Consider the following 126844-nt stretch of genomic DNA (forward strand, 5'->3'; position numbering starts at 1 on the left):
AAGGGACCCGTCTTACTCCTTTTGTATGTTTCTGATCAATACCATGTAACCCCACAAAACAGCAGAAACAGATTCAACTCCCTGCAAGCACGTGTGCATTTAAAACTAGAATTTAGACATTTCTTTTCAAGAAAATATTCACATAATGAAGGTCTCTAGCACAATAAACATGTCCTTGAGCATTAGTATACCAGAATGAAAGGAAGTAGTAGTACTGTGAAAAAAAAATTTTAAAAACACTTCTTGCATTTATATGGTACAAATAAATACAGCTGGTTATCAGATCACTGAAATACACTACCTGAAATTGGGAAGCCTGTTTAAATACAGGGGAGAGGGTAGGTTTAAGCTAAGCGATAATGATGACTGCTACATTGTAGTGCAGTGCTCCTAGGGATTGTTAAGAGTCAATCTGCTGCTGGCTAAAGCAGCATCCTCATCCTGCTATTAACAGAATTAGGCTGTCCTTGCTGCCAGCAGGGAATAGTTGACAGGGATGTAAATTGTGCTATTACATAAGTGTAGATTGTGATATAATAGAATCAATTGTACTGAATTGTATTGCTGTAACATCAGCACTTGCCCTAGTAAATGCTCTAGTTGCATTCCTAGAGGGCAAGAAGAGACCAACAATACAATCTTGTGACTTCAAATTTTCAAAGAAAAGCACATTTTGCAACATTTATGTAAATTAGTCATTCCTAGGATGAACAAGTCACAGCTGAAAGCCATTCAGATTATCTGCAGATACATGTCAATGTCAAAGATAATTTGATCAATTGATAATTTCTGTGATCTTTTAATATAAAGTCTCTATTGTAATAAAGTTACAGTTGGATTGGACACTTTAGTGGAGGGAAGGGAAATCACAAAAATCAGCAGGTAATGTTTTTGTATGAATTTAACTGTCACACAACTGATATGCTTTTATGGGAGGTTTATTCTTAATCCAATACTAACTTCAGCTTTCCTTTTCAGTTACTCAAATGTCCACTACCCACTGAAAGACAGGGTTTTGAATCACTTTTGTACCAAGATGACAGCAATATAATGGCACTTTCAGTTGCTTGTATTAAAATACATTTCATAATTCTGCCCATGAACAATGAATTCAGGAGAGTGTTTGTCTGAATTCACACCTTTGAAATACTTGACACTAGTTCTCCAGATAAAATTGTTTTAGCCACTTAATGTTAGCCTTCATGTCTTCCGTAATACCTGCATTGATACATTTTCAAATGATAAATGTATACCATAATTAGACAAAACAGTTCAGTAATGCACTTAGCTATTTATATTCCTCAGGTCAAAGTCTGATATGATGGCAGAATAAAAAATTCAGTTTCTGTCTTAATACATCCTACACCAAATGTAAATATTTCTATTTCCCCATCAGTCAAGGTTAAGGGAAACATCTTCAGTTTGTTCAAACAAGTCTTCCAGTTGGTACAATGGAATAAAAAGAAAAATTAAAAAAATAGGATTTTCATTTTATAGTTGTATTAAAGAGCTAGTTCCATACAGATTTTCTGGTAAAACGTTTACAGTCACAACTCTTTGATACTAGTTATAACACTTCAAATGTGAGACATCAAGAACTATTAGAGAACAGCAGACCTCAGGCCCTGTACAGGCTACACTTAAGCAGCCAGCTTTTTTTCATTTAAGGATGGATTATTTCTGCTTGTGCTCTTCTCATTTTATAACATTGCTCACTGATTCCACAGCATCCTTATTTACAGAAGGTGGTGGTGTGTCTTATTTGCGATAGCTGAAGAAAATCAGAAGAAAGCATTTCTTCCATCATTCCAATACATGCATAGTCTGTCAAGAAAAGTAAAAGCTGTTTGATATTAACTTGCAAAAACAAAACCAAACCATAATGTGAAACCATAGCAGTTTAATCCTCCCCCAGTAAAAAAAAAAAAACCAAACCAAAAAACACACTGCTGAACAGCTGCCCTCCATCATATGAAGCATAAGTTCTGTGATGTTTCTAGAGATTTCACACTATTACCCTTAAAAATAAGGTGAAACATTTCAGAGTTCTTCTTCATGTAGAGAGTAATTACCTCTTCACTAAAAAAAAGAAAGCACACCTAGAAAGTTATAGCTCCCTGCATGCCCTTCTAACACATTCAGAAACCATGACAGATGTGGATGGCGAATGCCAGCTTGCAGATAAAAGCATAGCAGACTTCAGAAGGGGATTTGAATTTATGGAAGGAGTGAGTGAAGGGTTAAGGAACTATTAAACCAGTCACACAAGCTCCTCTGTTCCAACAGTCCATGCATGCACAAACTTTGGAATCTTCCTTCCACCCCTGGAGAACACACACACACACTCTCTCTCTCTCTCTGCAGGGGGGAAACACAAACAAAAAAACACCCAAAAAAACCCAAACCCCAAACCCACTACCTCTTCACATTTTAATTTCGAATTACTTGCACATCTCAAAGGTCAGCACTGGATTATATATAACCTAGCCAAAACTCCCCCTGGAGCCTGCACCAACTGTCACGTAGCTATGAATAGGTACAAGAGTCACCCACTTGGGAACATTCAGTAGTTTGAAGTATTACTGCTATCTGTGTGCACAGGAATTTTTCACATAATGTACTACCTCTAAATCTGAAATCACTGTCAGCAAACCTTAACAAAGGCGCCCAACAATTTGTTTTTTCTATACTTTACTGACACACTTAAAGGAAAGACAAAAGGAAACATTTTGTGTGAGTGTGTATCATTTATTGTAGTTCAAGAGAGGAACTGAACAGAAGACACAGCGAAAAACAAATAAAAGAACAACCTTTTTTCAGACTTAATTTTAAAACACTGGTTTCAAATCCTTTTTAAAAAGGAAATTCAAGTATCATATGCAGGGGGCAGTAATACAAAAATGTTTGTGAATATTTTTTTTTTTTTTCTTAAAAATGTAATTCTACATTTCCTGCACCCTTTCTGCTTTGGTAAGGCCAAGCCATGGATACAAATTGGTATGCAACATAAAAAAAATGACCCCTGCCCCAAACTGCAGCCTCTAAGAATAAAAGGATCTGCTCTCTGCAGACAAGCTCTAATGGCTCAGAACTGTCATTTAGCATATATCATATCTGCAGCATTGAAAGAATGAATTTTAATTTTTAAATAGTCACTGAAATCCTGGTATTCCCAAGCATCTCTTTCATGGCAGCTGTTTTAACATAGTCCTACCTCAAGGCTTTTCAAAAATACCAGAGCATCTAGATAAACACAAAGAAAAGGGACATTCCAAAGAAGAGGAATTAAAATCCATGTGTGAAGGCTTTGCATTTTTTAGATTATCCTTGTGTCTAACACCAATTAAAAACCAAATATGCAAATATGTGTAATATAAAAAATACGATCCCGAGATTAACACTTTGTTGCAGGCACAGTTATCGCACAGAATATGTTCTTTTGAGGGCAGGGGAATGATTTTGTTTTTCACAGGGATTTTTTTTTTTTGCATTACAAAAAAAAAGTCAGCAGTGCAGGTTTGATGGGTGGAAGAGAAAGAAGGGAGGGAAAGAGGAAGAAAAGTTACTTTAGCAGCAAAACGTCCAAGGTTCTAACCACAATCAAATTAACGGATATCTGGCTGTAAAAAATAAGGTTGAAGGGATGCTGCCCTGATCCATTCATTTCTGCTAAAATAATTCAGCTGTAAAAACTCCAAAACGTGACATATTGAAGGACAGTTTTGTAACATAAGCAACTTCCTAGCTTGTCCTCCATGTTATTGACCATCATTATCACTTAAATATATGTACAAGAATTAAGCCGCTTTTCTCCTTGTCCACATGCTTCTGGTCACTACAGCAAGTCAGTGCCAGTGGGCGTGCTAATCCCATCAACAGCTTTCAAAGTGTATCTGCTCCACTATTACCAGAACAGCCCACGCCCTTTTCTTCCCATTGGTGTTGGCGTGCACTGCAAGGGAATTTTTAATGGTCAGCATTCTGCTTGTCTCTCATCCAGGCTTGGATTTGCTCTTTAAGTTCTGGCACTAATAGTGTAAAAAAGAGAAAAAAGAATTATTAACTTGCAGTTAAATTACTGAGTAATACTACTATAAGAAAGCTCTTAATGACCAACAGCAATTTATTTTCTAGAAACCCGATCAGGAATATCTAACTACTATTTTCTTCTCTATCAGTGTATTTTCTGAACAGCTTTGAGTAAATGAATGACTCATTTACCCACCATAGTAACTTCCTTCAGTTCAGTGGTTATGAAGGCAAGTGTGTGGGGCTTTTTCCCCCATAGAAAGGGAAGGGAGAAAGAATGAACTTTTCTGTGCAAGCTGAGATGAACGAACCTCTACTGTGGCCTCAACGCCATCTTCTGTAAATATACAGAACAAGCTGCACACAAATCGCTTCCCCCAGTCAACAGTTCCGTTGCTGACTGTTAAATGCCTACCTGGTTCCAGCATATTTTCTGTCAGCGTCTGACGATTGAAAGGATCAGTGGAAGAATTCAACAGATGCCTCAGTATGATTGACCTGTCCATAATAGTTCCGGATGGCAACCTCACAGGATCAGTCATCAGAGTGTCCATAAGTGGATCTGAGGGCACAAGGGTCTCCTCATTAAACCAAGGACAACAGCTACAGATTTTATCTGCATACAAAACCACAGTGCAGAACTGATATTCAGGGTCCCCAACCAGGTATATTGCTGAAGTTACAGAAAATGGTAAAATGAGCAGCAGACTCTGGCTTTTATACTGCTTTTCCCTTTCTGAATTGGGACTAAGCATTAGCTATTTTCACCCTATTTTCAGATTTTGGGTGGTTTTGTTTGTTTGGTTTTTTTCTGTTTTAAAAGTACACATAAGCAAAACATGGATAGGAAATGGACAGCACAATCCCAGGGAAAAAACAAAGAAACTGAGCTCTCTATGTTTACTTAACTATTTAATTGAAATAGAGCAGGATGCAAGGCTTCATAAACAATACATAATTGTTATTAATACATACTAATTTAAAATCAAAGTAACAAAACGAATTCCTCTTCTCCAAAAAGAACTCAGTATTTTGAAAACTCAACTTGCCTCTAAATTCATCTGGAGCATCGCTGTAATCAATTTCTGCGCGGGCATTCTTGGCAACAATTTCCTCCACTTTCTCTGCCAGCAGTTTGAATTTCTCTATTGCTATGGTTGACTTGATTCCAGCCTTTCTCATCTTTGAGATAACCTCCTCAAAGAGCTCTTTACTGTAGGACCTCTACAAGCAAAGCATTCAAAAGAAAACTTTGCTGAGTTGTTGTATCCTTATGTGCCATAAAATTTCTAAAGATCTTTTAATGCGTTTTTAAGACTTCAGAAAGATGGATCAATAAAACCTCAACATTACATCAGACAAAAGTAGTACGAAGATAACATTTCATCTAGGACCAAAATGTCAACTTTGGGAGAGATTTATGGGTTTTGTACGGGTCATCACTACTGTAGAACTGTTCAGAACAAAAAAAAAAAAAGTATCATCACCTCATGTAATAAGTAAGAAACTCAGAGAGACTGACTATAATTATTAGGACTGTTCTTAAGACAAAACATCTTGTCTTGCTGCTCCTGTCTGTATTCTTGTTCTTACAAGTCTTGGGTGAAAATACAGCATAAAATGAAGAGGTATATTTGATTCTTAACTTCTCTGATAACGTGCAAGGCAGTACTAGGAAAGAAGTGATTCTTTCTCCTAATCCAAACAAAAAACCAAAAAAACACCCTACTCCATGATGTTGCAAATACAGTAAGGCAACTCAGAGGGAGCTAATACTTGCTGGAAGCTTGCCAACTGGTACAACTACACAGTATGAAAGAGACCAAATGCACATCCTGTAGTTTCAACTGAAGCAAGCATTGCTTTCATGTAAAAAAAAAAATAAAAAGTTAGGCAGGGACTTCTGAAAGCTGCTTATGGTACATGGCATAATGCACAATGCCATGTTTTGATATAAGGCTTTTAATAAACATTGTTATTTACACTGCAGTGCAAAGTTGAATTAAATGACAAAACAAAACACACCAAGTCTCTCAGATTTCTATTTTCCTTAGGGATTTTAAACGTTTCAACACAGCCCTACTTCTTTCCATCCACACTACATTCCACTAAGAAATACTACTCGCTACTTAGGACACACAGTGCCCACCCAAACTCCTTTCTAGTCCAAAGAGAACAACCATGGCAATACGCCCGGGGCTTTATAAATGTTTTCAGATTCATTCTAATACGTGCTAGGATTTGCAAATGGGAGCTGTATCAAAATGCTTTAGCGAGACCCTGCCATGATCAAGCAACTTTTTGTTTGTTTTGGTTTGTTGGGGTTTTTTTCTCCTAATACCAGTAGCCATTAACCAACTGTGCTTATCCTTGGTGTTTTTTTCCTGTCATTGACAGTTTCCAAGATACTATTCAACACGCTACCACCACCATTTTTCATGAAGGGCCACTTTGTTAATTAAGCTTTATTCCAGTTTCCACGCCAGAAGGCTTCTTTCTTTTTAATCCCTCTGTCAGTACCGTGCATTTTGCCATGGCTGCTATTGGTGAATGAATGATGGATAACATCCTCACTTTTTTTTTTTTAATATATACACACACACACACACTGAACAGCAGAAAAAAACCCCACACTGCATGCTCGTTATACACATGCAAACACATAAGGTCTGTTTCAGAAGTGTTAACCAATATTATCTGCAATTATCAGAACTTAAATAATTCAGAAAAAAGATCATGAGTCACTCTGATACCTCTGCTTCACTAGACATGCAAAAGTCAGCTTCCACTAGAATTTCAAGTAGCCACTGAGAATATTTTTTTTCTGTAGATTTTGAAAAAGTTTGTATTGTAAGACACAGACAGATGTGATTCAGTAGTTTGTCAGCTTTACAAAAACCAGACATGAGGGATAGCTTATCTACCTTAAGAATTAACTTCTGCTCTGAGTACTACCATGAGGAGTTCAAAGGTGTCTTTGTCCCATATATGCTGTGTTTTGCCGCTTTATTACACAGTCAATTAGTAAAGTGATATAAAGGGAATACAGTTTGGAAACTGTTAGACTAGAGAATGATCTTTGGACTGTTAGATGAGGCTCACACTCAGTCCCACCTCTGCCCATTTCACAAGTTCTTGATGAAGAAGGGGGAGGGACTCAAAACTCTTCAGTATGCCTCAGTTTTACCACTTGCAAAATTAGGACAACGTACTTCTGCAAGTTTACAGTGCAGCTGTAGCTAAAAAGCATCTAATGCTCAGGAAATTTCCTAGATGTGTGAAGTGCTATAGATACTTATCTGTCTATAGGCTTGCAAAACACTTGGAAAACATACCCATCTACAAAGGGCAGACAATATGAACAGAGATGATCTGCTGAAAGAAAACTTATCACAAGCATATGTGATGGAAACTGGGTGGCAGCATACAGGTAAGATGAAACTCTTCCAGAGTATTCTGCAAAGTCCTGTGTCCACAGTGTTTTTGCCCTTCCCCCTCTCATCTTTTTGGAGCTCACCTGATCATCAGCAATTGCTTTAGCAAAGCGAGCACAATCTAGCTGTAGATAAATGTCAGTCAGTTGGTCCAACAGCTTCTTTGGTTCAAACCCGTATTTCTCAGGGTTTTCAACTTTCAGGTCACGGCACTTGGGGCCACACAGTTGCTGTAAGTTAAAGTTCAACATAGCAGCCAATCGTGGTCCAAGTTCCTACAAGACCAAAGTAAAACATAGATGACAGCATGAAGGCAATGATAAAGAAGTTTATCACTAGATTTGCATACAGAAAGATCACGAAATATTAACTAATAAAATTATCATTTTGTAGGCTTGCAGGAAGCATTTTTTCTCTATGCATGCTTCTGATTTAGAAAAACAATATCATGCAAACAGCTTCTGTCTAGAAGCATCACACTATCTCAGTGACTCAGGCAGTGCTCTTAGCATCAAGTAACTTCAACAGCAATTAGATTTCAGTGAGTGGGAGAAAGGGGAGGAGAGTGGAAACAAAGGGCTACCAAACATTTCCAAGTTATTATCCAACAGCAGAGGTGTTAGAGAAGCTAGAAAACAAGTTCATTCTGAGCAGGACTTACAGGTCTGAGAAAAGGCTTTTGAACCTGCTTGGTAAGGATATGGAACATATCAACAGTTTCTGTTGCCAGAGCAAGATATGAACGAGACACACGCTCATCCTGAGCTAGCTGTGATTGCCGAGCCTGTTGCTGATCCTAGAAAATAAACAGCCAGTGGTTACAAGTCCACAGAATTTCCTACATCATCAGCAATCAAAACCTTAACAGCGATAATGCTAACATGATCTAGACAGACAAAAGAACAGACAGCAATTTAAATCCAGATGAAATACATTTTTTTAAGGTACAGCTTGCTTTTACTACCCAATATGAAAGCCTGCACCAATTTTCCAGAATTCTGCAACACTAAAATAATGAATGCAAATGATATCACAGGACTTCATGGTTATCAAGTCTGTTTACATCCTGCAACTGCTCCTCACAGCTGCAAAACTGGGTTATGCTTCCTTTCCATCCAAATGCCAATACTTCAAAACCAGCCTGGGATCTGAGAGTCAAGTGAAGTTCTCTAATTTATGCACCATCATAAGTCATAAACATTCCACACTGGAACAATCTGTAGATGATGTACCAGCTCATTTTGTCACTACAGTAATGGCTTTACCCTGCTAATAGGCACAAACAGGAAGAAAGGCTTCAGAAGAGCAAACCAGAATAAGTTAAACAAGATCATTATAGCTTTTCTTTTCAAGCTTTTTTTTTTTTTTTTAAATCAGTAATCTTAAAATAGAAATACTTGACATGGATGGCTCAACACAAACAATCATTGTTTAATCAGGTTAAGGTCTGAGGTGTAGGACTGTCTGCATCGAATCTACGCAGAATCAATGCATTAACAAAATAAAAGCTTCTATTCCTTGACATCAATTCAACTGGCGAGCATCTTCCAAAACCTCCTTCGGGAAGGTTTAAGTCTCAATTTCTGCCCTTAGAATTACATGCAGAGTAATTTAAAACTTGATACTATTTCCATTTCGCACCACATTCTTTGCCAGCCACAACATAGCTACGCAGAATGATGTTTTTTGCAGAACGTCATCCAGAGTGACCACGGCCATACCGGCAGCAAGAAAAAGCACTGAGAACTGCTTCTCACAAGCAGTTCTTTGTTGCTGCCCCTTATTAAAAAGTTTTTTTAATGGTCTTGTATTAAAAATTTAAAAATAAGTAAAGGGCACTTTGAAAAACAGCTCTGTTCACCCTGGGCAGCAGGTCCCATTGTTCTTTATTCTTCATCTCCTCTTGCACTTCATGGATACGTTTTAGGGACTCCAGACTCTCATCCAGCAAGAAAGTGGTGTCATTTATCAGCATGTTGATGTAGCGAACAAACTGCTTCCCAGAGCTGAAAACATCGAAACACAGTTATCACGGCAGAGTAGATGGGTGTGCAGACCAGACTGCAATCCCAGCAACACTCCTTCTGCACTGTATATTTCAAGTAATGATCCCATTCCCCAAGCCAAGTTGATGGTGGTGTCCAGAGCTCACTTTAGATACATTCCAGTTCTACTGGAAGGGGTTGCCATTTAAAATACAATGGAAAGCAGCATCACCCATTCCCAATGGTAATGACCTCCTCGGGTCATTGTCTGAGCGGCCTGCATGACAGTAAGCAGCGCTATATACAATTTCTTACTCACTTGAACTCTTCCATAAATGTACCATGGTGAGCTATATTCTGCCAGAGGCTTTTGAAAATGGTGCTAATGTGATAGCGGATCGTAAACTTGTCATAGAATTCGCTAGTGGCTCCAGTATGTTCAACATCTGAAAAGAAAACAGATACCAGAGCTGGAATCAAACAAAACTCTTTCCCCACCAGGACTGCCCTGCAACACGCTACATCTCTCCCCTACTGCCTCCAATAGCATGGGCTTCAAGCACCAAGCTTCCCATTCAGAAGTCTCCATCTTAATCCTCATTAAAAGAAGCAGCACAGTCCATGTTCTAATCCAGAACTAACCTCACTGCTGAGGAAAAACCCTGGAAAACAAAACACTGCTCTTCATCTCACAGCCTAAAATTTCACTAATAGGAACTCTAGGAACACTACAAAAATAGTTCTTTCTATGAGTGCAAACCCCTTTTGAAACATCTGAATCTACAGGACTAGCAAAACCACAGTCAGAAGTTTTAAAATCCCAATATTCCTACTCCCTTACAAAGCAAAGAAAAAAACTTCCAGTCTGGAATCTAAACAGGACAAAAACCATGGCCAGAATCTACAGCGCTAGAGTTGTTGGTGCACAGCAGCTTGTGGAAATGCTAGAATTCTCAAAGTTCCATGTAATGCCATTATTTCCCCTGATTCCTGAGTACAAAGCCTCACCTTTACAAGACCCAAGATCAAGATCTACCTGGGTTTTAGGTGGGTTTCTTGGTTTTAGGGGTTTTTTTGTTTGTTTGAAAGGTTACAACTAACACAGCCTTTTGTCTTGTAACACTCATTGCTTACTGTACACTCAATGAGCTATAGCTGAAGCACTTACCTGTGTAAAACTTCATCAAGGAGGGAACTAACAATTTAGTGGAGAGAGGATGATTCTCAATCATTTCAAAGAACTTTTGTGTCCGGGGCTGAACAGCTGGATTTGTCATGAACATCACTTCCACCAGCTTGGCTACTAAATAAGGATTTCGGATGTAGTTCTGGTTGCACAGCATCACAACAAGGAACATCACTATGTCCTGAGTACAGGGCTCATAAAGCACCTGAGGAGCATATCTGAGAAGAGGTGGATAAGCAAAACAAAATGAAAAACCCCAACCTCATGTTGTCTACAGAAGATTTACCACATATACAGCAAGTAAGTTCAGGTCACTAATTAGCAACCCATAAAGTACAGTCATTGTATCACAATTTCCCATCTTTCTCTACAGAAACTAGATTCTTACTCTTCCAAAAGGTTTTGCCTCCTGTTCGCTTGAAGCTGAATTTTAGTGTGAAAAACTATCATATTCTTTTCTTGGGTATACTAGCAAATTTTCTATGAAGTACCACTATAACAGCACCTCAGGAAGGCAAAAGCAAACATCTCATCATGCAACACAGTGAAGCCTGAATGTGAGGGCAAATTTTCAGCAAGAAAGTGACCAGCTTCAGAACTCGCATTACATCTGAGTAGTATTCATGCCCATCTAAACTGCTAAAACACAAATGCATTTCATCACAGAAAATTCATAAATGGGGGAATTTTCTACTTATTAAGCTACAACTTTAAAAAAAATATTCTTTTAGTGATAATTTAACATAATGAGATCAAAAGTCTCACTCCAAACCACAAAGAAAATTCTCGCAGGGAGGGAGCCAAAAAACCCTCAACTTTCTTCCAATAAAAAAGTCTGATTAGAAGGGACTCTGGAGCTCACCTAGGCATTGTACGTACTTCGTTGCCTACCAATGCCATAATCTTATGGGTGCTATTAAAAAAGAGACTAAGCTAGGAAACTACTTTCACACCCTAAATTTATGTGCATGCCACCTGTTATGGGGGTAAGTGGCAGTACAAATTTCCTTTAGATATAACTTTACTTACTGTACAATAAAAAATAAAAATTCAGCAACATCTTCCACGTAAAACTCCGGCAATGCTGCAAATACCTTCGGAACTTCAGGAGTTAAAGGCAATTTAATGCTGTAAAATAAGAGACAACAAACAGGACAGTAAAATAGCAGGGTGAAGTAGAAAGTGTCACAAGCTTTCTTACGGAATTCTCCTATGGGAGTGTTTTACAAGAGTTCTGAAACTGAATTTTTAGAAATTCATGCCAGTACTTCAAGTGTACTAAAACATACCCAAGGGCTGCTCCCTACCCCCATAACTGAACCTTAAACTATGTACGTCATTGACAAAGTAACAATCACATAAGAAAGCAGACACTAAAAAAATTTTAAAATTTAAGTTCTATAACTGGTATCTAACGTGATCTGAAATATATTTGATACAATTTACAGAGATAATCCTCACACTCACTTGGGATAGCCAGGGTCAAGAATGCGAAGCATCAGCTGTATCACCATGCCATAGAAATTCAGGCATCTCCTGAGAAAGTTTTCATCCAGCAAACCAGCATCTGCACAAGCCTTGCACCTCACCAGTTTCTGCAGAACACACATACAAAAACTAATCCAGGGCAAGACAACATAAAAGGAAGGTCAAGCCTATCCAAGCTAGTCAATATATCTGTGAATTATGACAACTATACAATGGTGTCTTAAAATATGCTCTTATTTGAAGAAAATGGGGCGCTTAAGCCCTAATATATCAAGAAAATCACACACACAATTCAGAGCTGCAGGGACAGAGGAGCCTTTTAAAAGCTTTATGGGAACAACAAAAGAAACAGAGATAACAGAAGTGATCAAAAGATTGATACAGCTCAGAAATTTGTGCCCATTTATACTAGAGAAACTTAAGCAGGACAGACCTTCAAAAGAGGGGACACCAGCATACTTATCTTTGCAAGAAATACACATGAGATTAGAGACTTGAGAGTTGCATCTCCATCCTGGGCATGGAATGTGCACACACAACTACCCCTGAACAAATCACAATCCCTTTGCTTGCTCTCTCTCCCATAAAACCAGTATTTTCTTCTTTCTGAGTAATGCTACCCAAGTTAATCTTGGTGCTACTTTGACTTTTAAAGTCACCATTAATACATTATAACACAACTACCATTTAGTGCAGTACTCACATGGTTCATAGATTTAAAATCACTGTTTCCAAGAATCATCAGTAGGAAGTTGCATTTACACATTAAGACGCAAAGTAAACATACGGAGAGGTTGACAAAGGCATTTAATTGAGAACTGAATCACTTACAAACCTTAAGCTGTGTCTTGCAACGTTTCAGCATTTCTCTATGCCTGGTAGCCAGAGGAGAATCCTTCCATTGATTTTCATTGTTCTTCAAATCTTCAACAGTCCTGAAAACCATATGCAATGATTGGTTATCATGACAGAGGGGATATGTACTGCCATCTACAAGGCATTTAACCTACTTATCTGCTAAATACCAAGGAAATATTGAGAAGTGGGGAAAAAAGCTAATCATTTTCATACAAGTTACCCATCATCATAACAAGAAAAATAAATTGCTTTTGTAAATACAGACTGAACATCTGCACAGTGTGCATTCAAAGGCACTACATACACCAGCTCAAGCCTACACGGCTGCCAGATGAACAGAACACTGAAAAAAAAAATATTTATCCACTATATTAAAAAGCATTTGCCTTTTTTCACACTGAAGTCTGCAGTCACTCTAAAGGAAGGTTAAAAGTATGTCATTAACCCCAAAAATAACCCTAACACAAGGAAGGGTTGTCCAGTTAAAGAGATATTTAGACATATAATTCATTTTCTAATATCAGAAAGGAAAATGAAAATCGGTTAAGGAAGAAAGAGGTGGCTAACAACAGGACTTGTTAGAAACACCTTCCCTTTCCCAAGAAATCTGCAGGTCTGCATCCTGTCTGTCTTCCCACTTTCCACTGTTGTGAATGAGCATTTGCAGTTTTGTTCTACCCTTCTCATTCTCCACTCCCCATAAAATTCAGGTTTGCAGAGGAGTACAATATATGAATATTCTATAGTCTCCCCATCAGCATAAGGGCCAGTAAATCCAGGTGGTTGATGTTACTTCCCTTCCCTTCCTCATCTTCTCACTCTGACCTACAGAATAGAACACACACCATTTACATTAAAAAAATCCTACATATTGCCATATCATAATGCTTTTTAGGAAGGGTAGCTGATTAGAACAAAACTCAATATACTGAACTATATGAATACTGACCCTTTTCATCCCCCTTTAAACACAAATTCTATTCCACATCAACCTCTGCCTGTAGCAGAAAAGTAAATAGTGTAATGTCTTTATTACCAACATCTAATTACATTGCCCAGTGTTGCAAGCAACCAGGCAATTCATGGAAAATGCTGAACACTAAACTGCTATTGATCTCAGTAAAAGCCAAGAACTCTTCACTCAGTACCATTAGATCAGGATTGCTGCATAAGCAACTCCTTTGTGACAATTCTAAATAAGGAAAGAGAAGCAATTCCTTTTCCAAGCCAAAGGTATGGCTTATTTACAAGTAATCCACAGGCTGTTTATATGAAAATATTTCTCTCTTTGAAATATACTGACTCTTCCTGCTCCGCTCTCTGGAGCTTCCCAGGTTCTTGGCCTGCATGTGCTTTAAAAAGTTAAAGATGAAATCACAACGAATGCAATCCAAAAATCGTGTAATGGGCTCATGAATTACTGCCAATGCAATGAGTGCAATTATAAACAATGGAAAATAGTGATGATACAATAATCTGTTCTAATTTTAACAGAGTATTCTTCGAGGTTTAGCAACTATAAAAGTCTATTTGAATTTATGCAAAGAGAAATGGAAAAGAGCAGTGTTGTCATGTCAACAACTTAACTTTTTAAAGTAATTTTTTAAATGGTAAACCACGTGCTGAATTACATGTACATCAACAATATTAAGAGTTTACTGCTGAAGGCTTCCCTCCCCCTGCCCCTAGAGTACAAGTTATCCCACCTCAGAAGCCAAGGGGGAAAAGGTAAGTATCTTCTCGGACATACAAAACAGCTCAGGCACAACTAGCAAGGCCTTGTTTCTGAAATCACAAGTCATCTACAATGACATGATTATCAGGAGAGCCTAAGGCACTGATGTCCACACACCATCAACCACACCACAGATGAAGTTAACATAAACAGCGTTAAGTAATGTCATGAATCCTAAAATGCTCTGAAGACAGTTGAATTATCTTTTAAATAAAATGGACTCCTCACCACTTTGAGCCGCCTTTGCACAACCAATATCCTCCATCCCACTATTATCAGAATCCCTGGTTCTAGCCACAGTCCCTCAACACAAGGAAAAATCCATAAGGGCCAAAAGCAGCAGTTTGAGAAATAGTTAAGATAGTCTATACTCGGGAACAGTTCCACCCAAGTTATTATTCTAATGTCATTAAGTTGATAGGACTTGCCATCATGGTGAGAAGAGCACATTGCCAGGATGCTAGGACTATCAGATGTACTAGATAATTAACAACTTCTAACCTGTTGAGCTCCCTGATGGCCCGCAGTCTACGTATGTACCGACGGCAGCTTGGCAGGATTGAGAGATGATGGGCATGCAGGGTTAAGAAGAAACATTCTGTTGGGAATTTCGGCTCAGAAAATGGAGACGGATCCCTGCCTAGAAAACAAACCAAGAGAAGAAGTATATGTGAATAAATTAGAAAATGAACTGCCTTAGCTAGGGGCAAGACCTTGAACTTAACTGTCTTTAAAACAAGAGAAACAGCATCAAAAAAAAAAAAGCATTCAGGAACAGAAGAATTATTTGCTGGAATCACTTACTTCCACGTACCTCCAGTATCAAAAAGGGAAGGTATAGTAAATGCGCAACATAGCTCAATCAGAATACTCACAAAGTTCAGCAATCCAGGCTGTAACATCCTCCATTGTTGCTTTCACTCTGGTCTCATCTGTTGGGAGGTCAATACGACACCTGGGATGAAATATGTACATGGGATCAACAGTTTCCAGCTTTATCTTCGTACTTAGTTGCTGTAGTACCCATAGGAAGTTGAGCATAAAGCCATCTGTAGATACCAAACGATCATCTGTCTGTGGGGTAAGAAAGTCAACAGTTGGAGACATAAGCGTGTAAGTACAAGGGTATTTTTTGCTGTTTCAACAGTATTTAACAAAATTATGCAAGTTCAAGAAAAGGGAGAAATCATGAAGAATGCGGATGTGTAAGGAGACCTTTGTGATAACAGGAAGATCACTTTTTTTTACCTTTCTCTGTGGTTCAAGCAGTCATTCTCAAGAACATTAAACAAAAATACAAACAGAAGAAGATGACCTAAGAAATTAAAACGATTTGAAAGGGCCTCTTTCAAGAATGATTTGCCACAGAGACAGACAGCAACAGAAAAGTTTCAAATAGTTGCTGAGCTTCAATTCATAATTTTTATCTTAAATGTAAAGTTTCTATTTCTTCTTCTCTGGAATTTCACACAAGTATTCCTAGTAACAGTTCCAAATGTTTCCTTTTGAAAAGAGGACTTAAAGACAACAATAATGCAAACTTCAGTTGTTCAGGATTCACACACTGATTTTTGTCACAGGAAGCGAGTGCAATGCATAAATTAAACAATGGCAAAACAACATCCCTGTTGTCTCACTGGAACTGTGTCAGTTTCTATCTGCATTACGCCTTTTACAGAAGCCACACAAAGTCTAGCAACTTAGCAGCTGGGAAATAAGTTTTTTTAAACCTAGATGATTGGAATGAAGCTCCCATAGATTTGAGGGGGGGGTGGGGCAAGAATGGCTGTTAATGAACTGACATGTCAGTACTAAGAGAAGAAAAAACATGAATAGATCAAATAGGTAAAACAATTTCTGAAATGGGAAAAATATTCAAAGACGTAATAACTGATGACCGGGCTTTTTGCCTGATGTAGCAGGCATTTAAAATTCTGTTGTCCTCCATTGAAGAGTCACGTTGCACAAGCCATCTAGTGCGATTTGTGCACTGACTAGATCCATGCATGACAGGAAGAGCATTCCCCTTCCCCTTTATTTACCTGCATTTGTGCCTTTTTCATGTTGGCGTTGACAACAGCTGCCATGTAATTGAGAGCGGCTTCTCGAGTTTCACCATTCAGTAAAATACTATGTAGAATCTTGAACAGCTCTTGCTGGAATTTCAAGGAAACATTCTGTCAGGTTGCATATACTTCTCAACATCACATTCCTGCTTTCTGTTGCTCCGTATTTTTTATGTTCTACAAATTCCACAAAACTAACTACAACTTCTGTTATGGTCTTGTTGCAAATTTTAAATGCATATAATAGTTACGACATTAGTTACAGAAAAGATGTATTCAGAAGATCAGCCAAACACACACACTACTAATCCAACAAATATTTTTTTAATCATCCTTTAACATAAACTATAACCCATGACTAACTGTTTTGATATTTTCTGAATTGGCTTACAGCCTTAAGAGAAATATTTGTAGCACTATTTTTTTTTTTTGCTAATTCCCTTCAGCCATATCCTAATAGATCTGTTGTTTAACACAAGCTATTTTTTTTAGATTATATTCTTCATCTATGCCAAGACCAAAAACCCCACAATATTTTGCTTTTATTTTCTCCAAATATGAGAAAACTTACCCTTGCTAATTCCAGGTAATGTTGCAAAGACTGGCTAACAACCCGGGTGTTTTCAAGAGTAATGGCAGGTCCTGAGAAGTACTTTTCAACTACTTTGTTCTGAAATTAGAATGAATATTGGCAAATGTATTGAACATATTGGGGAAGGGGAAAAAACCCAAACAAAAAGACCCCACCATGCAACTATCAACATCCTTCTTTAACACTTACGTCATCTTCAGCAAAGACAGAGAGACTGAAGAAGGCTCCTAGATAGGAAAGTCTTTGCAGCTCTCTTCCTGCACCTGTGCTTAAAGATTTAGGCAACCACAAGGGCAAAGAGACAACCTAGAAAACAGGAGAAATAGCAAGTTAGTTAAAGCTGCCACAGCAGCCATACTACTTCCTCTGCACCGTCACCTTTCAGTGTTTGCCATACACCCTCAATTCTTCAACATTCTGTCATGCTCACAACTAAATGGAAACATCTCATCGATATTTCAGCAATCTAAGCAAGTCTCGTTTGTCCCAGTTCTCCTGAATCCTCAGGGAGGACTCCCTTTACCGGTTTACTGTTTAGCATGAGATACTACAGTAACCCCTGTTGATACTGTTCTTCAGAACTCTAAAAGTGGATCATAAGAAACCAAAGTTACATGGGTCTTTTAACTTGGGGGGTGTGTGTGTATGTGTGTGTGTGTGTCAGACTGCATACACTTACCAAACTGCACATAGGGTGTGTTTTCCCAAACTTGATTTCACAAAGTTCACATAGTGCCTATAAAGAAACCCCAAGAACAATTAATTTTGTGGGTAATTCTTAAGTAACCTGCCTGCAAATAACAAGCTTAAGGTGAACAGCTGAAAGAGGCAAACCTTTTTCCCTTAATCAGTGGAAAAACTTCCACCTTCTACAATGGTGAGGACGTCCAAACAGAGCTAGAGTGCACCCTGCTCCAATTTTAGATTTTACATCTGTTCCAAGTTGTCTCAAAAAAGTTAACATGTCTCACAGGATAGCAAATTATTGCACTTATTTCACAAATTAGCTGTGCAAATTGTTTGTTCAGAACATAACAATGCCTTTGCTGGACTCCTGAACTGCCACATGAAAGTCAGTAACAATAATAAATAGAGCAATTGTTCTATACATACACCAAGGCCTTTGTCTTTTGAATCAGAGTGGAAAAATGTCAGATGAACACAGAAGCCAGAAACAAAGAATCCTATCCAAGATCTCTAACACACTTTCAACTGCAGCATAGAAAAAAGAAAGCAGTTATAATATATGATTCTGAAAACACAGTAATACTGCAGGCTGTCACATATCCCACTTCTCCTGTATAATGTTTTCATTCTTCAATTATACTATATAGCTACTAACTACTATTCCAGCCTTTTGTTGCACATTGTGCCAACTACAAGACGTTCAAAATGGGGTATAATTTTCAAGAAGCTGTTACTTGTAGGCAACAGTCAAATTTGTAACAGTTCGCAATTTACATTGGAGGGAGTAACAGAAGAGGAGGAAAACACAGAACCAGCAAAAATTGTTATTTTTGCAAAAGTACCAGAGTAACTTAGTCAATTTGATTTGTAGCACCCCAGTCCACCTAATTTCCTGAGGTACAAATTAAACTTGAAATGTAACAGCCTTTTTGGGCGTCATACGCCGAAGACCATAAAATTTGAAGGTGTCAGCTGACAGTGCTCAATTTAGCTGAGAATTTAGCTTGGTCTTTTGTGGCCAAGCATGCTTTTCAGAAGACTTTTTTTGTTTTGTCAATAAAAGCAAGAGGAGGGATGCAGGTCTAGGACTAAAGTACGCTCTAAAAACCCCCACAAACAACTAAAAATAAAACTCTCAACGTTTCAGCCAGGGAACTTTACAACGTTTTTCTACAGTAAATACTCACCAACTCAAATCATTTTGGGTTTAAAATAGATTTTAGTTTCCCACATACAGAAGTGAGTCTAAACACTGGCATGGATATCGGACCTTATCTCCCAGACTTAAACTGGGAGCAGCTCAGCAGGATTTTTTAACCATCCACAGCGTTGTAGCTAGTATGCATCATGAAATCCATTTGATTAATCTTATGAAAAGTAATATATATATAAACATTTGGATATCCCACTATACAGATGCTGTACATTACACTTTAGATATTATTTAATGGTCTTTTACACATCTCACACTTCACATTAAGCTTCCAACATAGAGTTTTATAGTAATCCACTAATCAAAGAAATCCCCAAAACACTGAAGAACATTTTATCTTGTATAGAATATGCATAAGTTATCATTAATCATAAATAAATGCTTCTAGAAATGAACAGTCCTTACCATAAGGGGGTATTTAAAATTGTCACTATCAAGGGAGCACTCTTTGGAAGCTACAGCCAAGCCTTGTAAGATGGGAATAAAGATCTGTAAAAAACAAAGGTAGATTACTTTGTTCAAAAATAGGAAGCAATCAAACGACACTATTGCTGTACACAGCGTGAAGTGCCTGTTCATTCTTCAAATACTGCGAGTTACGCAGAAGAAAAATTAAGACCTTTTATTTAAATTTATATCAGTTAGGTCTAAAGGCTTAAACCCAACTTGTTTGATACAGAGTGAGTGACGTATTGACTTGATGCCTGGGCATAATGACTTAAGAACTTCTTTCCAAGCACTTGTATGTATTTTTCCTAATCGTGTTCTAACTTGTTTCCAGACAGTTACTTTGCAAACCAAAAAGCCCCAGAGACATGGGTATCTAGATTTGGACCCAAAGCTAACGGATACAAGCTGGGGCTGACAAATCGTAAGGTCAGCATGCTGACAAATACCAGGTGGTGTTCCGTCAGGTTGTCTGCACGTGGAAGCACACACACATTACGTACAGCATCGCTGCAGATACTGTATGCATGTGTGCAAGCACATGTATCATATACACCAACAAGAGCACAAGTTCTGTAGAGAACTCCAACAACTTGGTTGCCCAAATGGGTAATCATGTATTTGCCTACACAGTTGGCGTAATAATATAGCTTTAAGTTTGCATCTCATGTCAGCAAGTTGGTTTTGTGCTGTTAAGTTGAACTGTGGTAAGAGTAAAGATAATAAGCAGCAGTCAAGAACTGTTACAAAAGAGGAAGTGACATGACAGGAACTTATTAATCAAAAGTAATTACACCTGATCAGCCAGTTCCAATCACACACATCTGACAACTATACCCTCACGAAATAAACTCTTACAGAAATTTTACAACAGGAGGTCCCACTGAATTTTAAGTATATTGCATTGCTTCTATGAAGAGACAAAAATATTACTGAATTATATTATACGAAAAGACTATAATGAGGTTGTTGTCTGCTTCAGCTAGAGGAATAGTTCTCTCCTCCAGGGCAGGTAACGTTTAACACTTCCTATAACCACTTTTTCACAGTCTTAAATGTACTTTCAGTTGCATGAACCTCTACTAAAAGGTGTCCAGACAGAAATACAAATTATTAAAAGATACTTGCACTACAAAAAAATTAACCAATGTCAGGTTTTTTAAAATTGGAAGGCTCAAATGTCATTCTGAAGGCCCCTTCACAGCTAAGTCACATAATACTGCAGGAGTGCTAATTAGAGATAATCACAACCTTACTGATCTGCTTTAACTTTATACAGGCTAGAAGCAGTTTGGTAGCTTTGTGTCTTAATCACTACCATCAGTTCCAATTTTTTATCACCTCAGTGAACTACTCTGACACACAGAATAAACCATCTAATGTTTATCAGTCATCTCCTCTGTAAAATATGAAGACTTAATGGACTAGGATTTGTAAAATGCTCTTAGCACTTCAGATGCAAACTATTAAAAATTGCAAAGAAGTATAAAGTATAAAGACAGCAAAACCAATAAATCTTTCTGAGTATGATTATAGAGGATTGCTGTATTACACACACATTTTTAGGTTATTTCATAGAGAAGCACAGAAGGATGAAAACCCAAGATCAATCCCATAATACATGCCTGCATGTTCTGTGCAGTTCACTTCAACATTACGTAAATGTATGCTGCTTGTTAACAGAGGCACTTTTAGTAATTAGAACCAGCAAACAATGAAAATTGGTCTTTTTCACAAAATGCTAAATGAATTTAAAAAGAACAAACTCCAACTGTTTAACACGTTGCTAGCCCCTGAAGTAACAGATACAGAACCGTGACATGCAGAATAAACCTCTCGAAATCCACCCTCCTGTATATTGCAAGTAGCAGAATTGTACAATATAACATTTATTTTTTTACCTATACCTTACCTGTTTGAACACCTCCTCATCCTGGTAAGTTGTTCTCACCAATTCCTGGATGAAGCCAAATGGGAGGTTCCTACACAGCATATATGGTACCAGCAAAGACTGCTGCTGCAATGACCTTTATTTGTATTTTAAAAAAACATAAAAATCCAAAACTACTGATTATTTGCATAGTATTTGCAGAAGTGTCACAGTAATCACATTTAAGGATGTGCCAAGAAAGCACATTATCAATATGTAGACACACCTACTCCTTTCAGAAGTAACTAACCTTGTCTTCTCAAGTTACTTGTGGAAAGGTTATTCTGAAACAGACTGTGCTGCCAACATCACACCTTAGTTTAATGAGGCTGGAAAAAAATAACAGCTTCTGTGTAGTATTTGGTTCTCCCCTCTACTCCTCTCCAATAAAAAAAACCCTTTGTTAAACTCAGCTAGTGAAGGAACAACATTTTTTTATGTTTGTTTTTCCAGATTAAGAGCAGAGCATAACATTAGTCTTTTCTGAATTAATACAGTAATTACTTTTAACTGCTCCCTCAGATCTTTTTAAAAGTATCTTTTCCCTTATTATATATATAAAACTTACTCTGATGTCAACATTGATTCATGTAAAGACAAAACAAATCTCAAAGCATAGTGGAAAACTGGTGCACCTTTGAAGATTACAGAAGTATCATTTGGAAACACAAATATAAAATTATGCAGATTTTAATAAATCACATATTTTTTTAAAAAATTACCATTCCAACTAAACAGGCTGCTAGTTAACCGCACTTGAAATCTGAGAGTTGTGACGTAGCTAGAATGTCTACACACAGATTTACGTTACCAAATCTGTTATGGTAACCTCTCTGAAGTAAACAAGTGCTATGGCACTTCAGCAGGTTTTGCTACTGTTTTGATAAGACTGTTTCTCAGATGCAGCTCTACTCATTACTGACTTTCACAGGAGCAGTGCCCCAACAATCTGCAAGTAGAACAGTTTTTGCTTGAGGTAAGGCAAAAAACAGCTTGGTTAACTCAAATCCTCCACTTAATCTGTTCAAATTAACCTGGATGATTTTACTCAAACACAATCAGAAAACACAAATTGCTCTCCACCAACATATCAGTGGGAAAAACAGCCTCCCATGGTAAAGCAATAAACTACTTCTGGCACGTAAATTTATCCTGCTCCAACAAAAAAATCCCAGAGCAGTCTAACTTTCGTGATAAACATCAGCTTTATTTACCTTGGTTGTGTTAAGGATCCCTGTAGCACCAAAGCAGCATGTGAAATGCATTGTGATCGGATGTTGCTCAGTAACTGGCTAACTGTTGGCTGGCTACACATCTGATAAAAATAACTTTATTTTAATACAAACTGGAAGTGTTCAGAGACAGAACAGACAGGAAATATGATAGTATTCTTTATTCATGCAGTGTGAGTATAATGTGCAAACTAAGAGTAGTACTACTCCAGCTAAAAACCTTTCAGATTATATATAAATAATGTTGATTATTTGGTTTTTCCCCAGAGACAAGAGATTAAAGCACAATATAGAATGCTGATAGGGAGCTGGTTTCACAAAAGTATGTTTTACATGGAATGAACTTGGGTAAAATGCAGTAAACCAAAAGGGGAAGGACAGTTTCTAACAGTGCTTAGAGATGCAAAACAGATGTGATTCAAATATGAATTAATAACAGTCAAATGGACCTTATAAACTCTATACATCTATTTCTACAACGAAGCCATCAAGAAACAACTATCAATTTTCACCAACTTTCCCCACTAAATAGTAAAAGGAGTGTCTGTGACAGCACTGATAACTACTCAACGGAAGTATACCTTTGGTGCTTTTCTCTCCTCTATCCCAACTCTGTCAAAACACTCAATGAGGTAGTTCAGCATCTCTGTCTCCTTACAATTTTCAATGGTGAAGTGGTCACTGCAGGAATCTGAAACACTTGAGCTGCCAGAGCCTCCCATACTTTAAAACACACAAGAAGAAGAAACAAAGCATTAGGAGCAGTTCTTCACTTGTGCACAATCAAACAATTCATGAGCTCTTGACTTCCTCTGCCAGTTTTCTGAAGACTCCATCCCATCACACACGGCTCAATAGTTAAGAACATTTTGTGATCTATGGAGAGCTCTCCATTTAACAGTTTGACCAACTCTGGAAGTTCAGCTGTACTGTAACATGACTGTAGAATCAGTTATCTTATTAAAGGAGTAAGTATCTGAAAGACAGCAATGAGGTGCACGACTAATGGGAATCCAGAAATCTTGTTCTCACATGGCCACACTGTAAATGAACAGCCTTTAAGTTGTACCCAATATCAAAACTGTTCAGATGCTCACAGCATCACACCACTTCCATGCCACAGTCTCGGCACACAGCATCGGCAACAGCAGATCCTTCACCAGCGGCGTTACGGCTAGCCAACCCATGGAGGGCAAGATGCCCTCGCTGCAGGGAAGAGACCTTAGCTGACAGACAAGGCTACAGACAACAACTTTATATGTTCTAAGGAAGCAGAATAAACAAAACAGGAGGCAATACATCAAAGCAACTGCTGCTTTTAAAATTTCCACATTAAAGATCATTTAACTTCAACTCGGCTCATTTCAATTCCCTTACAGTAAAATATGCCATTTCATTAAGTAGCACAGCCTCAGGGTGGAGGTGAGGGAGAACACTGCTATTGTAAACACAAAAACTAAATCCACAAAACCAAACCATGCTTGAGACAAGAGAGAAATTTAATACAAAAGTGAGAACAGACCCCACAACTCTCAATCTCAGACTTGTTATCTCAACAGAATTCTTCTCTAACAGCTAATTAAAAACAAAATCCTCATTTTACAGAAAGGAATTAAGACAAGACATATTCACTTTATGTAAATGGAATTTAAAAAGTAGCAATTACGTGGATGGTCTGCTGCTATTCCTCAAAGTCTGTGTACAGTCAGGGTGGATTTAAATGAAGACCAGTTTAAGCCCCAGATCTTAAACTGGAAAAGAAAGAGTATTTGTTTCCTTAAATGCAGCTTTTTTGAAAACACATTTACAACTATAAACTGTGTCAAAACTGGAATTTCCTTTAAACTATAAGATAATTTACATTTTAATAATAGAGCTGCACTATTATGCAAGCTTTATAGTCCAACCAATAGATCAGGGAAAGGTTATTACTGCTAAGCATCTGGTAGCTCAGCACGTTAAGAAACATAACTTCTAATAGCAGCAATTCCTTTTTGCAGAGGTTTTTTTTTCAGTTATTCAATTAAAAATAACCCATGTAAAACAGCTCTATTAAAACAATACTCAATAACCATGAAATCACACACATTCTTTTCTGTAGTCTTTTAAATTTCTTGACTTCTCATATTCAGCTTAAAAGTTACCCTTTTAAGAACCCTAATTTATGTTAAAAAAATCCGACTACTTCTATACTTAGTCATTCTGTTAATGATTTCACTGCAGCACTAACTGAAATCATTCTAATGCAAAGCTCATACATCCTTCATATACATATTGAATGCCTTGTTATTTTCAGAATGCAAGTTGTTGCATAAATATACAGTCACTGTGTTTATAATTTAACAAACATCTTACTGCTGTCTGTAGAATGCCAGGACATGAACTAAGACTCCAGAAGCACAGCAGGCTCAGAAATCCTTACCAACTCAATCTAACATTTGGATTAAAATGCCAACAGGATAAAAATGAAACAGTGGGCAAAAATAATCCTAAACTTCATGTACACAAAAACCCCTAAACCTATGTTACCAACTTCACTCTCCTGAAATTAGACTGGAAGGGAAAAGGGGAGATGCTACTTGAAAGGTCTTCTAGTCAACAGTCTGATTTTAGCCATAGCATCCCAATGTACCACTGGAACAATCACAGATGGGAAAGTTAGAGGGAGAAAGACCACCTCACACCAAGTCTTTCTGGGCATTCCCTGACATCACAAGATACTTCCTGAATTCTTGAACTAGCTCAGTTTTAGAAGGCTTGAGCAGTTAGATTTCCCCAACTTTTGCTTTAACTAAAATGCTTCAAAGAGGACTGAAATTCTTGAAGGAACTCTTTTCCTCCCAGTTGTTCAACATACACACAGTCTTACTCAGAACTACCATCAATCATAGCCAGGGGACTGAACGCTCACAGAAAGTGTTCAAGATACTAGCAAGACTACAGAAGTACAGTTTTTCACAAAAGCCTTCCTATAATACATGTTTTCTATAAAAGCCATTTATTCCTTTCTCCAATTTGGGTTAATACAAAAGAACAAGGCATTTCTTTGGGAAAACATTTCTGTATCAGCCAAGACATTACAGCATCACTCCGCAATGGAATGTAAAACTAGAGAAGATCCTACCCTGCGTTTACATTTCCAAATGCTTTTTTCCCCCCTTGGCATATCCAATGTTGTACGGGGGGTTCTGCACAGCTATCCAGCTAGTTTCAAAACAGAACTCACCCATATAAAGTCTCATTTTGTTTTCATATATCTTAATGTCACACAAATGAAAGGGCTTTGCTGTAAGATTTGTAAGTCTCCGTTTTACAGTAAAATATTCTGCTCTTTCCCCTCCATTCTTGGCTCTTCCAACTACATCAGCCTCTACTACTTACGATGTCAAAGGAAAAGTTTAAACTTTCAGGTCTCTTTACAGGCTAGATGGCCTCAGCTGCCAAGCAGCAATGAATCTTCAACAGAATCATACTGTTTGCATGAGCTGGCTATTTGCCACATCTTTTTCTACAACCTTTGTCCTCATTTTCCAGTTTTTGATAGGAAAACATGCACATGATGTAATACTGGGTTTATAATTATAATCATGGGTGAATAATAGTCCTTCTACTCACACAGTCAATGATGAGTTCCACTGAAACACCATTTCAGAAACTATGCTCATTAAACCTAAAAGGCAGTATGATTAACATTTACTTTATCTTAGTCATCTCTTCAAAAAAGAGCCAACTAGCATTCATTATACGTGTTTATATGCCATCTTAAAACCCCATCCAAGTTATGTCCTTGGCTTTAGTAATTTCCCAAGTTACTCTGAAGAACACTTGACACTACACAGACTGTTAGTTCCTAAGCAACCAAACATGCAGGTTACGTTCTCTTTCTCCAATACCTGGACCCAAACTGGACACAAGAAAAATCATCATCTTCATTTTCTTCATCACTACTGTCCTCAGACACATCAGAAACGGCAAGAAGAAGGAGGGAGAAAGGGTTGTCGTATATACTACCACAACAAAAATGAAAAAGGCCATCAGATTTTTTTAAGGCAAAAGAAAAAGAGAATGGTAGCTTTTCAAGTCTGCCAAAAATCATCTTCTCTAAACATGCAGACAACTGATAATTCCATGTTAGTAAAACCAAGACTATACTAACATGCTCTGCTACACTACTACAAGTTAGTCACGCATCAAAACACCGCAAGTTCACAAACTGAAAATTTTAAAAGAATTTTTGATAAACCTAACAAAAATTACAGCTAAAGTGGGAATTATTAGACATGACCAAATAGTAGGTATTACAATTCCAAGCTACTGAACTTCCAAGTAATGGTCTCAAAACCTTGCACGCTCGTTTCTCCCTCCTGCAGGGACTAGGGATTCCAGGAGCAGCCAACGAAGATAATGCAGTAGTACTTGGCATGGCACGGTGAAATAGGCTAATCTGTAATTTAAATCTACGCACTAGGGAATCAAAGCTAACACAGTCCAGCAAGTAGCAGCTCTCAACAAATTAACTGAAGTCCTACTCAGAAAACTGATTTCAAAGCAGGAGGTCTGTTTGGTTTACCACCCAGCAGCAGCAACTGAACAGAAAGCTAATAGTTTCACTGGAACAGATATAAGAGGAGGAAATTCAAACAATATTGCTACCTTTAAAGTAATTACATTACATCTCAAATGCTCACAGAAGCAGGTTTAACATTTTGGCAAAGGCAGCTTGTTAGCAAGTCAATGTATTAGCACAAACCAAAACACAGAAATCAACTCAGGGTAAGTAGGGTAAGCTCAGCACAAACATAAGTTCTTTCAAATTGCACGATTATGCCACACCCTGCACAGCACACATTAAACACACTCTTTTGCTCTTGTGAAATACCTAGAAGGAATCCTGTTCAGTAAAGAAGAACGCCTGCGCAAGGTACTGGGTGAAGCAGTAAACAAAGGTGGACCCACTGCTGTGGGTCTCTGTCTGGATGTGATGACTGGCATGGCTGGAGGGCTAGCAGCCATGGCTGGAGGACTTGGTGAACTAGATGGGATGGAAATATTCAAGGAACGTGGGATGGAAGAAGCTGAAAAGCCTCCAGAATGGGCAACGGTGTATGGCCGGTACCTCGGAGAAGCAGACTGCATCCAAGAAGGGCTTGTTGCTGTGAGGTGAGAGCTGACAGTAATGGAAGGCACAGATGCAGTGGCAACTGAACTGGCTGGTGGGGTAAGAGATGAACCAGTCATTGGTACATAGCTTGTGAAATTGGTAGTAGGAGCTGGACTAGTCCCATAGAGACTAAACCAGTTACAGGGGAAAAAAGAAAAAAAAAAAAGCAACAATTTAGGATATGCAGAAAAAGGGTGAAAAAGAAAAAATGAGCAAGAGAAGCCCTTGCCCTTCTGATGACTCTTCAGCAATAATTCTGCAGCTCACACACATTACTCCTTTTTACTGTTGTTTAATAAAACTATGTCACAGTCTACACACTTTTAAAGAGCCATAGCCTTCACTGACACAATTTAGGGATACTTCTCAGAAGGAACCAGCTACATGGCTTTAACCTATCAAATACACTTACAACCATGGCAAAGTAATAAAAAATGGTGACATGGAGGGTCCTTCACATGAAAAAAGAGTGAAGATCTTCAAAAATCTATTCTATTTACTGTTCTTGGGACATTTCTACACCCCTCTCTCTTCTAGTCTACAAAGAATATTCAAGTGAAATCAGTATTCAGTTATAATCAGAAGTCACCTGGATAACGAACTGGAACCAAAGGAGCCCACGTTACAGAACACAGGGCTGTTCCCAGGGTTAGAGCCCATGTTTAACATCAGGCTTCTGTCAGGAGACCGGGCAGCGGCAGCAATCGGTTGCGATGTAGCCGTCAGGCTAGCAAAGGGGTTTTCATCCCTTGACTGGGTGGACATCATCAGCACTTCCATCAAAATCTGCCCAATCAAGTCCTTAAAATCTGAAAACACTGTTAAGAATAAGAGAGTTAGTATCCTCAGCTACTGTCTTCATCTGCACATGGTCTGAGATTTCAACTAAAAAGGACAGTAATTTACTGCTGTGATTTAAGTGCTGCTTTTGGCAAAACCAACAGACATGTCTATCACTGTCTATATTAACTAGGTTCTGGAATTACAGCTGCACAAAAATATAACTTTTATGGGAAGTACAAAAGATCATAGATGACCTAATGTTGTTATTGTTGATTATTAAAGTTGTCTTGTCCGTCCCTCTCATGTTTTCCCACCTGCTGTCGAGTTAGGCAAGTTGTATCATAAAGAAAGGGAAAAAAACCCCATGCATGCACCCCCACATCCCCCATGCATGCCTACACATAAAATAACAATTTTGATTTTGGTTACATCTTGTAGCAGACATAGGAAATATAATTTGTTATATAAAAAACCAGGAATGTTTAGCTTATCGAATTAACTGCTAAATGTCTATTATGATGAAAGACAACCCATTAGTTCAGTAAAGGTTTCTAAAAAAAAAGTAAATACAGCAACACTGCAATATCAGTACACTAGTTTGACAACAGAAAACCTAACCAACAAGAGCAGAACGACTGACTACAACGCGAACTACAACCAATCTGTCCATGCTCCTTTTTGGGGATTCCATTTCCTGCTACATCTGCTGACAGCAGATGCTGAAATCAAGCAAAGACCTCAAGTGGGTGACTAAAGCATTGTAGCAAAGGGAGAAAAAGCTGACAGTAGGGAACACTCCACCCAACCGAAACAATCTCTACCAATGGTGACGGTTCATATACCTACCCTCCTTTGGGTTCTGCTTAAACTGGGCAGAGAGTGAATTCAGGAAGATAACATCTCTGTCTCGGTCCTTCCAAGAGACTCTGAAGATCTTACAGACCAGCTGTAAAGCTTGCTCCTCAGATACTTCAGACCCAGACAGAGGTTCCTTGGTTGGGGGAGTTAAAAAAATAAAAATCAACTTATTTGCAATCGTTAGTCAAGACACAATCAGATGCAGGTCTTCTTTAAACAGCTTCCAACTAACTCTTAATGCCAGATTTTGTGTACTTATGAAGGACTATAGATATATTTGTGAAAATCTATTTGGAAAGACCCCAAACAAACACAAGAGATGCAGAAAAGATGTAGCAGAAATACACAAATCCCATAGGGAGCAAATTCCCAAAACACATTTGAAAACAGTATACCAAGAAAAAAAAAATTAACCAAGATACTTCTGCTTTAAGGAATTATTTGGGGATTTCATTATGCCCAGGTATTTTAAGAGTTTCTTGTAGAATTGAAAGCACAGGAAGGAGCGAGCTTCCCCACATCTCTTCTGCTTTCTTTTCTTTGCCCAAGATAAAGACATCTTTCACTTGAATGAAGTCAGGACAGGACAAAAGACTCAAGAATTTGCCTTTGTTCCCCTTTCTTCCAAAAAAGGAAGATCACGTAAACTGTGCTCAAACTGAAAAACTAGTTTCTCTAAAAAGAATGCTACCATATACTATAGATACTATACAGTGGTAGCAAAGGCTGCAGGGGAGCACTCTTGCAATCCCAAGGCAGCTTTAAGCACGCACCTGAAAACATGGTGGAATACAGAAAAATGAAACTCAAGTAATTACCCCTGCAATGTGAGGAGAGGTAGCATTGAAAAACATTCTGTAACATTCATGACAAGCCAGCAACATAACTCTGTCCTGCCCTATGCTCTTCTACCAATACTGTAAAAACAACATAACACACAGAACAGACAATTCAGCTGCAGAGAATTTCAAAGATGGGGAAGTTTTAGCTTCAAGGTGATTTTTCTCCCAGAGTTCTCCTGCAAGAGTTGTAGAGATTTACAAGACAAAAAAAAAAAAAAAAAAAAAATATTCTGACAGTTGACTAATACAACTGCACACTGTACTGCTATGTATCATACTTCTTGAGATAGTAATACTCTTTTTCCTTTAGAAAAAATAAGTCAATGAGGAAGAACAAAATGCAGACTGAAAAAAAAAAAAAAAAAAAAAAGGTTGCCACTAAAAAGCTCCCTTTCTTCCTTTAATTTGAGACCTCATAATAGCCACCAGGTAAGCCTAGATCTACCAGAGATTTCCAGCAACTACCAGCACTATACCCTTTTCAAAAGCTTTCCTTCAAACCATTTAATAAACCATAAATTTTGGCACATTCATATATTTTTATTGACTTAATGACTCTAGTATTATTCTACTGTTTTCAAGTACTTCTGCTCATTTCTGCAAAGAAGGCTTATTATTGACATCATCTTCAGTGCAGATAACCAGGCAAAAAAAAAATTTGCCCATAAATGAAGACTACGCTGTCTCCTATCCACTTAACATTTTGGTATCTCCAAATGAGTAAGTGGAACTGAACCAAGTTTGCAAAGCTTTATTTTACTTTCCACTGCTCTCCCCCTCCCCTCTGCTTCAAGACTGTCCTTGATTCCAAGCTATTTATTGCACAGTAGCACAATACAAGCTGCCCGACTGCAGCTAGGAATTGGCTGGAAAGGATTCTGCAGCGGGGTCACTGCTACGTGGCTTTAAGCCAGGCTTTTACCAACTGACCTTATTACTGACAGTGCAGGAATAAACAAAGACATCTAATGAGCACTGCAAGAACTGTAGAAACTTCTCTCCACTACAGTGTCATCCCATTTCTTTATGGCTGTATTTCACGTGAGCCTTAAAATCAAATGACACTGAGGACAACTTCAGGAGTGAGTTAGAGCTCTACACTTGCTTGCTTGCTTCTTCTACTTTAAAGGGTTCTACCACCTGTTTAAACCTTGAAAGCCAAATATTATTTATTTTTCTTATAATATCATTTAGAAAACCTTATTACATAGCATTACGCCAGCATATGTAACACCTGAAGCAATGCTTTGTTAGGAGATGTCTAAATGCTATACAATACAAATAAGCCGCAACAATCTTCAGTGTGTTAAGAAATATTTCTTCAGGTCTACTGCGCATTAAGAAAATACACCTGGGCATCAACACATCACTGCTGTAGGATGTACAACAAAAACATTTTCTTCGGAGTTTGCAAATATCATTGATAAATCAATTTGAGACAACTGAAACGCAGCTTTGATATTGGAAGTTTTAACTTTTCCTTCCCACAAATTTTTATGAGGAAATTAGTGAAGAAATGGTTCGCAGATGACATGAGAGCTAGTTCCATCCTCTCAAAAGCATGTATTCAAAGTAGAGACGTAACTGAACTCACTGTAAGCTAAAGCTTCGTATTACTGCTCCATCCAGCCAACACAAAACACTAACCTTATCCGTCAGACTCCTTTTCTCTCTGCGATCGCTCTCATCAACCTCCATGTTTTCAATTCCTGAATCCACATCTACCTGGGACATACTGTAAGTGGAAATAAGAGAAGCCCATTAACTTGTAGAAAGCTGCAGCCAGTCCTCTGTAAGATGCTGACTGAAAGAATGTCACCTTAAGTAGAAGCGGCAGAGGAAAACCAACTCAACAGAAACAGCCATATGTACAAACAGCAATTAAAATCACCAGCTGATAAATGCTTCTCATATTACATTGAGTTCAAGAAACACAATTCTAAATTTCTTCAGCAGGCAATACAAACTATACAGCCATCACATCCCAAAAGCTTTTCTTTTTTAAACAGAGTAGCTGAATTGTCCCCCACCAGAAACACTCATCACAATGTCTAAGACAATGCTTTGTGTCTTTTATCACTTTAGGTCAGGAATTCCCATTAAAACTAGACTAGACCATTGTAACGCTTTTTCTAAAGTGGGTCATTTTTAAGCATTAAACCCTATTGCATTAACACAGCTGGTAGTGAGAAGTGGCCGAGTATTTTCCTGTGTAAGTTGTTTTGATGATTAGCATTGTGCAGTATTTGCCAGCTTATACAAGCTGCATTTTTACCTTTTCTCACAGGAGACACTATCAATATCCATGCTCTGAGATCGAGAGAGAGACTGAGATTGTGTTTCAAGGCTGTTAGATGGAGAACTGCTGAGTGAACTCACTCCTTCGCTGCTCTGGCTTCGGTGGGCTACTCCTAGAGAAAAGGCACCACCAAGATTACTACTAGAGAGATGAGAGAGCACTACACAATTATTTGGATAGAAAAGGAGAAGAAATACTGCTTTTCAAGACAGCTCTTAAGCATTCTCAGTAATGCATTAGGAAATAAACGTTACTAATATCCACATTTGACTACAAATAATCACATTTTCTACCTGCCCTTGCAGCAACAATACAGGAATGCTTACCTGCATTACAAGGCAGAAGACGGAACTGAATTTGCATCCATGAAGTGCTCAGAGATTCACTGCCATTAAAAAAACCACTAGCAAAATTACCTCTTTTAAGATTGCTCTGTGCACTACCTTAAGACTTTGTCAAAGCCCCACTAAAGCCTGTCCCATCAGAACAGGGCTTCACACTGGGTCATTAGAATGGCGTTAACTTGGGTGAGGATACAGAACAAGCTAATGTGAGCAGTGCCATCTTCCACAAAACCTCCCACAATTTATTCTGATATTACCTGTACTTTTCCCTCGCCACAGGGATAAAGTAAGCATCCAAGAAGTCCTAACAACATGCACCAAGTGGAACACCAACAAATGGAGACTGATGTAACGGCCCTGGAGCAGGGCTGATAAGCATCAGGGTATGAACAGATGGATTCACTTTGCAACAAAGACTTCTTCAGAGAAGTAGTAGATACTAGTGTGATAGGAAAAAAGTTATATGCATAATTCCAAACAATGCAGAAAAAGCCTTCCATCCAGTAACACAGCAAGTTGAATGAGTTCTGAAAGCACCTAAACAGAGAGGGCTTTTAAGTGTAGTAGTCTATTCCTAAAGTTTGTGCCTAGTGACACTGGTTTATAATAAATAGCATTACTTGCAAGCTGCAACTGTAGTTTTATCAATATCAGGTATTTGCATATCACTAAACAGACTTCTTGAAGGGAGAGAAAAAAGGTATTATTCACCTGCCTATTTAAAAAGAAAGCAGCAGTGAATTTCACTCCTTTTAGCTCTTCTGCCTACAGTTTACTAAGACATTCCCCAAACAGTATTAGGTTTCAGGTGAGAAGTGTAAAACCTGAATGACAGCCTATTTTTGAATTCCAGCACTGGCTGCACTGCAGTGTTACTACTGTCAAGTGCAAGTTTGTCCCACGTTTATGGTGGCAACACATTCTGAAGTTAACAGTGGGGGCAGCAAAACAGAACAAATCAGGATTATGCTCTCTGACACAAGCTGTTTGTTTTTGCGCACCCTTCCCAAAGCTTCCCTAGGTCTTGAAACAATTCATTTTTACAGGAACAAAACTGCAGAAGGCAGGAAAAAACCATTTAAAAGACAGCTTGCTGAAAAACAACGAGATACTCGGCATAGGAGGCCAGAAAAGTCATGTCATTCTACTGCTCTGAAACTCCTATTTTACTTCCCTGGGTACAAAACCAGTTTATATTTAACTCCTTATATTACGCTGGAAATCACACATCACAAAATATTTACTACATGTTAGGTTTTACGGAGTTTTGTTGAAAGCTTCTACGCTTTGGTTAGTAACTTCAGGGCTGTATCTAGGTATTATCATTCATTTGTAAACAACATTCAAACACCATCGTTCAGCCCATTAGGTTTCCAGCATATTTCAGTATCAGTATTAAGTATCTGCAAAAGATTTCACCCAGGAAGCAGAAAAATGTCAAGGAAAACTCCATTTCAGTTCTAAATGGCCATTTCCTCTAGTCCTGGAATTTTAGTGATGTATAGTACAGCTTTGACACTGAAACCCCTTGCACAAGGTACAGGCCAAAAGCTTAGTACAGTTTCTCCACAAAACCAAGGATACAGAAATATTAAGTATAGCATCTGAACAAAGCAAAGCTGCTCAGGTCAGTCAGGTTAAATAAAAGCAATTGTCAAAAGCAGAACTGCTTGGTGATGCAGCTTCCCTAGAGAGAACACCCAGCAGAACCAGGCTGCCCATGGCAGGGGAAGGCTGCCTTCAGCAGGGCACCCAGCACGCGGGAGGTCAGGTCAGGCAGTCCCGGTACAGCCTGGTTTTCCTTCAGTACCTCATCAACCACAACTGGGCAGCCTTCCTTGAGTCCTCCCTCTCCTCCTCCCCCTTCCCAAAGAAAAAGCTAGCTAAGGCAGTGGATAAAGAGACCAGAGCAAACATGGCTTTACCCGAGTGGAGAACTGCCTTGTTCTACATTTCCTTGGGGTCTTACTCCCACTGCCAGGAAAACATACTGTAACAGTTACACTGCAGCGCTCGTAAGCAAACTCAAGCAAACTGTCCTACCTACCACCTTTTCCGGGATTTAGTTGCATCTGTACTTTGCTGAATCAGGTATACAGTAAAAATTACCTGACGTGAAGTTCCACTTTGCCTTAAAAAAAAAAAAAAAAAAAACCACAAACAAAAAACCAAACAGATAGACAACAGCATAGAGATGTGCAAAAATTATGAAGACCGCATACCCAGTGTGTGTGGCTGTCACTGATACAATCTCTTCAGGCTCCTCGAAGTATTTTCAAAATACATACAAAATAAGGATCGTATTTCTCACTAAATTCGTGCGTAAGCCTGATCTCACCATGACGTGCAACTTCTTATAAAAATGGATGCTTACAAGGACATTATTCTGCTGGGACTGCTCTCTGTATGTCCAAATGAATTAAAATCCTCTGCAGTCATTTTAGGCTACTGCTCAAATGAACTCCTGCAAACCACACAGTGTTAGCCAAGTCTTCATTTATGCTAAATAAATACAGCAGAAAACATTGTGAGTGTTTTTTTTCCTGATCTATTCCCCAACTTAACTCTATCTCTTACCCTGGTGTGAGAGACTCGCATTATTAAACTGCTGCAATGAATGGCAAACACTATACAGACCAGATAACTTCTGCTTCTGGTCATCAACCACCTTTGTATGGTTCGGTACTGTCCAGTGCAGACAGATGAATTCTTAAACGCAGAAGTCTCTAAGGTCTTCGCCATGTGACCACTTCAAACCATGATAAACCGGTCTGCCAATACGCAAACATACAGGTGCATGCTTCCACACCTCCTTCTCTGTCGGCATTATTGTGGATACAGCTGTGCAGTGAGATGGACCAAGACCCCATCTATTTGAAAACCAACCATTTATTTTTCCTAGGTTAGTTTTCATCTGGATTAAGTCCATGACCCAACTCACCACACAGTTGCTATGGTCAGCAGAGGGAGAGGCAGTGAGAAATGCTCCTTTCAGCAGGAGTCAGGCGCAAGACAGATTAAAACAGTCACATAACCACAGACTGAGCAAACACAGTAAGTGAACTCTGCACTTCTCTTAAAAAAAAAAGAAAAAAGTCACGTTTGCTTCTGGGTCACTGTTTATAACCATGAGCACAATACAGAGTATTAAATTCCAGCCGCAATGAGCTTTTCTGAGGAAATGTTTTTGACAGCTTTTCTCTGTCCTGCTTTGGATACAAGGCAACAAAATAAGCAGGAAGGAGTCACTTGTAGGTGTTTCAAAACAGCGCTGTAATTAAAGATTTACGCCTGTAAATTACTGTACTTGCAAAAGGGAAAAAATAAAATTTCAGAAAGCAAACAGGTAAACATGAAGAATTCTGCATGCTTATCAAGGAGCACTGAAAAAAAAAATTCTATCAAATTACAACCTCTTCAAAACAATCATCACATTTGTTTTGAGATTGGTTTTGTGAACCTCTTGGCTTAGTAACACAACAAGCAAAACAATTTAAATTTTCATACAAAAGATCACAATAACTGGAAAATATGCCGATTTGTTCTGATTTCCAAGATAGCCAATTTTAAATCAAAATTACTTTTTTTTTTAGGTCAAAGTGTTATTATATATCAAGAATATTGTCTTTGCCTCTCTATAGAGGAACTCTCCCAACTTTCCATGCCTTCTCTATTTGTCTGATTTGAATAGATGGGGCATTATTTGTGTCATCTGAAACAAACACCATTTGTACATACCCTACTTGCATTCACTCCTGTGAACAGTGAAATTTGCAAATACAAAGGAGAAAGCAAATACTTTATTCTTACCTTGACAATGCACAGTAGTAGTCACAGCCTACTATTTTCAATTGTGCCAAATGCTAGCAATTAAAGGTCAAAAATGAACTTGGGACTGATTGATAAAATGTACCCAGAAACCGATCAATAAAAACTGTGTCGCAAGACTGAAAAGCGTTTTTCCCTGTCTCCTTCACAGATTGGCTTTCTTTTCTGTAATATTAAACTGTATTACGAATGTCTTCAAGCTTTGGTAACACACCTTTTAAATGTCAGTAGTTTACTTCTACCTGGAAAACAATTGTATCTAACTTTATTATCTGGGAAAGGAAAACAGCCAGTACTGTAATTCACCATTTCAAAATGCTTCTTTCTGAAATTTATTTTTAGTTAACAGCAACAATAACACCAATAAGAGCATCCATATCCTAACGGTGAGGAGTTGCATGACAGCTTTCAGCAGACATACGACAATAATCTCTGTCACCGACACGCCAGCCTACCTGATGCACCAATTGGAGAGGTAGCTGGGGTCATGCTATGGACATTTAGGCCTAGACTATGGGATGGCCCGGGGGCTGGAGCTACTACAGGTGGTCCTGGCGGCGTCTCTCTCTGTGGCGACGTAAGCGGCGTAGTGGGTTGGGAAGATGGTCCACCAGCCAACCGAGCAAGCCGCCTTCGACGAATCTGCACAAAGGAAATAAAATAACAACAAATAAATAAACTTGCTTGCACGTACATATGGGCACGCACTCTGTGGTTGCCCTTTGGCCCTCCTGCCAGCGCAGGTGTTCACTCCTGCCAAACTGCAAACATAGCGGCTTTACTCGATAACCAGCTAAGCACAGCCCAGTCTTACTGCCACTTCTCTAAGGCAACACCAAGGTACCCCTGATGTTTAAATTTTATGTATGCATTTCCTGCCTTGGAAAACCGTTTGCACTGGAGAATACAGCATCTGTCCCTCCAACAGCTCTGTAAGACACGTTTAACATTTACCGCTGAGCAATTTCAAAACCTGTAACACTCCTCCCCATTTATTTTGGCATTTGCTAAAACAAACTGCATTAATCTGATAAAAGGGACAATATGAACATGACCTTTGCCTTAATTTCACACCATATGAAACTAATAAAAACACCCACACTAAAGAAGATCCAGCTGAAAGATATTAAGAGGACCACTCTGCAAGCTAATCTGAAACAGACCTGCAGCAATAAAAGCGTACAACTCGCCTGCCGGACAGAAGCACCTTGAGAAGTACAGACATCCTCTCATCTTCCACAGACATTCCACCATACAGAATTTAAAACACCATTTTTCATGTTGCTAGTAAGACAGAGAAGCATCTGACTTCAAAATCCAACTTCAGAAAGTGTTATGAACCTATTTATTAGATGTAGTATGTGACCACATCACATTAATATTCTACATGAGAAACAAATGGACAAAATAAAACCCATAAATTACAAGTGGTTCAAGTGAAACCTGAGGCCCAAATGGAAAACAGGAAAGAAAACATTTATTATCACAGGCTGTCTCAGAGGATCTGTTCCCAAAGCTTACTCCTTCACCTCGAAATAGGCCCAGTACAAAATAAAAGTATCATATTTAAGAGTGGCCACTCCCTGCAAAAATAAGCAATTCATGTTATTCCCTCTTTGCGTGATGACACTTAAGCATCGCATCCAGTGTACCAGTTTTCATTTCTGCTCATAATCCTAAAGAACTGCCAAGCAAGTGAAAAAGCGAACAAAAGATTTGTGTCAAGTCAATGTCTACACCACGTTACCATTGTCGTTAACGGCCCCCGAAACCTACTCCAACAGGAAAAACAGATCAAATCAAATCAGACTTCAAAAATGAGGGAAAACAGTGTCTGGAACTGCATCACCCTCCATGACAGGTGTCACTACATGAACGTGGAAGGCAGTTAGGAATACTTTTTTTTCATCAAGACACAAAAAAAAAAAAAGGCTACGATTAGAATGTCTTAATCCCTTGTCAAGCAAAACAGGGGAGCTTATTGCATAGATAAATTGTTTAGATTTGCCCTAAGTAGAAGCTGTATATATTAGGATCTCCAAATAGTTTATTTGGTTTTTTAATTCTTAATTTTTCTCCACTTCTATTTCCCACCTTAATTTTTCAGCTGTTGTTTACCTGAAAAACCCACAGAACTGCAGCACCGCTCTGAGGCACACCGGCCAGACGCCAGGGACGTGGCCCCATAGCACTTCTCCCAAATGAATCCAAATGAAGGGCTCAAGCTCAAAGCTACACCAAAAAGATTATCAGTAAAACCACCCAGCTGAATTGAAATCTCTTTGAATTAGGAAACTGAATTAAAGTTTTAAAAGCTGCTTCCTTACTGTTCAACTGATCAATAACCAACTTTTTCGGATAAAGGAATGGCAGGGAGGAATGGAGGAAAAAAATACAAATACATGCACAAACAGCTCATATATGCAGAAGTAGCTGAGGGAGAAAGATGAAGATTAACTACATAAAAACCAAGAAAAACAAATGCAATATGAAACTTTTCCACAATTGTTCATATTCATTCTTGCTGTCTAGTTCCACGTCTGATGTTAGGAAGGAAATACGCAAGGAAAAAAGGCATAGACAATAATCAATGTATTTATCAATGTATTGTCAAATACAGTCAAACGTCGATTACTCAGACAAGGTCATATCCCTTAGAAGGTACGAATTGCACAAAACCTCTCTTCATCATCGCCCAGTTTCACGCAGATCACCGAGGTCCCTTGTGCCCCTCGGCACTCCTTCACCTACAGTGCTAGGCCAGATCAACGCCGAAGGTGCATCAAAACCAACTCAGTCACCACTGCTGAAACAGGAGGACATCGGACAAGCTTTCTGCCTTGCCTTTGTCACTCTTAGCCCACCAGCCACCCATCCTTCCCAGGGACCAACCCCCCGGGGTTGCAGCCTGCCCTGAAAAAAGTTCCAAAAAGGGCACGGAACCAAGAACCTGCACAGACACCATGCTGCTTCTAGATAAGGCATTGCGGTTAAAACTAATACAAGGTTTTCCCTGCCCCTTTAAGTATGATAGGCAAGTTATACTTATCTTCCTTACTGCTGAACAAATTGACATTAAAACAAAAACAAACTGTGAATATTTTTTCCACCGAACGAGACAGCCTTCACAACAGAGGGTACATTCAGCAGTGGGTAAGGAGCAGGTTTGGTTCTTGGGTATCCTGAATTCTCACAGTCCTCTAGGTTTACGTAAAATCACCACAGAAATTTGAAAATTGATCTGAACATTAACAAGTTTTAAGTAAGAGAGGAAAAAAGGGGAGAAAAAAAGACGTTATGCTAGAAAGGCAGACGTGCACGCTGAAACAGACATTTGAGAACACAGCATAGCACCAGCACACGCACTCTACCCATCCAGTTAATTCCCTCAGCACCTTCAGACTAGAGAGCGGAGGCTTCACGCCCAGGGCACGAGAGAGGCCATCGGAAGCCGCGGCTTGTTTGCCCAACACTGGGCACAGCAGAGCCCCAACCTGTTGCCTTCACGTAACACAAATCACACATTAGTGTGCGGGAGTTCACAGTGACCTGGCTCTCGTTTCAGACTGGATGACTCTCCAAATCACCATGAGGAAACACATAGCTGGTTTGGTGGGTTTTTTTGTGTGAATATTTTCCTAGGAAATTTTAGGGTACCTCAGTAATACCCAACCCTTGATTTCAGCAATAAGTACTTGCAATAGGACATATGACACAGCTATCACGTATCATTACGTTACCTAAGAGTGACAAGTTACTTGGTACTAATGAGCACACAGGCTACAGAACAAACAATGCTCAGCTTCCTTACAGAGCGCAACTCCATAATATACAGCTTAAAAGCTTAATTAAAAAACAATGTGCTTTTTCCATTCTACCAATCAGATGTACTTTTTTTTATTAGCACGGTTTTTGCTGGACACACCTAGACTACGTCTTTGAATAGTAGTTTTCAGAAACATTTTTTATCTTACTGGATGTCTTAAAAGCTGTTAGCTGGACACACAACAAACAATGTAAAAATAGCACCCTGTTAAAGGCTGTTAACTGATACTTTAATTTTGCAGCAGGACGATAAAGGTACAACCAGGAGGACTAGTCCCTCAGGCTCACACACTCTCAGTTAAAAAATAAAATCTGTATCAACATCTGCTTTAGTGGCAACTGCTTACTGAGACTCTAAGGCAATTTTTTATTCTCCCATATCATACATGAGTTCCAAATCTGTACAATAAAGAGTAATTTGCTTGGATAGCTTTTTTTTTCTTGTATTCATTAAAGCATGTTGAATTGGTTTAAGAAATGCTTCATTTTCTGGTGACGCTAGTCATGTTCTATGCTCAGAAAACACTATTCTAAACACCTTGTAAATGTTAAAAGATAGTAAGTTCACATCATTCTTCCCCATTTTTGTCTCTGCGTCTCTTTTCGAGTTACAATCTGTTAATGTTACAGTTAATTTTGGTTCAATATAAGAAAATCATACAATCTACAAGAGGCTCACAATTAATTTAAGCTTCAGTTAAGTGGGGGTTTACCTTCAGTCACTGCCAGATAAGAAAGTCTGAATCAGACAGAAGTTGCACATAATGTATTTTAGACAACTATTTCTCCATATAGTCCACTTCTGATTCAGGGTCCACCGCACCAAGTAACAGTAAAGTGGAGACTTGCAGGAATACAAAAATAGACTTGCCTCTGACTTTTCAATGAGCGATCTATCAACAATAGAAAGTGACAGCGTGACTCTCTCAAAATGATATAAGATTGTCTCAAGCAATCATTTAAAAGACCAGTCAGCTTTGGCCCTAGCTGACCTGTCCTAGGAAGACCTGAAAAAATTTGAGTCACTCGAGACAAACATTTTGCCAGAAAAGGCAATGAGTCCCTACTGGAGAACTCATTTTCTGCAGCTTGTTCCACAATGCAGTGCTTTTGATGATGTCGGTAATTGGCTGAAGCAGTGACACAAGCAAGCTTACACAGGTCAAATAATTCTGAAATTAATCATAAAACACCTCACAACCAGAGGTAGTTTAACCATCAGAAGCATTGTGTATAAACAAAGTACTCAATGAAATATACCTGTAAAATCAGCGATCCCTTTTCACAGCAGAAATGAAAGCAGCAGCGTCCCACCCCACTCTCCCCAGCATGGGAATTGCGCTCCTTTCCTCAATGCTTCAGTAGAGTGTGAGGACCCTCAGCAAGTGATTAGCATGAGGTGTTTCCTCCTGACTCCCGCTGCAACATTGCAGGATTGCTAAATCACGACACACAACATAACCAGGAACATCTCAACTTTCTGGAAACAAATGTGAGTGACAACAGCTGACACCTTGTTCTGCAATCCCACCTGAAGAGATGCTACAGAACAAAAATAACTTCTTTTGATGCTCCCTAGAGTATAAGCACATCCACGAGCCTACACTGCAGCTGGTCCAGTGCGATACACGTTATCTGTGTGCGATGCACATTATACGTGTGCGATATGCTGTAACATGAAAATGGTATTTCAAACAGGTAAGAGAAAACGTTAGGTTGAGCGTGACCTGGGCATTCCGCTGGGGGAGCGGGAAGCTCCCTGCATCCCAGTCACTGCCACAACAAAACTCATCTGAGAGCGATCCAATACGTGAGCAAAGCAGAAGACCTCGGTCTGCACTAAACCCAAACCCCAACACAGACAAACAAGAAGCCGCCACCCTTTAGAACGGGAGAGAGAAGACACCGGCTGCGCTCTCGCTGTCCCGCGCCAGATGGGTGCCCACCGCGACCCCTGGGCGAGAGCAGCAGAGGCCGCAGGAGCGATCCGCAGGGACCCCGGTAAGGCTCCAGGCAGGCCCGGCACCAAACCCGGGACCCCCGGCCCCCCCCGGGCGGCGGCGCCTTGCCCGGCTCCGCCAAACGGGGCTGCTCGGGAGCACGCGCCGTGCTGGGCAGCGCCCCCGGCCGAAGCCCCCGGCCGCGGGGGCCGAGGGGGCTGGGGCCGGGCCGCGCTCCTGCCGCACCGGGAGCCCCCCGCGGCGGGCACAGGCCCCGGGCAGCCCGCCCACCCCCGCCCCGCGGCACAGCCGCCCCCAGGCCCCGCGGCCCGCAGGCTCACCTCGTCCGCGCTCAGCTCCTCCATCGCCTTCCTCTTAATGGTGGACGGCGGGAGGGCGCCTTCCCCCGCCCCGCCGCGGGGCAGCTCCGAGGACGCGCTCTGCGGTCGCCTCTGCGCCCCGGCGCGCCTCACAAGGGCATCTCCGGGGCGGCCGCGCCGCGCCTCGCCCGCCGGCAGCCGGCCCCGCCGCCGCCGCCGCCGCCCCTGGCCCGCTCCGCGCCGCCCGCCGCCGTGGCCCAGGGGGAGCCACCCCCCGGCTGCCCCGGCCCGCCCGCGCCCCTCAACCTCGGCCCCCGCCCGCGCCGCGGCCCCTGCCCCGCGCAGAGATTATTCATCAAAACAAGAGGGCGGCGGCGGCCATCTTGGGGCGGGATCACGTGAGGTCGCCGGGCGCCGCGGAGGGAGCCGGGCATGCCGGGCCCCGCGCCGCGCCGGCCAATGGCAGCGCGGGGAGGCGGCGCGCGGCAGGGGCGGGCCCGGGCCCGGCGGCCCGTCGTGGCGGCGGGGGAGGGGCGGCCCGCGGGCGCCATGGCAACGGGGGCGGGGCCGGGGCTGCGAGGGGCGGCAGCGGGCCCGGGCGAAGGGCGGATAGGAGCGGGTTGGCCGGTGGCGGGTGTGTTGCTGCTTGCGCGGAGGCGGGACCAGTGCTGCAGGTACGGGTCTCGCTGCTGCAGCTGGGCTGCTGAAGCGTCCCCGGTTTCCCGGGGCCGTACGTGCTTCGCTCCCTGACGGTGTTCGCCCGCCTCCCTGACCGAGCGGTTTCTGTGTAACCGCGGCGGTCTGTGAGGTACCGAGGGACAGCGAAGGCGCCAAGCCCCCAGCGAGCGCTGGCCCTTAGCCTTTGCTAGGTGTAGTTTCAACCCGAGGTATTTTTCTCCCTTTCTTCTGTAAAAACACAAGCTTTTTTGCACTAGATCTTTCATTACACCACTAAATATATTTTTGTGAAAGATAATGATCTTTTCCTCCTTTTTTACCTCGCACTCAAAATGAAACTCCAGTAAGAAACAGCTAGGGTCTGTGTTGATTGTAAGCAGATGTTCACTAGCAACTCTGCCTGTTTGATCGGTTGTAATGCACGTAGCTGACAAAAGGATTTTGAGAAGTTGCTCTTTCGGAAGAGAATTAAAAAAAAACGGAAAAAAAAATGGGTGGCAGGGTGGGGAGTTGCATCAGCAGCTTTTTTGCCCCTGGATGAGCAGAACCTCCGACTCAGGTTTGAGTCAGGTGTGAAGAGCTCCATAGGAGGGAAGAGCAGCAGGGTGTTAGGTGGGAAGCAAACTGGTCTGTGTGAGCAAAGGGTAGAATTAAGACATATTTCCATAAGCACTGCAAATAATTATAAAGCAATAACATCGGTTGGGGTGGGTTTTTTTTGTTTTCATGTGTATTTGAGGAAGATAGGATGTTTGATCTTGTGTTTCACTATACATTTTCTTTAATGTACTATAGTGATGTAAAGGTGTTTGAACAGAAACAATGTTTTTGGTGACTTAACCAAGGTGCCCAGAATGGGAAACAAATTATTTTATAAATAATTGGATCACATAATTGCTGGTCTTTTTGTAGAATGCATTCTATTGTTACCTTTATTTTTTAGCTTTTGTTTCATTTTGTGTTTCTTTATCTTCTTGGGATTATGTTTCATTTTGTTGTTTTTTTCCAGCAGACTTGGGGCTATAAACAAAGTTGGGGCTATAAAAAAAGCACAGGCTTATGTGATTTCATTTGCTGGTTTCTTCTTATGCTAAAATGTTGGCTTGTTCCATATTACATAGTCATTGCACAGAATAGCATGCAAGAAAATTATTAGGAGGCTACACACAAATGTATGTCTTAAAAGCCTTTGAGTAAAAGTTAGTAACCTTAAAGGTACTGCTGATGATACCAGGGGAAAGTGTTACATGCTGTTTAGAAGTACTCTGTGTAAGTCTGTCAGAAAGACCAACTTTTAGAAACAATAATAACAAGCTAATACAACGCCTTACATTTTTATCTATGACTTTTATAACTTTTCTTTTTTCATATCATCATTAGAGAAAGTATTTGAGAGTTTGTGAATCCTGGCTGTTCTTTTGGTTTTTCATTGTCTACTTGAACTATTGTAGAACCCAGAAGGCAACACATTTCTTCTATTCACCTAATTATAAAGTACTTTCACATGCAGCTGGCGTACCTTAAAAACATTATAATGCACCTGGTCTGCAGTTGCACTAAAAAAGCCTCAGAGGCTGGTTTATGAAAAAGTTTCACCATCAAAGCAGTAGTGCAAGATAATTGGTCTGAAACACCTTTGAGTGCTTCTCTGGGGAGGTTTGTTGTTGTCCTTCAGTTCTGTAGTTCAAGTACGTATCTTCCTGGCAAAGGCTACCTCAAAGTCCCTGTCTGTCCCTGTCCCCCGGCTTCCAGAACATGTGACTGCTCCCTTTCTATTTCATCTTTTCATCATGCATTCCAAAATGTTTAAATTGTATTTTGTGAAAGCATGTGAATAGGTTACCATATAAATGAAATTAGGATAAGCAGTTTTGGCACTAGTAGCTTCTCTCATCCTCAAGATCTCCAAAGCATCCTCAAGCAAGTTCTGCATCACATTATCTGCTTTCAGATTGGCAATTTGAAGGAGGAAAGTAGCAATAAGAAAAGTAGTATCACTGCTGATAATAACCCTTCTATATTTCTAACAGTAAGGACTTAGTAATGCATTATTACACCTCTAGTCACACAGGTTTCCAAGCATCAGGTTTTCCTGGTTTCTACTTGGACCCTTTCTTCGTACTCACAGAGTTCTTAAGGTCACCATTGCCTTTCTGTATTGCTTCTCATGCATATCTTATGGAGCGCACAGCCTAAAAGCTGTGGGGGTTGAGACTAACTGCAATATTTAACGCTTTAATTACTGGTGTTAGGAACCTCTACAATTTAAATAAAGATGCAGTACGTTCCAGAGGTGCCATCTAGTGGAACAGCAAAGTCTGCGTGGTTGTTGCTGTGTATTGCTGAGATGCGACAGAGCAGGTCTGCTGCATGGATTTGTTATTTATATTATAATAACATGGTAATAGTAATTTTGTTTTCGAATAAATGAAAACTTATCAGTTCCAGAAGGAAGACACTGTCAGGATCCATAAACACCAGGCATTTTACTGCCAGTGCCCCAAATTTCCCTAACCGTCTAAAAAATAATAGTTCTTTTCTTCATGATTTGGCAACTACCTTAAATTTACATAGGCCTGTAGTAATTGTAAGGAGTATGCCCTCCACACTTCAACAAATTTTGTCTGCCTCTGGTGGCAGCTTTAAGAATTTAGAACTGACACCAAGTATCAGAAGGGTAGTGCTACTAATGTTTTTAAATGTCATTGGTTACGTTAGAATTTTTTTCCTCATAGAAAGTAATTAAGTTACTAAGATTAAGCTAGATTAATCACACTCTCTTTCCACTAGCAATAAGATACCTGCAATATTAGTGTTACCAACAATAGGCAGCAACTCATTTCACATGTAGCTACCAAGTTGATCTGACCACTTCCATGTGTTTACAGGAGACAGAATAAAACTTACTTCTGTATGCAAGATTACACAAGGTCAAAAAGAAAATCATTTAACCTAAATGAACAAATGTATGCAAATAAATCTTAAGTGAAGAAGCATTGTTTTCACTCTGTATATGTGCTTATAGTGTTCAGTTATTTTGCAGACTGGAATCTACATGGATTACTCTGACCCATCTTCACTGTTCTGGGATTTGATCACAGGCTCGTTTCCTCTGGTAAGCTGAACTTAATTTTATTTTTGAGAACAAAGCAGCTGTGGTGCAATATAGGACCTTACATTACACATTTAAGATACAAGTGGAGTTAACTAGTAGTCTGCATCTTAAAGGGAAGCATTTTGAATAATAAATCTGTATCCTTTGTAGTCATCTTCACTTCTCTGCCATCATTCCTCCTCTGTTTTGTTTGATGTTGGCATGCCCCTTTAGAAAAGCCACCTTTTCTTGGTTTGAATTACAGTTGGTTAATTAGAGACCCAAACCATATCACCTATGTTTTGGGTTGGGTTTTTTTTCCCCATCCAAAAAGACATTCAGAAGTCAGGTACTTAAGACTGGTTTAAGGCATTTATTAGCAAAAATCAGATCTTTAACACTGGCAACAGCAGACTTATTTCCTGAGCCAGAAACATCAGCCCATTTAGGTTAATAGGTGCAAGGAATCAGTTCTTGTCCGTACAGCCATCACTGGACATGAGGATGTGTAGTCCTAGTATATAGCTGTCTCTCCATGTAGGAACTAGTACACATACTCAAGCTCTCTTGAAGACCTGTTTACATACTTGATTCTCACAACGAAGCTCCTACCAAAAATAAAACCAGACAGAAATATAAATGTTTATAGTAATCAAAGGAACAGCTTCTAAAGGTGAACACAAATCCCTTGCCATGACTAGTGACCACCACTGTGCCACCATGCTAAGTTATGCTTAACATTCTGAATTTAACTATATGTTACAGTGAAACAATGAAGTTGTTCCAGGTAAACTAAAATCAAAGTATCACGTACTCACCATGTACCATTCCGTTACAAATACTACAGAACTAGAAGATGACTTGTGCACGCCATGACCGCGTTATAGATCTTATTTTTGTCAGAGACCAAATTAGTAGAAATCTGAAGTAAATACCAGGTGGAGGTCATCTCCTTCAAGCCAGTGAGTCCAGCCCCTGTTCTTTTTCTCTCCAGTCTGGATACAGACAAGTCTGTCATTTTCCCAGGTAACTAGGCTCTGTGAAAGAGGAAACAAAAAAGTGTATCTGTAGGTCTTGGTCTCAGTTCTGCGGTATACTCATAGACAATGTCCTTTTTTCTTGGATAAAAGGGACGTAAATACTGCTCCTGAGGGAAAGTGAGACTCTTTGTCCACCTTGGGCTCCTACCTCTGCATTGCATTACAAGTAGTGTTTTTGGAACAATTTCAGCTCAAGTAGCTGGACTGATCATGGCATCTTAATTTTGTCACAGCCTCTTCATTTTATATATTCAGCCTTACCTTGCATTTTCTGTTATCCAGGCCTTTATTATCTTCTTCAAACTCTTCTCCAACTTTGAACTGAAGCAAATAATCTCTGAATGTGCTAGTGGTATGGATATAAAATGAATCACCATCTTGTTTGATCACTTTCTGAGGCTTCAGCATTTTTGCTATCTTGCGTGTTGCAAAGTCAATACCTTGGACAGGAGGCAAAAAGGTCAGAGTGGTATTTATCACCAGCCATTTTGACAGCCAGGACTTAACCTTTTTTTGCCACTAGAAGCATTTCTTAGATAGCGTGACCTGCTATGCACAGTTTTGTTGCTTGGTTGGGTTTTTGGTTTTGCTTTTTTTTGTTGTTGTGAGGGGTTTTTTTGTTTAAAGCTGTATTGTTACAATGACACAGTCACATTTTGTACATTTTACTCTTTGGAAACCAGTTTACTCTGTTGTTACCCAATTCCTATGCAAGATTTCTAAGACTTTGAATCAGAAGAATTCTTTTAACATTTGGGGAGAGTTGGTTTGCCCCCCACAGACACCCCAGGCTTGATCTCAGATTTACCCCCTGCTTAGCTAGAGGGTATAGTTAAGGGCTGTCCTCATCCTTTGTCAGAGGAAAGGCATGATGTAAATTCACAAGAAATCTTTGCACACTCTACCTTAAAAAGGGTAAAATGAAGGGCAGTCCTAAAATGAATTACTTGGGCTTGTTTTCAGGACATGCCACTTAGACTTTTTAAGTGCACCTAGAAAAGTCACACCTGTCAAAAGATTTCCTGGTTATCTGTAATGATCAGTCACCTGTAACAGAATCCTTGTGTTCTTGGTAATACTGAGCTAAAGTGCTTGTAGGTTTTTTCTATTTGTCTAACAAATGTTTGTTTCATTAAAGGAATGGGCCTTTGGCAGGCAACTGGATTACATTGCATCCCAATAGTATGCTCAGAGTTAGGGTTTCAGGAAGGGGAATGGGTAAAATGGGAAGCTGTGTCTTAATTTAGTAGTTTTCATCACCTAGATTAAAACTGACATTTCATAGGACTGCTAGAAGTTTCTCGCTTTGTGCAGGCTGGGCTTGTGATTTTCTTAACAGGGTGCGTTCAGCGACCATGTGTTGAACCATCTGGCTCACGCAGGCTGTGTTTGAAGTGGGACGTCGTTACTGTATGCATTAAAGAAGTGCCAGAATCTGTCAGTCATGTTTTTACAGGGTTACCAGTTTATTTTAGCATAGAGTACTGGCAACAGCCACACACATTAAGCCTTAACATGGTCATAAAAATGTTTAAATATAAACTACTTACAAATCTACTTTTTAGAGGTAGGTATTAAAGTGAAGGAGGGACTAGGCTTGGAATAGCTATGTCCTTATCCATAATCCTCTAGTTACTCAGCTGGTCGGATATTAGCCTCCTCACTCTACCTACCCTGGCAGAAAAGTTTTTCATTCTAGCTCTAACAATATTGATTTCAGTCCTTGTTTTTTTCAGGATCCTGGCAACCAAGCAGGAATAATTAAAGATGGGTTGTAAATCATCAACAGGATTCTTTGCCTTTACTTCTAATAAGTTCCCCCAATTACATTCTGAAAACAAAGTACATTTTTCACAAGATTGGTAATTGCATTTCACTAAAGAAGCCCTTTACTTAGTTCGACAATGTTTATTATCAGGGAACAATCAGAATCTCTATTCCATTTGAAGACAACACATTAAGAGTTTATTACTTTGTATTCAGACAGAGGAATAAATTCTCATTATGGGAGCACCCTTTCTTTTTTTCTAATTGCTAACACAGTGGGATTAGAAATAGAGAAGAGTTCTTTCACCATGTTAAAGACACCAGCTAGACAATTGAAGTAGGTCACCCAGCGTCGCCCAGCATAGATAACAGCCAGAAAACAGATTTCATTCTAGTTGTGTATACAATAACCAGCAAGGGACACTGGTGGTCATTAGTTTACGTAAGTCAAAAAGGTCGAAAGGGGTAGGAGAGGCAGGGAGAAGAGAAGACAGCACACAAGGTTGCCTGCTGTTGCAGTCTGCAGTGAGCTTTGTACAAGAAGCTAATAAAGTACCAGTAACTTCCTTAGTTCCCCATAAAAGCACCGTTAACCTCTCTCTATAAAACATCTGAGCAAGGTAAGAGGTTTGCTTCAAGCACTGCAGGAAAGGGACAATTAGAGAGACTTATCAACAAGTCACAGCAATGAGAGAAGTATTTTGTAAGCTGTTTAAAGATAAATGACACCAAGCTAACCAACTGCCTGGAAGTGGAAAATACCCAAGTGCTTTTTTGTTGTTGTTGTTCCTTGGCATTTAATTAACTGTAGATGTAGGTTCTTGTATGTGCTCAAAAGCAAGAGAAATTGAGTGGACAGGGCAAACTCTTCCCTGGCTCTGTTGAAAGCTGTTAAAAATTCCACTTTTAATAATTATTAGGCTGAGAAATTCCCGAGAGCTGCAATGACACTTGGGTAACATGCTAAAGTATAGTTAATGCTGGCTGTTTATCAATAAGCAAAGATCCTTCCATTGTTTTGCAGAGGAAAAAAAAAACCTCAGCAGTATCTAGGTTTTAGAACTCAGACTGTTAAAATTCAGGAAGACCCTTACAGGGGAAGGGATGAAGGATAGAACTGGGTATTTTCACCTACCTAAGGCCACCATGTAACCTTCAAAGTTGTCATTGCTGAAAAGGATCCAGGTTCCACTGAAATCCACAGGCATTGCCAGACTGTGGATGGAAGTTGCAGTTAACCTCTGACCAAAAAGCAAAATGAAGGAGTGGTTGTCTAACCAGGCTTTATATAAGGAAGACTGTGGGTGGGATCACATCCCGGAGCCTTTCTGATGGAGGGGAAGGGTACTCTTGCTGGCCCAATAGGTGAGAGGGTATTTGTAGATCAGCTTCTGTTGTGTTGGAGGGAAAAGTTCACAGTTTCTGAAATCTTTTTGTGGAGCAAATGTTAACAGCCCAGGAGTCACAATGCGAATGAAAAACTGGTTTAAACTGTGTCTATCTTGTATGCATTAAAGGGAATCATGGTCAGATGTCATTACTAGAATTCACTGCATGTTTATTAGATCTGTGGCTTTATGCTCTGAAATCTACCTATTTGTAGAAAAGGTGATCTACCCGTGGTAAATACATGCTATATTTGAACAGGCAGGGATTGACTTAAACTGTGGATGGTATAATATCAGCACATTTTAAAGCAGTACCTATGACACAGTGATAGAGATAAGTGTTCTATCTTGTTGGTTTATGTCTGGAGCAAATAGTAGGCAACATCACTGTCTAGTGGTTGTAGCAGAAAAATGAAAGACAAAGCTTGTTTGTGTATGTTATTCCCTGATGTGACTCTTAACCCTGCTCTGCTATGCCACAGTTTAACTATTTGTGTTCTGGTTTCTTTAATGCTGTTAGTTGTGTCCTAGTTAAATGAACATACATGTACAAGATTCTTTATTTTCTCAGATGCCTTACCAGCCAGAAAGTTTGTGTAACAGATGGGCTTGAAACAGCAGATCCAGAGGCCTGAGCTCTGCTCCCAGTTCTGCAACTCTGTATTAGTCAGTTTTCTTAGATGGGAAAGAGGACCAATACCTGTTCTTGCAATCCACTTTCAACTCCTAAAAATGGCCAATAATAAATTCAAAAAATACCCTAGTGTATACAGAAGACATAGCTCCCCACTTCATTTTTTACTCTTGACACATACAGTAAAGGAGAGATGATACAGAAGTTATTCCCATTGATGCTTTATTAGATGCTATGCATTGTGGCAGAGCATATAGGGAGTAGAGCACCAGATGCAGCAGGCAAGTTTCAATGTTGGACTTTTATCTTCGCCTAAGAAGTGAAAGAAATCTCTTAAGTGATGACTCAGCAATGTGTTTTAAAAAGTGAATAAAGAACGCTTGACTTCAAAGAGAAAGAGTATGTAAGGAATTTGGAAGTAAGATTTTATTGGAAGATACGTGACTCTCCAATCTTTTCCAATTCCTCCATATGTGGCTACTTTTTGTAAACTGTATGCCTTAATGTCACAATTTACTAAGGGAGAAAAATGAATTTCATAATCCTGGACAACTAGACACTCTAGAATTGCTACGTACAGGAGAGCTAGATAACTTTCTACCTCAGTTTCCTCATCAATAAAATGGGGAAAACAATCAATCCCGAAGTCACAGGCATGTTTTGAGCATTAGCTTGATCACACATTTGAAGTGTGGAACAGTAATGAGCACCATAATGAAGGTTATATTAAAAGAAAAACCTGAAATTGATGGGCAAGGGAAGTCTTATCTGTGTTGCTACCATAGTAAAAATGGAATTTGGTGTTCTGAATCTTGAATGAGGACACTCACCTATGGCTACTACATTTATCTGTTTACTGACTTGGGTTAGGCTGAATTAAAAAGACAGTATTTTGCAGAGAGAATTAAGCTTCCCTGAACTTTAGCTACATTTTTGGAGCTGACAGTTTGACCTGTATGACTCACAGAATCAGGCGAGTAGGAAATTAGGACGTCAAAGCTTGTTTCCTGTTTGCAGATGGGTATTGTTCTCTAACCTGTACTAAACTAGGAATGGCACAGGGAAATGCAAATTAATGCTTCCCCTGGTCTCAAACAGTAACATTTCACCCATAATTTGTTATTACGATGTTATGGTAGTAAAGCACTGTTGCAACACTGACTGTTCCAAGTAAAGAGAAGTCGGTACTTGGATAAATCCTGTGTAAAAAGCCTGGATATTACATTTTAACTAAAAATTAAGATTATGCAAACTCTCTGGGATGTGGTGCTGCTTTCTGTAAATCAGTACTTAACTAACCAAGACTTATAAAGGGTACTAGGGTTACTATTTCAAGGCTCAGCTGAAGAATTGCCTATGGGACTTTTTGTTAGAACTGCTGAGTGCACTGGCCACATCCTATGATGTTTCATTTCTTTCTCCCTTACAAATTCCCAATTTTCTTTTTCTGGAAATAATTTTTTTCTATTTCTATCTTAATTGCTGTGCAGCACTGAGCATCTAACACATTCCATTATGGATATGGCCTTGTTACAGAAGTAGATGAAGTGTTAAAACTAGTAAAAGAAAAGATCCATATTCAGCAGTTAGTGTAATCTTTGAACAATGTTCTGTTTTGTATAGACATAACTGTACTGACATCACTCTACCTACTTCAAAATCACGGTCATCAGGCATCAGATTTCGCTAATAACAGATGACTCAAATTAGCATGTTACATGCAGTCTGTTTTATTGAAAGACCCACCACACATAACTACATTAAAACCTAGTGAAATACAACTGTTTAAAGAACAAAGCTTTATAAAACCTCCTATTGAATTTGCAGTTTCTCTAGAATTACACAAACTGCACCAACACACACCAGCATCATTATTTAAAGTGCAGTTTTGCTCCGAAAAGTGACCACATAAAAATAGGGTGCTTTCCCATTAGAAGAATCTGCTCTGTTTATTCAGAAGCACACAGGCTGACTTGGTTGCTGAAAAGAATTGTCAGTCATAAGACAGACAGCAAGCAAAACAGATCTTGTTCTTTCCTGTGCATCATCAATAACACAGTTATCTTCAATCAGCTATGGCAATTTGATTGCTAAGGTGTCACAGGGGGCATAATTTATCCTTGGGTACCTGTATTACTATTGATGATGAATGAACTCAGCCTCATTATCAAAGGACAGTAAGCTTGCCTGTACTCCAGGGGGGGAAGTGGCAAACCAAGCACATGTGATACAGGAATCAAGAAAAAAAAAATAACCTAAGGATCCTTGATGCTATTTTCTGTCACAATGCAGTTACAGATGCACTTTGAAGTTGTGCCTTGATTTGACTACACTAATCTTGTAGATTCTCTGTAGATAGTCACATTCATAGGCTGGAACTAGTAGAACACAGAGTTTTAGTGTATGGTAATTGCAGATTTTCATGTGGGGCTCCAAGTTTGCTTGCCTGATGCTATCTCCACTGTGGGTTACAGGTTGTCCCAACAGCATCACCATTTCCCTGCTGGATTTTATATGAGCCTTGCAGGCCCTAGGGCCACTCATGATGTTCTGTGTTTGGCTTCTGGCTTTCAGGCTCCCCCTAAGCTCCTAGGGAAGCTCAGACCTCTGCCTCGGCTCTTTGGGGATCTTCTGCCCAGGGAAGGATGACAGGCTGTCACAGGTATGATCCTGGAACTTGTCCCAGGTTCTAGACTTGCCCAACAGCATCTAGGCTTCCTACCCTGAAAGTCTCATGTTCTGCTGGATTTGTTGATCTGAAAAATGTGAACAGAGTCATCTCATGGAGATCGTACAAAAAGGCTGTTGATCCATTAGGTAGCATCTTGGAAACACTGACATTTTTAATAAGGCATGTGATCCAGACAAAAATAGGATGACGGCAAATATAGGGAGGTAGAGTTCTATCACATGACATTCACAGTGCCTCTAGTTTATATTCAGATAATACAGACAATATACCATTAGACTGAAACCCAAGTTTCTAGCAATGGAAAACATTTCACTGATGTACAGTCTTAATATCCTACCATTTCTTCTCAACTCCAGTTACAGAAAACAATTCTGCTATACACATTTGTGTGAAATATTTTTTTGGCTCAGAAGTAAAAGCTCATTCATCACTTGAAATAAAGGGACAACTGTCTGAGAATCAGTGCAATGATACTATTAATTTATATCCATTAAATCAATGGCTCTAAACCAGTTTTCTGAAGTAGGTCTGTCCTTCCACGTGAAACAGCGCTGAGCTTAATGTACAGTTCTGGAAACATGACTTGCAAAGTAAAGCACAAGGCATTTCTGGGAGCAAATTGCATGATGGCAGACAAACAGGCTGCATATTTGAAAGGCAGGGGGCTCAAAGCATGGTATATCTACCACCACTTCACTTAGGAATAAATTTTTCCCTTCTAGGACAGAGCTAAATAATTTCTCTGAGGTGCACAACATGTTGGCAAATAAAAAAAAAGTTATATAGGCTTACTATCAGTAAGTGGTACATTTTGAAATTAAATTACTTTGTTAAGACACTGCAAGTAAAAATATTTGTGTTAGTATTTTATAAATAGCAGAGCAGTCTGAGTGAAAACTAATCAGAACCCTTTTGTTTGTTAATTTGTAATTCTCATATGCAAGTGTGAATTCTTATACTTAGTTCACTGCACTGTGACAAAATGTTTAAATGTGAAAATCTTATTGAGTTTAAAAAAAGACTGTGTAGGTCCAATTATTAAGTGCACCAAACCTCAACAGCAATTAGGTATGTACTAAAGCCACAGAATTAGCCCACTATCTACTTTAAAAAAAGACAAACAGAACCCCTAATCCCTAAACTTGACATTTTCTGGTACTGAACTAGCTTTTTTTCACAGCTGAAAGTGAGTTGTATAGTGCCTCTTAGTTCTTGGAATCACTTGCATGTTTCTGTAAGGGAGCCAAGATAACCCCAGCATTCCTGTCTTCACTCTCTAGACTATACAGATTGTTTTTTTCTATGTATGCTTGAACTACATCAGGTACCAGGTAACGAATGCTGTGGCCCCTCCGCAGTGCTCTTCTAATCTTGGTGGATGAAATGTCATTTGTGATCCATTCTTCCACAAGGTGAATGTTGTTCTTATGTTTCCACAAAATATCAGATTCATAGATGAATTTCTGAACGCTGTTTCCAGCCCTACTTATGCATACAAGGCCATGATTTTCCACAATTTCAGTGATGTCCTCCAGCTTCCACAGATTGGGGATCCCAAATGATTCCAGCATGTCACTTCCACAAAGCAGTTTAACCTGTGGGACACCTTAAAAAGAAAAATAAGTGAGCAACAGGACTTGGTTTAGGCCACTAGATTTCAGCTAACTTGATGGGGGCGTTTAATTTCTAGGCTACCTCAGTGTATCTTTGGTTAAGATGAGACAATGGAATGAAATAAAAGATTCAGAGTATAGAGTTTATAATTAGTAGTCTCAATACAGGAGTTCTCTGAAAAAAGGTTATGGGATTCTTTTCCTTCAAAAGGACTGGAAAATAAACTCTCATATGCTTATTTAGCCTTGGGCTGAATCAATCACTATGATGATCAAAGTGAAAGAAAATATAGAGAAAATTCCAGAATAGGTAAGTATAAAAGGATACCGTAATGCTTGTAAAACTTTTATCTGATATTCCATAGAACTACAGAAGAGGCGCTAACTTTCACAGGACAGGGGGCATAGGGGATTATGTAAAAGGGAAGAAAATATGACTGAGAAAACCCCAACCCATAGACTAGGTGACCTGACTTCAGCGGGACTCTGTTCCGTACTATGTTTTAGAGGGAATCTAGAGAAGCACGTTGACAGAAACTGCTTTAAAGTAATGGAAGCAAAACAGACTGCTACAGATTTGCAGCTTCCAGTAATGTCACAGGGTGGTAGGAATATAGTAAAACACCTGTCAACACAATACGAAAAAAACCTGCCTGATGCTGTTTGTCTTTTCTTTGAAAGCATTTTCATTAAACAGCTATCAGTTAAACAGTAGAATTTGGAAAGGTTCAAGGGAAGAAGTCAAGAGAGAAGTCAAGATTTCCTAATATAAAGGATTAAGATGGTCGTTATGCAAGGCCGTTCAAATATTGTACAAGTATGTGTAACTGTACACGTCAAGCTAAAGAACTAAAATTAACATCTAAAAGCAGTATGCCAAATAAATGCTACCTAAAATTACAAGGCCAAACTGTTGTATAAAGTTTAAATTACAATTTTAAATGATCCTGTACCCAGATAAATTTTGAATTTCAGGTCTTAATCCTGTCCTTTCTTCAGAAAATTATGATCCAAAATTCTCAGCTGTAACTGCAGTTTAGCAAAGTTCTGTAGCTAAACAGATGGCTTAGACCTTTCGAATTTCTATTACCTTGACTATTTTTCATGTCCTATATATTTTACCCTTACAGTCATCTTGTTACGAAGCTTTATGCTGTGGGATCTAAGGGAATAAACTTACTCAGTGAAATCAGAACCAAGAACTAGCATAAAAAAAAGTTACTCATCAGTGCAATTCCCTGGAAATAGCAAGTATTGTTTAAGCAGTAAATTTGCAAACAGACTTAACTTTTTACATCTGGACTCTGATTTTTCTTTTTAATGGGGTCATGCCTATTTGGTTCCTGCTTCCTCTTCCGTCCTGGCTTTGTTAAAGGTATAGCATTCTGCAGACTGTTGGTGGGATCAGGGGATAAAAGCTTTTGATGATGGTACCTGCAAAACAGACGTATTTTAGGTATTTTAAACATGTTGGAGAATACAGAGAAGAGTATGGCCTAATAAATAATCTATCAGTACTTCCTCCTGCAGTACATTGGCAGACATTCATCCAGGAACTGATCTGCTGGAAAAGGGACTTATGAAACCTGGGTCATAAGATATTCAAAGTGCAAAGATGTCAAAGCAACAACTACCAGGTTGATTTGATGGGGTTTTTTTAATAAAAAATTGTTTTAAAAAGAACCACCTCAGTGAAGTAGCAGTGACCGAAAGTAAAAACCATAAAACTTAAAAGATTCTCCTTCAGACAGTTCTCATGCCAGCCTTTGAATACACGAATGGGCAGCACAGCACCCTCGGAATCAAATGAGGGAACCGCGTGCAGTGTGCCTACCCTATACTAGTCTCTTGCCATTCCTTGTGAATACCTTCTCAGCATAAAAACTGACTAAAGCCTAAGAAAACATGTATCTTAAAAACTGTTCACAGGCTTATTTTTTGTACATTTATGGTAGACTCTTTCATTTACAATGCTCATATAAATAGTACTTCTGAATTCACTGAGTCTATTCGTATGATTTGAGGTTAGCCTGTTATTATTCTAATTTGTTAGAGCTAACGTCATTCCTTATCCTTCTATAGGTTCTTGAGACTTTTTAGAGTTTGGCTGAAGAATACCTTAAAACTTTTAGTGTTTCCAACCACTCGCTCTGGCTGCTTTCCCAGTCATCAACTTCTACCCAATCTGAGTTTTTTGTAGCTAGTTTTGCCATAGTTACTCGGTGATATGCACTGATCAGACCTTTCTTCTTATATGCATCGCCTACTGGTGAAATTATTCCTTTGACTACTTTGTATTTTCCTGTGGAAAAAACACATCACACAAGAACATGAGAAGTGGTTGAGCAGATGTTACTTCCACTGTATTGTATTTAAACTATTACATAATCATTATTCACTGCAATCTCTAAGAACCAGCCCAGTGGAAAAGTACAGTACACTTCTGCCATTGTGCAAGGTAAAGATCTAGTAAGATACATTAGAAAGACTACAAAACTCACGCTTTAGCTCATTAGAATCAGTAATAAGCAACACATATATAAGACTGTTCTCTCACATATTTGGCCTGCGTGATTTTGTATGATACATACATGTGTGCTAGCTTCAATATCTAATTAGTATTTCCAAAAAGATCTGTCACTGTCAAACAGGCATTCATATACACAACGTATTCACCTTAATTCTAGTTATCAGAGCTGTTCTGAATTATATAAATTATCACCCTACCTGTTTCATCGAAGTAGTCTTTAGCCAGCTCAAATAGCCTTAGATGCATGTTGGTAATGGGATTGAAGGACCCACAGGCCAGCAGTACTACTTCAGTCTTCTTGTCAGGTTCTTCCATAGCCATTCCTTGCAGCTACAGAGCCAAGTGGAGAATGTTGGTGCTCATTACCAGCCACTGCAAGAAGAGATGAGATCAAAAAGTAGTTAACACTTATCTGTTCTGCCAATAAGCAGATTTTAAGGTAAAATTAAACAGTGTATTTTCCCTCCATCAACATCGAGCCTGTGATTGTTCATGTGACCCTGCATTTTTAAGAGATTAAACCTACCACCTCTAGTTCTTTCTGCTTATCTCTGGATAGAGGGATAGGAGCAAGGAGCTGAGACAACGGTGGCATTACATTGCAGAAAGGAGGATAATTCTGTGGGCTTCAGAAATCAAGGATGTAGAGAAAAGTGAGCATGCTAGGAAGAAAACATATGTAATAAATAAGTGAACCCAAATTTGCCTTGCCCACATATTATCACAGTGGCTGCAATTTCCTCCTAGATGCAAGAGGAAACATCTTTAAAAATGGAATCACTGAAAACAAGCTGCTTGCCTGAAGAGAGGACAGTGTACTGCCCATTCTGAAGAAAAGCAGCTCATGCAGAAAAACTTCATGAGGAGAGATTATTTGTCCTAATTGCAGGACAAACTTTGTTAGAACAGTGCAGGTTTTTTAAGATGTCAGCCAACTGCCAAGAGACACATCTGCAGGGAACTTTCTTAACTTCCTTACTTCTAGTGCTTGCAGGGGGGAATAGAATATCCTATGACAGTTCCCAGTGCTGCTACTATAAACTGTAGTGAATCTATACAGCAAAATCTATAAAATTACCATTATATTTTATGAAATTCTGGAGGAGAGGAGGGGTAACATTTCTTCATTTGGGATTTATTTGCATTTTACATGCTTTTGGTATGTGGGAAGGGAGTACTATGGACTAAATGTGAAATCTACTTTGTGTTGCAGAAAGTAAGTGGTAGGTATACTAGTGGAACAGATGACAGAAGAATAGTGAATAAAAAAAAGTTCAGTAAAAGCTGCAATACCGATTATTATTTTTTTCTTTTTTAAAAATACAACAGCGCTGTTCCAATTTTGAACTTTACTTTCAGAAAGCTGCTTAACAGTTGCTGAAAATAAGGAAATGTCACTACTCTTTCATTTCTCCTCACACTGCATGGATTTTTTTTTTTTTTCTCAGTGTTCTTTTCTTTCATGAGAACATTCTGGCTTGGCAAGATGGTTTCCCTTAGCAAATGAAAACTGGAATATGTTATGGGCCATTCTTCTGCTGTGTTTGAGACATCTGTGTCTAGCACTGAATAGTCTGCCATTGTTTCTACAGCAACATCACTGGAAAGATCCCACAAGGTCACCCTCGGATTCTGTCTCCTTTACAAAGAAGCTGAGTGAACTTTGCAGTCGCCACAGCGGTGAGGTATCACAGCTAAACCTTAACAGCTACTATGTACTAACATCAAATAGCCCTTGAATAAAAAGAAGTCGTCCAAGGCTTCACATCTTGCAAGTGTTAGTACTTTTCTGTGCTTTCAAGAGTTTCACAAACTTTTAAAATATTCTTTATTACTGCAGAGTAGTTCAGCATTTGAAGGGTTTGGTGTTAACTTGGAATGCAGTCTTCACAAGGGCATCAGCTAGAAGAGTTACTATGGGAACAGGCAAGGAAAGGAGTTAGACTTGCCTTTGTAATTCATAAAGCCCTACTTTCTAAAGAAAGTGGCTCATGCTGCAAATTTGAAAAGGGCCGATTTTTTCCTTTTTTAAAAAAAAAGCAAGGGCAAAATTAATAGTAAATTTTAAGATTAAAATATATAGGGCCTTTTCTGGAGTTAGTCAAATGTCCTTCATGCTGCTAGCTAGTCTTACAATCTTCAGAAACAGGCAATTATTGCATCATAAACTCACCTTGTAGTGCTTCATATCTGCATAGAAATTGAGAATATAGATGTAATAATTTGCACATACCCTCAGTTTCCTAATTTGTATCGACATCCTCTGCCTATCGCTGTTTTCACAGAAAAAAAAGCTGCATGGTTGATGGGGAGAGCAGAGGAAATGGCAGAGGCATCATGACACGGGTACCTTTGCTGTTATGCCATCCCTGTAACCAACACAGCACCATCAGGGCCAGGATCTATTTTGTATGAAATGACCTTCATAGAGCTCCAACTTTTTGGGAAAGGCTATAAAACTTGCAAATCCCAGGAGAGAAAAAGACAGCTGGATTCCAGTGATGAGTGAAGCCCAGACACTGCCCGAGCTGTGGGTACACAGAGATATGCCTATTCTCACTGTATAATAATGTAAGTAAGTTTTGATGAATTATCTGTAATTTGGCACTGCCTGACACAGCTCTATTGCAGTTCAACCACAAGGTCCAAACTAGCAGCCCAGCTCCTACTATACAGAGATGAAGATCTGCATGCAGGTGTTCAGTTTTACAAAACTGAGCAGTCTTAAAATAATTAGTGCTATCTTATGCCAAATCCTAAATGAAATAATAGTAACGCCTCTCTACAGAGACTTAAGATGGAGAAACAAAGTAAAGTGGCCTTCACTCACATTCTCTCTAAGAATGGGACATCCTGGATCATTTTCCCTTCTTCTTCAGAAGGAAAAATGAGGTGCCCCGTGATGTACTCCTTTATGTAGATGCTTATATATAATCTCTTCGTGCTTATACCTGATCTTACCGGTGTTTAGTGTGTACTACTTGCAGTCCAGCTAGCGCTTAGCTGGATTTGGCATGCATTCGCAGCAAGAAAAATCGGGTACGCCTACAGCAGGTTTTGGGGTGGCTCTGGAAACCAACCCGCGCTCCTGCGGGTGAGCAGCTGCGGCCCCTCGCTGAAACTGCCGGGAACGCCACACAGCAGACCTGCAGCGCGCAGGCCGCAGGCAGCCCTGGCACGCTCGGCCCGCACGCGGCCCCGCCGCCGCCGCCGCCGCCCCCGCCCGCCAGGCCCCGCCGCCGCCCGCCAGGCCCCGCCGCGCCCCGCCGCCCGCGCTTACCGCCGGGGCCGCCCGCCAGCCGCGCGCGGAGGGGCCCGCGCTCCCATTGGCCCGGCCGCGCCGGAAGCGGCGCCCGGCGGAGGCGGCCGCTGCCCCTGGGCTCCCGTAGCGGCCTGCCCGGGTGAGGCGGCGCGGCCTGCGCGGTGGGCGGCTCTGCCCGCGGGGGCCAGCCGCGGGGAGGGGGGGAGCGCTGGGGGTGCCCGCGGCCCCGCTGCCCCTGCCCGGTGCCGCTCTCGCACCCTTGCGGCGGGGCGGCTGGCGGCTATGCCGGCGGCTGCGGGGGGGCGTGGGGTGCCCGCAGCCGGTGGGTGTCGAAGGTGTCGGTGTGTTTCGGGCACCTGTCTCCGGGTGGGGGCTCCTCAGCAGCCCCCCGAGGGGCCCTGGAGGGGCAGACACGGCTGTTCCCTGTAGCGGGGCCTCCGTATTTCAGCGGGCGCTGCTGGGGGCGAAGCCTGCCGGGCCGTACGTGCTGGGGCTGCTGGAGTGGCTGCCTCGCGAGCCGCGTCGTGCCGCCGGGGCAAGCGCTGTGGAGCAGCCGCACGGTTCCGTGCCCGCTGCGCGGATTTCCGAGTGTTGCCATCAGCCGTGCCATCGTCAGCATAACGCATTATTTTCTTGATACTTGGAGTGTTTTAAAGTAAGTCTCAAGCTGCTGACACACAACAATAAAATGTTCTTTCTCCTAGGAATGTCACATAACAACTGAAAATTTCGTGTGGAAACAGAAAATGGCTTCAAGAGGAACAACAGAGACCAGTAAACTGAAACAAAACTTGGAAGAACAGTTGGATAGGTTAATGCAGCAGCTTCAAGATCTGGATGAATGCAGGTAATAAAAATAGATGCTTTCTGCTTACGTGGTAGTGTTTTCCTTAAGTGGTTGGCAGAAGAAAGTGGTACCTTTCAAATATCTGTCGGGGTTTCTGTTTTACTTTATGTTTTTTAAATTAGATAGGATGTTTGTGTTAGATATTTAAAAATTGTCTTTAAAAAAACTTTTTATTAAGATCGTTCTATTATCTTCTTGAGGAAAAGGCAGACAGAAATACTCTTACTGTTTTGAAGTTCTGTACTTCATTGGGATTTTTTAACTTAAGAGCTGTTCACAGAATTCACAACTTTCATATGGGCTTTTTTAACAGCAGTTACCAAATAGCTTTTGCTTCTGTTTTGTTTTGTCTTGCAACTGTGGATGTTTGGATTTGGGGTTTGGTTTGGTTTTTTGTAGTTTGTCTAACATTTTCACATGGGTTTTTTGTATGATTTTGTGTTAGGTTTTTGTGGGCTAATAAAATTTAAGACAGACAATTACCAGAAAAAAGGATTTTTTTTCTATTTTAGTATTTGTACTTAACTTCTCGTGTGGTCTTAGATACTTTCTTTGACTGTAATTCTAACTTTTCCAAGTAGTATGATTTTTTTTTCAAGAACAGCTATACCTGCTAAGGGTTGATAGTGCCGTTCTTTGAGTTGGGCAAGGTTTAGACAGCAGGATCAGTTGAAGATCCTGAATAACTTGGTGGTTTCTGGGTGAGGAGGTAGAGTTCTCAGATAATTTCACTCATTGCAACTTTGAGCAAAACTATCTCTCTGCATGTTTTTATTGAGATCCAAAATACACTTTTATATATTGCACCAAGTGTCGAGTATCTCATAGTTGTCAGGGCCTTTTTAATGTAAGCGACTTCATACAAACAACACAAGTGCATGGGTGGCTAGGAGGTAGTGTAAAACCAGGAAAACTACACATTAGATTAATAACAGCTAACAGGGCTAGAGCAGAGTAAACTGAGGCGATGCGAATGTTTTTATTGCTGTCTGAGGAAGCATGCTTCATGGTATTCCCTGATGTTCTTTTCTCCATGATACATCTCAGGTTTAATCCTATCAATTAATGTATCTTACTGGATCCCCTTTAGAGAGGAACTAGATGCGGATGAGTATGAAGAGACCAAAAAAGAAACTCTAGAACAACTGAGGGAGTTCAATGACTCTCTGAAGAAGATTATGTCTGGAGATATGACTTTGGTGGATGAGCTCAGCGGGATGCAACTGGTAAGGATGATGTGTGACTAGAAATAGTTCACGTTCTACCTGGACTCAGTGAAGAGAATAGTTACAAGTGGTTCATTATAATTTTTAGGCAGGCATGTGTTGGAAGCTAGATAGATTATCTATCTAATGTTTTTATTATTTAATATATGTGTACATATAAAGACCTGGTTAGGTCTCTTCATTTTAAAAGGAAAAGAAATGTTGAGGCATTATAACCATAACATTGTAGAAGAAACTGTGGGAAATTGCAGGGACTAGATATATCGGATCCTTAATATTAGAAATAGTACAAATTAATATAAAAGGTGTGAGGGATGATCCAGGGCAATATATATATCATGAGAAATAAAAGTTCATGCCTGTTCGTTAGAAAGCATAAAGATAGCATTTCCTGTGTCCTTACTGCTGGTTTGCATTTGAGAGTCATACCAGTCCAGAGGAAAAGGCTGTAGGAGTGACTGTGTAACTTGTAAGTTCTGTAGTGAATTGGTCTTATTTTATGCTGAGTTCCAAACTTTTGACCTATTTTCTCTTTTCAAATGTTTAATTTAGAGCATGATTTGTTCCAAGTTTTAGGGTTTTGTTTCCAGAGAGATCTTGGATTTGTCCAAACATGATTAAATCTCACCACAGTTATAATAGCTTTGGTACTCCATACAGGGTTTTGAATAACAGTAGGAGGTTTGCCTCATCATTACTTACATTCTGTTTCCCTTTAGAAGAGCTGTAATCATCAGTGTGGGCATTAAAACTGCAAAAGATAGCATAGCACATCCACTTGTGATTTGCTAATACCAGGAAGACATTGGAAATTATTAGAAATTAAGACCTGGACTGTAATGAAAAGTTTCACAGCTCTTTTGCAGTGTAGTTGCACGAGTTAGTGGATTTTTCAAGCTATGCATAAAATTAATTTTTTTTTTCCATCTCACTTCCATGGTTATACAAAAAAAGAAAAGCTCTGTAGCAGATAATGCAGAGGACTCTAATGATGGTTTCCAGCCTTCAATAATCTTTGTCATTCATCTATAACTTGAGACACCATTAGTTCTGGACATTCTTGCTCTTTCCTTGTAGGCAATACAAGCAGCCATCAGCCAAGCATTCAAAACTCCAGAAGTAATTAGAATGTTTGCAAAGAAACAACCAAGGCAATTGAGGACAAGGCTGGCAGAGGTAAAGGTTTCTGTTTTACTGTAAAAACTGTTCATTTGAGCTAGACTGATGTAAATATGTAATGATCGCAAGGAGAGCACCAAGTGTTTTAGAAAACTTGGTGCAGCATCATAAGGAGATAGAGAAGTTCTGTTTCAGAATTTGGTGTTAAATGTTTATTGAGGTAATGGGAACAACGATGTGTATTTCTGGAATTATATTCTGTCTTACTGCTTCAAAACAAAAATGGGATTAACAGATAATGAACTAACTGCAAATACAAAATCTGAAGAGTATGAATATGTACTTGTGCCGGGGCTGGAGAGTGCACTTGATGTTTCGGAGGTCTAGCCTGAACTTGAGATCCAGATAAAGTTAAATGAAGTCTGATTCCTCCATGTATCAGTGGTATGTGAATACATAGTTTTGAATGAAGAGCAGTCTTTGATTAAAAGGTTTCAAGTTTGGAGAAAACAAGAATGCTAAGGTTAGGTGCAAAAAATATTTGCAGAACGTTCAGAAAAACTTTACAGCTATCTTTTAAATTATAGGTAGCTTCGTCCCTTATTTCTGTGGGTACCTTGCTAACTGATGGATGATATTTTTAGGCTGTTGCATTTCTCATGCTGTTGTGTTGAGTGAAACTAACGGGAAGCTTATAAATCCTGACTTATTTTCCCCCTTGGTATACAGATGGATCGAGACTTAATGATTGGGAAGTTGGAACGAAACCTGTACACGCAGCAGAAAGTGGAAATCCTGACTGCCCTCAGAAAGCTTGATGAGAAGGTAAGGTGTTGATGTGATAGGTAGGTGTGTAGAGATTTCAGTCTGTTGAAGAGGAATTTGAAATCATTCAAGAAATTACAACTTCTGTTTATCAGCAAATGATAAAATGCATCTTGCTTTTGTAGTACATAAATGTCCTTCCATTTTCATGCTCAGCTTTCTGAAGCACTCACTACTGAACACATATCAAATAGTATTGTACGTTTATATAAGGTTATTTCTACTTTAAAATGCTCTCTGCGGTGGGTCATGTGAATGAATCACATATAAACTGATATGAGTATGGTATTTATAAAAGCTACAAAATAATTCTTTTACTGGCTAACTACCACTGCTGTACCTGGCAGGAACTATCCAGGGCTTTTGACATACGCTGAGCTTTACTTAGGTTTGTATTAGTGATAATACACCTCTTGGTGTAAGATAAATAAATTGGAGAGGTGAGTGATAAACCAATTGTTTCCCCAATGAGTCCATCAGTGGCAGAAGAGTCCCTGGGTTTTACCACTAGAGGGAGGAAGCGAAGTTGTTATTTTTGTGGCTGGTATGTGAAGAAAATGGGTTCCTGTGGATCTCTGTACTTAGATGTCCTTAGGAAATGAAGGATTATAATGGAAAGGATCAAATGCAGTACTTAAAGGAGTTTTATTCCAAGTAGATGACGTGAGCAAATGCTTTCCTTCAAAATATTTTTATTGCTTGACTGTCAGAGAAGAAAGTATTTTGGAAATAGGTTAAAAGGCTAGTTAAGATTGTGAACTGCATGCATGAAGATACCCTGGCATGAGTTCCTTGCATCACTTCAGACAAGCCACTTTACCACATTTTGATGTAATCTCTTTATCTTTTAAAATGATCAGTAACCTACTTCACTGAGGACTGCTAGGGTAGTAGTTTTACATCTGTACTGAATGTGAAAAATTGTAAATGTTACCTGTTTGTCTGCACAATACTGCAGAATGTTGAGTAGTTAGATGCTTGCTTATGAAGCACAGAAAAGGCAGGTAATTTAATACTTTTTCCTTCATTCCAACATAATTCTGAATGCCTGTACCTAATTTTTATATTTTTAATAAATAAACTGACACAAACACTGTGGACAGTGTGACACACTTAGGCTTTGATTTAATAAGGATATATATCTGAGGCTACTTAAATGAGCAAGTTTTAACTTGGAATATCTGAACCTCCCAAATGTAGGTTACTAGTTCATTATTGTAAATACTTTATGGGCATCTGTCACAAGGCATCAGAGCACATAGTAAAAGCAAAACATACATGTGCAAAGAGAACCGTTTCTAGGTCACTGACTCTTAACGTGGTCAGAAGCTGGTAGTGACTGCATATTTTTGCTTTCCTCAGCTGATGATAGGAAGTGAGCTTTGATCCTCATTGCTGTATTGACCACATGACAAAAAAAGTAATTGACATCCTTTGCATAATTTTGGTACAGAGGTACAGTGTGACCGTTTAATCAAAAATTGTCACTGGAGATCAGCTTGAAACTTAGTGCTGCATGTAGAAGCATGTCTGACGTTGCATTTGCTGTCCTTCCTGGGCTGACAGGAACCATTGAGGAAAAAAAACTCAGTGGTAGGGGAGTAGCTTGCATTTTTACTTTGGCTTTTAAAATGTTAGGTAACGGTGCTGCTTAAAAACTTCAAATTGATGTAACCTGTCATAGTTCATGTATATGCCCATGTAGACAGTGGGGATTACAGTGGTGGGAATATGCACACAAAGTTAAGGTACTGAGTTCATAGTTGGTGGCCTTTTTTTTTTTTTAGCTCACTGCAGATGATGAGACATTCTTGTCAACAAATGCTGGTACAGCTCTGAGCCAGTTTGAGAGAGTCTCAACTGACCTTGGTAAGTTTTCCTTCTCGTACCTTCCAATTTCTTTGCCTCATTGAACAATGACTAATAGGAATACTTGTGATTCCCCTATGAAAGAGAAAATTCAAACAAAAGATTTATGCCATTAAACTTGGTGTACATTTTTCTGTTTTATTAACAATGAAACTCTGATACACTATCTACAAGAAAAAAGTAAGGCAGCAGATCCAGTGCCAAATGTCCATAAAATGCCAAGTGTTGCCCTTAATGCTGAAGGCTTGAATGGTCTGCCTCAAGCAGAGATGCTGCTCTTAGTTAAATACAGATCTTTTTTGCATTAATGACTCTCTTAAGGAGAGCCTTCTCCTTTGCTTGATGCAGAGAATTCAGCAATTATTGGCATGTTGTCAAAATGGAGCTTCAAAGCACTGTTCTTGCCATAATGGTGTCATAACTAATCATATTTACAAGACCAAAAGCTTAGGTATAATATGCATTAAATAAACACAACAGTTCATTCTAGCATTACAGTTAGAACTGTGATGAAAGAACTATGAATGGCAGGAATGTGCCAGACTAGGTCAGAGTACAAATAAACTGTCTCTGTGACCTACCTTTCAGTACCGCTCTTCCTGAGAGTGTAAGAACCCTTTTTGTTCAGAAGGGTACTTCATTAGAAGCTCTGCGTGTGTGTGGTGGGTTGACCTTGGCTGGACACCAAGTGCCCACCAAGCCGCTCTCTCTCAGTCCCCCTCCTCAGCAGGACAGGAGAAGAAAATAGAACTAAAAACTCATGGGTCAAAATAAAGGCAGTTCAATAAAGAAAAGCAAAGACTGTGCACAGAAGCAAAGGAAAACAAAAAGATGTATTCTCTGCTTCCCATCAGCAGGCGATGTCCAGCCCACTGTCTGGGAAGTAGGGCCTCAGCAGATGTAGCGGTTCCTTTGGAAGACAAATGCCTTAATAACTAATTCCTCACCTGCTCCTTTCTCCTGGCTTTTATTGCTGAGCATGGTGTCATGGTATGGGCTGTCCCTCTGGTCAGTTTGGGTCAGCTGGTTGAGTCACAGCAGGTCCTGGCTATGTCCCTTTCCAGCGTCTTGCCCACCCCAAGCCTACGGGCCTTTGGGGACAAGACAGCCTCCATGCTGTGCCAGCACTGCTCAGCAGTAGCCAGAACAGGGGTGTGTCACCAGCGCTCTTCTAGCTACTGATGCGAAGCACAGCACTAGGAGAGCTGCTGTAGGGAAAGTTAACTGCATGCCAGCCAGGCCCAGTGCAACATGGCTGGTTTCAGACCTGTCAAGCCAGTATGTCTCCTTTTTTTTTTTTTTTTTTTTAATTAGCTCAAGCGTTCTGCTTTTCACATGGTAGGTTTGATTTTTATTTTTTTTTCCATCTCAAATATTTTGCTGGATTCTGTATACAAGGGCATTTGCAATTTCTACTAATACTGACAATGTTTTTCTCCCCTCATAGGATCAGGAGACAAAGTCTTTGCTCTAGCAAGTTTTGAAGTAGAAAAGGCAAAGCAATGAAGAGGTGCGTGAGGCTTGTGTCTCTCCAGTTATCAGCAGCATTGGACTTCTCATAGTGCATTTGTTTTTGATATGTTGAAAAAAAGAAAAGCAAAAAATACCCCAACAAACAAACCCTAAATCATTTGGGTTCTTAACCAGAAGATATGAAGTAAACAGCCTTAAGTGCACTTTGGAACCTTGGTGTCTGTACTCCTTAGTAATACGAGTTCTGAGGCTGAACACTAAGTGGTACTCTAAAAACAAAAGCACGGTATGACTGTCTTGGGAAAGGATCGGCTATTTTGAACTTACCTAAATGTGTATTTCTCTAACTATTAAAACATAATCTTTTTGCATGTGGTTGTAGCAAGCAGATCGTTCTCAGGAGCAGTCCTAATGAGTGGAGCGGTTTTTTGGGTGATTCTTCACATTGCTCTCAAGTTGTCTTAATTTTTGTCTGGACTCCCTACTAAGTAGTTTATAGTAGGAATGCATTGAAGCTTTGAAAAATTGACGTAGTTTATTTGAAATGCCATCTTTCTACAAACTGTTTGCAGAAGGACCAAAATGAGTCTGTGTGCTGATCATTGGCCCTTAGCTGCTTGTTTGCTGTGTGTGTGAATGGGCACCATTGTGTCCTAGCCTTGACTGACAAACAATGGAAGCCCTGTAGGGAGGCTTCTGGAGTAATTTAACCTTGCATATTGAAATGGCAGGGAATTGCTAGGAAATGGCAATGAGAAGCCCTGTCTGTGACCTCTTACTTCAGCTCTGGGTGTATATCTACATGCTACCATTATTTCCCAGTATTTCTGAGAGAGCACAAAATAGCTTGCAAGTAGAAACAAGTTTCAAAAGGGGTGAAAAGCTCTCATTACATGATCGGTGCAAGTGTTGCTCGTCTATTTATCAGATGGTGGTCTTGTGGAGAGGGGAGGGTCTGTGCCTCCACTGCGAAGTTAGAATCCTGAATAATTTCAGGGTGTAGGAGGATTTATAATCTCATTTTGTTGAATTTTTAGCTCCTGAGTGTGGAGAAACTACTTGGGACTCTAGATGTGTGTTTAACTTCCTGAGAAACTATTTTTTGTAAAATCAATATTGGGTATCTTCAGTTCTTAAAGTAGTGACTGCTTCACACTGTAATTCAGTAGGTGTTAGCATTTTGTCTGAGCTAATTGGAAGCCTGTATTTCACTGAAACTTTTTTAGCTTGAGAAATGTGCATTTCAGATCTGCTCTACCCTTGGTATATATTCAGGTGTCGATCTAATGATATTGGCACCCCCACCCCCCACCCCCAGAAAAAAAGGCATTTCTTAATTGAATTTCATACTTGTTCCCCTTCTTATTTTACTACCAGCTAGAGAAAAGGGGAAAAGTAAACAACTTCTAGATGTAAAAAAAAGGTGAGGGGGCAGCATTAAATAAAAACCCACCTTCATGCAAAAAAAATATAATTTCCATCTATTTCTGTGCAAAAATAGTTCAAACATTAGCAGTTTTGGGTCCTTTGGACTATATGTTTTAATAGGGAGTTAGCACTTCCTTTCTTTGCAGAGCTTCAGAAGTGGAGGAAGCGTTATGAAATCTCATTGGCAGAAGAAGCATTTGGCTGTGAGTGTGTTGATGTGCTATTATTATCTGGCACCCCTCAGAGAAAGTGTGACTTGCCAATCACAGATGCAGTTCGTTCCCCTTCCTGTAAGATGGAGCAGAAATGTATCAACAGAGGGAAGCTACCATTTTGCTGCTTGAACTCCACAAATTATCTAAGTAATAATTTATTTTTCCTTAAATGAGGGCGAAGTACATAGCCAAATGCTGCAGTGGTTTATGCTAACTCTTCAGCAAATGACTCTATAAAGAGGTTAAAGAGAGATCTGTACCTTTATTGCTAAGGGGATAGGTATATCTTCATGGCAAACAGATTTTGTGATGGTTTTAGTGATTTGCTATTTTTTTGACAATGTGCTTATTTAGGTTTTCAGTGTGTTTCTGAACTGATTTGTGAAGTGTGATAACTGCCATCACAGTAAATCTGTTGCTGGAAAGAAAAGGATGGTCATAACACTGGAAAGATCTGAAGAATTCCTAGGAGAAAAGTGATCTTATTTCTATCTTGTTAGTGCTTTGAATTATAAAAATTAAGAAATACATGTACTAAAAGGATGATAGTGAATTATTTTAGAACTAGTAATGATTTATAAACCCACTTTTAAACCCAAATGTTGGGTAGATTCAGTTCCAGTTTATGGTGGCATGGCTGGTTTTGGCAACTGGAGTTGGACCTGCGTTTGTCAGCAGTGAAGGTGACCCACTGTTTTGAGGAATCCTGTGTTTAATTGGAGTGGAACGTGTGTGTTTTACCTATCTCGTATACAAATATCTAGCTGGACTTGAGTTTCTGTAAGAACTGCCATTAAATTTAGTGAGTGGAGTGGAAATAATCTTAAATTTGGGTAGCCTGTTGCAATGTTAATCTCAGTGTCACACAGTGGTCACTTAGAGACAAAGTGGGTAGCACAGACTACAAACAGACAATTAACATGATTGGTTGTAATTTATATTGCACTTATAAGGCATAAATACCCTATAAATAGTTTGTTTAATTGTAAACTAGGACTGGAGTAAATGAGAAAATGTGGGGTTTAGAATTTATTTTGCTTGAATAGGTATCCTTTTGAAATACAGTATTTCAGAAATTAAAGGGTACACAGTATAGAAAGCATAATTTATGTCTTTCACTGATGGAAGTTTTTTCCTTTTTTTTTCTTTAAGAAGCTCTTATTTAGATGGAGTCTTTTGTCCATTATATCAGAACTATTTTCCTGTCTGGGGCAGTATTATGTTCTCAGCTTTATAGCTGAGAGCAGCTTATTAAAAGGTGTTATTAGACAGTCTAAAATTATTGAAAACAAAACAGTCCATGGGGACTGTAGCTGCTGCCTTTTCCTTTCTGCTCATTACTGGTGCTAAGTAACTCTTCTCCCTCCACACCCCTCAACCTGCTTGCGGCATTAATATGTAAATTAAATCTCTTAGCGCTCCCACAGATCACAGTAAGTTTACAGTGCAATGATATGTAAATGTTTTTCTTTGGAGTTTGAGAGGTTCCAGGAAAAACTTTTTTTTTTTTAATTGATTAGCAAAAATTTCTGGATTTTTTTCAAAGTTTCTGTACTGCAGGCAGTTGTAAAATTCTTATTAAACTGATCCTTGACTGAATATCTTTTTAATGTTGTGCTCCTTCTGCTTTTGAAAAGATCTCTCGTGATTTAGATACACAAAGGTGAGCTTGAGATCAATCACCAGTATTGTTGCAAGATTCGTATGGCAGGTCAGACTTCCCTTTGCAGAAGTTGTGAAGGGTCAGAAAGCATAGCTCTAACCAGAGGCTAGGTATGTCCTGCAAAATGCCCTGACTACAAAGGTTATTTAACAAGGAAACTGTTGCCAATGTGAAACATTCATATGTTGACCCTAGCAAGTAGTTACTTAATGCTTGAAGTGGTTAGATTAATTTCACAGACATAATTGGTGTGCTGTGCTAAATGTTTTGCCAAATAATCCTGGGACGTACCACCATAGGTATCTCAAATGTTTCTGCAGGGGCTGGAAAAAAGTCCATAATCTATTTATTATAATAATAATTTCCTCCAATAAAAAATGGTAACAAAAGAACAACTCCTAAATGAAAGTATGGTTTTGTCATTTAACATACAAGTTTGTGATGTTCAAGTTCCATTCTCAGTTCAGCATTAGACCCAGGCAGGTCAGTTATTCTCTATACATCTTTCGTTCCTGGAGTGAAATACAGATTATGATACTTGAATATCGAGTGCTGTGAAGTTGTTATTGATCATACCTGGCTTTGAAGATTAAAAGTGCTTTGTTTTTTGTTTATCGTTTTACAATCCTCATTTCAGAAGTAAAGTACAGTAGCTTTAAGCACATCGTCAAAGTTGCCCAGAGTTCTTTGTGGCCATATATAACCTCCCTTTTTTTAATCTTCTTTGTCTATAGGATGAATCTAGTGATTGTAGTGATCTAAAAGAAAAAAAAACGTTAGAAAGAAAACTGAAGCTTCAAACACTCTGTCTCTCTTTCTTCTGTCTTTGTCTCCTTGTATTATTTCTCTCCTTTGATCTTGAATGGAAAAGTAGCAAGTTACCTTTGTCTTAAAGGAAAAATACAAGATTTCTTAAGAGATCCCTTAGTTTGTCATGTTACCTTGCCTGTTAAAATCAAATTCATTTTGATAGAGAGTTCTGTATTAATGATAACCCTACTGACCAGGCATTTAAGGCTGTATCTTTAGTGGCTGAAGTGGTAGGCAAATTAAATATAACTATTTGGTTTTGCTTCCAGTATGGCTGTTCCCTTCTTATATAAGGGCAGATAGAATTTTTACATAGTAAAGAAATAAAAGGCAGCAGGCATGTTTTAGTTTCCCCACTTCCATAATTTTAAAATTATCTTCACTGAGTTCTGGGGAAGACACTTCTATTAGGAAAGTAAACTTATTTCAATTCTGTCTGCTTAGCTACCCACGAGAGGGTAATAGGAGTACTCATATTGGAGTTCTTCTTTAGGAGTCATGGCAAATGTGACACCTTGTCTTGCTATGGGGTTGTAGGGGGTTTTAACTATACCTTAATATAGGGGTTTACACCTGTGAGACAGGAGGATAATTACTGGAGTTCGTGGCCCAAGATTTCTCTCCCATAACTTTTAAACATCAAAAATTACCACCTCTAGTCAAATGGGAGCTGCTGATGTTCAGAGCATCTGAAAAGGTGGCCTAAAGTATCTGATACTCTGACAGGATAAATAAAAAAGTTTCAGAACAAGTAACCTCTAAAATAAGGTCTTAAAAGAGGAAATACAGACATAAGTTTAGTGGATGTAACTATATGTAAGGCATTGCTGTATTGTGCACTGAAGTATCCACTGTAATTTGACATGCCAATGTGTTAATGATCTATTTAATAGCAGATTTCTTTTTAAAACAAGTTCTAATCATGGACATCTCTTTTTATGTTGCTATTGTAATAATTTGCTGCTTGATAATGTTTAGGATCATGTTATCAACACGTCTTCAAAAATGGGTTGGTAATGATTGCAGATGTACTGAAAAGCGTCAGGCAGAACCACCTGCAGATCCTGTGGACAGAAGCGTTAATGTTTGGGTAAATAGCTTTTCTCGTGATTGTCCAGTTAATGTCCTTCTAAATTGCAGATTGAAATTAGGTTCTGTAATGTTGTAAAAGTGTGCTTTGCAATTTTAAAATGCCAGATTTAATCTGGGAATGCTCTGCTTTTCAGTTGAATATGTGGCCAAGAAGGTTACTTACTGTACAAACTAAGTCTAGATTAACAAAAAAAAAGACTGTCATAGCCTTTTTTACACTAAAGGGCTCTTTTGTTCATCCCTCTAAAATATCTGCATACCTCCTCACTGCAGAGTCTGTAGAAACCTTAAATACTTAAACTAGGGCAGCTAAAATATTTCTTTAGTTTTCTAGTATATTCTCTATAACCTAAGCAAGTTGTGCTCGCCACTAGTCATGGAAATTTCAGCTGACAGCTGTGACCCTACATTGTTTATTACAGCATCCGAGTACGCAAAGAGTCGATTGGTTGAACTGCATTTATTTTTTTCAGGAAACACTGTACGGTGTCTGTATCAGAGCATGATTTTGATGGATTGGAATTGTCGAGTAAGTCTGAAATATAAAAGATTACAGAAAGAAAAAAGGTTACCAAACTAAAACCAGTTCCCTCACTGGGTACCGTACACATCTTAGAGAGAAACAGTTTTCATTACTGTTGCATATGGTTAAATTGGACAGATAATGAAAGCAGGGCTTGTGTGTACAGATGCTGCTGGAAGCCCTGAATGAGAGGGAGATGCCAACAGGTACAGAGGGACTTGGAGGGTGGAGGCAGCTGGATTGTAACGGAGTCCTAAATGAATTTGAGAGCTGATTAAGAAGGAGTTGGAGATCAGAGAAGGAAAGAGTGAATTGAGACACTTAGTTTCTAAGTCAAGCAGGGATTCAGATGAGAGGGTTTCATGAAGTTTTGGCTTACTAGAACAAACAGCAGCCTCATTAAACAGAAGAGATTAGAAGTTATTGAAAAGAAAAATCCCTTTAATCTGTTAGATTTTTACAAAATAACATGCCATCTTCATACAATACTTGTACAAATATTAGAAAGACTTAAGCTTTCAACAGTTAAACCTCTTCACATTCCCCTGATGATGATAAGCTGTATTCTTACCATTTTGTGGTTGGGGCAAGTGAGGTGGTGATTGGTAAGATAATAATTTGATCAAATGCGGTGCACTTGCATCTTGTGTTTACTTTTTGAAGGTCTCTGTGTTCCTGTGAGACATGAACAATCTTCTACTAAAGCTGTTGTGGAACTGGAGGTTAATAGGTCTCTAGAGCATCCACATTTTATGATGATACAGGTGACTACTATAATGCAAAGTGTCACCTTGCCAGATAGCTAAACATCACAATAAGCTTGATGGTAGCAAACTGAGGTGGGGCAGAAGCTGATTTGGACTCAGTGTTTTAAGAAAATAAATCTAAAAATTCTTCAACGGTAGAGGATGCCTTATACTATCTCTCTGCTAAAACCCTTTCTTAATAAATGCAGGATGTTAAATTGATGCTAGATATGATTGCATTGCACTGTTACACAGTCAGCCAGCTAAATAGGAACAGGAGAGCTAGACAATACTTAGTCATAAAATGGTGTTTTGCCCGTGATGTTATCAGTAAGAAAATTCATACTATTGCAAAGATGCAAATGATGGCTTAATTATACACTCCTACTACCATAAGATGCTTTTAGATCTTTCCCTCAGACTCATGTACTGTGCTAATTAAGAGTAATCCGACTGGAGGATCCCAGAGCAATGCTGCTGCATATTTTTTCCAGCTTATGCTGGAGCTCTTATGTTCTTTTCTTAAATAATTAATGATCATTACTGCCTGCTGTGCTGTGGATATGTGCTAGTGATCTCAGATCCCAGCATATTTGCACCATTCCTGTTCCTGTCAGCAGCTTGGTTTTGCTCTTTGCAGAGGCTTTCATGTTAAGACCTTCATTAACTGGCGGTGGGGTGTGGATTTCAGTGGCACTGGGCTTTCATGTCAGTAAGTTGCAAGCTGTTCGTTACTGTGACTCTTTTTATGCAGTTAAGTTAAATACAGAGTAAAAAGAACAGGTGCTTTTTAGTAAATGACACTTAGTACACAAAGCATTTTTATCTTCCGGGGTTTTATACATGCCTCGCTGGCCCCACCGGTGGGTGTGCTGGGTGAGCAGTGTTGCTGTTAAGCCCGGTGGGAAACCGAGCTGCAGGTCCTGATGGAGCAGGAGCGGTGAACCTTCCATGGCTTCTGTCTATTACAATTTGATAAATTTTTTTTTCTTTAAATTTGTAATGTTTTAAATGAATTTCTCTGTGTTCACTGCGGGTTTACTCTGCTCCAGCCTGTCTAGGGGGAGGATTACATTATTTTGGAGTGCTTGCATGGCCAGGTGAGTGCCCGTTCTGGGGGGCTCTCGGAAGACGGGCTTCCCTGGGTTTGCGGATTTGGCTTAAATTGCGCTGGCGGGGGTCGTGCAGCGCCCCGGCGCGCCCAGCAGAGCAGCCCGCTGCCGTGGCGCCGCCGTGGCTGCCCGGGGTGCCGGGGGGGGCTGCCCGGGGTGCCGGCGGGGGTGCCGGGGGGGCTGCCCGGGTGCCGGGGGGCTGCTCCGCCGCCCGCTGCGGTCGGGGGATCCGCGAGGGGGCGAGCGGGGGCGGGGTCCCTCCCGCGGGGGCGGGGTCCCTCCCGCGGGGCCGCCCCTGCCCCGCCTCTCGGCGCCGCGCCCCGCCCCGCCCCTTCCTCCCGGCCGGCCGGCGGGAGGTGCCCGCGGGCCGCCGCTGCCCTGGGCGCCGGGACCGGCGCGTCCCTCCCCCGGCGCCGCCCAGGCACCGCCCTCCCCCCGCCCCAGGCTGCCGCGGTGAGTCACGGCGGAGGAGGCGGCCGCTCGGCTCGGCTCGGCTCGACTCGCCCGCCCGCGCCGCAGGACCGCCGGGGCCGGCGCGGCCCCGCAGGCAGGTGAGCGCGGCCGCCCTTTGTGCGCGGCGCCCGGCCGGGAACAAAGGCGCTCGCCGGGCCGCGTCGCCGCCGGCCGCGGGCCTCTCTTCGGCCGCCCCGCCGGGGCCGGCGGCCGCTCCCGCGCCCCCCTGCGCGGCCCGGCGGCGGAGCTCGCCCGGGCGCCGCGGCCCCAGCCCCCGGTGGGCGCCGCCAGGCCGCGGCCCGGCCGCGCAGGTACCGGCGGCGCCTCGGCGGCCCCCGGCATCATCCCCGCCTCGCGGCGGCGGGTCCCTGCCAGCCATGGCCGCGCTCGGGCGGCAGGTGAGGGCGCTGCCCCGCGAACGCCGCGGTGCCCGGCGGCTCCCCCGGGAGCGGCGCGCCTGGCGGCTGCGGGGGCGGCCCGGGGCGGCGGCACCCGGCGCTGTCAGGAGGGCGGGGGGTGGCAGCGCCTCGTGGGCCGGGGCCGCACCGGCGCGGTGCTCCCGCTCCCCGGGTGCGAGGGCTCCTCTCCGGTGAAGGGGGTGCTGGCTGTGCCGTGTCTCCAGGTGCGCGGCATCAGCGGGCGTTTGCCTTCTGGGGAAGAGAAGACTTCGCTCTGCTGTGTGTCATCTCTGATTTGACCGTCCCTTGGCTTGGCACACCGAACAGAACAAGCTTTGATGCTCAGCGAGATGAGAGCAAGATATTCTGCAGATTTGGTGGTTTAAAAAAAAAACCACCAAACTCCCAATAAAAGAAAACAACAGGCAGAGGAGACAATGTAGGTGTGCCTGTTCAGTGTTCCGATTCGAGTTGGCACTAGTGTGGCGATAGGCCATGCCTACTGAGTGTTTGAAGAACATAATTTTAAAATACATTTGAAAAATCAAAATTTCATGCTTAGTTTTGGTTGGCTGCTGAACTTGTAAGCTGCCGGCTACTTTGCCTTTGGTATTTTTGGAGCTCATCTATGATGGGAGGTAGCATGCTGAAGGAGAAACTCTACATAAGTGGTGATAAGAGGCTAAGCTGCGTACTTCAGGGGGTTTATTTTGAATGTATGGGTATTCAGGGTGAGGAGTATGGCTACAGAAAACGATGCTCTACTACTTTTTTAAATGCAGGCTCATTTTCTTACCGATCTAAAAGCTGTTGTTTGCCTTGACAAACAGATTCAGCTGGAAAATGGTGGCAGGTGTACTTCAGGTACATGGCAGTTGCTTCACTTTGCCATTGCCTGAAAAAACATCACCTCATTCTCCATCTCCAGCATCTTGGCAGAAATTGGCAGCTGCTTCAGCGTAATTTAGAATCATTGGTAAATGGATTTGTGTGCTCTCTAGTTAGGTGGTGCATGTTAGACAGTGTAAATCTACAAGGAAGCCTGTAAGACTGAAGAAATGCAAGAGCAACGGCCATTTTCAATGAGTTAACTGAAAATTGGTTGGCTGAAGTTTTATGGCTTACCCAAAATTGCTTCAAAGAAGTAGTTCTCTTGTAGTTCATTTTAAGCAGTGCAACAGAGGTTATGAAAAGTTGTATAGAACATAAAAGTGCTTTCAGGATTCTTTTTGACATCCAAGTGGGAAGATTGTGAAATCTTCACCAGGAAGATTGTCCCATAGCCTGATAGGAGTCGTCGTAATAAATACGGATCAGATACACCGCAGTTGTCACTTGCCAGCATGAATTGCGTAGAGGAGTTGTGGGTACTGCACATCGGTGTAGGTGTGGGGAAAGAGGGCTGTTTGCTCACCACATGAATTGGAGCCCCTGCCTGTTGTCTTAACAAGAGTTAGTCACACGTTTCACTAGGTATGTAACATCATAATGTTAAGTATTAGGGCTGCACAGAAATCAAGTTCTGAGTCCCAGTTCTGTGGGAGGTCTGTAGTTGGACCAGTTTCTGCTCTCTTCCATCCTCTGCCGTTTCCCTCCTTCCCCCATCCTGGGTCTTAGATCACTTCGCAAGAGGAGAGAGAGTTTTCCTGAACAACTTCTGTTACATTCTAAACAGAAGCCAAATTTTGTTATAACCTGAATTTTGTTATTGCAAATATCGACTGTGTTATACACGCCTATTGCTAAAAATTAAAAATCATCCTGCAGTTGCGTACAGGCAAATAAAAACTAATGTCTGAATGTGTTTGGTATGGTGCCGCTCATGTCAAAGGTTGATGCTTTGCCTAGGAAACAACTTGTGTGAAATCGATGTATTTATGTTAGCTTGAGGTTTTTTCCTCTCCAGAGTATTTGTCATCTATCACAGTCATAACAGTTAGGATTTTTAGTAAGTATAGAAATTCATAAGTTTGTTGTTGACTGCAAAGCATGCCTCCTGAGCATCTGACCTAATTTTAAGTGTCAAACACGCACCCAAGTGCTGTGCGTACAGAGAGGCTTTTGGAGGCTGCTGTTGAATATGCTTGGGGAAACTTTCAGCAATTTTTTCCAGAAAAGGAGAATTAGGTATCTTTAGAAATATTTCTATATGTGCAGATGCAAAACTGCATTTCTTGTTATTACAAGCTGTCAGCAGATTGGATTTGCTGCTGAAATACAAACAAGGACAGTAGCAGCTGTTACAGCTGTACCATACCATTGTGTACATCACACAGAAGTCATTGAACCTGATTTGAACCTGTTAATGTTAATAGGAAAATTTTAATCTTAATAAATACGCCAAATGTTTATGTTCTGGGAGCTGACATAAGTATTACATCTAGAAGCTGATTATAATTCAGTCTTCAGATAGTGAGAGTAAAGCACTTCTGCTGTTTTGAAATGTGTTAATAGTCATGAGGGTAAAGCTGGTCAATCACGTTCTCTATTTAAACTGTCAGCACGGTACTTCTGGAGCAGTATGGTAGGATATTCAGCCAAGAATAAACCTTCATTTGTAATAAGAAAAATGTTTAAAAATCATAGTGTTTGATAGTTTTCACTGAGCCCTCTTTAAACTTGGTCCTCTGTGTTTTTCTGATAGACTAACTGAAATCCATCATGTCTTGTAAGGTTCTGTCTGAAAGTATATGTATGTAAGTATTTTTGATAATATTTTTTTTTGTCTTTGGTGTTAAACCATATAACCAGAAACTGTACATAATTTGAATTCATAATGCCTTTAAAAAATTTCTTTTAAAATAACTCTGCATCACAGGTATTAGATTTTTTTGGTGGGCCTTTTTTTTTTTGTTTGTTTGGAGTTCTGATTTGCTGGAAAAGTAATAGTATCCATTAGTTTAATTCCAGTAAAGCTATTGCAGGTATGTGAATAGTCCCAGAAAATGCTTGGTTTGATGCTGCTGTACACCAAAGATGTCAATTATTGGCATGAAAACATTTTGTCACCTACTCCACATCCTAAGAAATGTTGGTAGTCTAATGGTCTTGCTTCTAAGTGCATGGGAGAAATGATAAATAGATAGGTTTTAAATGTACTAAAAACTTAACAGCAAACTTAATTTCATTTAGAGAAAGACCAAAACACTTTGTTTACTGTTATTGATGCGGTTGTATCTGTGAGAATGGATGAGACTTAAGTTCTTTTTCCCTTTAAAGAGCCGTGGCCTGTCTGTGAACTTCGGTTGGCATAAGAAAGCGGACAGACCAGAATGAGCAAAACTATGGCGTGTTAATAGGTGAGAAGAAGCCAAAGATCAGAAAAACAACCAAAAAACATTAGTTGGCAATTGAATATGAGAACACTCTTCTGACTCAGGGGTTTGTTTTCAGACTCAGTGTTGGGGAAGCATATGTAACAAATGCTTAAAAAAACTAGGAAAGTTAATTTCTTACTTCTGCTCACTACTGGTGATTTGACAGAATGTTACAGTGGTTACGCGTGGTTTAAATGTCAGTTTGAATATGGAAAGCCTGGTTGTACTTCCTGCATTTTAGTAAGTATTTTGAAGGTTTAACAGAACATGAGATCTGCCAAGCCTATTTTTTCTTCTTAAAAAAATAATGTGGATACATAATAATTTCTAACGCTATTTTAAAAGCAACAGCACCTACCATCTCCCAGCCTAAAAAATCATACCTGGAGATAAACTGCCATGAAAAAAAAACCTAAAAATTTCAGCTTCTTGCATTGTTGGAATTCCTGTGACTGACTAAATTAGCTACTGATTGGGGAACAGAAGCAGAGCCAGTAGATTTGTATGACTATTACACTTGTCTTAGGATGTTCCATTTTGTTTCCTTGCAAATATGTAGAACAAAAACTTAATTGAATTTTCAGAAAGTCAATGTTGTCGGTGTTAGGAGGGTAAGTAACAAATATGGAAGCAACTTAAGTAATCATCTCTTGTTTATGACCATGACCAAGCTCTGAAACTTCCTGACTCAGTTTATCCGTCTATAAAATTAGTTGACTGCTTCACAGGAATGTTAAGATGTTTAATTAAAGTGTAATTGTTTTGCCTCTGAACTCATCCAGGTCCTGATTCAGTGCACATTGAAGTCAGTGAGGAGCTTTTAATTAGTTTCATTGAACTTTAAGTAAGTGTAGTGTATGCCCACCCATGTCCACTTAAAGGAAATGTGACCTAAATTTTCGCAGCGGAGATTCTGTAAAGGAGCAGTGAAAATACTGAAACAGTGTAAGGGAAACTACTGATGGAAGGCTTTTGTAGCAATGAGAAGCGCATAGTGCAGCTGCGGTCGTCTCTGGTGCCTGTTGTCGTACTAACATAATGTTAATAGACTTTCCTAACTTTGCCTGTGCTGGATGTTATACAGAAAACTGAAATTGTCATTGTGCCCTGGCAGCTTGCACAATTGGTCAGTCGAGGCAATATCAGACTTCAAACAGTAACTGAATGTTTATGTGAAAATGATCAGCAATAACACACTTAAAATACAATTAACTTTAAGAGTTGATGCCAAATTGAGAAAAATACAAGCATTCACATCTGCTTAGCTGCTTTTTTTTTCAGGAATGTCTGTAGATGCCAAATAATACGCATTTGTTTATGTGGAATTCATGAAAGGTTTTGCTTAACTTCAGAGGTCAGAAACATCAGGTTTTTTAAACGGAACTTTTGTCACTGAAAATTTGGTCAGTGCCTACAAGGGGAGTCAGCAAAATAAACCTTCCACAACTCATGTAAAACTGCAGCGGTTTTCTTAATGTTACACTGTCATGATTCTTAATTCATTAGCTCTTACAAAATGTGTTTTAAACCTTAAATAAAATTCTGCACACGTAATAGTGTGCATGAGGAAATACAGTTTTGGTACCTCATTTTTAATATGTCCATTTCGTTGTTCGTTTCTTGGTAGCTGCAATTTTTGACATGATTGCTACAAGGTCGCTCCTTTTGTTGAGAAACTAAATATAATAAAGGTGTACTGTAATTGTGCTAACGGTTTGGGAAGTGCAAAATCTGTCTGCAACTTCAGTAATTCTCATTGCCCATTCTGCCTTGAACTGGTGGTTGTCACATGCAGTCCTGCTCATGGAAACTTTCTGAAGCTGTGTGGAATCTTACAGGACTTTTAACTTGTAGAAGGATCAACCTTGTCTTGAGCATCGTTGATAATGGTCTATGGACTAACATCTTTTGTTATTATTGGTATATATTGGTGTTTGATTAATCAAAATTCATATTGTTGCATCTTTGTGATGCCTCTATTCTTAGGGGAGTGGGTGCCATTTATCCTATAAATGTGCCAAATTTTACATATATAGGAGATCTTGAAAGAATGAGTTTTAAGTACTTCACAGATCACCACTAGTGAAGTTAATAATCAGACTTGCCACACAATTCCACATACGGTTTCCCATGCAGCTCAGCTTGGTTGCCTTTAACATATGTGTATTGTAAGTCTTGTACTTCTACTTTTTCTCTGTACTCTGAGCCTAATCGGTCCCAGCACCGACTGGGACTTGATATAACCCTTAAAAAAATCCTGTGGTCAGTAATTTTATTTCTGTTTAGCCCACGCGTGTGTGCGTACAGTAGTGCTAAAGGGAGATTTCTGCTGTTAAACCAGTGACCTTGTACAGGTTTTTTTGCAGTTCAAGGCTAATACAATTCAGGTAACACTCAAAGTCATGGCTAGGGAGGAAGGAAATTGCATCCTTTTTCCTGAGAATTAGGAAGTCCCATGAAAGCAAGATTTCTTTCCTTGTAATTCCACTTCACCAAAAAATGTGGAAAGCAAAATGCCTATGGTGAAATTGGTGCATAATTAGGAATTTGTTTTAAACTTGCGAATGTTACAAGTCCTCTGTCAAAATTTTTTCCTTCCTTCCTCTTCTCTCTATCAGATGTCTTTGCAGCATGGTATTGTTTAGTGAGCTAAAGAAGGTAACAAAAATCCTTTTTGTCTGCTTTTTGTTTTTAAGTAGTCCTTCAGAGAAGAGAGGAACTGGCATACTTTTGACATATGATTAAAATAGCTATTTAGACCAGTTCATTAAATAGTATCAAGGAAAGTTCTCAAGGAGTATTATTTTGTGAAGGCCCTGGGAGTAGGGGTCTCTTGCCCATATTATCCTATAATATTAATGATGCTAACAGATCACTGGGGAGGCAAAGGATTTGTGTGGTGATTACTGCAAAAAAGATGATCAATTAATCTATTCATATTAGACAAATAGCCATTAATTCTTAGTTCAACTTGCAGCAAGAGCTATTAATAAAATACATTTTAAAATAGCTTAAAAATTAAACCATACATTGATTCAAAACTGAAACCACTTTGCTTTTTGCATTATGCAGAGTATCCATGAGGACAGCCGCCCAGAAGATCAGGGGTTTGGGTGTGGGTTTTTTTGTTGTTCTTTGTTTTCTCTAAAGAGGCAAGATAAGTAGGTGTCATAAGGCGTGTATTTATCACTTTGCACAGCAAACTTTATTGATGTATGAGGCCAGAACAGTATTTCATGTTGTTGTCCGATGGTTAGGCAATTTTGGTAGTCAAGAACTATTAATCTAAGAGTCTGGTCCTAACACTGTGCTTTGACACAGTATTGCAAAATACTAAAATGCTAAGTAGTCACCAACCTAATAACAGCTCACATTTTAATTGCTTTAAAAAAAATATCTAGTTAGCCATAATCTCTACTATAAAAGATCTGTAGGCATTTTCAGTTTAAAATGATGTTGGGATGTCAGTATAAATTACAGGAAAGCATAGGTCACATTTTAAATTGAAAGCTCTCTCTAATAATCCTAGGCATCTGTAGAAAGATACTGTGTCGATGAGTACCAAAGAAATGCCCATAAACGTGCTGGTGCCTCAGTGCATGGAATAGTGAGAGAAGCCGTTGCGGTAGGCATTACTCACGATGTCTGGTTAAATATAACAATGCAGTGTGCTTGAGCTGCTGAGAAGTTGTCACTAGACCGCAGGCAGCTGGACTCCAAATATGGTACTTTTGGGTTTTGGGGGCTTTTACTGCATGCTTGTAAATTGAAAATAAGTGTTATTGTTATTTTAACTGCTTACAGACACTTACTGGAATTTTGCCTGTTCTGATTTTGGGACTGTCTGTCATGCTTTAGGATTAACAGTGTCATTTTCCTTTTTGTGGAAGTTGACCGAGGCATCACATTTTTGCACTAGGCATAAGTTTAATTTCCAAATGGTTTAATTAAAAAAAAAAAAATTGGAATACAGATACAGTTTTCATGAAACTGGTTGGAAGCATACCAAGTACTGAAGTGCTTGTCCATTAGCAGAGCTGGTAATTCTGCATGTGTGCTTATTCGTGCCTATTTCTGTTTCCTGTTCCATTTCAAGCCACTTGAGAATAACTGGAGAAGGGTGAAAAAACATCCTGCACCTTGGGCATACACAAATACTTGCATCGATGTTGACATTGTACTCCGTTGTATAGGCATGGTAGGCTTATTTTAGGTTCATTATGAAGACCAAACCAATTTCTTGCTTCTACAGTCAACTCATTCTTAATCAGTGTTTATGCTTCGTGAGTGTAGCGTGTTTATCTCCTGTGTATTAAGTTATCTTTTAGCCTGTTGAGTTTAGTTTCTGTGATATAAATGGCAACCTTCAGTAAACCCCAGTTTTAATGCTAATGATCTATAAGTCTTCAGAGGATTGCGAGTCTGGCGTTACCACTTCTTACAGAGCTTCTCAGAAAACGTGACTTTGGTCATAAAGCTGATTGACATGACAAGAAAATGAAGTGACCACAATTAATGGTCTTGATCTTCCTTGTACGTGTTTGTGTATTGGCCTTGGTTCAGTTTCTGTGATGATCACAGAACAGACATGCTGCAGGAGGCTGTCAGTGTCAGTAATTAATAGTCAAAAAATATGATACTGCATAGGTGGAGGTGTTAATATGGGTACATATTTGTACAACGTGTGCAGCGTGCCTACCATGTAAAATGGGATAGGTACATTGGAAATAATTTTTTGATTCTTGTAGACAGTTGTTAAAATGTTTACCTGTTACTGGTGCTCCTTTTTTCCACTGGTTTATCATTCAAATTAAAAACAAACTTTGAAAATAAGCTTCCTAAGAGCAAGAAAGGCGTCTCAAGTTTGTTATATCTATGTGCTGGAAACTTCACTTTCTGTTTCTGAAAAGGTAGATTGTTTACAAAGATATCCACAGAAAGCATTACCATACAGTTTTGTTTTGAAGATGTATGCGTAACACTTTTTTTTACAGCAGTAATTCTGTTGTGTGGGATACCTGGCAATTAAAATCATTGGCTATCTATCATTAGTGCCTAATTTCCTGTCTAGGAGATTTGTAGCTTTGTTATAAATAGGGAAGAGGTGTGTGACCACTGCTACAGCAAGAGCAGCACCTGTCAGTCCAGCTGTTGAAGACCATCTTGAGTGAAGTATTGTAATTTTCTTTTAGAATTGTTTCTTGGACTGGGATAGAGTTTCTGTATAAACTGCTGTAGCTGAGTGTTGTTACTTTTTCAGAATTTTTGACAGTTTTGTCTTTGAAGTGTGAATACCTTAGTGAAATGCAAGTCTTTTTTTAAGGTTTTGTTGCTGTTACACATCTGATTTCAGAGGCTTCAAGTTGACTGACGTGAACTACCTAAAAAGCTGTACTGCCTCTTCTCACTGTATGAGACATGACAGATGTCTTCTCTTTGAGAGATTGCTGCTGTAGTATGGAGAAAAAAAATAATCATCTGGTTTGTATGTCTCTGCAGGCCAGGAGGCAAGCATAAACTTCATAAAAATTGTGATTATAATGGTAGAGGGTTTATTTTTTTTCCAGTTAGCTGGAACATTGATGTAAGGACTGTTTTATTATATTGGGAAGCTTTTCTGAATGCACTTCATTACTACTTTTGAAGTCCTTTTGAAGCTCTGAAAGGTGCTCCAGCACTGGGGGGGGAAAAAAAACCCTACTTGTTTTTATAGATTTTTCATATCTAAATGACAGTGTTTGGGGCTGTTTCCTGTCCCTCTTCAAGAGGGAGAGGACTGTACTGTTTTGTTAAAAACTTCTGCCTAACATTTAAGAGATGTGAACCTACCACTGGAGTTCCAACTGTAAATTGACCAAATTCAGATTCAAAAGTCAACTGAAAGAGAACACTGAACATAGAAACAATGGGGGGGGGGGGGGGGGGGGGGGAAGTATTAAATATTTCAACTCCTACTGTTCACCTATAAATAGGTAGCTGTTATGAATTCTTCATTGTTGTATCTCTCTGGAGATGGGAATTAATCCAATCTCCAGCTGCCTGTGACTGAAGGTCACAAGTCAGGCTGAATTAGAGAAAAACTTGTAGCAGGATTTTGCGGACTCTGGGTCCTGACTTCAGGTTTCAGGCTCCATCTTGGAAGGTTTGTAGGGCTCTAGCTGTTCTCCGTAAAATGTCATTGGAAAATTAACAAGGCTTAAAGGTGCAGCATCCCCTTGCACTTAAAACTTCCCAGTATGACTGTGTTTTCACCACTGAAGTACTCAGTAGTGTAACTGTGGAGGCTAATAGCTTAACCTCGTATAATGATGCCATGGAGTTTCTTCATGCTGGCTGTTAACTCCATTTGTGTAGTGCAAAGGAAACCTGCAGCGGTTGGTTTTATTCACTGTAACTCCTTATCTGAGCTTTTATAATCCTATCCCATTAATTGAGGTTTTTAGCTGCCTTGAACAGAACCAGCCAGACTCAAGAAAAAAAAATAATTGTAGCTGAACTAACTCCTGTTGATTTCTTTTGGCTGTAACTGGAAATGATACAAGATATTAAAGAGGTAGTCAGCTGTGACTTAAATTTAAGGAGCTTGATAGATGGCCACTTAAGTACCCTGATTTATTGAGGCTGAATATGTAAAATATTACATTTGCTGGCAGCTTACTGCCTTTTTCTGCCTTTTTCTCTCCCCCCCCCCCCCAGTTTAGGCTGTACAAATTGCTCAGTTTCAGGTTATTTTTTCCTATACCAGTAAAATGTGGAATTTAAGCATTATAGAAGACTACAGTATTGGGGAGAATATGTATGTAATCTGAAGGAACAAAAGCTCATGTTGTTTTCTCATTGCATTAAATAAGCATGTCTTTAAAATTAAATGGCATGCTTAAGTAGTTTGCCTTATGCAAAATTTATAAACATACCGATTTTTAGTGTGTTTTTTTCTTTTTCTGTTGCGATATGTAATATTTTGGGGGTTTCTGTGTGTGGTTGGTTGGTTGGGGGTTTTTTGTTGGTGTGGGCTTTTTTTGTTTTTTTGTTTATAAAGGAATGATGGGGGGTGTCAGTAATTTAGAAGTTCTTTATTAGGAGCCCATCTGTGGCATTGTCCAGCGGAGAAGCCCTTCCAGGTTTTGAATTCCTAAGAGTATAGGCGGAAGTGAGGGAAAGTACAGTGACGAATCTGTAATTTTCAGTTGCTGTGAGTTGGAATCCTCCTCTACGGAAAGCATTCAGTCAGCACACTTCTTGCTGGTGAGCTTGAGTTTCCTTGGAAGCTGTTCCATCTGTTTGTAGAACAGACTAGTTAAGCTGAGTTTGTGTGCAGATTTCTCCTGTCCACATTTATTTTTTTAAAGTGAAAACACAGTAGCTGATGTTCTAAACTTAGTTAGGAAAAAGGGGGAGGCTAACTGCAAAGACAGTATTTTTTCATTACATGCTGTTGTGTCCAGGGTTAGTAGCTGAACAGAAAGCTGGTACAGTCTTTTAGTTAGTTTTTGGGAAGGATTATACTGTATTGTCTGTCATTATAAACTTTTCAGGACAAGTAACAGTGTGGAGAGGTAGGGCAGCATTTCTTAGTGCTACCGGAAAAGTTAAAAACACTTAATCCCCTTCTGCTTCGGTAACATACTTGTAAAGTAGCCCAGCGTCCTCAGTGCAAATGTACCTACACCTTATGGTTCCAAACCCACGTCCCGTTTACTCTAGTCTCTTAACTTATTGCCTTGCTAGAAAGTGTAACCTCCATCTGTGGTGTTTTGCATGAAGGTGATGCTGAAACTGTCTTTTGCCGAGGGGACGGGAGTGCACATACTCTCTCCACAGCCAGAGATGGGTTTGGTAGCAGACAAACAGGCATCAGAAGGGGGATGTCAGGCGTGCTGGACTCTGCCCAGTCCACATGTTGGGCCTTGCAAAGCAGAAGGCATTCCTGTGATCCTCACCCAGCCCTTCTGCAGGCAGCAGGGGAGCCAAGTGCTGTTGAACGGGACAGCTTTGCCGTTTGTTTACTGACCGGCCTCATTTACTGCTTGGAAAGGGAGGGAATGTTTTCTAAACTCAAATTTTATTGCTTTGGCAAAACTGGGCTGGCAGTTTTGGCTGTCATGTATAGATCTTTCTCATTTATTATTCTGTCTTGTGAATCATATTAAAAATAAATGAGAACTAAATTTTATTCCCTATGCCTGCCAAACAAGAGAAAATGAGGTGACCCAATTATGTCCATTTGCACTGTGGTGGATGCAGCAGGATGAGCGTGTAGAGTTTAGTCTTTTAACACAGTTTATTGAAGTATGTAGTCATTCCAGGCCGAAGTACAGCTTTCAAAATGCACAGGTTAGTCTTTTTTGCAAGAAAGGAATCGAGTAATGGCACTGGAGAGCAGAACCATGCCGAGCTGGAGGATAGGTAAGGTATTGGCAGCCCACACCTTCCTGTTGGCTTTGCACATCTGCCTCACCTCTACCTGCAGAGACCAGTTCCAGGCTGGATACAACAGTGCATTCTGTACGGCTTCATCAGCCTGTGGCATCTCTTCCTTTCCTGCTAGTAATTCAGGATACAGTTGCCAGAGATTCAGCGGAGACCCCAGTGTTTCTTCACTTGGGCCAGTAAGTACCAGTGAACGTGTACCTGGGCTTCTGAATAGCTTTGACTGTCCCTTTTGCATGAACAGCTTCGTAGGTGAGTTCTGTTAACGCTGTGGGGACTCCATGAGTCCACTCACAACGGTTCTTGTTCTTCTACCTCTCTGTTTGGCTTTTTGTGCTAAAAATACAGATTGAAATGTTATCTTTCAGGTTTCTCGTATGCAATATATCTGGCAAGAACACATCAATAAATTCTGTGTTTTAACTATAAACAGTAGGTTTCATTAGCACTGTTGATAAAAGTTTGTTTGTGATGTATAGGATGTGCAAAATTTGTTTTTATCTTTGCTGATCAGCAGACCTGCCAGCATCCTACGTTTGGCATGTTGCATCCTGATGCTGGTTCCGTTTCCTTATGCTGTTGTAATTCAGTGACATGTACCTCAAAAGCATGTTTCTTTTCCACTAGTGTGCCTTACATTCTCGCTTAAGAACTCGACCTAGTGATGTTTGGGGAAGCAGCATGATCTCTTAAGTGACAGAACGTAAAGCTAAGTCTTCGACCTTTATCCATCTCCCATATGGACGTCTCTGAACTTGTAAACATCGCTTCACTGCCTCTGAGTTTTCCTGTATGTCAAAAAACACTCACTCCTTGTAACCGTCTCTGACCCAAGTGTAAACCGTTGTAAGGATGTAGAATTATTTGGGGCAGAAGGATATGGATGGATTGAAACTGGAGTCTTTGTGCTTAGGTTTTCATTTCATTTCCATGCTTTTATCTCTTCTTGCCCCAGTGGGCTTACATTCCCAGCCAGGATTTAAGAACCATTTTGAGTGTTAAGTTTGAGAAATGGGTTTATGTTCTTGTATTCTAGTGACACCTAAGTTGGAGAGCGTTTGGGAGGTGGTTTTTTTCTCATACTCATGAGAGTACATAGTATGAATTAAGCTTTGATGGAATCTCATGACTGAATCTTGCTTTCCATGGTGGAAGTGCTGATTGGTGTGAGGAGCCCAAGCAGCTCTTGTAGTGCCTGTGTGAGGGTAAGGTGATACAGACCTACCAGAGTTAATAGATTAAATTAAGCATATTTATAGTTACCATTAAAATTCCCCAAGTGCACCCAAATTGCAAATGACAATAGTGTACACGTTTGTTAAGACAGAGACAAAAAATTGGAGCCGAGCATGGGCAAAATAAACAATGTTCTGACCTTGCAGGAATAGAAGGTGAATATAGGTGAGCAAAGCAGCAGAATTCAGAGCTGGTAATTGCAACTGAGGCAAGGGATTTCCTGACCTGGAAAGTGCTTCAGGGAACAGATCATTGTGTGGCACGCAGGTCTGTTGGGACTCTGAACATTGTGAGCAGAACTCGTGCTAGTAGTGATTCAGCTGTTCCTCAGCTGTCTTGCTAAACTCTCATACTTTGCACTTCTTCCCTCCCACCCCCAAAATACACAGTTGCAAAATATTTTTAGATCTTATTTCTTAGGGTTTGTTAGAAATGAATGTGGAAATGTTGATGTGTAGTTAAAGATGCTGGAAGCATGAGCTGCTGTTTAGAACAGATAGGAACAAGTTGGTAAGAGAACCCTTGTGTGACTTCAGACTGGTCACTTGGCATTTAAGCCGTAGTTTGTTCTCATACTTTTAAGAAAAAGTAATGAACCCGATTTCATTTTTTTTTAATATATATTTTATTTACTGCAGTCAATTTTGGAGCCTTTAGCCGTAAAGGTGCTTGTTACTCAGAGGCTGTGCCCTATGGTGTAGCGGAGTACTCCTCAAGCTGTGGTGTACAAGCTTGATGTTCCACCCGTGTGTTTGTGGTGGTGATGAGGATGGTTCAGCTGGGCAGCCACATGGATTGCACCAAGGCGGCATTTTTGGTTTCAGTGCTGCTGCTGACTTGTAGAGGGACTAGGCTTTTCCTTGCCTATGGTACAAGCGTTCTGGCTGGCCATGAAAATGTTTGGGGTTTTTTTTGGTTCTAGGGTGAATTACTCTGAATTTATAGCATTAGGAAAGCATTTGATCTTTCTGGTTTTATTTATATTTTGTGTTAAATATAACAAATGCGTATATTACTGCCGTTTGCAGTTTTGGGTGTGCATGGGGAATTTTAATGGTAACTATAAATATGCTGTTACCATCAGAAGGACAGAAGTGCGCCTCAGGAGTGGTTACCTCCCATTCCCTAATCCTTTTCTTTAGGAAGGAGTTCACACAGTTGTGTGGTGAGTATTTGTACAGCGGTGGTGGTGGGGTGTCTTTGAAGTCTATAGAAATGAGAACAGCAATTAGTTACTGCAAATGGACCTGTTGTCAGTGCTGTAGATAATCTTTCTTGGGACCGCATTGCGTATTTAGAGGGCAAGAACAGTGGGAACTAATTAGCGAGGCAGGGCTTAAATAATCCTTTCAGAGCAGGCAATTTCTCTCCTCTAGAGAGGTGAAATGATTCTTTTAAGCCATTGATAAAGCTCAGCTGCTTCCAGCACTTGTTAGTAAGAGAGGCTGTTGAGAACCTATGGGTGAAACTAGCGGGTATTTTGGATTCAGCATTTCTCTGATGAAGCTGGTGTACGGAACAGTTGAGTAGCTCTTGCTGCTCCTGCCTTATTTTCCAGCTATAATGACATCTGCATGGGCTGGTGAACAGCCATGAAAGAAATTGAATTAGTCTAGATCTGCCTTCACTTGTTCATGACAAAAACCCAAACAAACAAAAGAAGAGAGTATGTTTGGTACATTTAATTGGACTTGATTAACAAGTGGTGCATGTCTTCCCTAATCAGAAACTCTTAATTAAGTACAGCAGTTTATGCTATTTATTACATGATTCTAACTGCAATGCTGTCCTGAGCAGCGGGCACTTGCTGTTGCATTGCACATTACAGAGGGCTTGGACTGACTTCATTTGTGAGACTGAGCTGGTTGTCTTAGAGGCCAATGTGATGGATCAGAAGACATATAAATTCTTACTGTGCCCTGATACCCAGTGTCAGTTGTAAAATATGTTCAGAAATATGTCACCAGCCTTACAAAAGTCTTTAACTGTTAGCTGTTGGTGACTGACCAGTGAGGCTGGTCTGAAAAATCCTGCGCAAAGGGTTTTCCAGCCCAGCTTCCAGCGCCAGTCTGTAATTGCTATATTCAGATAATATACGCATAGTTGAAAACAATAATTTTGGTCAAAATCAGCATGCTTTACATTTCTCCCTAGTTTTCCTCAAACCTTTGGTAAGCTATGCCTATTTGTAATACTTTTTTTTTCTTATGAGAAGAAATTACATGTCGTGATGTTTATTGGTTCTTCCAGGGAGTCAGGTTTTATGCTGAAAGATTCTTAAAGAATGTGAAGCTTGAATGCATTCCATTCTCAAGTGATTGGGAATGTCGTTGGTATGGTCAGGGTGTAAATCTTGCAGATGAAGACTGGCTTGGCCTTTAAAAAACTTAGGCTTTAAATATAAAAAGGGTCTACAAACTCCAGACAAGCCTACAGCTTGATGAATTTTGGCTAGGCTGCATTCTAAAGCAGACTGCAATTCAAAGCATATCGAATAAAGGGTCTTTCTAGTTTTCAGCGTTGTATATTTCTGTAATGCCTTGCTTATTTGTTTTCACAGGGCAGTTTCCTCATACATTTTTTCCAGCCAGGGTCATTAATTGGAACTGAACACCTGGGTTATCTGATCTTCTGTGGTTTTTAGAAGCAGGTACGTTGGCAGGGAAATCTCTGATGTTTTCTTCGTTGGGGGTGGGGTGATATATGTGCCAAAAAGAACTGTAGGGTTAGGGAAATTCTGCTTAAGTAATGTTTCATTATGTATAGTATATTAATGTAGCTTTCTTGAGAAGGCAAAGTTAAGTACATTGATAAAAGAGTTTTTTCAGCACTTCGTTTATAAAGATGGATTGTGCTGTCTTCCGGGCATACAGACTAGCTTTGTAAGTGGTTTTGGAAATTTACTGATGTAATATATGCTGGTAGTATTGTCATCCTAAACCATGCCTAATAAAAGCTCTGTGTAACAGGAGCAGAGGTATTTTAAATTTTTTCATGCTGGGGTCTCAGTACTGTCTTAAGACTTTAGTCTTTCTACTTTGATGTCATCAAGTAGGAAAAGCTGTGGTGGCAGAGGCTGTCATCCGAAATAATTGTGCAGTGTATGAAGAGCAAAGTGCTGTTGCTCTGTTAGTCGTACTATAACCCTCCTTTATATGTGGAATTTGATAGCTTTGAGCCCTATTGAGTGCTTCCCCCCCCCCCCCCCCCCCCCGTGTCGCTTACTGTCTGAAGCATTCCCTGAATGGGCAGGCTTTAGTAAGTATCCTCCCTGTTAAGCAGGTACCTTCATGATAAATCCATCTTGGCTGAAGTTCACTTGAGCAGAACCACGTTTAGGTAGCAATTTCCATTGCTCCTTTTCAAGGTCTGAAAAATCAGTAAACAACTAGAGGACTATTATGATGGAAAACAATTATTGATGGCATGTATAGACAATAAATCTCTTCTGATATCTGATGTGTAGAGGAATGCTAAAATGTGGTCTTCCTAGCTGGCATGGGGAGCAGCCGTGGCATTTTCTTGGTGTTTGTGTATGGTGCCACCTATTGATATATATCCTATATAGTCGGTTCCATTTTTAAACAGTAGGTGTGTTACCCCATTTCAGGTATTTGCTGTTGTGCTTTTTCTTTTCTAGATTGATTTCTTTGGCTGTTAGTACGGCACCTCCCTCTTAAAGTAACAATATTAAAAAAAAAAAAAGTTATGTTTTAGTATAATATTAAGAACCAGTCACAACCTTTCAGACTTGCTTGGTATCTTGATAAACGTTCATTGTTTTATCAGTCTCTGAATATGCATAACTTAATGACTGTTGCTCGCAGACTTGCTTTGTTCATTGTCTTGCTGTTGACATCACTTGTTAGCACTCAGTAAGTTGCTCTGTGGAGTACATGCTTAGTAGCATAATCCAATCTACTTAATTGAGTTGACACTAACAAAAATACAGGATCGTTTTATTTCCCCTTCAGAAAGCAGTTTGCTGATTATAGCAAAAAAATACGATCACCTTGCCCAACTACAGGCTGCAAGTTTGCAAGCAGAACCCAAATGAGCATAATGGAGATCTTCCCGCTGGAAACGTATTCAAGTAGGACTAGTGATGTATCTTTCTCCACTTTTTACTACAGTTACCTTCATGCTAAGTAGTGTGTGTGGTAAAACCTAGCCCAGCAGCTGCTACTTAAGTTTGCATTACTTCTGACTCATGCAGGAGGGCCTAGGCATAATTTTAAACTGTTTCCACCCAGATTACTTTCCCTTAAAAGTAATAATGAAAATGAAGTGATGGGAGAGGTTTGGTTATGACTACCGGAAAACATTACATGGAAAACAGTGCTTGAACCGGCTGTGATACAGACTTCACTAAGCGTGCCTGTGTATGTAGTGTGTTCCCTTGGTTACTAAGGTTTCAGGAAAGCAGATTAGTAGCTTAGTATAGGACCAGACCCAGTTCTGTGAATGAAAACTAGTAGGAGACCTGTTCTGGAGTCACTTCATGGAGCTGTGCGTTGTGGAAGGGTGCCTGGCTTACACCTCCACCCATAGATTCCGTAGCGGGGATTAAGTTCCTGCAACATGCAGTACTTCTAAGAAGTTAGTTTAATTTGTTCCACTGCTGTACTAGTGTATTATTTGAAGCACAATTATTTTCTAAATTCGAAGGTAAGGGTTTTACTATTGTTGACTTAATAAACATGCTCCAAGATAATTTCTAATGGCAGCTGCAGTGTATGTCTGAGCATTTTTTTTGTTTTGGTAAACACCCTATTGTGGAACTTAATTACCAGATACTCGGACAACAAAGTATAATCATGCTCTGTGCTATAGAATTTAGAGAGCATAGTCTGTTTATTCCATAATGTAATTATTTGCTATTAAGGCAGGAAAGCAAAACTACAGCTTTTAAATGATAGGAGAAAGGATGATAAACTCTGCTCCTTCCCTGCTCCTCTTAGCTCTTCTTTCTCTCCAAAACCATTTAATATGTTTTATTAACTTTTCCAAGAGTGCGCTGGCCTCTTTTATATGATGTAAAAAGAAAAGAGATAAGAGAAAGAATGAAGAGTTTATTTTGTTCAGCCATTGCAGGCTTTATGGCTGTGCACCCTGCATCCTGTTTTCATACTGGTTATGTTGATTTATGGGAAAAACCCAAAACCCCAGACTCTTCTGTCAGGGCAATTCTTTCATCTGTGTGTTAGAATTCTCTTTTTCTATTCCTGCAGTAATGTTACAACAGCTAATGAGCTAGTAGGGATGTGAACATCAGCCTCTTTGAATGTTTGAGTTGCATATGTAAGGCCCAATTTAGCTGTTCAAATTTTTAAGGATTTCTCTGATGAAGCATGGGATTCTTTATTCCCCCAGGCTATTACGTGGTCTGCCCATCGGTGAAAAATGGGGGGTTTGGGAATCAAACCTTTCCTATTACTCTTATTATACCCCATTACCTATTTTACTTTGTCTTTTTCTGATCTTACATCTTCAGGAAATCCAGGAGCTGGCAGGAGGGGAATGAACCGTGAGGGCGTCCCCGGAAAGAGTCCGGAGGAGATGTATATTCAGCAGAAAGTGCGAGTCCTACTCATGCTGAGGAAGATGGGATCAAATGTAAGAGGCGCTGTCATAGCCGATATCTGTGGCTTTCCAGACAATTTTGTAGTAACTGGCATAGTGCTTACTGAGATGGGCAGGTGATGGTCTGGTTTTATCACTGAATTGTTTTAGCTGTCATTGATTTAACCATTATCTGCAGTTAAACAGAATTGATTATTTTTTTTTTAATATTTATAAGGATTGCGATGCCTGAAACGAAATCTGAGCATCTCATCATTTCTCTATATAAAGTTTTTTTCATTATTGGAAAACCAGCAAAATAAAGCAGCTGTTTTGAGGGGACTTTGCATCCCTCCACGAATGCATGATGTACCAGTTTGCTGCTGTGTCCTTGCTGATGGTATAGTTTGCACAGATAACAGTTGATTAAACTGTTGAAGAGGAGAATAGAGGCAACTGTGAAGTTTCTTACTGGGAAGTGGGAGATAATATCTTCAGTCTTTCTTCATTTTCCTTTTTTGCTGACTGACTCTCTGTGCATTTCCAGCTGACTGCTAGTGAAGAGGAGTTCTTGCGCACATATGCAGGTGTAGTGAATAGCCAGCTTAGCCAGCTTCCTCAACACTCAATTGATCAGGGTGAGTACTACATTTGTTTGCCTTGGGTTTATTTAATCTGTGAGAACAGTCTCGGAAAATACCAAATTTAGGTTCCTGTATTTGTCTAATAATATGCCGCGTACTTATACCCATCCTTCCATCTGGGATGTGCAAGTCATTGCCTGCTGTAATCTTTAGAGGAGGACTAGAGTGTATGTCGAACAGGCGGTTTTATTTTAAGAGGTAAAGTCAGTCTTGGCTACACCTGAGATTCATTAGGATTAAGAGCACTGTGAAACATTTTATTCTCCATGATAACTCAAAACACTGATGGCCAAAGTCCTGTAAACTAAATGCATGTATGTAGCTTCTACTCGATGTAATATGTGACATGATTGATTTTTTTGCTATAGGTGAAGTTAAAGTCAGGTATGCATAGGTCCCTGTAGTTCTGAGTGTGTTTTGCTGTATTCGGTATGGATCCTCTCCATAAGTCAATTTTGATCTAAATTTTTATATTTATTCTTAACCTGGACGTTGGTACCTAAAAAGGAACAAGACTGGGGGTGGCAAACACTTTCTTTGTAGGCTTCAAACTGGGAGTTTTGTAACAAAATAAAATGTCAAGTAGATGCAGATTTCTTGGGTTCAAAAGCAATTTTCTACACGGATGATAATTTAGTTACTATAACTCTAGTTGCTTGATAACACTTCTCTCACAAAATAAAATGGAATAGTCTATCAACATCTTTTGTTTTTCACATTTCCATGAATGTGGAAGTGCAATGTTGCTATTTCAGCAGAGAAGGAGGGAAAGTTTAGCAATAGGAGGAATTTGTTTCCCATTGCATTTCTTTAATTTGCACAATGTAATTAATTCTTGGACGGCATAGTAGATAAGAAGTAAGTTTACAAATCTGCTTTGGTTTGTTTAGATTCCCATTAAGGAGATGAAGTACCTGTTGCTTTTGCAAATCCTTTGCGGAAGTCTTGGTGAACAATTGTGTGGTGCTACTCTGTATCTACTAATCTCTTCTGAACCTGAATATTTCTAAATATTTTTTTTCTCCCCTTCACCGGCCTCATGCTGGATCACACCGACAATGTAGAATTTGGTACTGAAGGAAAATTGTTAGACTCGTATGCCAGAAGGTACTGAGTTGAGCAGAAATTCAATAGAGATCTAAGACATTTAGAAAACCATTAGAAACACAACCTGCACAAACTTGCTCTTCAGTTTTAAGCTTGTGCGTTCATTCCTCACATAGCTGGGGGTTGATGGAGATGGATATACTTGTATGTATTGGCTCAGAGTACTTAAACTTTTCTGCCAGTACAAAGTGAAAATTTGCTGGTTTCTCATAAAAAACCTGAGGCAGACATTCTCAGTTAAGACAGACTGTGTCTTAGTTGCAGTTGGCATTTTTCAGCATTATCCCTAAAGTAGTTTCATTTCTCACAAACACGTACGCTGAGTGACCTGTACTTTGGCAAAGGAGAGAGAATACAAAGCGAAGTCCCCACGGATGCTTTGTACAGCTATGCTCCTGCACCGCTTGATCTGACTTTGTTGTCTTAGTTGTCTGGTTTTATTGTCTGTGAAATTATATTTTCTCACTTTGCAGAGGGCTTTGGACACTCAAAAAAAAAGAATTTTGACATAAGTTTTAAATGTAATCAAAGGAGACACCAACAGTTAACTTAGTCCGCTTCTAGACTCGCTAGTCATGCAATGCAGGAAATGTAAGAGCTTCACACATTGTTCAAAAAGTTGTCTTTATCCCATGTTTGAAGAGATGCTAACTGATTTCCCTGTCATCACTTTCTTAAAGTCCTTGAAGCTTCTTAAAGCTTTTTCCATAGGGAACTGAAGTCCTCCCTGTTGATACTTGCTGTGATCTGATCTGAGACACTGCTGTCTTTACTGGGAGACTTGACCCCACATCTGCCTACCCACATTGTCTTGAAGCTGGTGGCCTGACCATTAGGATTTTTCTTGGTAGGGGGAAAAAAGAACAAAGAAAATAGATAAATATTTAGAGACGTGGGAAAGGATGTTTGTTCTTTTCATATTTGGATATGCCATCTCTCTAAGTTAAGAAGTGAGTAGCGTGACCAAATAAATGAGGATGAAGAAAGCTAGCCAAACCTAGCTTCACCTTTGGAGAAAGGTGAAGCTGTAGTATGCTGTATAGACATAAGCAACTATAATTTATTGTTCAGGACTTTGAATTCCTTAGAAATCTCTCCAGACTTCTAAGTCAGTTATGATAATCTTGCTCTTTGCTCCTAGGTGTGTGGCTCACGCAGCAGCAGTCATTGCTGTCTGCCTGCACCTTCTGCCATATCCTGGTGGTGGTGAAACAGGCAGGGTCGATTATGAAGGTTCTGGAAATAGAGAATGCAGATTGCTTAGGTGTCCAGTTTGCCATCCTAGGGGAGATTCCATCTCCACTAGATGGCATTACCTTGCGCTGAAAAACCCCGTCCCAGCCCACACACTGAGGTGCCAAAATGTTCTGGGTTCTTCAAGACTGCTTGAAGGAATTTTGTTCCCTGCTTTTCTGCTCTATCATTTAATCTCCTCTGGAGGATTTTTTTTTTCTCCTTTATGCGGCTTGCCTTACACAACAACTAAAAGGTATGTTATTTAAGGAGTAACTTACAAAGAGTTAGTATGTTAGTGGATTTCAGGCTTTTCTTCCCATAGTAGGACAGATTGCCCTTGGCCTGACTTGTTCCAGACCTATCTTTACAGTCATTTCCCTCCAGCAGGCACACAAAGAGAGAAAGCTGATTTCATACCCCCATTTTGTTCCAAAAAAAAGGGAATGACAATACTTGGCCTCAGCACTCTAAAAGCTTTGTTACAGACCTGCAGATTTTTGTGTGTCCCTTAAAAATGCTGTAGTCTGGCTCCAGAATTACAGGAAGGTTGGTTGGTTGGTTTGTTTGTTGAAAAGAGTATAGCGAATGGATGGTCTAGTATTTTTTAAGTGTATCACGGTCTCTATTACAATTTTTATGCTTTTGTTTGTTGTGCATCCATGAAATACTGTCTTGGAACAGCTGGCTGCTGCCCTCGTAGTAATTACCTGAGGTAGGACTGCGGAGCTTATTGCTGTATGGTGCTCCCTACTATGGTTTCTAGCAAAGATTTGTCAGCTTCTTTGTTGAGTCTATTTGTTTGACCACAGGGAGTCACTGCAACCTGCGTGTCCAATATGTATTTGCAGCAGCGAAGGTTGTGCTTGTCTCTGCTGAATTCAAGTGCTTGTGCCGTAAACCTTCAGTGAGCCTCTATTGATAACAGTATCTCTGACATTTGAAGTTCCTCCATGATACTCTGCTTATCATCTTAGGGTTTAGCAGTAGAAGTTAATTGCTGATTTTGATAAAGAAGCATCTTGGCATACATCTGTAATTTTTAAGCAAGTCTGAAATCTAAGACTCCCCTCAGCTTGTGCTTATTTTTATAGGAAAGACAAGAAATGAAACTATCTTTTTATTTCCCATCTTGCTTTTCAAAAGGAAGTAATCAGTTCAGACATACAGAATCACTGTGTTTTGGGATTGTTTACAGATCTCCTTTTACATTTGGAACACGTTCACTCTTGAAGCACCTACCATGTACGATGTACGCTGTTGAAGTGAATCTGTTTTTTCCTGATGGGAAGCTCAGAGTCACTCTGATTGCGTTACTGAGTATCTTTGTGTTAATCAGGTAATCGTGATAGTGTCCAGGGCTCTCTAATGTGCTGTAGCAGATACCAAATTGAAATTAGTACAGATCTTCCGAGTATGTGTTCTAAACTCTTGACATTCATAGTCGCAACATATGCTAGAGCAACAGATCTCTGAAGAGATCTGGCATTACCAGAATCTGTACTCTGCATGGTTTTGTTTCCTTGGTTGTTTTTTTTAATTCCAGCTCTATTTGCCCTTTCTTTTCAGTGTATTCTGGCATCTCAGGAAGTGCTTGGTCCCTCAGTGTGCTGGCTTTGAAACACCTCTCTAGAGATGCTGTTTCCCTAACATGGGATGCAGCGCACCAAGAGCAAGGAAAGTTTAGGCAATCTGGTTGTCTGGGTTCTGTTCGTAGCTTGGTATTTTCACTGGTTTTATTAGTACCTCGGCCTGTTCACCCATTCTTTTTTCCAGCTGATCCAGTCAGTTGTGCTGCATCCTTGACAGTTACAGCGTGTATCTGATGTATTAAGAAATACTTTTATTTAGCCGTTGAAAGGTGAGCTGCTAGCAGAGGGGATGAGAACTCAGTAATGCAGGAAAGCCTGAACAACAGTTGGAAAATTCTAAGCTGAAGTATTTAATACTTAAATTTGGTATTGAGACTAAACGTTAATGTCATGCTCACATCTTTTTTATAACCATTTTTTTTTTATCATTCCTGTACTGTTATTAACACCTATATGAAAATGCAAAATACAGGGCATTTTTCTTTACTCAAGGAGCTTTTTAGCTGACATCTGTGGGTTGGTTGTTGTTTTGTTTTTCTGGTTCCAAGGAACCTGAAGGCATCTCTGTTCAACCAGTGTATATGCTACAGAGTGGACATAATCATGAGCTTTTTGAGATATTAACACATTAGGTGTCTTCCCTGCATTGCAGCAGGAACTGAGGCAGCTCAGACTCATTAGGTTTCTTGAGCTTGAAATTATGAAATTAAGGCTTTCTCACGTATTTTTAATACGAGTGAAATGCCTCTCGGGAAGTTACATGCACAGAAGTATCTCCTGCATGAAACACATATTTCCCGTTTCCCAGTTCCTTACACTTGTAAATGGTAAGCTAGCACTTGCTTTCTTAAGTCACTGCTCTGGCAAATCTGTAAGTGGAAGCTGTGCAGCTAGTAAGCGTGATATGTGCATTATACTAAGACGGTGGAGATTACAGCTCTGTTGTTCCTATAGCAACAGGAGTGTCGTGCTGGTTCTTAAAGCAAGCTGGTCCCTTGGGGAGGGCAAAGCCGAGATGCAAACACATGCCTCAGCTAGGTCAGATGCATTCTGTGGATGGTAGGGCGTTAAAAATGAACCCAGGCTGCTTGTGGAGTTAGGAGGGGGACCATGCTGATGGAGTATTGGACAGTGGTGGAGAAATGGAGATAGAGCTCTTCTCAGTGTAGCTTTACTCTTTTGAACTCAATGCTCATTTTAACGTGCCTTTCCTCTCAACAGGGCATGCTGTAGTTTTAGAGTGCCAGACTAGGACACTAATGCTGGCAATTTCAGAGAAGAGTTAATGTTCAGAAGATAGTTGCTGGGAGGTGATGGAAGAAATGTGTGTATACAAAGATCTTGAGGGAAGTAAAGAATTATTTTTGTTTTGGCAGTCTTCAGAATTTCACGACAGGCTTAACCTCCTGATCTCTAAGGGCTTTTTGGGTTCAAATAATTTTGCAGGTGACTACAAACAAATCAGGTGTATGTATCTATTCATCATTCGAAGAACACTTGGGAATAGCAGCTGTTAGATGTCAGTTAGCGTCTTCCTTTGTGTTAAGGTAGCATGGATTCAATCAAGCTTGTACCCCGCTGGCTTGATGTCACTGTAGCTGCGTACTTGCTGTGGAAAGCATTACCTTCAGTCATCTCGGTGAAATTTTCTGAAATGTAGGTGAACTGGTTAGCAGCTGCATGTGCTGAGCTCAGTGGCTATCTATGGTCTTTGCTGCTGTGCAGTAAAGTCGTTTGACCTTCAGATCATCTTGGCTTGTGAGGACAGAAGTCCAGGTGGCATAAAAGAACTACCAAATTCAGCAATTCAGGCTGCTGCAATTAGAACATAATTGCAGTAGGATTTTTTGGGGAAGTTAGTGGGATAAGGCTGTCGCTATTGCTTTTTAAGATAGGACATAGGCCTACCAGTTAGTCATTGTTAATTTCTAGGAAGGATGAGGGTGGGAAAGTGTAGGCCAGAAGAAGTGGGAGAACTGTTTGCATGTCTGAAAGCTTGTGGCAATTGAGGCTTTGCTCATGAAAGAAGATAAGGGGATATTTTGTTGTGTATATGCAAGTCTCTATTTCAGAGCAGAAACGTGTGCCTGGAAGAGGAACAGCTGTGGAGAGAGAAGTTACACGTGTAGAAAGCAGGAGGTCAGGTATAAGTTTCATTGTTCTATACATTAATTACTGGAAGTGCAAAGCTCAGTAAAGGATGTGCTAAAAGTAAACATGGTTCACCATCCTATTGTCTTAGTTACAGGCTTTTGGCAATGTGCAGCTTAACTTTATAACCTGTGCTCTGCTTTTTAATTTTTTTTTTTAACTTGATTAGAAAGGAAACATCTATAGTGGGAGCCAAGTGAGACTGCAGCAGAAGTTCGGTTCCTAAGTACTTTAATCCCTGCTTTCCTTTCACCACACAGAAACCCCTGCTCTGTTCTCTGGAAATGAGCACAGGTGGCTGTAGAATTGCTTAATGAGCAGTCTTGTTAGATTGGTTTAATTTAGCTCTGGATATTTTGGGGTTGTAGGACTGGACCTGAACAAAACCTGCTTTTTGTGCTGATACATGTGGATGTGGACGACCTTTTTCTGGACAAAAGTTTTGTCCAGAAACCCAGGGCTTTTTTGATGCAAGACACCTTCAGACATAATCATGCTCCCGAAGTGGCTTCTGAAAAGTTGAAAGCACTAAGAGTATCCTTTTAATTTGTCTGCCGTGCTCTTACCCTTACTTGAGTTCAGCAGATTAGTTTTCCATTCTGTTTTCAGATCATTGCAATGCTGAGCTAAAACCAGTAGGACGTAGTGCCCTTCAAGAGATTGTGGCATTGTTATATTATAACTAACTTCTCGGCTTGTGGACGTGAAGGTATCTTCCCTTTTTGCAAGTCCCCTGAACAAATGGGTGCCAGATCTGGAAAATACAGCTGCCTTTTATGTCCCAGTCAAGAGTCACGGTGATCGTGAAGAACAAAGAAGTGCTGAATAATGAGCTGTCTCTTTCACTAGTGAATATAAAATAAGGCCACGAGGTACAATACCCAGAGGGCAGTGATACGTGCGTTGAAAGTGCCTGGGCTGACGTCTGGGAACCATCAGTTTTGGTGTGAAGTAGATGGTCCTGTTCACGCTAGCATCAGGTTTGATAGCCTGCGTGGCTGCTGTTTGGGTAAAGGATGTCTTCCTCCTTGCAGTGACGTGTCACCTTGCTAAGGGTAAAAGTCAATCTTTAATGTGGGAATAAAAGAAATCGACATAAGGTTGAGTCTTTGCTGCAAGTTGTTGTTCTGTTGGGTGTTATGCCCTTGGGTTACCCACCCGCTTACTCATCTACCTAGAAGGTGGTATTATCTTTTATTTGATAGATCAAATTGTCTTTTTAAAGGCAACTGCCTGAAGCTCTTGCAGATGCTGGGTTGCATGTAATTCCTGCAAATGAAAACAGTGGTGGTTCTACCAAATAACTAAAGGAACCAAGGAGGGAGCAGGAAATAATATTGTTCAGAGTTGTGTATAAAATCCATTCTTTACTAAACTTGTTTCAGACTGTACCATGATACATAGAAATATATTACTTCTAATCTTTGTCTTTTTTTTTTTTTTTAATTCCTTTCTGAAATTAATAGCTAAACCCCCTTTGCCACCTCTGGTCTTCACTGCTATCCTGTTTGTTCCTGTATATTGTTTTGCTGCTCCCTGGTGTTCTGGCAGAGCTTTCTAACTTTGTATTGCCATCAGATTTCATCGGTATACAACTACTTTTCTGTTCCAGGTTTGTTTATGAAAGTGCTAAGTAAAATCAGTGCAAAGGCCAACTGTTGAGAAAGTTGTAATCTCCTTTCCAGCCTGATGATCATCTTTTCAAACACAATTCATAATCTTTCCTTAATGAATTGTTTACCCACCTTGCTCCTTGCACTGATTGCCCATCTTAATTTAAAAGGCACCATATGGGAAACTATGTTTTATAAAATGCTAAAAAACATCGGAGAAGGAGCATGCTTTTTGATGATGATATTATTCTAAAAAAAAATATGCACTTTGTTCACTAATTCAGGTAACTGAAAACTGTAGTTACTGTAATTACATCGGTGGTAAAACAAGGGTAGTGCACACTGACTGTGCGGATAGCTTTGGCTGTGAAAGACCAAAACCTTGAATTCTAGACCCATCCACTGTTCTACTTCTTCCTTTAGGATGCATGTAATAATAGTTCAGTAGTACTATAGGTATTCGAGAATTTTCCACACTTCTGTGTTCTTTATCGTAGTCTTGCTTTTTCCTCTAAATAGCAGAACGCTGGTTTAATATTTGGCTTTTTCTGGTTACCTGTTGCAATGACAAGCTGTTTCTTGTGCTCCCTTCTCTTTCCCTACTCAGAGGCCAGGCAAATGGCAAGTTATCAGAAGTTCCTATTGACACTGGTACCAAAGCTGTGCCAGATGGGCCTAGAAAATTAGAACAGGAGCTAGCTGAGTGTGAAGCCGCTCTTCAGTGATAGCTGTTTTGATTGTGAAAGCCAAAACGAACTGCGGAATTCCCGGCATCCTTTGTGCCCAAAGCTATTTCTGCTCATCATGTGTTTTAAACGGCTGTGTGCTCGCACAGAGGGCTGCGTGCAGGAACCGTGCTGAAAGCTGGAATTGTTCAGGACGGGCAGAAATAGTGACCTGGCTGTTTGTGGGCTTGCAGGAATGTCTGGAACGAAGGTCTCTTTTCTGCGTGAAGCTTGCAAGGATGCTTGTAAGAATATTTTTTCATATTTAGACTGTAGGAGGGGGGTGACCCCAGGAAAACAATCAGCATCTGTTAAGTAATCCGGTTCATCGTGTGTGCTGATGTGACGTCATCTGTGATGCTGCGGTTGCTAGGCTACCCCAGCTGCGTGGGGCTTGCACAGCAAAGCCTCTGCTCTGGAGGGGATGCATGTAAAGTACAGCGGCATAGGTTGTGCTTTATGTGCGCTTGCTTGCTTAATGCTTCCAAGTGTCATTATGCCCCCTTTTTATATCACAGAAGTGTTTCTCAGAATTCCCATAAATAAATCCTTCTTTTTGTAGAGTCTAGTAGTCCTTATGCATTTAAAAAAAAAAAGTCATCATGGCAGCCTTTTAATTCAGAGCTGGATCCTAGTGCTATATATCATTTATGTTTTGATCAAGGAAAAAACAGTTTGTGGAGGAGATGAAAAGGGAGATGACTTCAGGGCTTCTGGGTGCTGGCAAGAGAGTGCATCAGAGCAGTTTTTGATGTAGTTGTGTAAGATGGGGGCCTGCATATGAAAAACAAACTACTGCTTGGTCCTTAATATTTTGTCCTTTTGAGTACGTATAACAAATAGATTGTGAAGCGTATAAAAATAAATGTAGTGGCATTTAAGAAGCATTGGTTTGGTTTTTAAGTATATCAGCGAGGGCAATTTACAACCTTCTGTTCTTCCCTGTTTTTTAGCCACTTCTCCTTTGTGCAACTAAGGAGCAAATTAGATAACCGAGAAATGGAATTCATATAATTAAAACAGATGAGGAATTTTTATTAGTCCTCTCTCTTTCACCTTGCATGCAGGTGTAGAGGCAGAATTTGCTTGGGGCACAAAGTTGAAATCTGCTTCTTGATACGCTTCAAGTAAAAGACTTGAAGGAGAATTTTTACATGCTGGTGCTCCGTCCAAGTTGCGTTTGAACTTTCCAAACGCCAATAAGAGAATTCTGTCAACCCGATATGAGTTACCTGACTGGGACGGGCAGTCAGTGTTGCTTTTGGCTTTTCCTACTTCGTTGTCTAACCCTTTAGCTTTTTCAGAAGCTTTGAAGAAAAGCTTATTAAGCAAAACTATCCCAAGTAGATCAAATTAATTAATGAAGGGGCAAAATGGTCGTTGTGAGTCATCTGTTGCACTTAGAATGGAAGAAATAATTTTTAGAAATTATTTACACTGACTGGAGGATTCTTCATATTTTCTAATCAGTTATCTGTTAGGGGATCCTCAGATGAAAGAAAGCATTTACTCTTATCTGACTTTTTTGGGAATCAAATTTTTACCAGAAATTAAAAACATTGCACTCAGCCATTCAGGGTTGTTTTCCAGTTCTTGTCTAGACTGGAGATACAGATTTAAACCACTGCTTTGGCACTACTGTATGATGTATTTTTATTTCCATATTGTCCTGAAGATGTTTCTCATTAAGTGCCTGTTAGGCACTATATGCTCTATACTTAGGAAGTCCAGAGACCGGATTTTTTTTTTTTTTCCTGAAAATTTCAAGGTATCTTTTTGAAGAATGAGAGCGTAGCGTGGAATATTCTTCACAAGCCTTTATCACATTTCTCAAGCCATTCAGGTCTTTCTGCTATAAATGCCCACTTGAAAGACCACACAAGTTTGCGGAGACATGAAGATGGTTAGGAGAAGGTAATTAACATCTTTCTGTGCTTAGGGGACATGAGTTTTGATGGTAATTATATGCAGTTGATAGCCTCAATTGGAGAAAAAAAAAATCCAATAACTGCGAAAGTCCACACACTGAATTCTTATGGAAAAGATTTCTTCAGGCTAGGATAAAGGCATTACATAGCAAAGCTGTGTCTGCTCCCTGGGCCAATGGAAGCCTTTAGTTCGAAAGAAAATACTGCACTGCCGTTAGAGAATGGAACATTTTCAAGACACTTTAGTTTATAATGGGTGTTTAAGTGATTTTCAGTGGGAGGAACAAGGCAAAAACCTTTCAGCTGGCCTATTAAAAGATTTTTTTTATTCTTAAAAGTAAAGACTAACGAATATCTACATTTAAAGATAAAGTAATGAATATCTGGGTGTCACTTAAAAAGGACAGTGTGATGTGTAGAGCGGGCAGCACAAGGTTTATTGAACAGCTGAGTTCCTCATAGCAGAGGAGCTCAGTAAGTCTCTCAAGCAGTGCCAGAGTTTGGGGGGTGGGGGAATGCTATCTGCATGCTTGTGATGACAATCCTATGAATTATTTTTCTTTGTCTTGCTGCTTAGAAATATGTGACAGCAAGGAATTCTTGGTTTTCTTTAAAAACAAACGGGTTTCCTTAGGCTTGCAAAGGAAAGTTTTAAACCTGCTGTTCAAATGTTTAGACTGCTTCAGGTTGCAGTCCCAGAAGAACACAGCTTTCTCTTCTTTCTGTCCTCTCTTTCCTTTCCTCTTGATTTTATGGATGTGTAGGATGACAGTTTGGGTACTGCATCTATCTGCTGTTCTGTAAAGGAAGCAATTACGGCACATGATTTCCTGTATCCATTGTTGTTACAGGTGCTGAGGATGTCGTGATGGCATTTTCCAGATCAGAGACAGAAGACAGAAGACAGTAGCTACAGGATACGTGAACAACACAGAACTGGAGAGGACAGTGAGATTCCTGAAGATAACAGAGGAGGATGGCTGAGCGTTAATGTTTCTTTGCCCACCCTAATTGTTCCTTGGTATTCCTTCTCCTTTGTAATTTTGTTTCCCATTGCCCAACCCTCAGAATGCATCTCACAGCCATCTGTTCCTGTAAGCTTTTGCTGCTCAGCTGGGCTGTGTTAATTAAGGACAAACCTAAAGGTGTAGTTGTGATTGGCTTGAAGGGACAGGCTGTGATTGGCTAAAGGAAGACGATTTTTTCAAACTTGACCAATGAAAATCTTTTACCTTGCATTTTATTGTATATTTTACGGAAAGTCTCTTGACATCCTACTTCTAAAGCAGCTTTTCATGCTGTGGTGCTTATTTAGGTCAAACTTGTGAATTTGAGGAGGGTTTGATTTGGCTGCCTAGAATTGGAAGCAACTTGTGGTTGGATGGCGATGCGAATGCTTTCTCTTCAGTTGGCTTGCAGGTATTTTGCTGACTTCAGCGTTTTCACTGCAGAAAGCTGATGTTTTGGTGCATTGGTTATTTCTTTATACTTACTGACTTGGGGGAAAAGACAAATGTGCTTTGCAATATTTATTACACCTACACACCTATAAATGCTTGCTTTGGGGGGTTTGGTTTGGTTTTTTTGATTGGCTTTGAAACCATGTTCTTGATTTCCTGTTGGCTGCAGTGTTTCTGATGCAATCAGTTTTTCCATGCTCATCTGCTCTGTGGCCTCAAGCTCTTTCGGGAGCATGTGTCGAAAGCATATTTAGTTCAATAAGTCTACCTGTTTAAGCTGGAACACGGAGATCACCAGCCGCTCTGTGCTACTGCGTGGGCTGTACCATGAACTCCTGGTGGACCTGGCTGTTCAGGTGGCTTCTCTCTTTGCTTCTGACAGAGGAGCTGTAGATGTTTTGCAGGAATTGCAAGAATGAGGTCTATGGCTGTGACATGAATTTGCCAAATTTGTATAGAGAATATGTGAACTTGTTTAAAATACTACATATGGTTCCACTTTAACCCTTTAATTGCTGCACAAGACTAGCTCTCACGTAAGGAAAAAATAACGGTCATTAACTTAAATCCAACTTGCACTGGGCTTTAATAAACTTAAGTTTCTAGTCACTTGAAAAACTGGATGTAGTTTGGCTCCTTGCAGCTGTTTGGTGATATGGAAATTGTCTGGATCCTAAGATAATACCATGTTCTTTAGGCACTGCTCCAAGAGGCAGTGGTGCTGTGTTAAGCTGTCCAGTAGTGAGTGTACAGGTAACGCTCAGGTTAACGCTCCTAGTTGCAGGGCCTTAAAACACACACGCGCCATTTACAAACTGAAAAACCTGCAGTGAAATTCCCGAAGTGCACTGACTGTTCAGGAATCTGCACATAAAATTTCTCGCACTGCTGCCTAAAACCTAGGACTTCATTTTCTCTCATATGTGCAGGTAATTTCTACAGTACTTCTAAGATATTTTTTTTTCTTGTGGGTTGCACTGACTTTAAGATGTTTGCAAAACTCTATTAAAATGAAACTCCATTCACCTGTTTCTGCTTTCTTTCATATGGTTGTTAATTATTTGAAGTAACAATTCCAGAATCTGAGTGTGACAACATGACCGTTTTCATGGCAAGAAATTATGATGACAGGATGCTGTTATGGTCTCCAAATGGGGAAAAAGCCTGAGAGAAACCATGGAATACGTATACAAAAGGAAGAACGGACTTGCAAGCACAAGGAGGGAAATTATCTTGAACAAATAAATTCTGTGTAATCACAACAACTGTACATCTATTTATGAAAAAGACCCTTCTGCTTCAGGTGCAGCTTTGTAAAGTTCAATGTGAAAGTAAATCTTTTACCCCTGTTTGTTGTGGCCGGATAAGAAATTTATTTTTTACCAGGAATGAGCCCAAAAGATTCTTTGAATTTTGACCTGGTTGCCTAAAAGGCACTTTAATTTTATCTTCGGTGCAATGGGGGGCAGCCCTTAAAGGGTTAATTTAAGGGGATACGTGTATTTCTGCTGGCTGGGATGAATGGGCTGGATTGTGGTGGCCTGTCAATTGTCAAGCTAACATGCATCCTCCGTGTGTATCTATGGCATTTCTGAGCTGTTAAATCTTTTCAAGGAGAAAAGTGAAGTGTTTATGTCGTTTGATCTTTTCACTAAAAATGTAACTGTTGGGGGGGGGGGAAATACAGTTTTTAATAGCTACTCTTGTTTCTTATTGATTTATTATACTGTTAAACCATCAAATGGAAAGAAAATACTTGCTTCGCCTCTGTGGAAGACTTCCATGTAGACTCCAAAGTTGGACTCTCGAGTAGTATGTTGAGAAGGATATATTGAAAAAAGCCACGTGTTGTATGACAACATGATTTGGGATTCAGAAACTGGAGGAGATGTAGTCTCGTGGGAATATTTGTGCTTGCTTTGTTACCGGTGTGCTCTCCCCCTCCCCACTGGTGATTTCTTAACTCTTCTAGCCCTGGTTTGAAGTTATCATAAACCATTTGTGTATAAATCAGGGAGAAATTAGTGGCAAAAGGGGCTTTCCAATATTCCCTTGTTTTATTCTCAGTATTTATCTTCTTGCTGTGAAAACTAAACCTCGATTACAACTGCCGAGCCCAGATTAATTGGGAGAGTAACCTGCACGCAGTACATCAGCATGGTTGACTTATTTATTGCACATACAAATTTCTCTTTACCTTTGTGCTTTTGTTTTCTCAAGCACACCATTACTAATAAAAATAAGGAATCCATTGTTTTAGAGGTCAGAGGTGTAAGTACAGGTCTAAATTGAAACGCATTTGTAAATGGAAAAGGCTGTATGGTTCAACTACCAACCGAATGGTGCTTAAGGCATTCAGTAAGGGAGCATAAAAGCTTTAGAGGCATCTTCCAAAAAAGTACACATCCTTTGGGTGGTCTTTTTGGGAGACGTGGTCCTTTAGATACTCAAAATGTGCTGTTGTACTTGTTTTCTTACCAAGCTTATCCCCTGCCTCTCCTAACACGCTGTTTTTGACAGCTTGAGGAGAAGATGCAGAGCCCAGTCAGGTCCTCTTCTGCCTCTCTGCAGATGGGTAGCGATTGCCAGCATTGCCACTGGGATGCCACCAGTCTTTAGGCCTTTAGATTGAGTCTCCCAAGTCCTGAATGAAGTAAGCCGTGGAGTAAGAGAACATGTGAGCTGGTGGCACCGGAACACTTTGGAAGGAGCTATTGCCTGAAGGAAGCTGGACCACTAACAAAATAAAACAAGCCTTTCAGGTTTTTTTGTTCCTGTTCCTAAGGTGAGTAGTTACTGTGAGTTGTCCTCTTGGCTGTTCGGTGGCCTGTATGAAAGTTTCTAGTGCTTTGCCATGAAATCTGTTTCAATTCCCTAACATCTGTGTTTCTAATTCAGCAGCAGCCTAAAGAGTTCTGGTGAAGGCAAAAGATTAAATGGGCCATGAAATTCGAAGACCCCTGTCACCTATAGGAGAGATTGTCCTAAATAAGACTTCAGGGTCGTATGTGGGATAAATTTCTACAGCTATTGAGAATCCGCTGTAAGAAGAGCGGTGCCATGTCTAAAGTTATCAATGTTTTATAATGCAAGAAGAAGGAAAAGAAAAAAAGACCAAAAGTTGAAAGCTTTGAATCAAATAGATATTTTATTTATATATATATATATATATATAATGTGTTAGAAATTATTTTATGAAAGACATACTGGGTGTCTGGGCAATGAGGGGAATGTATGATTTGGAGTAGTTTAACATGAGTCCTTCATCTTTCTTTTTCACCTCTTGCCTCCTAAAGGACTGTGTGGCAGAGCCGACAGCAAAAAAGGCTGCAGGGCACTGGGACCAGCCAAAACTAACAGTGCAGTAAGCACAGTTTCTGGAGGTTTAAGAAATCTTCAGTTGTATTCAGTCTCTACAAAAGAAAGAGTCCTTAGTGAGTAAGCATCTTTTCTTCCCTGCTACTCATTAATAACAAAGTGTTCCAAAGCTCAGTTATTAATGAAGAGTTTTTAAGAAGCTCTGTTAAAACTGCAGAATAGTTGTTTCGGGTGTATGAGTAACAGGAGCACTACAGTTTTGCACAGCTGCTGCCTTGGTGGGACATGTGCTGGATGCAGTTGATTTTTCATCTGACAGCAGTACAGTATACATCCAGCCTCAGCATCAACCCGTTCAACACTTGAATGCAACTGGACCTATTTGTTCCTCGGCGGCGCAGTCAGAGGTGTGTGGTGTATGCCAGGCAAATCCTTCCCTGTTCGCAGCATCAACAGGAAATAAATTTTATTTTTAAATTTCTTTTAGGTGAAATGTTTTCACTTATTTCACCTTCTGCTGCGGTGTAGCCTTAAGGATCCTGTCCGTTAGGCCTGGATGAATTATTTCAGTAAACTAAGGCAATATGAATGGCCTCACACAAAACAAGCTTTTAAAGGTGTTAAAATATGTCAGATTTTTGGTAATCGTGAGCCTGGCGTAGTGCTGATGGGTGTTTCTTGGATAGACTCTTTTTTTGCAGCCTCAGGTGTAGTGCCGTCAGTTTGCTTAGTGCTTGCATCCTGCAGATGTGGTGCGCTGCGTATCTGACTCTTTGGAGCTGCGGGAAATGGGGCACTTGATCGCTGTGGTGGTTCTGGACCTGCCTTGGACCTGCTGCGTAAATACAGCAAGTCTGTACAGACCCTGTGCGCTACAGTTGCCCTTGAGCCACCTCGTTACTGATGCTTCTCCCAGTTTTACAGATATAAAAGTGCTGTATAACAGGGAGGAGCATTGTTACTACTTACCAAGGTAGGAGAGGAGCTTGGATCTATCCCCTGTTGGACCCGTAGGTTCCCATACAAAGACAGAAAAGAAATCACCTACTGTCCTCTGAGCTCTGCTTTCATTTTCTCTGCAGCTGAGTTGCCCTGAGCAGAATTCCTGCGGTATGCTATAAACAGCCTGGCTAGTTTCCTTTGCAGCCTGAGGCACTTCAGTTTTGGGGATTGTTTATTTTGGAAAACAGAAGAAAAAAAAATGTGAAGCTTATAATCTGGCTTGCTTACAAGCTGCCTCATGTATCAGCATGAAATACTTATATGCGCTGAGCATTTTGCTGTCTTGACATTTTCTAGGTTAATTCCCCTTGCTACTAAATGCTAATCTGTGACCAGGGGCCCGTGAAACTCAGAAAATAAACTTTCAGCCTTTGTTTTAACAGTGATAGTACTAACTCCAGGCCAGGTGTGGACTGATGCATCTCTACTTTTCTTTATCGTCTTAGACGGTCATTGCTGCCCTTTTCTGATGCAGCTACAAAGAGAGCAATCCCTGCAGGGTCTGATGAAGATCCTGTCTGTGCCCGTGCCAGGAGGTGCTGGAGGCGCTCAGCACAGCTCCCCCAGTGTGTCATGCATGTGCTGACTACACAGCACCTGAGCTCTTTGGACCTTCCCAGAGAAAAAGTCCCTTTACCCACTCTGTAAGTAATAAGGGTGATGAATAACTAATTATTTTTCCAAGGTTGTATAATACTTCTGATTAACCTTGTTACTTTAAGTTGGTTGAGCTGAATCCTAAGTCTCTATCTGCGTTCTAAGTTGAGACAAAATATTAGGGACCCATTTAGCTAGATTTATGTTTGATTAGGTATTTGTGTTCTTGGCATAACTGTTAGGTTTTTAGCCCCAAGCAAAGTGTCGGTTTTCTGTGTTTTACTTGCATTACATGCCACTTCTGTATAGCTAATTTCAAATTTCAGAAGTCACAAATCATAATTAAGTTATTCAAGCATGCAGAGTTTGCTGCTTACACCACAGTCCACATGTTACCACATAGAACACATTCCTGTTTTACAGTGAGGCGAAAGTAATTTTACTACTCGGATAGGGCCATAATTCGGTACTCTCCAGATGCTTGCAATATTCCAACTGATGGAAGAAACAAGAGTGATCTGAAAATATCTTTCCTGAAATGAGGGGAATTTTTTGAGATGAGCGTGGTTAATAAGTTCATGTCAAGGTTTGAGGGAGAGATACACCAGAATGAGAACGTGGCTCCGGAACCTTGCTCTCTAGCTATTCTATCTGTGGGGTTTTGTTTCAAGCTGCCACAAGAGCTCAGAAGTTGCTTTTGTTTCCTGCCCTTGGCCTGTTCCTTCAGGGAAGCTAGGTGCGTAATTGTGGTCCAGGAGCGCAGAGCAACTTATGACTGGAACTGAAACAGCTTCATCATGCCTAGTATGGTCTCCCTGCTTTGCCACTGCAGGTTTGAGGGTTTGGTTTTGGTTTTTTTGACTGTGAAGGCATGGAAAGTTTCCGTGATTTCAGAGGAGGGATACTGCCTCAGAAGAGAGCAGCTTGGGATGTAATTTACAGCCATACATTTGTCCCATGGAGTAGGAGCATGCATGAAGTTAGTCCATCATGGAATGACATAGAGGTTTGTGTTGCTGCTGACTGTGCTCAGTAATTCATTTTCAGCTTTACTTGTGTGACCTTCTAATTGGAGGGCACGGTAAATTGCATTGAAAGTGATTGGAGTGGGCAGTGGTAGCCAAGCGTTTTCCTTCAGTCTTTTGTCATGTATCTCAAGTGCCTGCAGCAGAGGGACATTAGCTGTTCGTCGCCTGATGGATGCCTGCAGTTAATGCCTGAAGTGTGTGTCTGATGCCTGGTCACAGTGAGGCATGGAGTTTTCTCATGCAAGCAGAACAGTCCACAACATAGTCTGTCCTCTGTGGTTTGTTTTTTAATGGCTGGATTCTGCTAGATCGCTGGTGTGTGTGAGGAGGAAGATGGGGGCAGGTCAGAAATGGATGACTTTCTGTAGGTGGAAGCATAAGTGGAGGATTCAGCCTCTCTGTTGTATTCTTATAAGCTTCTTTGACCCTGGAGAAAGATGATAATTAAACCAGACAGAATCTTAAGCTTTTGATTTGGCTTGTTAGCAGCACCAGACTTCACAGTCTCCCTCTCAAAGGAACTGTGCTGCATGCTGGTTCTGTAGCATGCTTAGCTGCTTGTACCATATGGGTGTACAGTACAACCTTTTGTTTTAGTCTGGCCTTGACCTTGAGGTCATAGTCTTCTGAAACTAAATGGGACATATGGACTTACCCTGGCTGGTGTAGCTACATGATCATTTTTACTTGATTTTTTTTCTTTTTCTCTCCTCTCCCTAAATGTAGCAAGGTCTAGATGTCAGAGGATTGGAGTAGTGCAGGGAATTAAATGAAGTCTTTTCACTTTCAGTGCCATTGTCGAAAGGAGGAGGAAAGGCTTAGATAACTGAGAAGTGTTTAGATTCACTACATACTAGTGACAAACAGGAAGGGCTTCCTAAGGGTTTTGCAGACCCCCAAAACAGCAGAGCTCAGAGAAGTACCTGCTCTGGTTAGTAGAGTGGCACGGTAAGCTGCTATGTAGGCAAAGATTCACAGCTCTTTTCCTTCTGTAGAGGATGTCCTTTTCCCTGTCCTTAGAGGTGTAAATAAAAGCACTGTGGTTAAGTACTGGTGAGATGGATAACACAGAATGAGGTCTTTGACAAGTAAGATCCTAGACTTGGTAGTGCTTACAGCTTAAACCCAACACCTCTAATTCAGCTCAGATGGAAGGAATGTGAAATTAAACTGCGTCAGGTTGCTGTAGAGCAAAGCCGCAAAAATGCCGCTGAAATACAAGTCCTGTTAGGTAGATGCCACTTAGGGATCATAAGCAATGTTCAGTCTGCAGGATTGGGCACTGACTTAGTTGAGCTTCAGCCACAATTAAATTGGTTCTGTAATTCAAAAATGATGTATACTAACATCTTTGCAGGAGAGGCCACGCTGCTTTTGTGATCTGGTGGATAGTGTGTTCTGCCACCTGGGTAGCAAGAAGGGGTCATGTGTGTTGTTCCTTTAGCTTCCTGTCTTGGCAGAGTGCAGAGAGTCGGTTCCTGCCTGGACCTGAATAAATCTCTATGAAGGTTGTTAGCACCATTCTTGCTTAGAGCTACTAAAAAGAGAGGGGGAGCAGTAAGGGGGGAAAAGAGAGAGATTAAAGGGGAAAACCCAGTAGGTTATAAATGCGTTTTCCTCTGTGCTGGAGGTTAAATAATATTTTATGCATGTGACAGATACTGTGATTAAGGAGCTGTCAGGCAGAATGGGAGCTGGGCAGCAAAGGGAACAGAGATGCTTGAGGGAAAAGGCTATGGAGATGTTCTAATGCTGAACTCTCTTGTGCATATCTAGTGTATGATGTGTGGCTTTGTGTGCCTTTCACTGAAAAAAAAATGGCTGTTCTGCAGATATTTAGGGTTTTATTTTTTCCCTCTCCATTGCTCAAGTGCCTTTTCTAACTGAGAAGTCTTGCTGGTTACTAATGACATTACTTTAGAAAATGGTCAAAAACTCTAATCCACACTGCTACCTCAGGGTCTAGGATTGAGGCTGTAGAATGGCATATGATAATCTTCTACATAAGCCATGGCTTTAACAAATGGAAGAGATGGCCCATTGTTCCATTTATCCTGTTTACTCTGCTGCAGAAAGACAGGCTCCTGTGCATCTTGCTCACTTGGAGGACTTGGTCATTGCAGAGCCTCTGGAGTTTTAGCTGTCGTCATATACCTCCTGTTCAAATCAGCGAAAACTGGGCACTCAGACTAATTTTTAGATCAGGTCAATAAATACTTGACCTGTAGTGAGTTGTGTTTTATTGTAATGTTACACAGACACCAGTTGTTCCCAGAGGCTGCTCCTCGCACTGCACGAAGCTGCCTGTAAGCTGGGCTTCAGACAGGATGATATGCCTGTCTCATCTCATAAGCTTTTTACTTCCACTCCATGGGCAATGTGTCATTGAAGCAGCAGTAAACATGGAGAAACGTGTGCTGTTAGAATGCAGGGCAAAGCGCTGTACTTCAGCCATTTAGCACAACGTGGGATTTACAGCCCCCTCCCCACTGCCTTTGCAGATGTGTCATTCCGCTTGTGCAGCTGGTCCACTTTTGACAGACGTAAAAGAACAGCAGGTAGACTAGAAGGAGAAAAGTTCAGAAGCCTTACATCAGAGGCTCGCTGTCCATACCGAAAACAAAAGAAAACCTGAAATGTTAAAAGGTACAGGTGGAATGGGAATTCACAGCAGCTGAATGTTTGTCTAGGTAGTAGGGTGCTCCTTGAGATCATGTGGGGTCCAGCACAAGTTGATCCCAACAGAAGAAGTGGGCACGCAGCCTTTACGTAAGAACTCACTAGAAATGTCTTACCTTCCTTTACTCAGTGAAGGAAAATGTGGGTTAACAATCTAGTGGATACATCAAAGCAGTGTGCCTTGGGATGTGGTAATTATTCTGAATCACTCAGATTGACTTGGATGCTTCAGGTTGGTTAGGACATCCTTACCTTCGTGCTGAGTACAGACCACAGTGATATTGGCTCTGCCGGGTACACAAACCTTGGCTCCAAGTGTCTGTCTCCTGCTTTGTTAATACAGCTCTTTGTTGGCTCGCTTTTAAGGTTAATACGTTCATAACACCTGTTCAGCCTGTACAACCTACTGTATGGAATTCTGCTGGTTTCCTACTGGTGGTAGGTCTGTGGCTGAGACATTAGTGATAGAAACAAACCTCTGTTTACCTTCAGAACATTCCCAGAACAGTATTCCACTTCTTGAACACCACCTTCCCAACCCGGGACAGTCTGTGGTCAGCATTTAACCTCCTTTTTATTGCAGAGCAGCAATGGAAAGCAGCATCTAGCTTCAAAAACAGAGACTGACATGTCCTTGTAGGGAGACTGTCTGCCTTGGAGCTCCCCACGGGGAGGCAACCGGCCCCAGCTGCTGGTAAGGAGCTCCCCCTCACTCGGCAGCATTAATCAGGGCTGACTGTTCCTCTTAATCCTCTGATCCCTTCCATACGGACCAGAACACAAGCGTCGCGTTTGCGTGCTGTGCTCTTCTTCACTGAAAATAGGGCCGGCTCCGTGGCTTGCAGCAGACAGCGATTAGATGGGTGGGTGATCAAAACACGATTAGCAAATCTGCAATTAGAGTGAAGGCCAGGAGGGCAGTGGCTTACTGCAAGGAAGGGTCACAACTGGTATCTCTCAGAACAGAAATAATTATGTGAAATGACAAAGGATTTAGCTGCACTCGTTGTCTGTCTGATGCGACTGTAACTTAAATAGCTGAGGCACTGCTAGGAAGAAGCTATGAGCACGGCAGTTCTATAGAAGGAGAAAAAAATAACAAACCACCCAAAAAACACAAAAGGGGGCTTTCCTCCTGGACCAGGCAACTCTGAAAGGGACTTTTTAAAGCACTAGAGGTAGTTTATGTAGCTAAAACACGGCCTCAGAAATTGGGACGTCTGCATCAATTCAGAGCCGGATCGTTTGCTGTAGCAGCTGGGCAGCAGCGGTGCTGACCATGCCTTGCGGAGCTTTCAGCGTGTGACGCGCTTTGGGACTATGTGGAGAAGGTCCAGCAAAGCTGTTGACTGTTACTGCCAGGTGTGACGAATATGAGTGAGCCAGGAGGGGAGAGGAGTTCTGTCAGATACTACAAGTAGAGGAAGAACGACTGTTTGCTTGAAGCCAATTGCAAGACAAACAATGTCATGTTTTTAGCTTATTTATGTTGTCTCTAAAAAAACGATGTGATGTGGAAAATATGGCAACTAGAACTCTGTCTCAGAAGAACTGTTTAGTAAAATTGATTCCATTTTCTCACACCTAAATAATAGTGTTCCCATCAGCTTCAGAGACAGCAGGGTCAGGCCAGTTTACAGCACAGTGCAGTTCCCTGTTTTCTCAAGAGTAGGAGGCACTTGCATGTAATGATATGAAACCCAGTACTGCATGATGAAAATTCAGACTACACCTTCAGGATCCAGGGAGATCTGGGAGACTTACAATCCATGGTCCAGATCCTGGAAATCAAGTCACTGATACCAACTACTTTAGCTGGGCTCTTTGCAAACAGCATCTGTTCAGCACCCCGCGCACTTCAGGGGAGGAAGTAGGGGGCTTGACGAGGGAGCCCTATGCACGCTTGCGAAGAAAATTGTGGATGACTTTTTAAATCCAGGCACAACTAGTGGGCGTGCAGCAGTTACAGCACACACAGGCTGGGTGACCTGTGAATTAACCATAGGAGCTGGCTATTTGTTAGTTACAGAAGGACAAACAACAGAGTTAAGCTGTGGGCATTCAGAACTGTTCCCGGTGGGCTGGGAATTTGAACCGGAGTTCTTAGGGCGCTAAAATCAGCCCCTCTGCCTGCACCTCTGACCCAGCAAGCCAAACTCAGGGAGGTGTAACAGGGTCTTTTACAGGCCTATTGCATGACATGCATTGCACAGCGGGATCTTGGTATAAATGTGGTAAGTAGAATTGCATGGGCAATAAGAAGCCTTTACTCTAAATTCTTTCTGTATAGACAGTTAATGAACATAGTGACCTTTTTTGGGGGGGGGGGTTTGAGACCATTATTAAAACACATATGTGGGAATTTGTTTAAAAATACCCTCTTTTTAAAGGGCTGAGCTCTTGAGAAAATCTGGGCAGTGTGGGGCAAAGAAAGAAAATGAGTTCTGACCTTTTGTCTTTTGAGCCATCTAGTTTTTGAGTGTCTCAGTTGCTGCAGAATAGTTTTATTTCATTTGCCTAGGAACAGCCCGCAATTACCCCTAAGAAGCTCCTTTCCACTGCCTTTCGTAAACTGGTTTCTGTGCTGACCTGCTTCCAAATTTCATGAGAATGCCAACATTCCCATGGCAATGGGAAGCCTGGTGCTGGTTGCCCTGTAGCGGTGGTGTGCCTGCTTGTCTTGGTTATTATTAGGTTTGGTCTGCTAATAGCACTGGTTACAAGGACTGGAAAGGAGCAGTACTGAAGAAAGAATCAAATATTGAATAATCTTTTTCTGGCATTGCGCTGCTCCCAGTTCTCCATGCTCTACGTAAGTTCTAAAGCTACTTCAAGCACAAGTCTGAAGACTAAACATTTGATGCAGATGAGTAATTGCTCTAAGAAGTGTTGCACATTTTCAGGGAAAAAGTATCTGTGTTTAGGCAAGAAAGACAAAAGCAGCTTTGCACTCTGTGACTTTGGAATTTTTTTAGTACAGTTTAATAAAGAAGTCATGGATACCAGAAAAAAAGTTAATTGTGATAACCTTTCTTCTAGGCTGTAGGGTTAAGAGTTTACAGTCTTCATTCAAAATGCATTCTCAAGAAAATACAGATAAATCTGGACCTTGACTGAAAGCCAGTGAACAGTCAGGTGGGGATCATGGTAACATGTTTGTGCTCTTCTGTAATATTCTTGGTTCTGAATATTTCTTACTGCATAGTGTATTTAAAATAGTATCAGACTTTGTGCTTCTCAAGATTTCTTTGGAAATTGGGACTGACTGTTTATGATGCATATGGTCATTTAATAGCAGGGAAATTATAAATGCCACACTTGTAATGAAAATAATAATACTCTGAATTTCTAGAGAGGCTGCCATCCTAGGATCTTAAAGCACTTTACAAACAGTTAATGAATTCTTATATCTCCTTGTGGAATAGGCAAGTTACATTAAATTGAGAGGATAAGGGAAACAGAGCGAGATTAAGGGACTTGTCCGTGGGTAGAATGTCAGTGGTGTCATCAGGCAGAGAACATAGCAGCCCTGTCCTGTCTCAAAACATCCCTCTGCCAGTACTGAGGACGAGAGCTCTGTGCTCTCCGAATGGGTTGGTACCGTCGGGTTCCAAGATCGCTTCTGGGGGGCTGTTGCGGTTTTTGGACAGTAGAGGCAATAATAAAAACTGGCTTCAGAGAGCCCTTAGATAATTTTGCTCTACTAGTCAGCCACTCAAAAAAAAAATATTCCAGATGGTGTTTTCAGGAAAGGCAGCGCAAGGTTTTTCAACCCTAGTATTTGCCTGCTGAGGTTTTATTTCTCTTCTTCCCCAACAGGCTTGAAGGCAGTGCAGTACGAGGGGGGAGAATCCCCTCTAAAGGAGGCAGGCACAGTTAAAGGCAATTTGCCATCATAAACAAGCCTCACGTTTCCTTGCTGGTAAAACTCACACCAGATAGCGGTAGGTAATGGATGTTCGCCGCTGTCTCCGGGGGGAGCGGGTGACATTGGTGGCGCTGGGTGACATCTGTTGGTGCGTGCACACCCGTGTCGCAGCCAGGCTGGCTGGAGGTCCAGGCACGAGGGATTCCGGGGACAGAGCGCTGAACAACCTTCTCCTGAGCTTCTGCCTTGGTGCATGAAGACGTAATATTTTTGCTGCTTCTTTTCCTCCTTTCCCAAAACACATAGGGAAGGAAACTGGTGGATATCTTCCTTTCCACGGTGGGGCTTTTTTAGCCATAGCAGCATATGAAACCTAGTGAAGGCTGAGATACACTTTTGGAGAAAACTACAGAGAAACAGTAACTTCTTTTCAGACAACAATAATTTGTCCTGGAGGAAAAAAAAACAGATCTTTGAGGTGTCCGTGGAGCACATCTATACCTGCTTCATTTAGTCAGATCTACCCGCCTTACTGTCTCACAGCAGTAAGAGTGCTTGTTTTATTTTGTTCCTTAGTATTTCTTTGGAATATCTGGTCAGTGTTCATTTGTGGATGATCTGTGCGGTTGTAAATGGTCTTGGTTGACCCTTCATAAGTTTTTTTGCTAAATGTCATTGAGTTTCATGGATGTCAATGGGAGACTAAAGATCTTGGTAACAGTGAGCCTTTGAACAGCAGCGATGGCATTGCTGGAAGAGCAAAGTGTGGCAGGGCTAGTGTAGTCCTTATGGCCCCGCTGCTTCAGCCAGTGATTATAATGCTGGATACACAACTGGAGGCTTGTAATTTGGTTTCCTTTTAGAAGTCTCTGAGATAGACTGCAGCCCAACAGGAGGGCATCTGCTTTTCTTTTTGCTGAAGAACGCTTCTGGAACTTCTCTCTATACACTCAAAAACCCCACACCCATTGCTTGATTTTATTAATATGTAATAATTTGGCTCCTTTTACCTACAGAAAATCACTTATCTGAATAAAATGCAAGAATAATGTCTAATGAAAGGGAAAGATAAAGAGTATAATTGTGTTAATTATCAGAATACCAGACGTGTAATTAATATGCCACAGGAACAAAGAGCAAATGTACTAATAGCACATAATTGGACTTAAACTACACCCTTGGTAGAAGTCTCTGCAATGGAACTGTTGTGTTTGTGCTCCTTTTCAAATTAGCAATAAGGAATAAATTAACATCCATTTTCTTGCCCGTACAAAGCCGGAATCATATTGTGGGGCAGGGTAATGAATTCAGAGAATGCCTTTACATTCCCTTATGGCTCTTAGGGAGGGGAATACTCATGCACGTGGCTCTTCTCCCTTGCAGGAAGGCAGGCAACGAGAAGAGGAAAACCTCATTGTATGACCAGATGTTTGCTGAATACCATGATCCTAAAGAATACAAAAAAAATCTGTAATCTGAGTAATTTAAACATTGTCACCAGTACCTGCTGCAAATATTTGGGTTGGTTTATCCATCCATCCTTTTATATGTGGTACATTACTGTATTGTTTTGTCAGATAAGGAAGTAGGTAGGGCGAGGGCTAGTCACTAACCCAAAGGGACATCTGTGATAAGACTGGAAAGAAAACCCATAATTCTTCAGTGCCCTCCCCCCCGGATAAATAAATAATAATTCAATTTTCTATATAAATTAGGGAGTCAAAGCAGTTGTTGATGTGGGCATGGCCCACTGTGCTGCTCTTCAGAACAGGTTAGTACAGTACACAAAGAAAGAACGTAGACCACCAAAGTCCTTGGGTTTTGTGGACACACGTTGTAGAAAGACTCATCCAGAGCATTTGACTGTAATTCTTATTTTATTGAGTTAGGCAATGATTAGTAAAATAACTTACTCCTGATGCTGCTTCACTTTCTGTATTTTCTTCCTCTGCCTTCAGTGGTGTCTTACTAAGCTTTATAAATAATGTATTTAATGCTTTCCAGAGGCCACAGTGGTTTCAAAGACTTCGGAGACCTCAGTAGCCTTCAAATAAGGAAATAAATTTTTAAGAAACAGGTCCAGTTTCATTCAGACTCCACTTCTATTTATATAACGCAGTTTAAAATACCCATTGTAGTATTAGATGCAAAGGCTTGGTTAATAAAGCCTAAATTTTGAGGTTCTTAAGTCAAGTATTGCTTTTTAGCTAAGTGCTTCAAAGCCAGTCTGTTCAAGGTATTTCAAGGTATTGCAGTACTTCTTAATTGTACCTACCCTTTTTGTGCCCTGCTTTCCTAAATATGCAAATGAAAAGCCTAGAAATAGTCTTATTCAATTGTGAGGCACCTGTCATCACAATATCTAGACACCTGCCTTTCTACTTCACATAAGTATTGTGAGAGTGCATTAATTAACGCTGTAAAATGCTTGGAGATCCTAGGATGGAAAGTGCAAATGAGTTGTAAAATATTGTAATGATGTTACAGAATATTCAGTCTCTCTCTCTTTGTAAGGAAAGACTTGCATCTTTCCTTCATTGCTTTCATGTGTCTAGATGCGTATTTTGCAATAGAAGGTAAGTCTAAACAGGAAAAAAAAGGATTAAACAAAGTAGAAAGATTGCTAATGCTGCTAGATTTCTTGTGAGGAAGCTGGTTGTTTTTATGTACTTCTGTGCTTACTGAATTTTCTTTTTGCCTCTCTGATGAACCCATACTTCAATGGCTTGTTGAGAATTCTCTGAACGTTCAGAAATGTCAGGGGAAAAGATTTTCTTCTTCAGATTGCCAAGGCCTTCATTTGCATCCCCTAAATCAATTCTCACACATGATCAAAGCAGTTCTGGAAATTTTCAAGTGTGGGGAAAACCAGTCCTCTAATTTTTCCTCCTCTAATATATGCAGTCAGGTTCCAAAGCATTAAAATTATATAAAAATAAAATCATCCACCGAATCTTAAAAATACATGAATTTTATGCCTCTTTGTGTTCAGAGGATTGCAACTGTGTATGTATCAGGGACAGCAAGGCTACAGAAGGTGTTAAACAGGTCATCTAAGCATGTTTTCTCTTAGAGCTGGTAGGGGCATTGCTCTAGCGTTTTGTTGTGGAGTTCTCTTTTGACTGACCCAAAAGATGCCACTTCTGCCCGTTGCCTTACAAGAGTACTCTCTGGTTTCATAGATCTCGTTGTGCAGAATTAATATTTTTGTTATTCACCTTGGATTATCTTTTTCTTCATGTCATTATTGTTCGTTCTTCCTGCTTGGCTTAACCTGATAAAGCCATATCAGAACCAAAAAAATATTAGATTTCAAATTCCCAGAATATTTTGGGATTCTCCTATTGCTTTCTCTAGTTGGAGCTATAATGCAGCTTCTCAGAAACTGGTCTGTTGTTGCCTTCATCTAATATTTTGCTTGGCTGTGCACGCAACTCTCTCATGAGCTTAATTATGTTACTGCATAGTCTCTATGGCAATTGGTCCCCTTTCAGAAGTGGTTCCAGGGCAGCTGCGATAAACCAAATGCTCAGCAGAGGAGTTAAAGCTAGGTTCTGAGCCCTGTTAAAAGCAGTCATAATCTGGAAACAAACGAGTGTGCAGGCACTGATTGTCCTGCAATGGCCATAAGCCCACACCCAGCTCTAGCTTCTGTATTTTAAGACTGGACCATTTTCCTAACCCAGTTCTAGACTGTCTGGGGTTTGGACCCATTGCCCATCCCTCACCTTTTGAACAAGGGTCCAAATCTGTTACCTAGAAGAAACAGTGCATATTCCGTGTGTGTTCAAAATCATTTATGATCCTGAGCTCTTAACAATTGGATCCAGATCTGCTGTTGATTTAACTGAGCGTGTCTCCCTTCTGTCTCTCTGTATTTATGGTATGTACTGGCTTCTGTTAAGTAGCAAGCAAAGGCATTCATTTTTACCTATCACCTTATCTTTTCATTTCTGGCTGCTCAGCTCCATTCTGACAAGTGCAATAAATGTGTCCTCCTGGGTCCTTGCAGGCTGGGCATTAGTCACACTGTGCATTTCAAGGACATCAGTCCGATAGTTTTTCAGCTGTAACAGAAAACATGTTCTGCCAGGAGCCATTTGTTCCAGTTTTGTTGCTTACCAATAAAATAAAAATCAATGGTTTTTTGGAGCCTGAGAAGCAGGTCAGAGAGTAGGAGGGAGATAGGTGGGAAAAATGAAGGTGCTGAAGTCAGTTCTCAGAGTTTCTCTGAAATAATGGCATGTGGCATTTCAGATAAAGTGAGAATCTCTGTCAGCTTGCGAAATGCGGTTACCTCTGGCAAACAGTGTAGCCATTGTTTAACAGAAAATGGGACTGGTGCATAGCAGGTCTCGCACTGCTCGATTCAAACCAAGTTTAGCTTTGTGAAACAGAAGGTGTCTGAGAGGATGTTGTATGAGCCACATTTCCAGAGTAAGTGCCGGAGGAGCACCGGTGGTGACGTGGATGAGAATTTTGTTTTGCTCTCTCCACCACAGGTAGAGGACCCATACTATCGTATCTCCAATCACTATACTGCCAATTCAAACCACTTAAGTCATTTAACTAAAGAAATCATCTAACTGATCTTAGAATACAGACTGAAGAATTACCAGCTTTACTGAATCAGTGCCTTAGTCACAACTGACTCGGAGGAGTTGTGCTTGGGGAGTGAAATGCAGTCGGTGCCTTCTTCCTTGCCAATGTCCCAGTTTCATCATGACTGATTCAGCTGATTAATTAATTAATCTGAGCTGGTGGTGTCACTGTGCAGTAAATAAGGCTTACCTGGACATGGCATTTCTTCTCTTGAAAATGTCTCTCCTTCCTACTTCTGCAGAATCAGAAGTGTTTAAACGGGTCAGAACAACCAACTGGACTGCAGAGCAAATTTTGCCCTTGAAACTAAACTGTCTTTTCTGCCACACCTAGTGAACCTTGGTTGTTCTCCGGTTTAAAGGCAATAATGACTTATTTGGCAGAAAATGTTTTAGAATATGTGTATATATCTGCATGCCAGCTGGCCACTGACTACAAACCCCCTAGTATAAAATTATCTGCTTTTATATTGACATTCAAGCTCTGTACACGGTTATATTCCTAATCAATATCCACTATTTGGGCAAACTGATTTGTGTTATATCAGGTACTTGTCAATGGGTGATCATCTTTTAACTGATGATGTCTTGCCTTGCAGATCTTCAATAATGGGGTGGTTCTTGCTCATGCATTAAGTTAGTAAGCCTAGTTTGGGAGTCATCCTGAGCTGGACAGTCCTTCTGCTCTCCATACAAAAGAAAAATACATGATGTGGCATACTGTCAGCTGAAGCTGCGTTGGCAGAATGTAAAGACTCAGCTCTCTGGCAACAGATGGGCTACAGGCTTCCTCTGACATGATCTGCCATCCAGCATATGTTAGACAGGCTGAGAAATCAAGGGGTTTTAGACTGAGGCTTTAGCTTCATTTAAAAAAAGAAAGATGCCTGAGCTCTCAGTAGCGCAGGTAGCCTGCGGCGCGCGGTCGGTGAGAGAAACGGGACTGACTTGGCTGCTGGTTAAGGGATGGCTCCGTAGCACGGGGTAGCGGTGGGGCGTGTTGCACCACGGTGTGTTTCTCTTCACATTCCTTCTCTGCTCTGCACGCGCTCGTATTAGCAATTATGCTTAAGATATAGCAAGTAACGACGGCTGGTTTCGAGGTCAGCAGAAGCCATTGGGGGGCAGAACGGCTTTGGGCCCCCCAGCGCACTGGCTTGCTGCAGGTCGCACT

General features: G+C 40.4%; 5 protein-coding genes and 1 long non-coding RNA gene across 13 annotated transcripts; 3 read left to right on the forward strand and 3 right to left on the reverse strand.

Annotated features, from left to right (window-relative positions):
- Positions 1-2727: 2727 nt before the first annotated feature.
- Positions 2728-43356, reverse strand: UBE4B (ubiquitination factor E4B). 4 transcript variants are annotated; one of them, XM_056333131.1, is made up of 28 exons: positions 43104-43356; positions 37453-37639; positions 32802-32937; positions 32174-32261; positions 29673-29817; positions 28633-28861; positions 27762-28172; positions 23464-23605; positions 22865-22965; positions 21633-21747; positions 19679-19762; positions 18053-18109; positions 17563-17679; positions 17353-17451; positions 16758-16871; positions 15591-15789; positions 15217-15355; positions 12958-13057; positions 12102-12229; positions 11664-11762; positions 10617-10852; positions 9768-9894; positions 9325-9469; positions 8125-8259; positions 7547-7738; positions 5079-5253; positions 4445-4591; positions 2728-4028 (listed from the first exon to the last, which is right to left on the reverse strand). In XM_056333131.1, the coding sequence occupies exons 1-28, from the start codon at positions 43125-43127 to the stop codon at positions 3967-3969; spliced, it is 3933 nt and encodes a 1310-aa protein (XP_056189106.1). In that variant the 5' UTR covers positions 43128-43356; the 3' UTR covers positions 2728-3966. The 4 variants fall into 4 exon arrangements, with proteins under 4 accessions (XP_056189106.1, XP_056189109.1, XP_056189108.1 ...); XM_056333134.1 differs by lacking the exon at positions 27762-28172 and having other exon boundaries at positions 43104-43352; XM_056333133.1 differs by lacking the exons at positions 37453-37639; positions 43104-43356 and adding an exon at positions 36980-37239.
- A 318-nt stretch (positions 43357-43674) lies between these two features.
- On the forward strand, positions 43675-60203 carry LOC130146704 (uncharacterized). Its single transcript, XR_008820985.1, has 3 exons — positions 43675-43756; positions 46804-46875; positions 60111-60203. It is a non-coding gene; the product is annotated as an uncharacterized LOC130146704 (long non-coding RNA).
- On the reverse strand, positions 47231-50921 carry RBP7 (retinol binding protein 7). The gene is made up of 4 exons (XM_056333141.1): positions 50797-50921; positions 48156-48334; positions 47790-47891; positions 47231-47462 (listed from the first exon to the last, which is right to left on the reverse strand). The coding sequence occupies exons 1-4, from the start codon at positions 50867-50869 to the stop codon at positions 47412-47414; spliced, it is 405 nt and encodes a 134-aa protein (XP_056189116.1). The 5' UTR covers positions 50870-50921; the 3' UTR covers positions 47231-47411.
- NMNAT1 (nicotinamide nucleotide adenylyltransferase 1) lies at positions 54502-62288 on the reverse strand. Of its 2 annotated transcripts, none has more exons than XM_056333135.1 (5): positions 62137-62288; positions 58716-58890; positions 58107-58290; positions 57277-57422; positions 54502-55981 (listed from the first exon to the last, which is right to left on the reverse strand). In XM_056333135.1, exons 2-5 carry the CDS (start codon positions 58837-58839, stop codon positions 55581-55583), a joined length of 855 nt encoding a protein of 284 aa, XP_056189110.1. In that variant the 5' UTR covers positions 58840-58890; positions 62137-62288; the 3' UTR covers positions 54502-55580. The 2 variants fall into 2 exon arrangements, with proteins under 2 accessions (XP_056189110.1, XP_056189111.1); XM_056333136.1 differs by lacking the exon at positions 62137-62288 and adding an exon at positions 61799-61912.
- Positions 61805-70450, forward strand: LZIC (leucine zipper and CTNNBIP1 domain containing). Of its 3 annotated transcripts, none has more exons than XM_056333137.1 (7): positions 61805-61919; positions 62485-62627; positions 63718-63853; positions 64931-65029; positions 65702-65797; positions 67585-67666; positions 69114-70450. In XM_056333137.1, exons 2-7 carry the CDS (start codon positions 62527-62529, stop codon positions 69170-69172), a joined length of 573 nt encoding a protein of 190 aa, XP_056189112.1. In that variant the 5' UTR covers positions 61805-61919; positions 62485-62526; the 3' UTR covers positions 69173-70450. The 3 variants fall into 3 exon arrangements, with proteins under 3 accessions (XP_056189112.1, XP_056189113.1, XP_056189115.1); XM_056333138.1 differs by lacking the exon at positions 61805-61919 and adding an exon at positions 62078-62102; XM_056333140.1 differs by lacking the exon at positions 61805-61919 and having other exon boundaries at positions 63675-63853.
- Positions 70451-77084: 6634 nt separating this feature from the next.
- On the forward strand, positions 77085-109606 carry CTNNBIP1 (catenin beta interacting protein 1). Of its 2 annotated transcripts, XM_056332563.1 has the most exons (5): positions 77086-77279; positions 93123-93212; positions 96057-96178; positions 96672-96762; positions 107969-109606. In XM_056332563.1, the coding sequence occupies exons 3-5, from the start codon at positions 96083-96085 to the stop codon at positions 108025-108027; spliced, it is 246 nt and encodes an 81-aa protein (XP_056188538.1). In that variant the 5' UTR covers positions 77086-77279; positions 93123-93212; positions 96057-96082; the 3' UTR covers positions 108028-109606. The 2 variants fall into 2 exon arrangements, with proteins under 2 accessions (XP_056188539.1, XP_056188538.1); XM_056332564.1 differs by lacking the exon at positions 93123-93212 and having other exon boundaries at positions 77085-77279.
- The last annotated feature ends 17238 nt before the right edge of the window (positions 109607-126844 follow it).

The sequence above is a fragment of the Falco biarmicus genome, chromosome 3, assembly GCF_023638135.1.
Source record: "Falco biarmicus isolate bFalBia1 chromosome 3, bFalBia1.pri, whole genome shotgun sequence".
Lineage (NCBI taxonomy): Eukaryota > Metazoa > Chordata > Aves > Falconiformes > Falconidae > Falco > Falco biarmicus.

Bases quoted from the DNA above. Each gene is read 5' to 3' on its own strand.
- LZIC (XM_056333137.1), top strand. From the start codon at position 62,527: ATGGCTTCAAGAGGAACAACAGAGACCAGTAAACTGAAACAAAACTTG. The intron at 65,030-65,701 runs GTAAAGGTTTCT...CTTGGTATACAG, and splicing joins TGAGGACAAGGCTGGCAGAG to ATGGATCGAGACTTAATGAT. The intron at 65,798-67,584 runs GTAAGGTGTTGA...TTTTTTTTTTAG, and splicing joins TCAGAAAGCTTGATGAGAAG to CTCACTGCAGATGATGAGAC.
- RBP7 (XM_056333141.1), bottom strand. From the start codon at position 50,869: ATGCCTGTGGATTTCAGTGGAACCTGGATCCTTTTCAGCAATGACAAC. The intron at 48,335-50,796 runs GTAGGTGAAAAT...CTCCTGTCCAAG, and splicing joins AGGTTACATGGTGGCCTTAG to GTATTGACTTTGCAACACGC. The intron at 47,892-48,155 runs GTAAGGCTGAAT...CCTCTTTCACAG, and splicing joins TGGATAACAGAAAATGCAAG to AGCCTAGTTACCTGGGAAAA.
- CTNNBIP1 (XM_056332564.1), top strand. From the start codon at position 96,083: ATGAACCGTGAGGGCGTCCCCGGAAAGAGTCCGGAGGAGATGTATATT. The intron at 96,179-96,671 runs GTAAGAGGCGCT...GTGCATTTCCAG, and splicing joins TGAGGAAGATGGGATCAAAT to CTGACTGCTAGTGAAGAGGA. The intron at 96,763-107,968 runs GTGAGTACTACA...TTGTTGTTACAG, and splicing joins TCAACACTCAATTGATCAGG to GTGCTGAGGATGTCGTGATG.
- UBE4B (XM_056333131.1), bottom strand. From the start codon at position 43,127: ATGGAGGAGCTGAGCGCGGACGAG. The intron at 16,872-17,352 runs GTAAGTTTTCTC...TTGAAATTCCAG, and splicing joins ATTACCTGGAATTAGCAAGG to CAAGAGCTGTTCAAGATTCT. The intron at 15,356-15,590 runs GTGAGTATTCTG...TTTGTTTTCTAG, and splicing joins AGCCTGGATTGCTGAACTTT to GCAGGGATCCGTCTCCATTT.
- NMNAT1 (XM_056333135.1), bottom strand. From the start codon at position 58,839: ATGGCTATGGAAGAACCTGACAAGAAGACTGAAGTAGTACTGCTGGCC. The intron at 57,423-58,106 runs GTATTCTTCAGC...TCTGTTTTGCAG, and splicing joins GAAACACTAAAAGTTTTAAG to GTACCATCATCAAAAGCTTT. The intron at 55,982-57,276 runs GTTAAGTCTGTT...TTTCTTTTTAAG, and splicing joins TCAGAGTCCAGATGTAAAAA to GTGTCCCACAGGTTAAACTG.